Here is a 144,179-nt window from a genome sequence, read left to right as displayed (position 1 = left end):
ATAAAATAAACTAAACAAAATATTAAAAATCCAATGATACCATGTGATAGGCCACACTTAGAACTACAATTTTGTTCATCTGAGACATCGCGCTCCGATCACTCTAAATGCCTCATTTGTTGGTTTTTGTCATTTTCCAAAAATATAAAGTACATATTTTAAAGCAAATTTCCTAAAGATTTCTGAGAAAACATATTTCAAAACTTGTGTAAAACATACATAACTGTTGAGATCCTTCTTTAATTCGATCGGGGGACCATTAACATGATTTTCTTTAACATCCCCAATCAACCCTTATTAAAAAGCTCTCAATTTTCCTTTAAGTATTCAATTTTTGCTTTTATTTATTTCCATCCATTAAATGAAAGTATGATCTAATAAAGTCATTGAAATGCATTTACGAAATATTTGCGATGCGTTTTCTACCAATCATAAAAAAGCATTCCAAAAGGAGTTTAGGGGTTTCTTCACGGTGCTGAATGTTGATTGGGGATGTTAAAGAAAATCATGTTAATGGTCCCCCGATCGAATTAAAGAAGGATCTCAACAGTTATGTATGTTTCACACAAGTTTTAAAAGATGTTTTCTCAGAAATCTTTAGGAAATTTGCTTTAAAATATGTACTTTATATTTTTGGAAAATGACAAAAACCAACAAATGAGGCATTTAGAGTGATCGGAGCGCGATGTCTCAGATGAACAAAATTGTAGTTCTAACTGTGGCCTATCACCTGGTATCATTGGATTTTTAATATTTTGTTTAGTTTATTTTATACAAATTTTTAAAACCTCACTTTAGGACCATTTTTTTGGTAATTTTTAGAGAAACTTCAATTTTACACCCCGAAGGAGTGGTTTTACAAGGTTTTTTTGTAATTATCAAAATTGAAGCTCGACTAATGAGCTTTCCAACGCACCCACACTTTTCAAGTTACGTTCACTAGAACCTGAGATATAACGGATAATGTAAGGCAAAGCTGAAAAAATATAAAAGTATTAATAAAAAAAAATTGTTACGTATAGGAGCAAAACCAAGACCAGATTCTTAATCAGGGGACTTGACTCTATCAAACGTACCATGTGAGATTTTCGTTAACAAAACCGTGTTGCATAGTGTTATCCATAACAACATTGAATTTTAATTTAATCGTAGTTCATGGATTTTCTATCTGCTATAAAAATTTATCTGGTACTATTAGATTGATAATGGGCTACATTGATATAATATATATAATTTTTTCGCCTGTTTCTAAATGAAGACGGTCCTTATAATTATTTTATGAATTACATCACATGATGTAATTTAGATAGACAAAACAATTATAAAAGTAAATAAAATAATTGTAAGACACAGTTTTCCTTTAAAATATACGGAAAAATATCATGTCAATGTAGCTCCATAGCTCAAAATAGCCCCACTTCCGCTTACTTCTCTCTCATTGATTTCAAATTCAAATCTATCAGTAGTGAAGGAACACTTTATTTTAAGCATAGAATTATAACAAAAGCAATAAATAGTAGACAATAATTTATTTTTTATAGCAAAAAATAAATTTACTGAAAAAATACAAACAATTTTTTACCTTAAAAACTGCAAAATCTCCTGAAATAAAACCCAAAATTACTTATTTATCATTTCGGGGTTATATTTGGTTATATTTCGGCTTCTGATGCAATTTATGAACTTGAATTGCAATGCATAATATATGTATAATGCCTTTCATTAAAATATTCGCAAACATCTTGCATAATTTTAAAATGAAATTTAAGAAGAAATAAAGTTGTACTCATCTTTTTGATTTTGGTAGAAAATTTTCAGGTTTCCTGATTATATAGAACCAGTTGCTTAAGTATTTGCCAACCGGATTTATGAGCTATTGCACAATGGGATTTGTCCTCGAAAGAGCGGTATTTTCAAAGGCGGACTATCAGGAAGAAAATATATGTTTAAACACCCACATTTTCTCTGAACTTTAATGCAAATTGATCGCCCAGTTGAAACAGTAGCCCTGCTAAAGATGCAAAAAAAGAGGTTATCGTAAAAGAAGTTATGAGACATATCTGATGTCATCTTCAATGAGAAGAGACGTGAAATTGCCCCGTCCATGATTTTTAGAGTGTAATATCCGAAAATTTATTATACTTTATTAATTCATTAACCATGACACTCGTTTTAACTGGCCCCAGAAAATTGGCCATATGCAGGATGGTATAAGAAAAAGTAGCCAGCAACTCAATAATGTCAACATTCTTGTGGGACAACAACCAAACTGAAGAAGCCTCAACCGGATTACATGGAGAGCCAACTCCACAATTATTGCATCATCTCACCTGAGATGATGTTAACACACTGAAAAGAAAAATGATGAGCTGTGGCGGTAAAAATTATCACAAAATGAAATTGAAAGTTTTATTCGTTTCTCATTTTACGCTTCTTCTTTTTTTCATGCTCGAACTCCACCTAGAGACCGATATATAAATCTTCTATTTTTCGATACCTATAAATTTTCCTCCCGCATTGCCCTAAAAAAAAAGTTTTCAATACAAACGAACACGTCCATATAAAAAAGAACACACAGAAAAATGGAAAATTCTTAAACAAAAACACCCAGGAATTTAATTTCAAATCCCATCCAATGAATGCCAATGTCCTAATTCTAAATCCTTGATCATTTAGTTTTAGTTGCGATTTGCAAATCTGTAGACATTTTTCATTTTCCAGCTAATGCTGAACTTAAGTTCCCGATCTCTTAACTTGAAAGAGCTAGGGATTTTAGCCCATTTTTTTCGCTCAGAGCTTCTAAACTTAAACGCCTCGGGGATTCACGTCCAATTTAAGTTCCCAGGATCTTATATATTCTTAAATTTAGAGTCAAAATTTTTCTGTGTGAACATTTTCAGAAAGTGTATTCATTTTTTTTACAAGAAAATTGATTTTTAGGAAAAATATTTATTTAAAAAATATATTTTATTTGTATTATCAATTTGAAAATCAAATTTTTGCTGAAAGAATATATTTTCTACACCGAAAAAAATATTTTGAAAATATATTCGTAAATGTGAATTCCTATGAAGAACTTACGAAATGCTCGTAAATCATATAACCCACAAACAAGTTCATAAAAGTTTGTATTTTTTCACAAATATTGTTCGTAACATGATCAATCAACGAGTATTTTTTGTACTTTTACAAACATTTGTTCGTAAACATACAAAAAATGTTCGTAAAATTTTGTCATTTGTTCGTAAATTTTTGTTTGCCCGACAAACATTTTAAGAACATTTATGAACAAATCACAAAATTTTCCGAACATTTTTTGTGTGCTTACGAACATTTACGAATAAATGTTTCTAAAAGTACAAAAAATGCTCATCAATTCATCATGTTACGAACAATGTTCGTGAAAAAAGTACAAACTTTTACAAACTTGTTTGTGGGTTATATGATTTACCAGCATTTCCTAAGTCTCCCAAAGAAATTCACAAACATTTACGAACATTTTTAAAAAATATATTTTTCTATGTAGGAAGAAATCAGTTTTCAGCGCAATTTATAAATTCTTTCTCTCTTAAAAATTTTTCTTCTTTTTAATATAAATAATGCTAAACTTCAGGTTGACTTAAGGTTTAAATTTAAAGGGTATTTTGATTAATCTCCCTTTCGAGTTAAAAAGTCTACAAACTAGGTCGCAATAAATTATTTTAAATAACTAAAAATATTAGAACAAATTCCTGCAATCAGATCAGTTTTGTACAAAAATTCTTATCCCATCTTCAAGTTACTTTTTAATTATTTAAATAATTGAATTATATTACCATTATTCCATTTTTACTGTATCAATTTTTTTAAAATATCTTTTTTTAATGGAATACTTCAAAATGAACTTCAAAATGTTTTGAAATGAAATACACGAACTGCCGAACTTTCAATTTTAGCCAAGACACACTTAGAAGATTATAACAGACAGCTTGAAAATATTACCTCAGGAACAAACCACTTAGGGATATTTTCCTAAAATCGCTAGTGCAAAACACAGTGTGGTGAATTTTGCGATACGTCTATTGAAATGGGCCTTTAAAACAGCATTTAAAGGAAGATATTGTGATTCGAAAATGTTCTTTCAAAATAAAATTAAATCAGGGTACTCTATCAGGGTCTCTATTTGCCTAGTGAATTGCATTTTCGTTCTACTTCTAAAGAGTATGGAGTTCTTGCTGTAGTCTATATTTCTTTAAATTTCTTCTTTTCTTTAAAATAGGAAGTCTGTCAGACTTTCTTTAATATTTTAGACATCAAGACACAATTGGCAGTATTATAACGATTATAACTAACAAATAACTGAAAAATTTTATTTCAGAAACAAACCACAAGGAAAAATAATCCAAGACTCTCTAGTTCCTAGTACCTTACTTGAAATTTGAGTTGGTAAATTTCAAGAAATTTCATGAATTTCCGCCTAAAGTAGGTGGCAACTGCTGTGAAATTTCTGAAATTTTACCATTTCAATTTGAAATGGGTCGACACTCTCATTTAGTTTGAGAAAATAGAAACATGGACGACTACATTACGTTGATTGCATCACCTCATGTCGTATCTGCATTTTATTAATTCTTCTGGAAAAGATTTTTAGGTGTGACTCACGCCCATTTCACTCCAATTATTTCATTTTCAAAGATTAGATTACAAAAAAATATCAATATAGAAGAATAAAAATAATTGTACGGATTATAGATAGAAATAGTTTATTTTTTTCATGAATAATGTGTATTATGAATATTTGATAAGCAATATTTTTAAATTAGCATTTTATTAAACTTTTTCCATTGTTAGAAATTTACTACGTAGTTCAAGCATTCCGCAAAGTATTTTTTTAATTCACCTTCTTTTTTTTTCTATACATGCAGCATATTTTGGAATTAGCTGGTATGTGTGTGCAAATGAGGGATCGTGCGGGATGATCTGTGATGATATGATGGAGTAGGATGGTGGCTCCTGCCCAAAGAAATTTCCAACCATATGTCCACTTAGCATTGACCAAGGCCGGCAACTGCGTTATAAATTCATAAGCATCTCAGGCATATCACCTAATCCATTAGCATAGTTTGGTATGTTAATTTATGGAAGATGATCTTTTGGTGCTAGTGACATTTGAAGAATATATCAAAGACACTTTTTTTCGTCTTCTGTGGCATATTTTACAAATGGACCAGTTTTTTGTACATTATTTACTCACTCGCCTCCACTGGCCAAGAGTCATTTGATGCTAAATTGCAACATATTGACGAAAGCACCTTCTCTATTTTTTTCTGTCTTCATTCAAACTAAGACTAAGCCACTCATCTACATTTCCCGCATTCAAAAGCTTCTGTTTGCAATTGTTCTTTTTGCAAAACACTATAATGTATAAATGTATTGTAGCCTCAGGGGCCAATTTGTACACTCGTCTGTATTCAACACCAAAAGCACCTTGCATTGTCTTCTATCTTAGCTTCTGAGCATATCGATTCGCACATGAAGCCCCCCAATCTCCACCAAACAAAAAACTGTCAGCAAATAAAAAGAAAATGACAGTATTTGACGACCTCAGAGATCTCATCACACTTTTAAACTGGTTTCCCATAGAGACTTTTTCCGTGAAAGAATCGATTTGTTTGGGAAAAAAACCGTATTTGCACTAACAAGAAACTAAATCTTGCATGTGGTATTTGATCAGCCACGATCTACCAATGTTCCTTGATCTTCCAAAATCTTACCACAACCGATGTTCAATTACGCATGAAGATCTTCTCTACGCTTTGCAATGCTGTAGCAAATTGCGACAGTTGACTCTGCCCATTGATGATCGATTGTGCTGAAGACGACCGTCAAATTGCATAAGGATCATGATGATCACAGCTGTCGAATTTGATCAATAGATTTAAAAAGATTGATCACTTAAAATCTAATTAGCAGTACATCGTAAAATGCTGAGAGATATTCCAGAAAAAAAATTCTCAACATTTTATTTCTAGTTTGGCATTTTTAGATTTTTTTGTATTTCAAATCTGATTTAAAAGAATATCAAATTTCAATAAAGTCAATTATTTTACACCTATGACATATTTTATAAATTTTCGTTATTCTATTTCTGATGTTGGACGCGCTTGGTCATGTGCACCGAATGTCAGATAATAGAATTCCCAAAGAAGCTACTGAATGCGAAGCCGGAAGGAGTTCGTTCGAGAGGACGCCCCCGAAGGATATGGCAGGTTATGGCTTTGAGTCGCGGTGAATGCCGACGGGCGATTCAAGAGACCTTGTCCCTCAATGGGATGTAGTACTATACCAAGTAAGTAGGCACCATCTGTATACTCTTGTCATATTTGCATTTTGAGATTTAGGATTTTCTTCAATGAACTCTAATTAGGACGGATTTACGTTGAATACCATTTAAATTAGGGTCCCGGTCAAAATCCCGAAAGCCAAAATCCCGAACGCCAAAATCCCGAACGCCAAAATCCCGAAAGCCAAAATCCCGAAAGGGCCAAAATCCCGAAAGCCAAAATCCCGAATTCTTAAAAGTGTTATAGCTACTCCCACGATTGTACCCGCGCTTGCTGGAGGCAAAGGGAAATCTTCTGTGTCTCGGGAAATTATTCTAAACATTTTCCTCCATATAATTTCATTCCTATCAGGATTTTGAACATTCGGGATTTTGGCTGCCACCGTTTAAATTATTATCTGAATTAATAAAAAATATTTTTGAAAAGGCAGCTTAAAAGAACTAAACATATTCAAATTAAACACAAAAATCTAAAAAATACAGATACGACAAAAGTAAATGCAAACGACGATATGTGCGTAAATAGTTAAACATAATTTTGAACTTCTTAGAGCCTCGTAAAACAATGTATGAAACAAAACTTTAATATTTCGTAGATACTGTAATTCACAAAAATATTCACATATTGAAATTAAAATTTAAAAAATCATATCTATAAAAAACAAACTTAATAACCATACCAATTAAAAAATCTCATAAGGTTTTGAATTTACATTTCTTTAAATATCAATGTAAATATCACACACAATAAAAAAAAACTGTTAAGTTATTCGTGATAAATGATCGAGTGTGATAAATGATCAATTTATAAAACTTTGCAAAAAAAAAAACAATGTGTAAATTGACCTCCTAGATTTTAAACTTGCACATTATAATTTTTTATTGCTCAGCGAACTTCTTTGTATTTCTCACTTTGAAAATTATATTATATTTTGCAAAATTATTTCGAATTGAAAAAGACTTTATTTTCTTGATAAAAAAAAATTGAAATTAGCTTAACATAAAATCTGGATTTAAACAATTAAGCATTTCATTTTTGCTTGTAAAGGCATTTTTCTAATTCGTAAAAATTAAAGTAGGGGAAAGCGCGCTACCTTCGGACGACTGAAGCTTCGAACAACTCATTTTTTTTTCAATATATTTTTAATTAATTTCAGTTATTTTAATATTATATTTTAGTCTAGTGCGCAAATTTCCAGAAACGAGCCATGGGTCAAATCGGTCAAATCCATTAAGAACATAGAAAAAACTTTATTTGTTTGAAGTTTAAGTCGTCCGAAGGTAGCGCGCTTTCCTCTAATACTTTGACTAATATTGGCCTGAATTTAGTGAAAATATTGAATTTCTTTACTACACACAGAAAATTTTTGACTCTAAATTTAAGAATATATAAAATCCTGGGAACTTAAATTGGACGTGAATCCCCGAGGCGTTCAAGTTTAGAAGCTCTGAGCGAAAGAAATGGGCTAGAATCCCTAGCTCTTTCAAGTTAAGAGATCGAGAACTTAAGTTCAGCATTATCTGGAAAATGAAAAATGTCTACAGATTTGCAAATTGCAACTAAAACTAAATGATCAAGGATTTAGAATTAGGACATTGGCATTCATTGGATGGGATTTGAAATTAAATTCCTGGGTGTTTCTGTTTAAGAATTTTCCATTTTTCTGTGTGCAACAAATATGCTTTTTTACTACTAAAAATGTTAATTTACTAATTCAAAATCGTTATATCAAAATATAATTTTGAACAATAAATCTTATGTTGTCAGTAAATAGTTCAAAATGGTGAAAAATGAGGATTTTCAACCATTAACCAGTCCCAAATGGATAATTTAGAACATTTAGTAAATAAAAATAGAAATAGTCCTTTGTGGTGAGTAAATACATTTAATACTGATACCTGTATTAGAATTCTAAATGCCTAAAATATTTCAAGGGTTATAATTAAGTAATTTGATAGTTGCAATTTAATTAATTTATTAGATTATTACTATTCATAGCAAATATCCACTGCGTAATTTTGATTTTTACTGCACTTATTAAACAAAGTACTGCCCAACTTGTCTTTTATTCAAAAATTTATGCCAAAAATTTCAAAAATATAGAAAACATAATAAAAGGATTTATTTTCTTGAATTTTAATTCAATTTTGCTTATTTGACCAAATAGTTTAACAAACAGCTTAAAAATTATAAATTAGGAACAGTACACAACGCCACTTGCGGAAGAAAATAGTGCCCTCTCGCGGGAGACAAGTTTGTTCACTTATTTGTTTCCTTTTTGCAGATAAATTCGTTTCTTCTAAACATTAAACAATTCAGCTGTTTTACGTTGAAAATTGTGAAAAATTATGCGAAAGGGGCAACATATTAAATACAGCGAAGGAAGATTTCCTCTGAACCCTCTGAACTTGTGGAGTAAAATTATAGCATTGTGGAACAAAATTTAAACAATAAATTTGTAGTGAAAAATTAAACTAAGAGAAAAAGTTGACATTTCTGAAAGTTTTTAGAAAGTGATTGTTAATTTTTTTCTCAATTAGAATATAGTAATAATTAATTCATAACTGGAAAAAATACTTGGTGGGGCTACTTTGAGCTGTGGGGCTACATTGTTATACGATTTTTTCGCATATATTTAAAGGAAACTGGGTTTTAACTTAATGTAATTTGGATAGACGAAACAATTGTGGATCTAAATAAAATATTCGTAAAGAACAACTTCATTTAGAAATGAACGAAAAAATCGCATAACAATGTAGCCCCACAGCTCAAAGTAGCCCCACTTCCCCCATCTGCTTGCGAAATTGAACTTGTTTAGTTAAAAAGTTACGATCCTTACAATCACATTTTCTCTCGTTGAATTAAAATATCATAATGATCATAAACTAAATTTATATTTCAAGTTTATTTGTAAGAATTTTCTATTTTAAAAACAATTCCAAGACGTAATGAGAATTTAATCCAAAATGAGTGGCAGAAAAGCTGATCTTTTGATCTCATTTATTACAAGTGAAACGATCTTCCTCAATCGACGCGTAAGAAATCAGCATTGATCGCGATGCTCACATGTGAGGATGATGTGATATGGACGAAATGAAGGTTGGGGCATTAGAGACAATGGTTTGCGGCATCTTGAGTGGTAGCGGTGGTAGCTGAAGCAGGTGAGACCGCAACGCACCATATAGATTTTAATGATTTATAAAATATTCAAGATATCATTTCACAATCATCTTAGAGATAGATTTGGACTAGTATAAAAAGACCATCACCACGCTAGAGATGTATCAGAAAGTGTTGAGTGTTTGTTCAGGCACAACATCCCAATCTCAAATCCAAGAAATATGAAGACCCTCATTGTTTTCGCCGTCGTCGTTGCTGTTGCACTTGCTGCTCCTCAAGTGTCTCGCGTCGTTGATGCTGACCGCAATGCCCAAGTCCTGTAAGTACGATCGCGATAGAGATCCGTGAAAGTTCTATTCCTGCCTGCATATCTGGAATACTAAAGTTGGATTTATTTTCCTTCTAAACAGCCGTTACGAGAGTGACAACATTGGTGTTGATGGATACAGATTCGCGTAAGGATTATTCAGTGGATTTTTTTTAATTAGTGACTTTGATAAATAAGTGAGAGTTCTAAGAGTGATTTTGCTTGGTCTTACAGTTACGAGACCAGCAACGGAATTGCCCAACAGGAACAGGCTGAGCTGAGGAATGTTGGAACCGAATTGGAAGCCCTTGCTGTCCGTGGATCCTTCTCCTATGTTGGCCCCGATGGTGTCACCTACACCGTCAACTATGTTGCTGACGAGAATGGCTTCCAGCCATCCGCTGCTCACCTTCCAGTCGCCTAAGAAGTCCACCTTGGCATCTTCCTAAGGCCCATCAGCTCAAGTCACTGCCAAATGCCACCAAAACTCAAGACACTGTCTTCGGGAAGAGACTTCAATGTCTCTCCCCAAGTGATCACTTCAACTTCTTACAGTTCTGTAAATACCTCCTTCAGTAGTAAAACCACAACATTTTCAAAGCCCCAAATGACGATGCAACAGTTTTTATAAAGTTGGTGCTTCGTTCAATAGAGTGGAATTTTAAATTGAGAAAAAAATGATATGAAATAAAATAGTTTTTTTATAAAAAAAAAACCAATAAACTATTTTGCTGTCTTTTACCCAATGCTGTTTCATCGATCGTCTGATCATCTTCTATGGGCCTGACACCAAAAGCTCACGATAATATCTCTTTTGCCTTTATGCATCAAAGATGAGGTGTGATGTTGAAAAGTCAATTCCCAAATATATATGCATATATTAGCATTTCATAGATACACACTTTTTCTTTCATCTCGTATAATTTAGTTCCATTTAAAGCGATTGATCTATTGGCGGTCGCCCTTGAAATCAATTGTGCAATTCCGTACCATCAACAGTTGAGGAAAAAAGTGAAGAAGCATAACTCGAGAGACTTGAGGTGTGAAAGAAAGATTTAAGAGTAACTGTTTTTTTACATAATATTTGGAGAATAAGTATATGCTTTTGTAATTCAGAGATCCAATTTTCCATGGAGGAGCATTTTCTCAATTCACTGTTTAAAGATTATTTCCCCACAAAGCACAGAAGTGAGTTACAGAGCTATTACATTAGAAGAATTAAAGGCACAATTAGCACAATGATCGAAAAATAAAATTCGTTTGGAAAAAAAATCTAACTCGATCAGTACTTAAATAGTTGATATTTCATAAATTGATGAAAACTCTGTGTTTAAAATCAGTGAAACACAAAATTTGGCAAATATTTAACAAAATTTTCTTTAAGTTAAAAGAATTTTACAACTGTATAGTTTTATGTTTAACTTATTCTAAATAGTAATTGAGCTTACCTTTAATTAGACAAGCTTTTTTATGCACTCTTAGAAAAAATTAGTTCGTACAAGCTCATATGCAGTTATTAGAACTATAAAATATAGTAAATATAGACCCAACTATATATTTAGTTTGGGTAACTAAATGAAATAATTGACCACAGTTAGTTAAAGTATCCTTTTCATTTAGTTATCACAACTAAATCAAAATAGTAATGGGTACTATAACATATTAGTTCCAATTACTAAATAAATGGGGTTGATACCCATCTTATTGGCTGTAATAACTATATCATATTAGTTGTGGTTACTATATAGCATTCATTGTGATGCATATTTCTTATTAGTTGCTTAAAATTCGAAAGAGTTTCAACGCATTACTGAAATAAAAACCACTCTTTACTATTGGAAAAGTAGTCATAACTTTATGAAAATATAGGCCCATCTATTTACATTGGTTGTGAGAACTAAAAGGAATTAGTGACCAATATTAGTTGGGATAATGATTTCATTTAATTAAGACAAGCAAATATAATTGTATGAAAGCATTATGAATAATTGCCGCAACTTATCCACGTAAATATTGTCTTATATTCTCACTACTAATAAATTTATTATGAGTATAATGTTTTAAGAATATAAGAACTATTTTAAATAGATTTGATAATAATCGCCCAAACAACTAATTTTCATTAGTAATCACGTCTAAACTTTTCTACGAGTGTGAAATTCAGACAAACATCACAAACGCTACAGAACAAAACTATTTCACAGTTTTTTCCTGGACTTTTCAAAAAAATATTTTAAAAATTCTTATAATTGTTTTACAACATTTTGAAAAGACATACACTAAAAATTTCTATTTAGAAAAGTCTTAATAATATTTCCATGTAATTGTCTTATAATGGGGATTACGAAATCCAAATGAACTTTAAAAAACTCATATTATATCGTCCAGGTCAGATAGACAATATTTATTAACCATCTTCTTTAATATCCACCCACAAATTCTAAAGCTATGATTCTATGAATTTTAAATCCGGTTGCAAACAACTCTATTACAGATTAAAATTCCTGATAAAAACCTAATAAAATATAAAATTTCATCTCAAGATGGATTTTCTGTTGACACTTTCAGTTTCAATATTTCCACACACTCAACATTTTTCATGCAAGTCTCATCTCTTCAATGTAATTTTTACTTCATCAAATAAGAGCCACACCATATATTGAATGTGTGTGAATCAAATGTAAATAAATTGGCGCTAAAAAATAGAAGATGTTGCATGTACCCGTTGGAAATTGATTCAGCGTTAAAAGATGAGGCTTGACCAATTTGTTTCCATATTGTAAAGAGGGGTATATATTGGTAATTTAATGGTATTTCATAGAAGATCCTAAAAACTCACAAATACGGTTTTATTGATCAATTTCAAATGGTTTTATTGAGACTACACACACAAAAAAGTAGAGAGAAATAATTACTGAACTTTGTTGGCTTTATGGTATTTGATGACTTTAGATGTGCGATATGGAACCTGTTCGAAGAAGAGCAATAAGCCTATTTCAGAATTAAGACAAACTGCTGAGAAAATGTAAAAAGGCATTAAAGATATCTTTTGATAACATGAATTTATTTGATAACTAAATTCTAAAGTACAAACTAGGTCAAACAATTTAAAAACAAAAGAATTTTTATCTGAGTCAGCTGCATTTTTTAGTAGTAGTACATAAGGTTATGTGACCAAAGAACAATCTTAATTTGATCTCGTTTCAACTGATAAAAAAGTTTTTTTCTTTTAGTTTTGCATTTTAAAGGCAGAATCACATTGGCAGTAAAATGTTCACCGTATTTCGTTAATTTACGCATTTTCATTGCAATTCTTACGCAAATTCTCGATTACCGTATTACCTTATCTCATACTCGGTGACACTAGGTGAAAATAATATTAAGAAAATTGAAGAAATAAAACAAAATTCGATAAACGGAGAGCAAAAAAACTGTATGATTAATTTTTCTTACAGGTTTTTTTTTTGGTCACCGTTTATCGAATTTTCGTTTTATTTCTTCAATTTTCTGAAATTATTTTCACCTAGTGCCACCGAGTATGAGATAAGGTAATACGGTAATGGAAAATTTACGTAAGAATTGCAATGAAAATGCGTAAAATTAACGAGATACGGTGAGGCTATGGCGAGTATTTAAGAGTAAAAAGATCCTCTTGAACAAAGAAAGATCTAAAGATTACATACAACTCTGTGAATTCAAGTATCTTAAGATTTTTCCCATTCGTCAATATGTTCTCTTTATAATCGACTCCTATAAAAACCTATCAGCTATCTAGATCTTGATCAAGATCCTTAAGACGGGATATCGTATTCAAATTTTACCATATCAAGGACTTGCGTAAAATACTCAAGGCAGATATTTAGGATCAGGATTGTGGATAAATAGGATGGAATATCTATTTAGAATCAAAACTTCGTTTTGATCTAGGACTAGGTTAGGATCTAGGACTAAACATCTAGGATTAGGACTGTAGATACATTGACGTATACAGAACACCAGGATAGCATGACATTGTATTAATTACTCGAAACTGCTTATCTCGGATGAGAGCCTAAGGGCCCAATTAGACACTCGAGTATTCTCGAGGATCAGCCTGTGTCTACTTGAGCCCTTAGGCTCTCATCCGAGATAAGCAGTTTCGAGTAATTAATACAATGTCATGCTATCCTGGTGTTCTGTATTCGTCAATGTATCTACAGTCCTAATCCTAGATGTTTTTCTTCCTGTTTATCTAAGACTCTAACTTAAGGTATAGGTACTATTGTCAAAATCAAAACCATATTACCATGTTATATAAATATATTTATCCTGTAAAATTTAATAATGGAGGATTAGGTAAAGGAAATATATGCAAAGGACCTCTTATCGATGAACACAGACCCTTGGTGTATTTCAGTTTAGGATAAATCTTTACTGCCACATTTTACAAGATAATATTCTCGAGGATCAACTTCAGTCTATTTGGGGCCTTATACGTGTTTCAGATATGAAATTTATCTATATATGATTTAACTTCTCATTCGGGAACGCTTTGAATTAAAATTGAATATTAAAAGCAAATGACCGACTTTATAAAAAATAAATAAATATGTTCATTATTTTGGATTTCAAAATCTTTTAATCTGGTCTAAATCACTTGTCTAAAACTTGTGTTAGATGTTCAGAATAAAGACAGTATCATGATCTGAAATCCGGATTTTAAACTTTAGACTGCATATCGAATACCAGGCACAGTATATTACTGCTTTATATAGAATATTGAAGACAGGATATCTAGGACCAAAAAGCTTGGTAATTAAGTAAAGTTAAATATTTAGGATCTGAAGTTTGAACAGAGTACCGAATATCGGTTCTCTTCCATAAAGACCTTACAGGTAAATTTCAAAGACGGGACATCTAGATTCTACAAAATATAGGATGAATAAATGAAATAGAATATATGGAACCAGATTGTACTTAAATTGTACTTAAAATCCGTCATTGTCTATCAAGACTTTGTAAAGAATATTAAAAATAGAATATGTATTATAACAAAATATTTGTCAAAGTAAGGGCTATATGGACTTTGTACTAAATATATTAGGCACACTGTACCAAAGTTTTGACTATAGAACAAGAGATAAAAGGGAAGGTAATATTTGAAATCGACTTTAGAATAAGTATGGAAACCGGACTAGGAACTACGACACTGACACTGGTAAAAATAAAGGGATCAAATTGATCAAAATTTGATTATTTTGCAAAGGATGGATCAAGTTTCAAACTTTGAATGCACATTTTTCATAATAGAACATGTTAATTTGATCCATCCTTTGCAAAAGGATCAATTTTGATCAATTCGATCCTTTTATTTTTACCAGTGGATGAGGACCTCAGACCAAGGATTTTGAACGGTTCGGTGTACCAAATACAGGACACAAAATGCCAGGACCTTGGATAAAGGACCAGTCGAGCACTAAGAACATAATAGAAAAATATATTAATCCTCATATTCTGTATAAGGTCTGTCAAGTCCTTTTATTCCTCATGATTATGCTTACCTTGAAATTTTCCCCCCAAATACCAAAAAAAATTGAGAATCTCAAATCGAATGTGTGTTATTTTCTTCGCATCCACAAATTAATGTCGATGATCACAATTTATTCAAATGTATTCTAACATTTTGTAAAATTGATGTATAGCTTGAAATATTGCTAACTCATTAAAATATTTATAGACCAGTTGAATATTTTTAGATTTTTCATTATATGCGCTTGATATTGAGGGAATTGTTCTATAAAGTTTATGTGATATACCGGTATTATGGAAATTAAATAATATTTATTGGCCTTAGTGGAAGAATATTTTGTACAAACTAGTATCATTCATTTGTTTAGGCAACAGGTAAGTGAGATCCCTGTGGCTGGAATCCATTCTCATCGGCAATGTAGTCCAGTTTGTAGGTGACACCATCAGGTCCGACCCAGGAAACGGTTCCTCGGACAACAATAGCTTGTTCAGTTCCAATATTCCTCAGTTCGGCTGTTTCCTCACGAGCAACCCCATCACTGGTTTCATAACTGCAAGAGATGTCTTAATGTTAATTCTTTGTCACTTAGCACAATCACAAGTTCGTAATCCTTACGCGAATTTGTATCCATCAACACCAATGTTGTCGTTCTCGTAACGGCTGTAGGAATAAGGAAGTATTAGCTTCTGATATTTTTTTTAGTAAATTGATTATAGGACTTACAGAATCTGAGCATTGCGGGAGTCATCAAGAGGGGCAGCAAGGGCAACAGCAATAAGAACGGCAAGAACAATAAAGGTCTTCATTTTATGTGATTGTTTTTGTTGTTTTTTGGTTAAAAAAATTACTGTGATCACTACAGTAAGAGCACGAGGTAACTATTGATGACAATTCATCCTCCAGCCTCTTTATATACTCATCAACTACTTGGCATCATGTGCAGATGAAAGTGATCCACCGTCACTTCTCCAACCCAGGTAAGACTTGGAGGAAAAAAAGAGACCATGCAACACCTCTACATGCTAAAAGTGCGCAAATAGTTGTATTTTGAGATCCCCTCTTGGATGTTTGCATGTGGAATTTTGGCGGTTGTAGGTCATCCTGCCCCCTTGGCTCATCTCGTGCCAAAACACAACCGAGCACATGCGAAACTGACGAGGATGAGTTCAAATTGCGCAATAAGATGATCAAACTTGCCGGAATGTCATGCCAAAGGGGAGATTCAGATTGCTCAGGTATGGGACCAACTGCTGTGATTCCGCCTAGAGACACCAAAATTACCCACACACGTTAGTCCAATCTCAGTATCAATCACTCCAGATTGGTATCTCTTGGGATGAAGAGGGAAGAGATGATGGGGCTCCGTCGCGACCTTCTCAATGCTGCCGCTTCTGCAAGCTAGTGTTAAATTCCATCATTGCCTCAGCTCCCAACCCACCGCAAACACCGCGAGAACTTTCGATTTCATTCATTGCCGGTGCTCATTCGACCGATCGCATCGAGGAGACTGCTGAATTTTAATGAAATTTGAGGAATATTTCATTAGATTTGTTACTTATAAAAGGATTTTTGAACTTACTACCATGAATCCTATTTAAATGATTATCTCCTCAATTTTAGCATAAAGAAAGCCTAAAGACTGAAGTCGAGAGCTTTGTGTGTAAATTTAAAATTTACTGATGAGATACAGATTAATAAAATTTCACAAAAATCAAACTCTTGCCTTGTTCCTTCATGGATAATGTTGTGCCAACATTAATTATACTCTTCCCAAAATTTTCTTTTTAAAGCTTTTTACATCTTAACTCTTAAAGAAAGTTTAGATATTAAAAAAGAAACTTTTTAAATCTTAAATGGTTCTTACAATAATCCTAAAAATCCAAGAAAAATTAAAATGTTTTCGATGTTTTTAGTTGAGATTTTTTATATTTTTATTTTAGATTATCCATTATTGGAGCATAAACATATTCAATATAAACAAAATTTTTAATTGAATAAGGGAAAGCGCTGTACCTTCGGATCACTTACACTTTGGACAACTATTTTTTTTTCTAAAATGTTCGTAAATGTTTGTGAATTCCTATGGGGGACTTACGAAGTACTCATAAATCAAATAGCCCACAAACAAGTTCGTGAAAGTTTGTATTTTTTCACAAACATTGTTCGAAACATGATCACTTGACGAGTATTTTTTTGTACTTTTACAAACATTTGTTCGTACATGTTTGCAAACACACAAAAACTGTTCGTAAAATTTTGTCATTTTTCGTAAATTTTTGTTTACCAAACGAATTTTTACTAACATTTACGAACTAATTACAAAATTTTCCGAACATTTTTTGTGTGCTTACGAACATTTACGAACAAATTTTTGTAAAAGTACAAAAAATACTCAGCATGTGATCATGTTACGAACAATATTTGTGAAGAAAAAACTACAAACTTTTACGAACTTTTTCGTGAGTTATACGATTTACGAGCATTTCGTAAGTCCCCCATAGGAATTCACAAATATTTATGAACATTTTTACAAAATATATTTTTCTATGTATGTTTCTAATGTATTTGATCCATGGTTCTTTTAAGGACATTTGGGGCATTGAACTTGATCTTTAAACATTCACTAAAAATATATTTTAAAAATAATTTTTTCGAAGTTTGAGTCGTCCGAAGGTAGCGGGCTTTTCCCTATTAGTATCTTAGTTCATCGATCATTTACTAGTATTTTAATATATTTTTTGAAATCATTGTCTTGTTCTGTTTCTCAATACAATCTTGCAAGGTTGGAAAGTACACGTTTTAGTTAATACAATTTAGTTAAGCCAAAACAATAATAGCATACCATAAATTCTCATTTTACTACCCAGCGAGCACAGTTAGCTAAAAAAGCAGAGTTTTCAGCATATTTTTGCTGAGTCGATCAGCAAAAATATGCTGACAGTTCAGCAGTTTTCGAATAAATAATACTAACCAAATATATAGAAATGGCACTGTCTCGCGAGTGTCGTTTTTAGGTTATCACAATTAGGCTGAATTACAATTGGTTAGCATTTGGTTCTCGATTTGCAGATTTGAAAGTGACAGTTTAGTGTGTAAAAATATAGACAAAATATCGAAAATTAAAGAAAAGCACTCTCTTTACCCTGAAATTAAATAGGTATTAATAATTATGCTTAACAAAGCCACTTAAAGTAAAATAATTATATGAGTTCGTTGGAATAGGGAATTGTTTCATTATATCGCCTAAAGTGTAATGCATGGAAATACGAAATATTCTAAACTGAAATGGATGACCTCCTAAAAGAATATCAAAAAAATGTTTTTTTAAGACTTTATAAAGTAAACTGTCTGTTCGCGTGGTCGATGTAATTTTTTAACTCTTAATTAATTTTAGGTCTTTAATAAAAAAAAACATAGAAAAAACATCGAAATCTGATACAGAGAATTTTTTTATAATTTTTGAGAAAATACTAAGTTCAAATCAAGGTTTACAAAGTAATATAAGATATGGTTGTCTTTCCAAATTGGCTTTTCGATTGTTTTGAAATATTTCTGGAAATTTTTCATTTCTTTCAAAAATTTCACAATGTTTCCAAATTAGAAAACCCAACTGCCAAAATACCACATACGTAATAAGCAAATGTGCTATGCTGGTGCAAATTCGAGGGGTGAAAAAAAGTGGGATTGTTCGAAATTTGCGATGAAGAATTTCACAGAGATGCAATATTGATGCTAAAATTCCAGCAATTATTTTCTTATGCCTCATTTCACTTGGCACTATTTCAGACGGACACTCTCTTTCTCCACCAAGAGGCATTCATTGTTGGACTGGTTAGTCTCCTGAATTAGCGACTTTGACATTTTTATCAAACCTCCAGCAATGAGTTGTCTCTATTGTTACTCTAGGTGAGTATTATTTAATGGGTCTCATTAGCGCGAAGGAGATCTTTAGATGATCTTATCAAAAATACTTAAACTGACAGTAGTTTCTTATAATATTCGACCACCGGTTCTTAATTGACAATATCAGTAAATAATTTGGCTCAATTAATGAGTAATCTTGTTCACAACTGTTGTCTCAGTGTCATCTTGATTTTTATGCCTCTCAGTCACTTTTTTTGTTCATCTGAAAGACTTAAAAATGCCATGTTATGTAAATTCCAAATATCGAAAATGGCAATTAATTTTTTTCATTTGTTAAGACATTCTTGTCTCAAGAGGAAGAAGATTCAGGCCGACCTCGAGCTGAGACGAGTTTCCAACGTCAACCTATGGTTTATACTAAAAATAATCAGAAGTCTCATCACAAGAGATTTCTCAATTAGAATATAAAGGAGTTGGATACTAGGAAAATTCGAAAAATTTCCCACGTTGCAGTATTCAAAAGCTTCTTGTCTTTTTTTTTAATAATTGTTCCAAAAATTTAATAACATAGAGATCAGTGCTAAGAGGTCGTTGAAAGGTAATACCCCTCAAATTAAAAGTAGAGTAATTAAAAACGAATCATGATCTTCTTCATGGTTGAGCATTCATTTCAATTTGCATAACTGACTTCTCAGCTCATGCTAATGGACACTTCAAAAACTCTTTCAATTTTTCATCCAGTTGCATGTTGGAGAATTTTATGCGCCAATAAAGAGACGATTTTGGCATAAAGACATACCATGTTGAGATAATTTTTATTATTGAACTTTTTTTTCTTTCCATTTATCTACTATGACATGATGTTTTCCATGTTTCCAATTAAAATAATGTATGTAATTAATTATCTTACCAAATTTTTGGCAAAAAACTAGGAGCAGTAGGTGCTAGCTGAAAATTTACATGTTGAACACTGTGAGAAATGGTAGTGTTTATGTAATTGATTTATGACATCTGTGCTTAACTTAAATAAGAATTAAAAGGCAGTTTGAAAATTATTACCAAGGAAAAAAAATATCATTATTATGATCTTGGGTATTATCGATAACTAAAATTTAACCTTTAATTTAAGATTCTTTATTTATGTCATCATTGATAGAGTTCACTTCAAGAGAATTATAAATCATAGTTGTTTCCCAAATCTGTAAAACGAAACCGATCTCAGCGACTTATCTTACCCCATTGTAAAATAAGGACAGTTGTTTTAATTACAAAAGCATCAGCAAACTTCAGAACTTGGATAGACAGTTTACAGAACAAAACAGTACTGATGCCAGCTAAAGTCCTGAAAGCCAAAATTCCAAAAACCAAAAATCCCCCAAAAAAACAAACAAAATTCCGAAATGACAAAATCGAATGGGTTAAAATCCTGAATAGCCAACATCCTGAAAAGCCAAATTTTCGACGACCCAAAATCCCTAAAAGTCAAATTCCCGAATGGTTCAATTCCTGAAAGGGATGAATTTATACAGAGAATAATGTAAAATATAATTTCCCAAAAGACAAAATTTCCCTTTGCCTCCAGCAAGCTCGGGTACAATCATTAGTGTAGAGACTATACACATTTAGGAATTTCAGATTTGGGCTTTCGAGATTTTGGCTTTTAGCTCAGTTTCTTTACAATCTCAGCTTTTATAATTCGAGAAGAGAATCGAATAAAGCAAGTTTTTATCCGTTTCGGCCGCCAAGAACAGTTAGCTGAAATACTTTACAATTTCAGCTTTTGTGGTCCTAGGTGAAAGCCAACATCGCCAAATCGGGCCCAGGTCCCAAATTTTGAATTTACATATTTAATCATTCATAAATCACGAATATCATATGCGCTAAAAGTCGATTTTCGCGGACGTTCGTCCCGTCGGTCCCGTCCAGAGTACAAACGCTTCTGGAGAGAGAACGAAAAGAGATATCAACAAGCGGTTCTCGGCAAAGATTTTTTTGAAATAAGCTAAAAAAATTAATATTACTGTAGACCCACAGCTCAAAGTAGCCCCACCTCCCTCTATACTGCAACAATGTACTACTGCGAAGATAGTATCTATCGTCCATATGAAATGAGGTACTGAATGGATGATCCGGGAGTAAAAAGGTGTGGCAAAGCATCCCAGGCTTTGCAAAATGCTCGAACTCGTGAATTAGATGCTTATACCGCAAAGTACTTTCACATCATTTACCGTTTACCGGTTCTCAACCGATTTGAACCGATTCATAAATCTCTCAAAAGATCCCCCAAAATAGTTTTAAAAGTAATAGGAGTGATTTTAAGATAAATTTTTTTATCGGTTATGTACCGGTTCATTACCGATTCAAAACCGATTGGAACCGGCTCAGTTTTGTAGGAAATTCCAAAATCTTTCCAACGACCCCAAACATGGCTCCATTTTCGTGATAAATGCGCTCTCTAGTGTCTTTTTAACCTTTGACCTTGAAAAACCGTTATTTAGAATGATGCAACGCTATTTTCGTATATGGACGAAATGTTCGCCTGGGTAATCTCATGTCGCGTTTTCGAGCAATTCCAAAAAAACATGGCTTTGGAGGGGAAGGGGAAGGGTGGGGGGGAAAATGAGAGGCAAGTTGACGATCCTTGGCTCGACTTATGGGAGGGGGGGGTGCCTCTTAGGTCCCAAGTCGCTATCTCTAACCGTTTGGCCTCTAGAGCTGATGACAGCTGGACGGACAGACGAACAGACGGACAAACAGCGTGACAACATTTCTCAGAAATCTTCTGAAACGTGAAGATTTGTTGAGAAAAGTGATCTCCGGAGGGTCAAAGGTGGAAATTTGGTGGGGGGGGGGTGCAAAGATCGAGGGGTTATATATACTGCTCTCTCCGTAGAGTTCGAGCAGTAAGAGAATTAGCTTTTCCATGTATACTGCCCACATGATGATTTTTCCATGCTATCTTTACTCGTTGTTCGACCAGTGGTAGTGCTTGAATAGATGAACCTGGAATATTATTACCCTTTGAACAAAAAGTATTTTTCTAACCACTCTGAGCGCGGTTTATCACTTGAACCGGAGATCTCTACGCCATAGTTTCGATGGTCTGTCACTGATCTATTAAGGTCCACTCCATGGGAATAACATCCCGTAGGTGATCGTAGGTGTTGTCATATGTATGAGACATACAATATTACGTTTTCTTTTTTTTGCGTACAAAGGATAGAATTGTCAGTGCCAGGGTTGGGGTCTAAAGGAGATTTGAACCTAGGATACTTGTCTCACAGAATACAGGACTTGCGAAATTCATCGAAGAATATCTATAATTAAATAACAGACTAAAGATTAATTTACGTTTAATATTTGAAAGTAATATATTCTTCATCATTAAAGATATTTTATTTATAGAAAAGGTTTTCAGATCAACTTTAAATTTGAGTACTTTATCTTAGTTTTCTAACAGTGCATGATACCAAAAAAGGTAAATGTTGTGCGATGCTTTACTCAAATTTATCAATGTTAATAGCTGAAAGATCCGAAAATCCAATGAGGAATGTTGATGGTAGAAGGAGTGACGTGAAGAAATGATGACCATGTGTTGGATTGTTAAAAGTCGCGCGTGCATTTTTTTTGGGCACTTTACGAAGAAATGTCTCCAGTAAATTCTTTTATAGCATCATCCAGTATATAATATGTATAGCTTAATGTTACGTGTTGGCGTTATATCCCATGAGATGGACGCATCACTCTGGGTGAATTATTTATATAAAAATTAATTTTTCCTTTATGAACCATCATCTTTGGCGATATCTGGCAACTTTGGCGACCTTTAGCAGACGACATTCAATACATTGAGAGATGTTGCTTTAAGACGAGTTTTGCTTAATTATCAGTTCTGACCAATATATTTAGAGGCACATGGCCGAGAGGAAGATGATTCAATGATGGAAATCAAAAATCCGTAAAGTTAAAGATGAAGAAAAAAACCGATCAGCCGATGAGATTTTTCACATTAGATCGGGGAATCAGAGAGATTGTTGAATTCGCTTATGACATAAGAAACTGGATTCAAAAGTGGTGCGATTTTGGGGACTATATAAGGGGAGATAGCGGAACACCCCAACACCAGTTGTTGTGCTAATCTTCAGCAAGGAACTCCTTGAGTGTATCTCAGTCAGAAAAACCCCACTGCCCATATTAACCATGAAAGTGATTATTGTGTTCGCTGCCGTTGTGGCCCTTGCTCTTGCCAAGCCCTATGACCCATCCAGGGATGCTACCATCCTGTAATTGAGGAGTTGCATGAGAAGGGAGAACCCCTTGAGAACTCGTTCTAACCATTTTTGCATTTTTGCTCCTTTTCCGATGTAGGCGCTACGAGAACGACAACATTGGAGTTGATGGATACAAATACGCGTAAGTTGTGTGGTGATAATTGGAAATTGGTCCAGAAAAATTATTTTGGCGCCAAATCCCAATAGATACGAGACCAGTGATGGACAGAATGCCTATGCTCAAGGAGAACTGAAGAACTTCGGACCTGAGACGAATGCTGTGGTCTCCCAGGGATCCTTCAGCTTTGTTGGTGAAGATGGAGTTACATACACAATCAACTGGGTCGCCGATGAGAACGGTTTCCGTGCCGATGGCGCTCACGTCCCAACAGCCTAAGAATCCCACAGTCCCTCCCATAAGTCCTATCAGCAAATCCTACTTCCCTTCCTCAACTGTAATATAATTGTTATTTGTTATGTTTTGGTCTGCAGCATAAAAAAAATTCCTCGTTGTTGATGATGTGTTTGAAAACAAAATGTGCCATACTGTCTCAAACGAACAAGAGCAAAATATCCTCACAAAACATCTTCAAAACTCTCTGTTATGTTAGATTTGTAATAAAAGAGTTGGTTTGTTGACAAAAAAAAAGATCTCTCAATGTTTTATGAATATTCAAAAAAGAGATACTGCATACCCGATCACCTTCCACCAGTTGCAATCCTAATAACTTTTCACACAAAACAAAAAAAACGCTGTCAAAAGTTGCAAAGAGTGTAAATCACTCACCTGCCACCTTCAACAAAATACCATCAGTCGCGACGCCTTGGAGACATCCTTTACAGCTTCAGCATAATTTCACTATGAAGTGGGTGATGATCATGATCGAGTCACGATGCTCCGATGAAATTGTTTGGAAACACAGGTGCAATCTATGCGAAAACTGAATGATCTTATGAATTATTCACAATCCACTTTTTTTGGATATTTGACCACATTTAACATATGGATTTATGTCTGAGCTTAAAAGGTTTTGGCACAGAAATTAATCCGAACTAAGCCGCAAATTTCATCAGATTTGTCATCGGATATCACAATATGCAGCGTTTTAAATTAAAATAATGCAATGGGTTTTAATAAATTCATATTCCTCATAAGTGCATTTAGTAAAAATGTGAGAAAGCAGCTTGGAAAATAGAGGATATTTCATATTTCATTATCTCTTATAGTGTCCTTGTTATCTAAATAAGGATATGCAACACTTTGAAGAGGTTACTATTAGTTCATATTATTGGAATAAAATTTAAGCGTTGCACAATTGTAAAATAAAGCTAAAAGTTATAGTTATAAAACTCGTACAATTCAAATTTTCAAAAAGAATTTTTTTTTTCGCTTTTTGGATGCTCCTTGACACCGCCAACCTTCCTGTGATTATTATAGCCGACAGTTAATTATCAATTAATTATTATTAATTAACTGATTATTAACCAATTAATTAATAAAATTAACTAATTATTAATTATTTAACACTAAACCTACCAACCGCTTTTGGGCGTTTTTCCCCGTGCGCTCGGTCAAATGACAGACTGTGGCAGGTAGGATACTCAACAAATTTTTCTTGGAAAAAAAGAAAAAAAGAAAATTTAAACACTGGAAAATAAATTGCATGCATATTTTAAAAAATTCATAAAATTTGACAGTGTCATTGCACTGCTTATTATTATTTATTATTTATTCAAATTTCATTAAGTGCATTTTTTCATATAGCACCGTATAATTTTACATGGTTTTATATTAGTGGTTAGTCTATATTACAATTGGAGGATAAGTTCAATGAAATTGCACTGCTTAAATATGGGTTAATTTTAAAAAGTTTTTAAACCGGTCAATTTTATCGTTCTTGGTACGTTTAGTGTCAATTATAAAGCTTGAAATCGTATTCCTGAAAAGTTAACCCTTAGAGAATTTCCTGAGCCATCGAATTTTCTTTATTTTTTCATAAACATATTAAAAGAATAACAATCTATAAGTCCAGCTAGACTCAGTATGATTCTCGAAAATATTTAACCCATTACATTTCGGGGTAAAAGCATCAGGCAAAGGAAATTTATACAAGGAATCGCCAATCTTTAATCTTTAAGTCGCAATGGTCCAAATGTATGATAGCTTATTCTGATTTTTAACTATCAAATTTTATGAGCTAAATATTTTCATATATCTATCTAAGTCAAAATTGGCCTTTAGTTTATGTAGGGGAAACTGGGGCACCACCAAACACGGGGTACCACCAAACACTAATTTTTATTTCTAAACTACTTGGACTATCTCGATCATTCCTTCAGTGGACAAGCTTCCCTATAGTGCCTATAAATTCCTATCGGTCTTATCCTCTGATATCCAATATCCGATTAAAAAATCGCAGTGTTTGGTGGTACCCCGTGTTTGGTGGTGCCCCAGTTTCCCCTATACTTCACACTGCGAAAAAAATATAATTTAACAACGAATCTTTAGAGATGTTGGAAATTGCAAAATATCTCTTTGCTTGCACTGACTTATAAAGTCGTTTAGGTATTAGGAATCACTTTGCCGGCCGAAAAGCTTCATTGGCCGCTTTAGTGTATCCTACACAGAAAAAAAAAATTTTGTAAAAATGTTCGTAAAAGTTTGTGAATTCCTATGGGGGAGTTACGAAATACTCGTGAATTGTATAACCCACAAACAAGATCGTAAAAGTTTGTACTTTTTTCACAAACATTGTTCATAACATGATCATATGACAAACATTTTTTGTACTTTTACAAACATTTGTTCGTAAATGTTCGTAAACACACAAAAAGTGTTCGTAAAATTTTGTCATTTGTTCGTAAATGTTCGTAAAATGTTCGACAGTAAAAGTATTTTATAAGTATTCATCGCATTTATTGAACTCCTATTCATAATTTATTCACTCCCGGATCATCCGTTCAGCACCTTATTAGGTGAGATTCTTAACAATCTCACCTACTATAATCCTAACAAAATTAGGTGAGATTCTTAACAATCTCACCTACTATAATCCTAACAAAATTTCATGTCCTCCGATCGCGCTCAAACTTGGCCAAAATGTGTTTCGCCACTTCCTGATCACAAATATATGGGGGGCTAAGTTACGTTCCCGGCCGGCCGGCCGGCCGTCCGGCCGCTCTTTGGAGCTTAATAGCTCCTAAACTAAAAAAGATATCGACTTGCGGTTTTCGGCAAAGGTTAAATATCGCATGAAAATTGCAACATGGTGCATTGACCCCCCACCCCCCACCCCTCCTTCCGCCATTTTGAAGACCCCCCTTTTTTTGTTTTCTCAATAGCTCCGGCCCTATGGCATCGAGCGGGCTCAAATTTTAGTATGTTATAGCTGGGCCTTAGAGCTTTCCATCAATACCAAACTTAAGGTCCCCCGACCCCCCTGACCCGAGCTATAAGGGTCCAAAAAAATTTTCTTAAAATGGCCATAACTCCGGTTCTAATTGTCAGAATTTAAAAAGTGAGGGCTTTCTGGAAAGCTCTCGTGAAATGCCACTTCCTCTTCTAACATCGCAAGTTCATAAAACCACCGCTAGGGGCGCTATTATTAAAAAGAAAATTTTTAAATCTTAAAAGTTAAATAACTCAAAAATTCCTTATGCGATCGGGCTGAAATTTTAGTACGTGGTAGCCGTTGATTATACCTATCAAACAAAAAAAAACCTTAAGTCGATCCATAACCCCTGACCCGAGCTATAAGGGGTCAAAGTTCGAACATTGACCGGCCTCTATCTCCGGTTCTAATTAACATAGCGACCTAAATTTTACCTTTTTGGTTTCGTCTCGATGAGCACTTTCAGATGGAAGTTCAAAAAGTCACCACAGGTGGCGCTGTGATAGCGTCAAAATTCATCGAAATTCAAAGTCACTTTTCTCAAAAACGGCATTGTGCAAGTTAATGAAATTTTAGTATGTTGTAGTCCAGTCTAGGACGTTTCCAAAATGGTGCGTATGTGCGCTGTGGTTTCAATAGAACCGGAGATATGAGGGGTCAAAGTTCACGAAATTCAAAAAATCATATCTCCGGTTCTATGTGACCGATTTTGATGAGTAAGGGCTTAAACGAAAGATCTCACCAAATGCTACAACTTTCTAGAATATTTGAACTTCGTCGGACCAACACCAGGGGCGCCACAGTCGAAAAACCAATTTCAATATCACATAACCTCAATTATCTCGACTGTCGCTGAACCGATTGTGATGATTACTTCGACATAATTGTAGAGCACATTTGTCTCTACATTTCGTCCATACATCATTTTCCGCTCAGACTACGCTATCACTCCGATTTTGCCGTTTAAGTGTGAAAAAATTGATTTTTCCCATAATAACGCTTTGAAATCACTCAGATGCCAATTTGACTGCCTCTACTCCACCAAGACACTTAAAATAGGGGTTTAAATGGAAAGTCCCGCAAAATACAACAATTCTTTGATATAGTTGAAGTTCAACAAATGACTACTTGGGGCACTTTGGATGAAAAAACGAGTTAAGAAACAAAAAACCTCGCTTATCTTGGCTTCTGAGTAATCGATGAGATCATGTTCTATGGGAAAGTTATAGAGAACATTCTGGTCTACATTTCACCCATATAACACTTTTCTGTCAGTTCATCCAAATCCTTGATATTTTGGTTGAAATACAAAATTTGTATAATTTCACGAATTTGATTCAAGATACCTGAATGGCGTCTCCCAACTTCAGCTCTAAATCGAATTTGCATGCACTCCGAGTTAGCTCACGTTAAGAATCTCACCTACATAAGCCGGTTAGGATTATCTGTCCCTTTCATATAGACGATGGGTACGATCTCCAGAGTACATTGTTCTTAGTATAGGGGGAGGTGGGGCTACTTTAAGTTGTGGGTCTACATTGATATTCATTTTTTCGCATATTTCTAAAAAAAAAAACGCAATTTATATGAACAAAATAATTATGGATCTAAATTTAATTACAAGTCCCAGCTTCTTTTAGAAATATTCGAGAAAATCATATAATCAATGTAGCTCTACAACTAAAAATAGACCTATGTCCTTCTATCAACCAATTTTTTACTGATTTCTCAAAATGTCTAAATAATAATAATAATAATGAATGCTATATGGCATTAACATCTACAAAAATTTCAAAAAAAATTAGAATAGGATCTTATTTTAAGGGGTAACATGGGTCTCTCAGGTCAAAAAATCAACTTATTTTTATTTTTGTATTTTATAGTATAACATTTCAAAAATTTTTTCTGAAAATTTTAAGTCAATCGGATTAAAACTCTCAGAGGTAGAGCAGTTTTAGTTATGCATTCCTCCCACTCGCACATATTGTTGTAAAACTTTAAACGCGGTTTTCTCAAAACACCGTTTTACAATGCGGTAGTCAAGATTACTCAGAGTCTACTGAACCGATCTTTCTGAAACTTTGCATACTTGTTTTGAGAAGTATTATCTAGTGTTCGAACGAAGGATTTGCACTTTCTTTAATCAGAACCATTTTTGATTGATGAGTAAAATTGATACTTATTTACAAAAACTTTTGCCAAAAATCAAAATTTTGTTTTTTTCAAAAATCTTCCGTTCATCCAGGTGTCCAATTAATCCTCTAACAGAGTATATTTGGTTTTTTGATTTCAGATGAACCTACTGGGAGAAATTCTGCCTATCCCAAGGTCTGTTTTTTGAAGAATTGTTCCGAAAATCAGCTATCAACGGTCGAATTTTCAAAATTTTTCAATTTTTTTTTAAATTTTGTTCTATAGTTACTCTTTCATATTCCAAAAGTTGGAATTTCTAAAATATTTTCGACACAATAAATTATTATCAGGAAAAAGGCCTATTTTTTGAACTGAGAGACTCATGTAACATTAATAATCTCACAAGGACACAAGAATTTCGAGATTCACATTTCCCGCTATTCTTGTAGGCAGAAACGTCAGAATTTTTTAAGAAAGGTAATTTTTGACGAAAATTGCTTCTAGTGTGTAGACACCATAGAAGGGAGTACTGCGACGAGGCGTTCTAGTTAAGTAGGTACTTTAAACAGTCATTTTGTAATAGGGGGAAGTGGGGCACCTTTGAAATTAGGATTTTTCACCTATTTTTAAATAAAATTGAACCTTATCGTGATATTATTTAGGTGCACAAGTAGATTGAGAAGCTAAATTACATTATGATATGGTGCAGTTCCACTTAAACTTGAGAGAAAAATCCCAATTTCAAAGGTGCCCCACTGCACTGTCAAAGGTGCCCCACTTCTCCCTATAAGTTTTCGAAAAAATATAAGAACTGGGTCGTGTCCTCGTCTAAACAAATCGCGTAAACCAAAAAAAATTGTTAACTTTTATTCTTCTTATTTAGACTCCCCCTAATGCATTATGAATTTAGGATGGAAATTTGGGAAAAATTTATAAATAAAAAAAACTTTTTACCCCCTCATACCATTTTTGTAATGCTGTAATTTTTTAAGAGAGAGCAAATAAAGTGGCTGTCTATCGGAAGATACAATAACACTTATCTCATGTTATTAATTTTTAAACGATTCAACTATATATATAAAACTCTTTAAAATTATATAGAATTTTAATCCTACCTCCTTTGCAAGAATAATCTTTTATTTAACAGAAAATTCATCGATTATTTGAATGAAAACAGTGTTCAACTTTTGCCTACAATTCGGCTGGTATCACAGCCAGAAAATTCAAAATGAAATAATCGTTACTTTTACTTTCTTCTCTGATTGTTCAGCAATTATTTCTTCATGAGTTCATGATTTATAAATAAGCTCTTTACTTAAAAATAAAAGCTCATGCCATGTCATTTTCATGGCCCTTGATATTATCCTGTCGTGGGCATGATTTATTGCTTGACACAACTGAAGAATAAATTTTAACAAATATGCTTTTATTTCTGAGCATATTAATGCAAAAGACCCTTAGCATATTGCGATTGTGCTGATGATTAGAGAAAATTGAGCATGTTGATATTTTTCTTCCATAGAAACATCCACGAGGAAAACCCGAAGATGGCATAAGACTTGGAGATGAATGTGTTCTACTCATCTTTCGTTTGTTGCTAATGCTGGGAGGTATGTGTACAAGAGTAATTGCTAATAAATAGAAAATTTGAATGGTCAGTTCGGCATTCTGCTTAGAGCCTCCGAGTTGTGGGCTTCGATTGCCTCCAATGCTTTGACACCAATTCACCTGGAAGATCAACAAGATTCCTCAATTGCACGTGATTTATCGACAACGCTTTTCAGTTATTTCGCATCTGCGTGATAGTGTTGTGTGTTTTGTGATAAATTCCTCAAAAGGATTGGTGGATTATTTTTCTTTATAATTCAAGTGATTTTGCAGTGTGGAAAATTGAAGCAGCTCAAGGAAGAGGATCACAATGATCAAGTGCATAGTTTTTGTAAGTGAACTTGCGTACAGTTTTTTTTTTGGTTCTAAAGCATTACATAAAATTTGTAAATACAGAGAAAAAAAAGTATATCTTGAGAACATGGAGAAAAAGCCCCAGCACTTGGTCAGCAAATACAATTAGCATGTTTTTAGCATTAATTGCAAATTTTCTCTGTAGCATTTTTCCAATGATTGAACGGGCGGATGCACCTTGCATTGTGCCATTGTCCGAAACATCAACTCAATTGTATGTATGTTCAGTGAAGATCTGCATTTTACCTCCTAATCACACAGTAAATGAGTAAAATTTCACAATTCACCCCTACTCACATCCAATGAGCCTTTCTTAATTTTTCTGCAAAATAATTTTTAGCACCGAAATTGGCGAATAAACAAATAAGATAAAATGCGGAAGAGATTCGATTTTTGCGGTGTTTAGTGTATGACACACTATTTGACGTTTGTCGACTGACTAATTTATTGTAATTATAATAATGATTGTCAAATTAGCCAGTGGGATCTGCTTCTGTAAGAAATTCTGCAACAACAATTTTATCAAAATAAAGAGTTGTAAAATCATAGAGTTCAAATTCATAAAATTGTATCAATCTGATCACAGTTCATTTAAGCAACTAAAAACCCTTTTTCACCCTTATTAAAAATGTTTAACAATACTCGAGACTTCGTTAAAGTATACCAAATATTTTTTTATTTTATCCTTTTTAGAGATATAACATTAGAATTGCTGGGTAAACCGGTCTTCAGACTAGAGGTTTAGCCGAGTCCCCAAAGGTTTAAAAATACTGAATGACAAGTAGTTCTTTTAGGTTTTTTTTAAATTTAATGAGCAAATTGAATTTAATGAATTTAATAACCCAACCCTATGACAAAATTTTCCAAAGAAAAACTTGATAGATAAGAATTGAGAGAAGTTAAGCCATATAGCCAAGCCTTATGTGTTGGACACACCTACGGCTTAAGCCGTGCGACCGCTTAACGTATTAATCAAAATAATGATTAGACTACATTTCCATGAGTTTTCCACTAAGCCGTCTCTCTGCTGAAGCCGTAAGTCTGTCTAGGGCATTAGATCTAAAACTCGTATTAGCACCTCCCTCAAATTATTTTAGATCACGCCTTTCTCGAGAATTATTTATTAATATAGTTTAGTTAAAACCTCAATTTAAAAATATCTATTAAGGGAATATTATGTAAATCATTCAATAAATTCCGCCCCTAAAAATTTACTCATGAATAGGACATAACCGCCCTTGCGTCAAATAAGGCACGCTCCATTCAATTTCTAAATAAAAACATAATGGTTAAAATTTTAGAAACTTAAATAAGGAGAAATTTGTGTTTGTAAAAATGAGTGGGGGCCTGATGATAAGAACATGCGAAAACGCCTCATTTTTTTTTACTATTTATCCCATAAACTAATTGAAGGGTGTTCAATAACTCAGAACGGTTGGAAAAAGCTCATTAAAAGATAGAATATTTTCGTTCTTTATAGTAGGGGAGACTGGGGCAAAAAGTCACAAATCAAAAGTTTTAAAATTCAATATCTTCCAAGATAAATAAAATAGCGGCTTAAAATTTTTTCCATAGATAGCCTCCATAGGTCTTCTTCAATGTCGTAAGTTTGTTAGAATTTAAACAAGGAATTTAGAAAATAAAAAATATCGAAATTTTTAGCCCTATTTTTGAAATATTTCCTTGCAGAAGATATCAATTATTAGCTACTTATAGTAAATTTGATGCACTGGTGAATATTTCCCAAATTATCTGGATCAGAGGTGTGCAAAAACCGTTGGAACCGAATTAACGTCAAAATAAGTTTGTTATAGTAGCGTTTTGACCATTGACGTACATGTTTCATTTGACGTTTATTCGGTTTCAACGGTTCTTGCACGCCTCTGATTTGGATATTCTTTGAATAGGAATCTGCTATCTATTTTAGAATTTTACAAAGTTTCTTTTCTCCAGAAATCCTTTTATTAAAAACGACCACTTGGGGTAAAAAGTAACAAAAGGTATGGAGCAAAAAATAACAAAAACCGAAACAATTTCTGATGTCCTACGGTGAAAAGAAACGTCAATGCTATGTGTCGCCGCTTGTTGTTTGCATTGGTCAAACGATTTGCAGTCTTTTGTGTGTTTTTTGTAAAATAGCTTAAAATGCGCTTTTCTCGTTCAGATAGAGAAAATGGTGTTTTACAAAGGTGTAGATGAATAAATTTCCTATGAACATATGTAATCTAGATATTTACTTAAATTTACGGAATCCCTTAATAAACTGAATCAAAATGTGATAGTATCTTATGCCTGATACTATTTGCCCCAGCATTTTTGAGAATGATCACAAAATTACTTTTTACAAAACGGCTCGATAAATATATTTCCTTACAAAATAGAAAATAATTACTTTCAAATAGTTGTAGAGCGGTAAATTTCCTATAAAACTGTGCTAATTAGAAATTTTGGAGGTGCTCGCGTAGCTTGTAAAAAAAATAAAATATCCGTTTTGTTATTTTTCGCCCCAGTCTCCCCTACTCTTTTTAAAAACATGCATAAATTTTATTAGCTGATAGTTTTAATGCTTCACTCAAAATTGAATTTATTGATTAGTCTTTTAGTGTTGATGTATTATCTGTTTATAAAAGATTGAATTAAATTATATTTGAAGCTTTGAAATTTCAATTTCCTTTGGTCATAATCTCTGAGGTAGGCGTAATTTAAAGGTATTTCTAGGCGGAGCCTAATCAGGATGAACTTTGCAATTTATCGAACTAAAAAGTATGCTGTAATATTAGAGTCAGTATTTTAATAAATTTAGTTACTAAAGATTAAATTTTAAAGTATACATCGTATATTTTTAATTATTGAAATATATAAAATTTATCTTTAAAAGGGAATATTGACTGCTAAATCAAACGTCTTGGTAAATCTCGCGATTTATAATAAATTTTGCATTATTGGGGAAAATAAAATATTTTACTGAGCGTTTAGAATTTTTACTGACCAAAAATATTTATTACTTCAGATGAATGTTCACTAATTTGTTCAGTTACGCCAATATTTTTGTTTATGAAATTTCCAAGGTGTTTGAATCAATTTGCTCTTAATTTTAAATATTCCATCACCCTGAATTTAAACAATTAATTTATCTTCCAATTTGCAACTCTGATGCTGCAGGTACTAAATAATTCTAACCAGATGAGAAGTGCTAGTAGCTGACGTTCATGTTCAATGTGCTCAATATCTCATTGCCTAAAAATACACCAAGTACGAAGAACTGATAAGATGATAAACAGATAAAACTATCTTAATTGATTCTGCGAGTTCCGCAAGACAAATTATCGCCGACCTTGTGGAGTCATCAATGAATTTTTAAGAGGTACTAAATTTCGTCAAAAAGACTCATATTCTGTTTTCCTCACCAATTATTGCCGATTAATTGTGTGTGCTTTTGTAAATGAGGCATTTCAACGACTTTCCCATTGTTTTCGTTATGTTAATAATGTTGAGGTTTAGAGTGCTGTTGTGCGAAGATGCTGTGCCAAAAAACTGTGACTTTTGTCCACTTGTCGGAAGAAGATTTCCCGGATAGAGAATCAATTGATGCTTTTCCTCGAGCTTTATGCTTTGGGACTTTTTGCACCACGCACAAGAACATATCAACAATCATTGATGACGCTATTTTGCCCAAGGTCCTCAAGCACTTGATCATCATTATTTTTCATGAGCATCTCATTGCACTTCAATAACTCTGCATAAGTGATGTGAGCTTATCACTAAACCGCAGAGTTAGAACATTATCTCATTTGAATATTGTCTAGTCAGAGATGAGAAATGGGCACAACATTATGATTTTTTATCACAATTTGTGGTAATTTATCATTTGGGCTCTCAAGGTATTTAAAAAATGAAACAATTCTTTATTGATTAGGGACCTTTTGACCTCTCGCATAAAAATGTTGTGTCACCATTCAATGAACTTAGTTTTTTTCTAATCCACCTGCTTTTAAAGATTTCAACATTGATGCTGGTGAATGCCGCTTCAAAGTACTATGATGGGGAAAACAGGCCTTATGAGTTTGGTTTCAACATCGAGGGAAACCAGCATAGGCATGAAAAGAAGGACGAGAATGGCATTATCATGGGCGAATTTGGCTTTATCACAGCTGATAACGTCTACCATGTAACGGTTTATGCTACAGATGCTGATGGACACTTCAAGATCATTTCAATGAAGAATATCAAACTCATGGGAGGACCCAGTAAGTTCACAATAAACACAATATGTTTTTTTTTAATTTTTTTTCATAATAATTCTTCATATTTTCTTCGATAAATATATTTTTTTAAATAATACAAAAATAATTTGATCAATTTATTATTAAATTTGGTCAGTGAATAAAATCTTCTATTGATTTTTATCACAGTGTATATCATACCTCCATAAACACTTTTTGAGACAGAGAAAGTTAAAAAATACTTTGGATTTTTTTTTCAAAAACCAAAAAAACAAAAATCTTATATAAATGCCTCAATTTTCATTATTTCGATATAAAATTGACACAGAATAGTTAGAGTGGTTTTAAATATTAAATAGGGTAAGTGTGCCAAATTTCGGCATAGTTGCATGCAAGCGCCAAAGTCTCAAGTTTGAAATATAATATTTTTAATAAAAATTGTTTTTTTTATTCCCTCTTCTTAAGGAGTGTTGCTTGGAACCTTGTAAACTGTTTATCGTCTTTATTTACTCTAAAATCATTCTTAATACATTTTAAAATGAATAAAAATGTATACATAGCTTTGGTGCCCTATTTCGGCCACCTTCATTCTCATAGTTCTTTGCCCTTAGGGAATTCTTTCAATGTCTTTTTCACGTCATCTCATTTGTCGAAGCAACATATTTTGTTATTCTTTTGCATTGTATAATCTCTAGTCTAGTTCTGTAAAAACTAAAAATTCATGGAAATTCGAGGAACAAAAAAGGTGGCCGGAATTCGGCACACTTACCCTATCCTTTTAGTAGATCTTATTTTTATAATTCATTTCCAAAACAAACAAGTTAAAATGGATATATTAAATTAATAATAAATTTAAAATTCGTAAATTAGAAAAATTAAATGTTTTCCAAAAATTATACTTTTCTTAGTCTTTTTAATGAATTTTCAATCAAAAATATTTAGAACTATTCCCCGATATTTCTTTTTCATCAAAAGTAAAATTTTTAATTCATTTCAATCATGTTTGTAAAAAGTAAAGAACGCATACGGTAGTGAGATTAAACTTTTGTTTTATTTTATATTATATTATAATTTAATTATACAGTATATTTTAATAATACAGTATTCATAATGCTGTAAATTCACACAGTAAATTCATAATATAGACAAGAAGCTCGTAAAAATCTGATCGTCTAATATTAATCTTTTCAGTGGCTAAGAATATTGCTGCTGCAATTGATTCTATGAGGTCGAATTTTGAATCATCGAGTCCACAAGGCAGAGCGTACAACGAAGACACAACGACTACCCCTCAACCCTTTGTTATCCACTCAACAGCTTCTCCTACTGCCCCCGCTGCTCCTATTAAGGAACTTGAGACCACAACGGTCGAACCAACTACTCAAAAGGCCAGCAATATTCAATCCTGTTCCAACTGCAAAATTCCTGAACCTCCGAGACCAGCCAATGTACCCTTCAACCAAAATTCACTGCCTCAGCAAATGCCTTCCCTAATGGAAAGATTGCGTCCTCAGGAGCCCTCAATGAACCAAGGAATGAATCTCAATTTCATTGATCAGAACTCCTATAACGCAGGTCAAGGACAAGACACTTCATCAGGAAATCTGGGAAATCAAGATTCAACACAGGGATCTCAAAGTCCTTCAAGTGGAGCAGAAAGTCCTCAATCAAATGACGATAGCCCTGTTCCTCCCAGTACGAATCTCTCTCCACCACTCACAACTTCCATGCCAACAAACGAGGGCTATTCTGCTGATCTCAATTCACTTCAAGAGGGAAGATCTCTGGGAAATGACGGAAATAATGATCTTTCAGCGACTTTGAACCCAGAGTCAAATGGTGAGGGATCACTACCGGAAGACATGCCCATTGAGATGGTCATGGCAAGATTCAAGGGTGTGGAAATGGCCAGAAAGCAGCAGCCGGATGAGCAGCAATATTATTCTCCAGAGCAGAGAGCTGAATCACCAGACAGTGGATCGGTGTCTCAGGCAGAGATGGAGCAAATGCTGCAAGGTCTTCTCTACCTCTTCAACTACACTGCTGGATATCACGGACACAATGAGCAGGTGAGCGTTGATCATGTTTCATTCCACAACGTGAAACATTTTAAGGGGTTATAGCACTTGGTATTCCGAAAAATATTTTTTTCGTATTTTTTTATTAATTTTTAATCTTAGTTAATTTCAATTTTATAATAAGATTCTAATGCACAATCTGCCCTTAAACTTCAAATGATATTCTAAAAACTGTAAAATTCTTTAGTAAAGCATTATGTATACATATGTAATTAAATCTTCGAAAATATTATAGGGTGATCGTGAGGGCAACAAGGAAGGTGGATACTACGTCGTTGGACGTGATGGTCTGAGAAGGAGTACAGAATACAAAGCAAATCAATTTGGATACCAACCTCGATTTAAACTTGAGAGAGTGTCACCAGAAGAAACACCTATGGAAGAGACCGAAAAGGAAGCTGGACTTAAAGGCTATGAGTTTAAGTGGTTCTATCTATAATACTAAAATAGTTCACTATTCAAAAAATACTCATGGGGTGAAAATTCAGGAAACTTTTCGCAAAATTTAAATTTGAATTTAGAAAAAAATCTCTCAAGAAAATTTGATAAATGGTCTAAATTATTAATGAAATTATAATAAAGAAAAAAAACAACGTTGCAAGAATATCGGTTACTTCGAAAAATAAGTCGCCTTCACTGTAAATATTTAAAATATGAAGAAATATATGACATAAAATTTATTTTATTTCGTTTTTTCCTAATTTTAATTGAAAGAAACAACATTGTATGTGCTTCAGGAAGTCTTTAATGAAAATCCGCTGGATTTCCATTGATCTCAAGAAGGGAAAACAAATCCTAATGGTTGAAAATTATTTTTCACACTTAAAAAAATTAATTATGAATCACTCTGATCAATAAAGGAAAATTATCCCCAATATTACGTAAGATCTTTCTTTGCCTTCTGTCACCACATAGGTGTCTCAGCTAAAGAAAATAATTCAAGGGGCTATGTTGGCTACAAAGACTAGAAAAATATCATATTTTCTTTTTTTTTCCGACATAAAAGATTACTTTTATAAACTTTGAAAATTTAGCAGTTTGGACAGAATTTTTGGAAACCTTTTTTGATGAAACCTACTTTGTGGTAATCACGATTACTCAAAGTGGAACAGTAGTTAATAAATAAAATATTTCCTGTTGGCAGATAAGTTAAGTTCGTGCTTGAACAAACAGAGATTAAAAATAAATAAATTTGTATATTTGGGAAAATTTTGCTAAAAAAAAAATACATCTCCGGCGTATTTTACGGAACATTTGGAATTATAGAATAAGTTGTAAACGGAAAAACAATCCTTCATTGAAGTAGGGGAAAGTGCCCATGCTTGATACCATTGGAAGCTTCGTAATGATAAAATTTCTCCTATGTTTCTCAATAAACGTAACTCCGTAATATATTTTAAAAACTATCCGCTTTCCCATAGTTTTTAAAATATGGTTGAGATGAGTCAAATATATATTGTGAGACATAGAAAATTTAGTCATTACGAAGCTTCCAATGGTATCAAGCATGGACACCTTCCCCTACGGCTTTGCCTTATCTGACAACAGCAAGTGTATTTTTTTTCTAACTTCTGACGAATCCAATCTTAATAGGGTAAAGTGATATAATTTGGAATTAGTGTTACAAATTGGACAATTCGCCGGTACAAGTTGGACAAGGCGTTTTTCTTGATAAATACAGTACAAAATTTGTTTTTAAGCACAAGGAACCAATTTATAAAACTAAAGCATTAAAAATATACAAATAAAAATGAAGTACTAAATTTAGCAAGACAAAAAGCCCTGTCCAACTTGTATCACTTTAACCTATTCGAGGCGACTGCAGTTTTTTGTCAAGAAGGTATCAGAATATCAGGTCATAACGGTAGAATTTTTAAATTTTTAATTCAAAATATGAGAAAATATAATTTAAATGTTTTATACTTAAAATCTTGAATATTTTTCAATTCAAAAACATATTAAACGAAACTTTATGCTTCGTGATCTACGTAACCCCTTACGGTGCTATCACACTAGGATCTTTACAATTTAAATTTAAATTCAATTGAGCCAATTGAGCATTATAAGATTTCTAGAATTTACTTGAAAATTCTCACAGCCAGGACATATTTTGCAAGAAATTTGCTCAATTTTAAATATTGCCGCGATATTTTTTATTGTGAATGACTCCAGAAAATGTGTGATAGTACTTAAAATGTCTTACAAGTCACTTATCTGTTATTCGGAAGGATCCCTAAAGCCAGAAGAAAGATTTGTAGAGAAAGGGCTGGTGAAGCGACTCTCATACATTTTGTTGAAAATCTGTGTGAAGTCATATAAACAGGAGATTTCTTGGCACAATAATGGCTTTGTAGGAACTTAGCAAATTATACTCCCGATACTGATGCTTCACTCGCGTACGAGTTTATCACTAAATTACTGTACTTATCTTATTTTTTGGCCACAAATAATAATTAATTACGAGTAAATTTTAATTAAGTAATTTAATAAGAACAATTTGGTTCAAAAGGATACTTGTTTAACTGCAATAAAATTGAAATTACTGACCAATTTTAGTATTTTAATTTGCTGAATTCAAATTTAATTGAGCAACCACATTTATGCTATTTTAGCGTGTTTAAACATGTTTTGGTGCGTCAAGTATTAGTTTATATCAATAAATAAGCAAATATCTATCAATTAAAATGATTTTTAAAGCAAAATAACGCATATAGGAAAAATTCAACTGAAAATTAAATTGAATTTACAAATTGAAAAAATCCTAGTGTGATAGCACGGTTAAGTGTCGTGATGAAAATTTGAAAAAGAGAAATTAACGCACCTTTATCTACCCTTGATAGTCTCACCGCAGGATTTTCTGTTACAACCATCGATATTAGTTTCAAGAAAACATCTCTAATTTTTTTTTTTTGAGTTTTTGCTTTATTCTTCCTAATTCCCTAAATTGATTAAGAGTTGTTTCTGAAAAGTACAGAGCATAAGAGAATTTCAAAATAAATTTTAGGTACCTAGAATTATATAATTTGAAGGGCAATATATTAAGATAGGGTATTTTATAAGGGGATTTCGAAAAAAATACCTTCGTTTAAACGGGTCCTAATGGATCTATAATAAGAGGTTGCTCAAATTTCATCAATTGTATACCCCTTTGTGTTTTTTTTTGTTGCAGAAATCACCCCAAATTGATCAAATTGGTAACGAAAATATTGAGAATTGAATATTATGTTTGAAAATTTAGCAAAAATACCAAAATATAGCGCGTCATTGCTCAAAACAGACAACTATTTGTGCAGAATTTGTCAGAGAATGACGGTGAGATAACGCTCAAAATCCCACATGATCGTAATAAATTTGCACCCACATGAAATACTTAATATCCTCAATGAAGCAAATTGTTATATGGGAATGTGACAAAATATGTTTTGGTTTGAGGTAGAAAAATTGATTGTTTTGAAAACATAACCGTGACATTGTTAGAGAATTTATCGTGATTTTGTTTGGTGGCAAAGCAGAAGACAAGTTTGTGTTTATCGAGATGTGTTCATCATGGGAGAAAAGTTGCGTAGGTCAAGAACATTTCACCAAGTGCATTAAACAATGTTTTCTACCTTCTTAGTTATTCAGAAAATGATCCAATGAACCATGTTCTTTTCTCTTTTGGAATGACGATGGAATTTCTAAGTAGAAAGAAGTCACATAAGGGCACCCATTTCACGTGATTTTGTGCACTCTTTTTGCCAAGACATTGCTTCAGAAAGAGTCACAAGATAAAATAATATCCTCAGATGCATTTTACGATGCTTTCAACCATCAACATTGCCATCATTGGGCACCTACATGAGAGAATTTTGATTTGAATGCTCCCATAAAATTATTGTGTTTCAGATAAAGTATTCTCAGTGTCATCGACCGGATGGCAAAAACATTTTTTTTCTCCACCCAAAAACAGGCAAAATCAATAAAATAAAAATCTCCCAGAGAAAATTTACCCAAGACGAGGTAATAAATTTATTGAGAATGGCACATGAGAAAGAGCTAATATCCACTGGTTTTTGTCTTATTTGTTTCACAACATTCTTTTTGTCTATTGAGAGGTAGAATTAATTTAAGAGTCGACGTTAAAAAATAAACCATCATTCTCAAAGTGTCTCAAATTGCTGGAAGACAACAAGCATAATTTAGCTAAAGAGAGAGATCAAAAAGAAATATTACAAGTAGAATTTCCCAATAAGGTGACCAAGAACTCCTACGTCCCATTTAAATCGTATCGCTTTTTATATCAATTGCGTCTGTGCGGTTCTTAATCTGCAAACCAGCTAAAATTAAACATTGCAAATTATATTGACCACTAAAGGCCTATTTAAATGGGTATATTTCGAAATAAACTTCACCATTCCGTGCACCGCGGTGAGTTTCGAAAAATCTCCAAAATCTCCAATAGTGATTCGTTTCTAAGATAAAATTTCTGTGCTCTCTGATATAATCCCCTAAGTGTGTCTTGACTAAATTAAGAAGTGTGACAAGCGTTCTGTTTAATTTCGAAATTATTGTTTCATTAACAGCGATTTAAATTTGAAATTTCTTTCAATCTACAAAAAAAAATATTCTGACAAACCTATTTTCGAATTCGAATACAAAGTTATGTGTGTATTGTTTTTAAATCAAAAGAGCAATTTGTAATCAAAATATCCTCGATTAAATGGACCTTAAATGTGAATCAATGGACAATCAGTTTTTTTCTGTCATAAAGGATATTTGTTTGGCTGACTGAGAGAAAGATTATATGAATAAACAAATATATTCACTACCTTCTGAAATATTAATTAGAGCCCACCTAAACCAGGAAATGTGCGGTTAAAAGGCAAAGAGAAGACTTTTTATTGGCTTAAGAAATTAAAGTTGCGGCAGAAATTGAATAAAATTCTTAAGTGAGAACAATTGCGTGGTCGATGTACTGTGCGTAGGATTGAGATTTTCAATATACTATCATCTTATAGAAAAGAAGTTGGAAATAAATTCTGAAATGAAACAGCTGCATTTGGCGCCAAAAGGAATCTTATGCCATGGTGGGTAGGTAGGTGTGCAAAGAGACAATAGTTACAATCAGTGCAATTTTCAGAGTGAATTTGTGCCATTTTAAATACTTCTTGGTTGTTTACCTAATAAGTTCCGGATGTGAATTATTCATAGAGCGTTCAAAATGATGAGAATTAACCTTCAATTGTTCCACACACACAGAGGGAGACAGATTTTTCATGTTACGAGCCACTGTTTTACATACAAATTAGATTTGAGTTTTTTTTTCTTTCAAATTCTAATGCTCAGATGATAGTGTTTGACGATATAATCACCAAGAAGCGGGATTAATTGATTCTGCAATCAATTTTAAATCTGCTTGGATGTTACGTAAATTTTGGCATAATAGAGACAAGAAGATATTATAACTATGAATTGAGAAGAATTTACATAAAATTTAATCCTATTTAGTTTGAGAGTTCAAATCAGGTCATAATGTTTAATAACACAAAAAAATTGACATCTTAATTAAAACGCTAACACACAGTCTAGTATATTTTCAAATTTGACGAAATATTCATCATCAAAAAATAATATATTATTGATAATATAAATTTTAGGTAATAAAGAATTTCCTTTTTATTTGGAATCTACGGTGAAATATAGTTAGAGATTAGGGGAAAGTTGGGCACCTTTAAAATTGGACTTTTATCCTATTTTTAAAAAGAATTGAGCCGTATCACAACGTAATTAAGGTTACGGTTGGTTTGTCTAGCTAAATGATATCATGAAAAACTTCAGTTCCATTTAAAAATAGGAGTAAAAAGCCCTTTTCAAATGTATCCCAACATAAAGGTGCCCTACTTTCCCCTAAATATGTTTTATATTAAAAAGGGATGGCAAAGCGTCCAAGGCTTTGCGAAGTGTTCGAACTCGTGACTTAGATGCTACATATACCTCAAACGTACTTTCGCATCATTTACCATTTACCGGTTCTCAACCGCTTTAAACCGATTTGTAAATTACTCGAAATATACCACAAAATAATTTTAAGATTAATAAAATTGATTTTCAGACAAAAATTACTTAAGAATGTTATGTCGATTTTTAAATTCAAATTTCTCCTTGATAAAATACGATTGATATATATGGTATTTTATAATTTTAAAACCATACTTTTTGTTTAATTGTTTCTTTTTACTGTTATAATCCGTTGTAAGATTTCAAATTTAGTTTTAAACCAACTACAAAAATTATGTACAAAATACTTTATATCTCAAGAGATCTCTTATTTTCAATATTCATAAATTCTAAATGTCCCAATAATAAATTTAATAAAATATTGAGACTAGAAAATATTATAAAATGACTAAAAGTTCTAATCGAAAAATGTTATTATAAATATTTTTATTTTAATTATATAATGGTCTAATTCTTTTAATTTCAAGATCAAGAGAAAAACATCTACTGGCATCTTAGTTTTTAAATAATCCAAAATCCAACACAATTAAGTGGTAGAAAAAAATTTTTTTTTGGTTAAGATGAAACCCTAATTCGCACATCAACCCCTGCAAAGGACTATGATGCAAGTGTCTCATGTTCGTATCCCCTTTATATCACCTGGAATTTTCCGGAATTAAAGGTGTTCAAATTTCGAATTGCATCCAGTGAGTTTCACTGTACTTGATTCCACTGTGCATGGGACTGACAATTCCATCCCTGTATAAGAAGATAAATGATAATCGATGTCCCGAACTTGCGGGAAGGCCTAAGTTTCTATATGGAACGTGGTGCCACCATTATTAATCAACTGAATAAGCTCCGCCCCATAGCAATTTAGACCACGCCCTCTTTAGAAACTATTATACAAATTTAAATTCTTTAATTTGAAAATATTTATTTTATGAAGATTTTTTGTTAAAATTCATGATTTAAATCTAGCACGGATCCTCAACTTAGGCGCCAACGGTAAAATAAGCCACACCCCCTACAGAAATTTGAATTGAAATTAAATTTAATTGAAAATTTTGTATGATATAGTCAGAAATTTCTCGGAAAATCGTTATATAAAGCTCCATACGGCGCTACTTGATTTGTAAATGGAAATATGAAACATTTATTATTACGGTCGAGTTCCTCAAATTTGAACGACGCGACGGTTGAATTCAAAATGTAATATTTGAGTTTATGCATAAAAAGTTTTGGGTGGAGTCTGAATTAGAACCACTTTTTTCCGGGCAGTGAATGTGTATTTGTATTCGACTGAACTCTGATATTTATATATATTAACTTCGGCAACAAATTCCATTTATTTCACAATAAATTACATTGATATATTCTATAAAGCTATTTTTCTTAATTTTTGTGTATTTTAATTTATTAATTTTTATTTATTAAATAATTTATTTAATTTATTTATATAATTTAAATAATTTATTAAATTTAATTAAAGTGTATTTCACATCAATTCCGTTACATTTTTGAAAATATTGTTCAAATGAGGAGTGGGAAATGTCATCGGTACCTCCCAAATGTTCAAATTTGAGGAACTCTATACAGTCAGAACAGTAATACAGTCCAAACGTTTTTTAGCATTTTAAGTGCGTTTTTAACGCATTCTTTCTTGTAAGAATTAATTAATGGACAAAGTGATTGATATTCTAAAAAATTCTGTCGACTTTTAAAACATAATATGATTTTGAGTCAATGAAACCAATCCTTTTAACGAGATTGATTTTTTACTAAGATATAAGTTAATCTTTTAATACACAAACTGAATGTTTTTAGTGCTTAAATTCGATTAACATATTTATTTCAGCCAAAATTTACATTGTCTGGTTAAAGTTGATTTTTACTGACCAAAGTTGATTTTTAATTAACCAAAAATTATCTTTTACAAACCAAATTAGATTTTTACATCTAAAATTCAATTTTTTAAACCAAATTTTTTACTGACAATTTTTTACCAAAATAATGACCACAAATGTTTAGTTATTTAATTTATGAATTTCCTAGGACTTTTTTTTTAAATATTCTACTAAATTCAATTTTTATATTTTAGTAATTTTAAATTTGTTAAAATTATTTTTGTATAGTGTAGTTTTGTTTTGTGTAGTGGTACAAGTTGGACAGAGCTTTTTTTCTTGATAAATGTAGTACTTCATTTTTATTTGTTTATTTTTAATGCTTTAGTTTTATAATTTGGTTCCTTGTGCTTAAAAACAAATTTTGTACTGTATTTATCAAGAAAAAAGCCATGTCCAACTTGTACCGGCGAATTGTCCAACTCGTAACACTATGTCCAGCTTATATCACATGACTCTAAACAGTTTTTTGTTAAACAGATTCAATGAAAGATTAATAATCTTATATATTACTGAATTTCAAATATCTCTTACTGGCTCTGTACTTTTGATATAAAAAATCCACAAACATGTTCTTTTTCAGTTTCAAGCTTCAATGGGGAGTGACTTATTTTCTAATGAGCGTGGTTATTTCTTCAAAAACTGATATAGCGTAAGCGGTTTGTTCCGAGGATATTAAGCTGTCCAATAAAACTTTGAAAGAGATGCCGAATACAAATTTAACTGGTCCACAGTTTCTCACAGGGCGCAACCTATAATTCTTTATGGGCGGAGCTTATCCATAAGGTCATGCAAAATACGACAAAAATTTCAACTAAAGTGAGGTATTGCCATAAATTCTGAGAACAATCGTACTCCTAATCCATGACTAATTTTAATGAAAAGCTCTTAAATTGAAAAATTTTCATTGCATTGTTGCGTCAACTTAGTTAAAGCTTTGTTTTTAAGTGTTTTTTGGTATTTTGGGTTTTCTTAAGACACAAGTAGCACCATTTGTGTAATTGACCTAACAAATTTTGTATTCTCCACTCTTCATTTGTACTTCGTGGTAGATTGTTCCATTGAGCGTGTAAATGGAAGTGTCGGCAATGAAAGCACTAAGTGATCATGAAAATAAGCCTTTTGGTAGCTTCTCATCTATTGCTTTACAATTCACGTATTTGCAAAGAGCACGAATAAGTGACTCATGCACCATTCTTCTACGTATTTTCTAGGGAGGGAATTTGGGTTTTGTGACACTTTCAATCTTTAAGAAAAGCTTAAAATTGTATCAAAGGAAGTCGTGTAAGAATTTATCTGTGAGCTTTTTTTTGTTGGTGATTTGCCTTGAGGGTTGATCATGTCAAATTTGCCAAAGGATTTTTGTTCGAATGGTGATCATAATTGGCAAAAGTCAATTCATCTTGAGCGATCTTTCTCATTTCCCGGAGTTGTTCACCCACAACTAAAAATTAGCAAAAGAGACTCCAAAAGCTCGTGGGCAAAAAAAACTTAAGCAAATACCGTGAGTGCAGATTGAAAGAGAAGGAAAAAAGCGCGGAATTGGGTGGGAAAAATGTCTCGTGGTGCTGTGAGAGTCTCGAAGGTGAATTGTGTGCAACTTTTAGTGGTACAAGAGCCAGCCTCGCAAACGGACGTCTGTTTTGATCGCGAATTTCACTTCGAGATCGTGTTTGTCTCATAAAATTTGCTAATTTATTAATTCATCAAAAATATGATGTTATTTATGATTCGGTAAACCTATTGTGCTTCACTCTCTTTTCTCTCTCAACTGAGAGCACTTCCCAAAAAAAACCGCATCACATTGCGCTTTCCGGAAACTGCAATAAATAATATTTTGTTGTTTCGTCAAAGTAAAAAAAGCCGTTGAAGAACAACACAAGGCATAATGAGAGATGTTTTCTATGCAAATCTCTGTGTGAAATTAATTTAGTGTCATTGAAAAGAAAAAAAATAAATAAAAGCGAGAAGAAAAGACGTTCATTGAGCCTCTTATTGTCTCAGGGAAGAAAAAATTGGCTTATTAGAGGAAAATTTCTTACTGCAATCATGGAAAAGTGGATATTTCTTGGATTTTTTGTGGTGAGTGCAATTAATAAATTTTCCATCCAATAGTGGTACCAGCAGCTATTTGGTGATAAAAGTAAAAGTAGATTTTTCTTTCATCATTTTTATTGATTTACTCACTGGAATTTATTGTGTATTAAACTCTTTTTATTTCTCCTTCCGGTGCATTCCAGCACATAACTTTGTACACATAAAAGTACTTTATAATCCTTGGTACTTCTCCCTAATTAACTTTCCCTATGAAGAATTCTTTTTGTCATCAGGCCAAAAAAACAAACAACTACTTAAAGGAAAAAACAATCTTGCGACACTTTGTACACTAAACGGACAACTTTTACCTTCCATCGAGAGCTATATAGAATCCATATATCGGGTTGCATGGCATTTTGCAGTGAACATACAAATTTATTTCCTTCGTGATTTTCCCCACAAAAGACTCTCTGCAAGACTCCAGCAGCATCCACCCACTTTTTAGAACGTTTTCTTGACAAACGAGTGAAAAATACGATTATTTTCCTTCGCAATGGCGTAACTTAAGAGAACGCCTCAGATTGAGATCATATTTCTTGAGAGGTAGTCAAGTGATAATTTTAAAGACACTGTTTACAAATACAAAAAAATATATTCAATCCAATTTAGCATAATGTTGTGTCAATAAAAAACGAAATTAGAATGTTATAAGGTTCTTTAAAAGTAAGAAAATCTCTTTGATATGGTTTATCTGAATGAATTTAATATTTATAAGAATAAAACAAAATTCAATTCAATTTATTTTCATATCATTTCGTCTTTTACTCCATTTCCCATGTGTCCATCGCCGTCTTATCGTTGATTTCAGTCTCCAGATCTAAACGACGAAAATGTCCCTTCGCAGGCTGTATGGTATTTGTGACAATATCATTGTTATATTTGCTTTAGAAATAAGCTAGGCAGAATTGAGGGAGGAAGAAAAGACCACTTCATAGCCAAAGGTTGGAAAGTGGGCATTTTTCTTAACATTAAAAAAAACTACGAAATATGCAATGTCCAAAAACTTCTAGCTAGTTAAACTAATTAGAGTAAAGTGGTACCAGTTGGACAATGCTACAAGTTGGACAATCATACAAGTTGGACAGGGCTTTTTTTCTTGATAAATTTAGTACTTCATTTTTATTTGTATATTTTTAATGCTTTAGTTTTTTATTTTGGTTCCTTGTGCTTAAAAACAAATTTTATACTGTATTTATCAAGAAAAAAGCCATGTCCAACTTGCACCGGCGAATTGTCCGACTTGTAACACTATGTCCAACTTATATCACTTTACCCTATCACACAAAATTATTGAAACTATTGATAGATAAAACTCGAAAATGTTAAGCAGAGACATAGAAAAAACTAGGGCAGTAATAAAGGGCATTTTTTCCACTGAAAAAATGGTCGGCGTAAGTTCAAGTAGATATAAAATTCAGTGTTTATAACTACGCCAAGTTTACTACTGCTCCAATTTCCCTATACGCTATGTTCCAAATACCACAAGAATTCAGGATGGATAAAAATTGCCTAAAGAATCGCTGTTGAAATATTTTTTACATTAATTTTTTTTGAGAAACTAAGAAAATATTCTTTAATTAAAAATAAAAAAGAAGTGATAAATTAATTTGTGACAACATTAAATTTTTGCCTAATTTTAAGACTGAAAAATGGATCTGCACGCTTTATATATTTACATATTTTGTAATAGATTTATATTAAAATTAAAGTAAAGCGACTTCTCATATCGTATTTAAGGTTCTAATCTCGCTGTAAGGAAATCTTCTATAACAGTTTGGTATTAAAAAAAAACATTTCTTTTTCAATTCTGACCATATTTTAACAAGCATTGTTTTAATTGAATTTAGTGTAATTTATTATGTTTATTTATTGGTCAGATAATAAATCAGTTTTGGTCAATGTAATTAAAAAAGAACTTGATAAGAAATTCCTTTAAACTTAAACTAAATCGACAATTCCAGGATGATTTTTCCTTGCAAAAATTATTTCACTGTTTTTCTTCGTTTACAATTTTAGATTCCATTTAATTTATATACCGAACTTACCAAATATCAATTTGTTAGCACTATGTGTTTCTCGGAGCGACGTCGATTTCTCCTAAGAGCGTTCCTAATGCTAGCCTGTAAGTTATCCCTTCGGAAGGAGTATCGTAAAAAGGATTAGTATTGAGAGTTAAATTCATGTTGAATCGCTGTAGGGAATGGATCATTAGAAGTAACGCCGAAAGTTCTGGAGAAAACTCTGGCGGCCTAGGTGCTCATCCACACGATTGCCTTAAGGGCTCCGCCATTACAGATTCCCTAACGGATCTAACAAATTTTACAAAACAATTTTAACAAAATGTTGCACAATCTGTTAGTACCTTTTTGAATGTCACGATGTAATTTTTAAAATTTATGTGAAAAAGACATTAAAAAGTTGAGTGATAAAATTTTACTGTGTTTTTACCCACCGCAAAGTTAATTTTTCACATTTTTGCTATTTTTAATTATTTAAGTTGAGCTATGAATTTTTTCCAGTACTTATATGTAAAATGTAAATTATGTAAATAAACTCCAGAAATGTTATCATAAGCACTATCCACATATAATTAAATATATGATGTCTCACAAATAATAAACTCCCGTAGTATTCTTTGACTTTTAAAACTTTCAAATATACTTTAAATAATTTCAAACTTCAACAAACCAAAAAATATTCAGGGGCTTGAATATTTTGTCGAGCAACATATAAATAATTCCATGTGAAAAATATTTTATTGCTAAAATATCTCTAAAAATACGGCAATTAACAAAAGTGCAGTAAAAAAATAAAAATGGTCTGTAGAAAATTAAATTTTGGTAGTAAAAAATTAAATTTTGTCTGTGAAAGACTGAAATCTTTACAAAAATGGGTCAAATTTACATAAATTATATCTAAGATCTCTGCAAGTGAAACGAAAAACATTTATTTTACAATTGTAAATTAAAATGAAAATCATTTTATTTTTTCTTGGCTAATGTTTATAAAAAATGCTTTTAAATTTCTAAAATTAGTATTGACCAAATTTGATTTTTTTGCTGACTAAATTCAATTTTATACTGCTCATTTGTATAGTCCGGTAAAATATTACTTGTTTGAATATTTCTGTTAATGATAAAACTAAACGAAAACGAACGCTATTGTGCATATTTTACTATTTTAATTATAATAAATAAGAAGGGCATAAAAATTTTACATTCAAAGCATTCGAAAAAGCAGCAAAAAATCAAGTGTTCGAAATAGTCTCTTGTATCCCTACTAAAATTCTTCCGTCTTACGACGATTTTTCAGAAGTATTTATACATAGATATTTTCTCTTTATTTCCTATTCCTATACATTTTTGCCGTTGAAGTAGATATTTGAATGCCCCTGGAATCTGTATAAATCGCAATTAGATATGGATTAATCGTGCTGATTAACTCATCAATGAGAATGGCGTTATTGCATAAGGTTCTCTTGGGAAATGTATCACAATTCGCAGCCTCATAGATATTTCCTCAAGGTTGCCTCATTCACTGCAGATTTTCATCTAAAATTCCCTCCTAGGGGCGACCCCAAAAATTGACGAAGAAATGATGGAAATTCTAAGGGGATATAAATTCGGCATGCATCAGCCAAAAAAAAATAGTTAATAGATGTATTGAGAATTCTCACGTCACTAATTAATTTACGCGAATGCCCATTGAAAAGGCACAATTCTATCGAATTGTGCACATTAACACAAATTTGAGAAAATTACACCCTTTTATTCTTTTCCTCCCAAGACAATTGCATTGTGTTACGCTCGGAAAAGGCGTATCCAGGGGAAAATTATTTAAATCTTGCATAATAACAGTCGCTTAATTAATGTGCTTTTTTTTCTTCGTTTTGACGCATTTTTTGTGTCTCTTTTTCTCTCTCCATGATCATTGTCAACTGTTGGATTGACGAAGATGACCACAATCATCGTGGCAGAAATAAACATAACTTGGCGAAAGACTTTCATTCATGCTCGTCATTTGCATTATTCGTTTTGCACACAATGTCCCCAACAATGGTCGATTTGTCTGACGCGAGAGAAATGAGTCTTAAATGTTAAAGATAAGGAGTTCACGAAAAACAACAATGGCAATTGCTGGAGGATATTTCCCATGCAGTTGTGCACGTTTTTCTTCCACATCATGTGTGAAACTGAGCAAATATCTTATCGCCAGCTATAGTGAGATTTAATAGTCCCCTCCTGAAACATTGTCACTTTCCACCAATTGCATCCAACTGGAGCAATAAAATGGCAAAAGCGATAGTTTGGAGCAACACATTTCTCTGGCAAATTAATTGGGTGAGTGGAAAATCAATTTTAGCACTCGATATCGATGGCTACAGGGCATAAGAATAAAAAGATCGCTCCACATTGGCATTCACACACCAAATTGACTCTGAGATGCTCTACAGTCAGTGTAAAAATAATTGAGTCACTTATTAAAAGTTATAGGGGAAGTCTTTCAGGTTTCGTACATACTTTGGTTTCAAACACTTCATATTTTTCTAAATATTCCTTTAATGAATCTGACCTAGTGACAATATATTTTAATAGCTAGGAGAAACTGGGGCACCACCAAACACGGAGCAGCACCAAACACTAATTTTCATTTCTAAACTACTTGGACTATCTCTACCATTTCATTAGTAGACAAGCATCCCTATAATGTCTATAAATTTCTATAGGTTTTGTCATCAGAAGTCTAATATTTGGTTAAAAAATCACAGTGTTTGGTGCTACCCCGTGTTTGGTGGTGCCCCAGTTTACCCTAATCTTAAGTCACAAAAATAGGTCAAATTCATTAAAGGAATATAAGGAAAATTTGAAGTGTTTGAAGCCAAAATGTGCAAAGCCTGATAGACCTCCCCTGTATTCGGTTTTAAACGCAGGTGGAAAAAGCTTCACGGCTTTTCTAAATGTTCGTTTCCCAATCTAAATAGTTATATATCCGGAATGTTCGAGTTTTATAAAATATCTTTTTCAGTTTATATAATAATATTCAAGTGAAAAATGTCGTTTCAGATTCAAATACTTTAATCTTTTGTACCAGGCAGGAGTCAAACCCACAACTGTGATAGTCGAGCTAAAAACCTAACAGCCCGTCACGAGAGTCGAAAATTTTTAGTATTTATACCACAAGACCCATTTTCCGTAAAGTTCTTTTCCATTTCGAGGGGTCCGTGGCTCAATTGACAAGGGTCTAAAGGCCCAAATAGACACAGGCTGATCCTCGACAATATTTAGACTGTCAAATTTGCTAGTAAAGGTTTATACCAAACTGTCATACACTGAGGGCTTAGAATCATCAAATAGCAGCCCCTTGCATAAATTTCGTTTACCTGATTCTCTACTACAAAATGTTGTAAACTAAATATTCTCGAGGATCAGCCTCAGTATATTTTTTTCCCTAATGCTCTAGACAGACTTACAGCTTAAGCCGAATAACGAGTTAGTGGGAAACTGGTGAAAATATAGTCAAATCATTATTTAGATTACAATTACGTTAATCCGTCTCTTGGCTTAAGTCGTAAGAGTATCCAGCACATAAAGCTTTTGGGGGGTAACACCGGTGTAATAATGTTTTCAGTTTACAATTTTAGCACACAAAGGTCTCAAAATCTCTAATAACAAGCAATTTTATCATTTTTTTTAATACAATAGGTTTTTATCTTTAATATTCAATCCTAAGTCAAATGATTGATGATAATTTAGAGAAGTTACATCATATGGCTAAGTCTTGAGTCTTAAACCAGTATAACAACGGTTTGAGTTCGAGTTCCACGAGGTGCAAATGATTGAACTGTCTGACTGGATATTTTTTACGAAACACTGTAAATTGAATTAACTTTGTATACCGAGCAATGTACAAAATTTGAAAAAGGATCCGGTTTTGAGTAGTTTTTTTTTAATGCTTACCGATGTTTATTACACTTATATTTGCACAAAATTATGTAGGATTAATACAATGCAATTGAATTTCGAATAAAAATTATTTATTAATTTTTTACCATTTTGAAACTAATTTTAAAGGTCATTTAAACATGCCAGGGATATCAATACCTTTAAAATGAACCGATACTTAGCTCAATTGAATTCATAAATCCAAAGTTAAAGTTTGCAAAGATTCATTACAATTATTTTTGTTATTGTTTCAATTTTGATACTTACGCCCTAGAAAATTGACAAACACCGCATCAGAAATATTCAATTAATTTTTTTATTCATAACCATTACCAGTTGAGCAAAATTTTGTTATATTACTAGTCGTTATAAACGTTTATTGAAAATCTGCTGAGTTACCCGATGATGATATTCTTTAAAAATTGACTAATAAAATCATATTTCCTTGTAAGCTTCCATGAAATTCTCTTAGGATTTGTATGTGCGGCTGGGTTAACTGGGTTAACAATTGTCAAATAAGTAACACTTTTAAACTTATAAAATATGTCATTAACGCACAAATTTCGTCTAGATAAGTTTTATTATCTTCAGAGTATCACAAACTTTCTTGATATCGCAATGGTTCTATTATTTTTCCAGTGAATGTATATGGGAGGAACATAGAGATATAGCAAACGCGGCATTGATAGTGAAAGTAGAGGCTATTTGCGAGAAAAAAAGCTCTCAATTGAGTGGCTTTTTTGCTGCCATCACCCACAAAGAGCACATATAGTGTGATGATTGAAAAATTAAAAGGTGCTCCAGGTGAAGACAGATCATTTTCACGATGGTACTTCATTTGCGCGCGCCACAACTAATAGTCCAGCAAATTAATGGGGTCCGCAGAAAACCATGTGAATTCCATTGCTATGGGATTGAGTGACAAATTGATGGTTATTTGCTAGCTCATCAGGGTATATTCAATTTCTAGTTACAGTGAGAAACTTCCTGGGAAGTTTGCCAAGTGGCTCAAAGATACTTCCCATTAATTTCCACGTGACTCTCAACACACAAAAAAAACAACATGCCTTAGCGGTTTATTTCAAAACCTGAAATGAAAATTTTTGAATTACAATTTTGAATACAGAATTTGCATATGACAATATGATAGAAGAGCAATAAAATTACAAGAAATTATGTAAGATTTCTTGCTGATTTTTTTTTTAAACAAAACATCACTATTTTTTTGCAAATTGCTTTCTCTTTTGATAAACAAGTCTCTGTGCCTTGCTTTGTTTTTACAAGAACATAACATTTTTTAAATGTCCAAAATCAACATAACATATCAAACAACAGTTTTACTTTGAGTATCCCAAGATATGTAATAGCCGTGCACAATGATCGGTTGTAATTGAATTATTTAGTCTGTATTCAGAAGGAGGAGAAAGCATGGATGCTGGAGAATATATACAATTAAAATACTTACTTCTTCTTCCTGAAATGTTTTATTTTGATATTTAATTTAATAGTTCAGTTAATTAAGAACCTCGTAAAATAGAATTAGATCATGACTTATGTTTTCATTTTGAAAATCCTAAGGGTACCACACTTAATTATTTTGCTCCAAGTGAAATATTTTTGTACTGATATTTGCAGAAATTTGCTGAATCAATTAATATTCATACCGGTTTCTCAAAATATGTTCTAAAAAATATTTGTTATTAAAAATTATTTCATATCTCAGATTATTTGGTTGTCAATCTTAGTTATTTGTTATTTATTTGCCTAAGAATTCATATTTGAGAAACAATAGTAAAATATGTTGACGGAAAGAATTTAACTGTTGTACCTGATACCAAATATTAATTACATTGAAGTCATTTTAATTAGATCTAATCTGACAAAGGGTTATTCGTAAGCAATTAGACCAATTAGAGTAGCTCTAGAGCTCGGTTTCCCAAAAAAAATATATAGGGTAAATGTCCTAATTTAAAACCATTTCCAGACACTTTAAGATTCAACACATTAAGTTCATTTTTTTTCTGAATGGATTTTCGCTTTATTTGGAGCAAAATTAACTAAATAATGATACTGAGGTATAGATAATATATAAATATAGTAATTTAATACTGTATTTATCATGAAAACAGTGACGTTTCCATTTGGAGTAGCGAAAAATTTCCATTTGGAACAGGTTTTGAATTAGCTTAATTTACCCGACAGGTTCCTTGAGTTCCCTGAAAAAATACATGGGTTCCCCGGGTTATCCGAAAAACTATATGGATTTCCCGGGTTCTCTGAAAAGATACATATGTGAGTTTCTCGGGTTCCCCATGAGTTGCCTGAAAATCGTATGGGTTCCTCGGGTTCCCTGAAAAATGCATGCGATCTTCGGGTTTCCAGAAAAATATATGAATTCTCTGTGAGATCCCTAAAAATGTATGAGTACCCAAGGTTCTCTGAAAAAATATATGAGTTCCCTGAGGATTTCCTGAAAAAAATGAGCTCTCTGAAAACATATATGAGTTGCTCGAGCCCCTGAAAATTCCCCTGGTTCCCTGGCCAGATTGGCTCCAATTCCCTGAACTGAATTACTCTTCAAATCCGATAAATACAACTGGATCTTTTTAAAGAATTTTTGGTACTATTATTAATATAAATATAATTTCTTTAAACAGACCGTTAAAAGAAATTCAAGAAAAAATAGATTTAATAACCAAATATTCTTATAGTATCCAGCTTAAAAGAAAGATTTTCAGTACCTATTAAACTGAATTAAAAAGTTTATTATTTCGAAAATTATTTAAAGTAATCAATTATATCACTTTCATCCCAAGCGGAAAAGTTCCAATTACAGTGAAATTGCTATAGTTAGTTAGAATAAAATTTAACACATTTTTTAAATTATGCCACAGTAAAAGTTTTGTTAAATTAACAAAGAGTTTGTTGCCGTGTTTTGTGTACACTAAATATTTGCACTTAAATACTAAAACTGTTTTCAAGAGCGAAGAATAAAGTTCAAGTGTGTGATTGCAGAAATTACTCAAACACCATAAAATAAAATTTGTAATTTTGTATTGACTTCTGTGTGAGATCTCCCATAAAACAAAATCTGCCCAGAAGATATCAATTTTCCGTGATCTTTCACGATCACGATATTCGCGCGCGACACCAACAAATCACATCAATCATTAGTTCAAAATGGGCAAAAAGTCCATGGAGAATGTTGTAGAAACTAATCCCAATGAATAGACTTGCAGCAGCACCAAGGGATACCAGAAGATCTTCAAATGTGAATAGAATTTCACGGCGATGCCTCATCCTTGGTGGTAAAATTTCCAAACGGAAAGTTGACTTTTGGGCAAAAGGAACAGCATCTTCGCCTACATCCCAATTCTCAATTTTGAAAGTATTCTGCATGTAGAGCATATCGAGGCACGGTTTAGGACACTCACAGGCCTTCTTGGCCTCTTCCATCCAGGAGAAATGATTCAGGCAGAGCATGCCATTGATGCCACAATCTGGGCCTTCTACGAAGGGGTAAAAGAAGGGTTTGCAACCACAGACACTGAGAGCAATTGATGCCCTGCATTCCATGGTACAAAGGTTTAAGGAGTAAGAAGAAAGCATTCGGAGTTTTTCATCGTGGAATAGGCATTTCCTCTGCCGAAGGGATAGCTCTCTCAGGGATTCGTCTGCTGTGGTTTCAATAATCTTGTACGTAGATGTGATCTCATCTGTGCGTTCCATTGCAAAGGAAGGTGTTTCTGCCAAGGGAATTTCAAAGGGTGAATGGACAAAGACAGAAGATAGACGATTTCCGTAGACATCAATCTTCATGAAGCATTGGTTCTTGGTGTATTTGCATGAAAGAGGCTTCTGGATAACAGGTATCTGCTCTTCTTGAGGCATTTGAAACATCTGCTGAGCCAAGGGGGAATTGACTGAATAGCAGAGCCCTTTCTCAGTGATAATGGGTACAGCATCGAGCTGAAACGATCTATCGAAACTCCCAATGTGCTGTTCAATAATGGGTACAACAGCCTGAGTGATCTCCAAGAAACTAACTTCCTTGATACGCTTTTGGAAGGCAAATCCATCGAAAATATCAAGATTGTCAATGGATATGTCCACCACGGCTTCGATGAAACCAGAAAAATATTCATAGTCTTCATCCGAACTGGTGATGTTCCATTTTTCCTCTAGGAAATCCTCCACAGCTTCTTGATTCAGACGATCACGGTAGCAGAAAGTTACAGCGGGAAGAGTTCCATTCCAATCATGATAATCCCTCTCCAAGGATATCACTGTCGGGTTGGCCATAAATCTCGTCAACTGGACATTTCCTATTAAGATTGCTCCACAGAAGGCACTAATGACAATGATTGCCCAGAGGATTCTAGAAAGGAAATCAAACTTTTAAGTATTGATCTTCTGGAGTTCAATGAGATTTCCGAGAAAGGGATCTAAAAAAAAACTAATTCGGTATAAAGCGGAAGCTCTGTAAAGAATTAAGTTTTTCTGGACTTAAGGCTTCTTCAGACTTGAACTTTAGCCGTACGATTTAACTTCAATAATTTTGTAAAATAACAAGATTAGGGTAAATGTCCTAATTCAAATCCATTTCCAGACGCTTTAACAGAAGATTAAGCACATAAAGTTAATTTTTTTCTGAAAAAAAACATAAATTTGCTCCTTAACTCTTCTAAAATGTTACTACTTAATGAAAATTCTTTAAATAGAATTTGAAAACTTCTTAAATACAAGAAAAATACGCGAGCGTAAAATGCTTCTATTGGAAACAAATTAATTCAAATGGAGACAAGGGAAATTTTCTAATTGGAGACAAACAGTATAAGTGAAACCGCGACGAAAGGCTTCCAAAACCTTGTTGATTTGCTCCTTCCTGAGTGCAGGATTTGTTCTTATTCCTAGTCTTTTCTTCTTTTCCATCTGATACAATAAGAAAATCTCTTAAAAAACATATTTCCTAGGTTTCCTATTGAACCATTTGTAGACACTTCAGAAAAATCATTTTTGTTCACGAAATAGGTAATTATTTCATTTGAAAACTTCACGTACTGTTAACAATAAAGATTAACACTTAATTTTACATAATTTTGCCAGAAATATTACATAAAAGTAAAAAAAAACGAATAGAGAACAATCACCTTTTTTGTTTTTTATTAGAAAACATGGTTGATTGATGAAAAAAATCGATGGTGAAAATATACATTTTTAATTTTTCTGAAAAATTTATAAATTAAAATTTGTGAATATGAATGAATTTTCGCTTTATTTGGAGCAATATTAACTAAATAATGAAACTGAGGTAAGAAAATATATAAATAAAAATTTAATATTGTATTTATTATGGAAAAAAATTATGTTTCCATTTGGAATAGCGAAAAGTTTCCATTTGGAACAGGTTTTGAATTAGCTTAATTTACCCTAAGCAGTCTGACTTAGAATATTAAAAAAGTGAAATTATTCAGACTTTTATTCAAATTCAGCGGACCTGTTTATTGTTAAAAAAAAAATTTTAAACTATAAAACGAAGTTAAAGCTTTAACTTGAAAACTGGGAAAGACACTTAGAATATTCCCTATCAATTAACTCAAGCTTTGATTTTCGTCTACAAATATTCACATATTTCTTGTAACTTTTTCTCAAAGTTTTAATCATCAAATTAAACCTATATCCAAGGTTGGGCGAATTTTTTACATTTTACATCATTTTTTACATGGCAAAAAAAAGCCTTTAACATGTGCTACATTTTTAACATGTAAAGTTGAAATGTAAAATTGATTGATAACCATCAAATATCAAATTCATTTTTTTTATTATTTACTCAATCAAAGATTTCGCTGTAATCAGTAAAATATTTTGCGGCTTTTTGCTGTAAAGCTTGTCGTCTAAAATGCATGATGAAATTTACTGGCAATCCCAATTCAAATTTTCTACTACCGTGTTGAACCAATATAATAATAACCATCTAAACGATTAATAATTTTTGAACTTCTATATCTACATACTCAGAAAGTTTTCCAATTGTTCTGTGGTTTCTGCTAATCATCAATATTGTAAAAATTATTGAAATTAAGATTTATTTCTTGTTCTCTTCATAACGATAATTTTTTTGGAAGGATTTGCTATACACCTTGTCCAAGACATCATATTCCAGAAAACAATGTTCATGAAGAGAATCAGTGTCTCCTTACTAACACTGATTCTGTGGTAATGAATGTTTCTGTGATAATATTCTGAAAACCATAATGCTTTATTATTAAAATGAGACTAACGTATTAAACAAAAATTCACACAGAAATTATGATATTATATCGATTTGTAATAAAATCTTCATAGAATCCGAGTAAAAACGATCTATGCTAAACGTTTCGTTCGTAAGCTGTGAGGATTTTATATTCAATTTTAATCGTTTTGTGCTAAAACTGTGCGCTCTTTATTTGCAATTTTAACCTTTTCATGTTGAAGCTATGAGTGTATTACATACACGTGAAATCATTTTAAGCTTAAGTTGTGCGGGATTTGAGCATATAATAATTAACTGTTTTATGCTGAAGCAGTGCCGATTCTAGGACTCTAACCATATTTAGATATTTAGACCATATTTATATTTTGTTTTTTGCGTTGTTTTTTTTTAGATTTTAAAAATTGACCAAGTCACACTATTTCCCTATTTGCGAATAGTGGAAAAAATGTATTTTTATGTCTATTTGTTTTATATGTTTACTAAGAATATTAATTTTGGTTGTCTTATACGTTAAAGGTAAAAAATCGACATGTTGGGGATTTAATACAGACAACATTCTGAAAGGGACAGATAATCCTAACCGGCTTATGTAGGTGAGATTCTTAACGTGAGCTAACTCGGAGTGCATGCAAATTCGATTTGATGCTGAAGTTGGGAGACGCCATTCAGTTATCTTGAATAAAATTCGTGAAATTATACAAATTTTGTATTTAAACCAAAATATCAAGGATTTGGATGAACTGACAGAAAAGTGTTATATGGGTGAAATGTAGACCAGAATGTTCTCTATAATTTTGCCGTAGAACTTGAACTCATCGATTACTCAGAAGCCAAGATAAGCGAGGTTTTTTGTTTCTTAACTCGTTTTTTCATCCAGAGTGCCCCAAGTGTTCATTTGTTGAACTTCAACTAAATCAAAGAATTGTTGTATTTTGCGGGACTTTTCATTTACAACCCTATTTTAAGTGTCTTGGTGGAGTAGAGGCAGTCAAATTGGCATCTGAGTGATTTCAAAGCGTTATTATTGGAAAAATCAATTTTTTCACACTTAAACGGCAAAATCGGAGTGATAGCGTAGTCTGATCGAAAAATGATGTATGGACGAAATGTAGAGACAAATGTCCTCTACAATTATGTTAAAGTAATCATCAAAATTGGTTCAGCGACAGTCGAGATAATTGAGGTTATGTGATATTGAAATTGGTTTTTCGACTGTGGCGCCCCTGGTGTTGGTCCCACGAAGTTCAAACATTCTAGAAAGTTGTAGCATTTGGTGAGATCTTTCGTTTAAGCCCTCATTCATCAAAATCGGTCATATAGAACCAGAGATATGATTTTTTGAATTTTGTGAACTTTGACCCCTCATATCTCCAGTTCTATTGAAACCACAGCGCACATACGCACCATTTTGGAAACGTCCTAGACTGGACTACAACATACTAAAATTTCATTAACTTGCACAATGCCGTTTTTGAGAAAAGTGACTTTGAATTTCGATGAATTTTGACGCTATCACAGCGCCACCTGTGGTGACTTTTTGAACTTCCATCTGAAAGTGCTCATCGAGACGAAACCAAAAAGGTAAAATTTAGGTCGCTATGTTAGTTAGAACCGGAGATAGAGGCCGGTCAATGTTCGAACTTTGACCCCTTATAGCTCGGGTCAGGAGTTATGGATCGACTTAAGGTTTTTTTTGTTTGATAGGTATAATCAACGGCTACAACATACTAAAATTTCAGCCCGATGCACAATGGAATTTTTGAGTTATTTAACTTATAAGATTTAAAAATTTTCTTTTAAAAAAAAGCGCCCCTAGCGGTGGTTTTATGAACTTGCGATGTTAGAAGGGGAAGTGGCATTTCACGAGAGCTTTCCAAAAAGCCCTCACTTTTTAAATTCTGACAATTAGAACCGGAGTTATGGCCATTTTAAGAAATTTTTTTTGGACCCTTATAGCTCGGGTCAGGGGGGTCGGGGGACCTTAAGTTTGGTATTGATGGAAAGCTCTAAGGCCCAGCTATAACATACTAAAATTTGAGCCCGCTCGATGCCATAGGGACGGAGCTATTGAGAAAACAAAAAAAGGGGGGTCTTCAAAATGGCGGAAGGAGGGGTGGGGGGTAGGGGGTCAATGCACCAAGTTGCAATTTTCACCCGATATATAACCTTTGCCGAAAACCGCAAGTCGATATCTTTTTTAGTTTAGGAGCTATTAAGCTCCAAAGAGCGGCCGGCCGGCCGGCCGGCCGGGAACGTAAAATAGCCACATATATATTCGTGATCAGGAAGTGCTGAAACACATTTTGGCCAAGTTTGAGGTCGATCGGACGACATGAAATTTTGTTAGGATTATAGTAGGTGAGATTGTTAAGAATCTCACCTAATACCTATCTGTGGAACAAGAACGATTAATTGGAAAATAGTAATATTATTTTACCACAGAGAGTATGCTTTATGTGTACAAAATCATTGACTTACTTCACATCAATAGATTTTCATAACAAAATTTTGTTCATGGCTTTCTCAAAAATGTTTTCTTGATATTCATTGTAATTAATATCAATATTGATATTGCTTACAGGAAATGTTTAAAAGATTCAAAAATGCTTAATTTTCTTTTTTTACATTTTACATATTTTTTTACATTGTTACATTTTTTCATTTTTACATGTTTTTAACATGTAATATGTAAAAAATATTTTTTACTATGTTTAGGCACAACCCTGCCTTTATCCTTTATCAAGTCTACTTTCTTACTTTTTAAAAACTTAGCTCAATTTTATACAAATTTATCATCAACAATAGTAGTATTAATAATAAACTTTCAATTTTTGCTGGCCAAGTTCTGCGTTTTATCACTAAACATACCATCAAATTAATTGAATATTAATAAAAATCTTAATTATTTTTCTCTACAAATTATTAAATACTATATACTTAGCTTTTAACTAGTTAAAGATCGATTTTAAAATGACCTAAACGATTTTACTAGGTTTGATTTTTTCATGAACTCATTTAAGTCCTTCGTAAAATTCAAAACGATTTTGAAACGGACATGCACCGGGGAACCACTATGAACTAGGGCAAATAATTTGCAAAATATTCAAATTTGGGAAAATTATCGTTTTTCAAATAACATTGCAGCATTAAAATCACAAAGTTGAGAACGTTATACGACCCTTTCAATTCAAATACCTCTCACAGGGATGTAGCTTATCATTGAGGATGTTATTAACACCATGAGTCTTGGACACAGCATCCACTTTCTTAAGGTAATGTAGATAGCAGAACTTAAAGGCTCTCCAAACAAATCCAAGTTGCTTCTTCAGGGGCATTTTCAGGGCTATTGAACACCCAAGAAGAGCTCGTGGAAATGTTATTTGATGGTTAAATGACCACGTTGATGGAAGAAAGATATGAGGCCGATAAAAAGCACTGATAGAGGTAATTGAGGGGAAATGGCATAATTTCAATCAATGGAAGCACTCAATTCGGTGGATTTTTTTTTAGCATTTTGTATGGAGGTGTGGCTGAGAAGACTGGACTAAGGGGTTAAGACCTAATTGACCGAATAAATGGGTTTTTCCAGCAAATAGATGAGGCACGAAGAAACATTATTGGAAGTGAGAAATGGCATTTCCCTTTTCTGCAAAAAGCTGTTTTCTCTGTAAGCTGAAGAAATGACAAGACCATAATTTGAGGTGTGACTCTTTAACCCAGAATTAAAATAAGCCTCTGGAGTAAACGAATAGCTTAAGGGCGACAGTGTCAATCGTAGAAATTGATCCAAACATCAAAAGAAAGTGGTGAAATTAAACAAAATTGAACGAGCTTAAAGCGATAGTTGGATCAATAGATTCCTAAGTGCAATTAAGTCAGCAATATCAAACCTAGGAAAATTTATTCAAGCAATTAAATCTTGATAATTGAATGTCACTGGTACAACCTTCATGGTAAAATTGGTCACATATTTATTTAAAGTATGGCTATCTTAAACATACCATGCTTCAATAGATCACATAAATAGTGCAAAGCCATTGGCGAAAGAGTCACGTATTGTCCGGTAAACTCAAAACAGAAGTATAAACTCTCACTTTTACCAATATTGTGGTTCACCTATATTATGTAAAAGAATCGTGTAAATTAATGCAAAAACTCACGTCCGCATAATTTCTTGCATTTCGTTGAACTTTTGATTTAATTCAGCTTTACGATCATTGAGCGTCACTTCTTTTTAAATCCATCATGAGCTGTGATTGGTGGTTTTGTTGGATTAATTTTATGCACCACAAAGATAAGAAGCCGCACACGATAAAATGTGCAAAACGATTGCGTTTTGCGAATTAAATGATATTTCCCCTTGTATTTATTGCATATCCTCAAAATTAAAATTTCATTAATAGAAATTGTTCAATTGGAAAATGTATCAGTCTCTCTTCAATAAAATCCAGCAATTAACATGGATTGCAAAAATATGCCTCACATAGCCTTCAAATGTCTCAAGTGAGACACCTTTGGCATATTTTACCTCAACTTAAATGGTTCAGGCAAATGAGAATCTGGTGAGTGGGTGTTATAAATTGTGGACACTTCATGATCTGCTTCTCAAGACTTGAAACATTTTTTTTCACTTACTTTTTATCATGCAAAATCACTTGAGTGGTTATTGATACAATAAAAAAACAAGATCACTAAAATTCCCATGGTAATTTCAGTCGAAATTCGTGACAGGAATAACTGCCAAAATAAGGCGTGATTTATGGTTTCTTTTTATGGATCGTTGTGGTCCCTCAAAATCGTGTAGAAATTGATCAAAACTTCTTAGTGTAATTGCTTAAATATTCTTTCATCAAAATGCATCAAAAGCATCGTAACTCTTCTGGAAAAAAAATCAGCAATAAATGAAGAACAAAATTTTATGTTATGGGATGGTGTTGAAATCAAAGAATACAAATGGAGTTTTTTTACTCGATTTTCATTAGAACCTTTGAATCTGAACACCGGGATCATAAATACATTTGTGAGCAAAGTTCCAAAATGTTCTGGTAATATTTAAGTTTGAAGTTAGCAAAAAAAAACCATTTATCCATATCCTCTAATAAAAAACTACAGAGGCTCTAGCGTTGAAAAACGTAATTTAACTGAATTAGTTAGTTTTTAATGATACTATCCCAATTAAAAATAAAAACAGGATATCTTTCTCCTGAACATTTTTTTAGTACATGGTTGTACTCCTCCGTTATCGACTTTTTTCTGTGTTGATTCCTACCACGACTATTTTTAACTAATTGTGCCATTTGTTCTCATCTTATTCCAAAACCCCCAAACAGTCGTGATAGGAACCAACAGAAAAATCGGTAAATCAGGAGCACATAAGAGCAGTTATATACTAAAAAAATTCAGGGGAAAGATTTTCCCTTTAGAGTAGCACTACACTATCTACTGTTTCCTGATAAGAAATTAAATCGAATTAATTAAATTGATTTTACGATGACCTAAGTCCCTAAAAAACGGATAAAAGGCTATTTAATCGTTATTCTTTGTCATAAAATTTAAGAAAAAATTTTTTATTCCACAGTGTTTCATTCAAATACTTCCAGAGTTAAGATTAAAATTATATACTCATACATAGATTTCTCAGATTAATTCGAAAGTTTCTTGGGAAATCTTACGCGACTATAGGGTGGAATAACCGGCTATCGCCATGTTTAGGAAAAAATTAAATTCATTTAATCATAACTTTTGAATCCTTGTTACAAGATAAGTCAAATTTGACACAAAGTTACTTAGATGTATTGGCTCTAGATACGTGAAAACAATAATCCTAGAACATAACGCTGGACTACTTAAAAAACTGATTTTTAATAATAATGCAAAAATAACCATTTCGTCGCCACTTTTTACCACTTTTCGCCAGTTTTGTAAAATTTGTAACCACTTCTCGCCACCCACTTGAAAAGAACCACACTCGATTATTTTAGGTAATGCTATGAAAAGAATACATTCACCATTTCTCTTTCCTTGTGATCACTTTATTATTACTCTCTTTAAATGATTTTTCTTCACTTTTATTTGAGAAATCAAATTATGGGGCTTTTGCAGAAAGTAAACAATGCAGATTTGACAACTGAGAATGTACGAAGTGAAGTTAGCGTCGCCTATTGAAAAGATATGGCGACAGGTGGTAAAATCAATTCCAGAATATTACCACTTCTCGCCATGCCTCATTTTTATACAAAAATAATATAAAATGAAATATTAATTGACTAAATACAAATTTTATGTATTCCACAAGTGCAATTAAATATTCAATAGACAAATTATTTACCCAAATAGGTATTTTTGGCCTGATGAAAATTTGACGACACTTAGTACATTTGGTAAGAGATGTTGGATTCGATGCACTTGCTTAAAATATTGCTCTAAAAAGTGATCAAAATCGTGAATCCAAAACGAATAATTATTATTTTTCGATTCTATGCGTAGAAGCAGAAACAATACAAAAAAATTGCGACTCATTTATTTCATAAATTGCGAAAAATAGCAATTTCAATGTAAGTGGCGAGAAGTGGGGCACTGGCGAGAACTGGTGATTCCACCCTATTACGTAAAAACTGTTGCCTATATTTGTAATTTTTTGGAGGATTTATTATTAAATTTTTACGATTTATTAATGCGAATTACGTTACCTATTTCTTTTATAAATAAATTCTACGTGAATTTATATAATATTAGATGCTTGACCGAAATTTACAACATTATTAGAACGATCAGTACTAATATTTTTGATGTACTAATTTATGATTCACAAATAGAGATGGTAAAATTTCAGAAATTTCACAGTAGTCGCCACCTACTTTAGGAGGAAATTCATGAAATTTCTTGAAATTTACCAACTCTATTCACAAAAGTCTTTCGATTTTTAAAACAAATTGGAAGCTGAAAAGTTGTTTTATAACCTTTAAATTATATAAATATTTCCCTTAATTTTTACCCAATAAAGTACTAATATTTCCCCCTGAACGTTATCAATATTAGTATAAATTAGAACCTCATTGTAATCAAATATAAAACCTTTCCTTAATCGTAGTTATTTATCTATGCATTTCATAAGAAAATTGCTAATTGATGCGTCGGTCGAGTTGGTTTAGTACAAACATGTACTAAATAAATTTCTAAATTTGAATTTGATTTAGCTTACGATTTTAATTTTTCCTGTGCAATATCAATGCTATTTAATCAATATATATATTTTTTTGTATTTACCAAAATTTATAAAGTCCCATTACAAGTTGATTTTAGTACATATCTCTATGCACGCCGTGAATAATAATAGACGAATTATTATTTCATGCTATTGGGGTTTACATTTTTTCACCTAAAAGTGTCATAAATTTATTATTATTTGATTTAGTACATCCATGTGCTAAATTTACATATAACTCCGCCTTCTAAATTTTCACAACAATGTACATACCAATAATTTTCAATGTAACAGCTGCACTAGGCATTGCCATGGAAATTCTCATAGCAACCAAATAAATCCTCCAGTTTGTTGAAAAAATGTCAGCAAGAGGATTCTCATCTTTTGGGTCTCTTCGTCGAAACCGTGGAGAAGGTTCTTCTAATCCCTCTCTGCAGCACCGGAAGACCCTCTTGAGTCATATTCGTGACAATATGTCCTGTGCTGGGCGCAAAACCTACTTCCAGAGGATTATTTTTGTGGCTAAACACGCTCCTGGGAGGGAGATTTTGGACGTGAAAGACTTTTATGTGGACTTTTCGAATGAAGTCAATAAAAATGCGTCTGATGATAAACTTACAGGACTTGTGTTGATCTACAAGAAATTCACTGTGCAGATGATTGAAGGATCTGAAATTATCTTGGGAAGATATATGGTCAAATTGGCAGCTAAAGAACATGAACTGTATGAGAAATCTCGGGTAGTTCTGATCTACAATAACACCAATCAGGTAGAATTGATGATGATTACTGTTAATAGGAATAATGCTGATCTTACTAGGATTTTTTATAATCTCCAGAGAATCTTCAACAAGATCATTTGGCGACTTGCTGATCCTCCGGAAGAGGAAGAAAATAGAGATCAAACCAAAGAAGATGACAAAGACGATGATCCACTTCGCAATTCAGCATCTTTTCTCAAGATCATTTATGATCTCTGCAAATATATCAATTTTGACGATTTGGATGACAACAGCACCATTTCTATGCTGTATCTGCCCTCCACATACAATGACCTCATTCCCAATGAAGACTCTATGAATGCCATCCTAGCCATTGATTTTCTTCCCACAGTCTCCGAGTACGGAAGCGAGATCTTCGGTGTTATTCCTCAGCATTACCATCACAGTGAACTCGTATGGCCAGTTCCATATGATTTTACACCACACAATATTTTCGATGTTGGAAAGTATGATGTTAATCTAACATTTGGCAATGAGAAGTACCAAGGAAAATGAAGAACTTCCAAATGTCTCGAAGCTATATAGATCTTTTTGGAATGTTTCTCGTTGGAGGCATCTGTGAGCAACAACTTCACCCACATTTGCCTAGTTCTTTCTTCAATTCAACCTACAATTGGCCAGAAACGTGAAGTGAATAATTTTATGCAATAACCAATATGTTTGTCGATTGAGTGATGATTTCATTTTTCCACCAGAGATCAATTTTGCTTTTATATTGTAAAAGCCAATGCGTAACAAGGTCATGGTTAGTAAAGCACAAACACTCAAGCGTTAAGCACGTTTAAATGATTGAGATTCTTGCAATTTTACGTAACTTTTTCTGGTGCTGGTATTTATGGCGTGAGACAAGCACAGACTTTAAGGATGGGAAGTTCGAGCCCATGGAGATAATTAAGTGTCTCCTGGGTAATTAAATTCAATGTTAATAGCTCTACCAATTCTCCCGACAAATCAACTAACAGGCAATTTGCTGAGACATCTCGAGTTTTTACCGCTGGCGATTCTTTTACATTCGTTGCCACTCTTTCATAATCACAGCTATTGTAACATGCGATTCAGCTAACTATCACTGATCGAGCTTATATTCACTGGAAAAATGTTTTTAAAACTAGAGAAAAGTAAATTGTATGGAGAACTTGGGGATCTGTGGGCTGCAGATACCTAGACTCTATTTGAGCCCCTTATGTCTGCCCCAATAAACCTTACTCTAACTTTTTTGGAAACTGGTTGAACTGCTGCATTTCCTGGGCTGCTGTTCTTTTGATATCCTCCTGTGTCAGTAGTTCTTTCTTAAAGATCTCAATTCTCTGGCTTAAGAATTTGGAACAGTAACATAAAATGTATTCTACTGTCTCCAAACTTTCTCAACAATCCCTCAACAAAAAGCAAGTTGAGGTAATGCCTTAGCTTTACAACATGTGAATTCAGTGACCATCTTTCTTTTTTACCATATGGCGGAATTTTGAAGAATAAGGCCTTAATATTTTTTAATATTCATTTAATTTTAAATGCTCTTCAGACAGACCCTTGTAAAGTTGCACTCACTGAGAAAAAAACGGGGGTACGATTAACTTTTTTTCCTCATAAATTTAACACTTTTTAGGTGTAAAAATATATCAACATTTTTTAATGTTAATTTTACACCTTTTTAAGGATAAAATTAACATGAAAAAGGGTAACTTTAATCGGATTTCGGATCAATACTGCAGGGTAGAATAAACATTTCCGGAATGTTATTTTAACTTTTTCGGATTTTTCTCAGTGGTGCCGGAATTTAATTCTCCAAAAGTGTATAAGATAAAAAGTAAATAGCTTCACTGAGTGAGAGAAATCCGAAAAAGTAAAAAAAAAACATTTCGCAAATGTTAATTTTACCCTGCAGTATTTATCCAAAATCGGCGTAAATATTACCCTTTTTATGTATATTGGGGGTTAAAGTTACCCTTTTTCATGTTAATTTTACCCATAAAAACGTGTAAAATTAACATTAATAAATGTTGATATATTTTTACACCCGAAAAGTATTAAAGTTTTGACGAAAAAAAGTTAATCGCACCCCCTTTTTTTTCAGTGTTCGTATTTGCACAAAATATCGTTGATGTTCGAAAAATTCAAACTGAATTTCGAATTTTCAAACCAAGCTTTTAATGGAAGTCTGGAAAATAATACAGTAAGACACTGTAAAATGACTTGTTCATTGATTGTGAATGAATTTAATAAAATGGGACAGAAATATTACGATCTTCATTGGTTTGATTTTCCCCACGAAACAAAACGTTAACTCTTGGGGCACTTCGAAATTCGAATATATAAAAAAAAAAGAAAAATCACCAAGCGGAAGAAAGCAGAATTTAAATTTTCGAAACCAATCTTCGTAATGTCTTTTCTCTTGGGAAACTCCAGGTGCGACTGCTCGGAGTTTTTCGATATATTTTTTACTTTAAAACGCCGAAATACTAAATCAAAAATTTCGGTTAAATAATAAATATTTTTTATATTGAAAAAAAAAAGTTTTCTTGCTTTTACATGCAGCGTTTAGTTTCAGCACATTTTTTGAAAACAATTTTTTAATTAAAAACTTACCATTCTTTTAAATATTTTTTATCCAAGATTCTTTGCAATCGTTTTTTGAATTCTTTTATATTTATGCTTAAGTTGAAAGTTCTTGATTAGAAAATTAATTTATTCTTTTCACATACTTTCTTTTTGTACATAAGCTTTGTTCATGATTGAACATTTTTAAAAAATGAAGATTGTATTTCAAGGTAAAAGAAGATATACGTTTTGTTTTCTTGGAAACCTGTGAAGTAGCTCATTTGAGATTCCTTTTTCGAAATTTAAAACATCTGGAATGACGGTAATCTTCATTTGTTGCAAGGAATATGAAAGCCAAGAAAATTATAATATTCCGCTTTCTTTATAAATCTTCCTAAAATTATTAGATAAGTAATTTTCAAAGCTACTTCCAATTTTTCGAAAAACTTTAGTTAGAAAATTTCAAATACAATTTGACTTTTCGATCTCTAACAAGAATTTGTCTAAATAATGTGCTATTCTCTTGACCAAGTCACTTACAAAAAAATAATCTACATCTGTGAAAAGAATCAGAGCTTCCATAGAGTATAATGAGCTTATCATTAGGTTTAATATGAACATTTGATGTTTATGGCACACTGAAAGGGAAAAGACCGAAGTATAAAAGAAGTGTACACTAGAAGAAATTACAAATCTTGAGTCACGATCGTTTTTCTTGTTACACAAAGTTCCGTTGTTTAATTCATTATACGCCAGCCAAAGTGGCCTAATTCTATTTCTTTTGCGCCGCCTCAACCACGTGTGCAAGAAGTTGGAGAAAAGCCGTACATTGCATAACAATATCTTCTTTTGGTGGTGAGATCGCCCTGGACCACGCCTCAGATATACGGCTAATTTAGTTCATAATCTCTTGGACGAAGAAATCCCATTTCCAGCCACTCTTTGTCCGCATTGATCGCGCCAGATGATCACGAAGTATCAATCATAACGTGAATTGAGCACCAGACTCGTGAGACTGCGTGGAAAGGTTAAGAGATTTATTGATCTTGCGATTTAGGGAATTTCAATATTTTCACTTTCATTGATAATCTCACACAAAACATGATTTTCTCTCACTCTAGCTCTATGGGACACCACGTGGAAAGTGATGAATGATCTTGCAAAGAGCAAGTATCGTAAAAATATAGAGTGAACGTAAAATTGAAATTACACTCGATCGCAATTTTAATTTCTTTGCTCGATTTATGGAGCCATTTGCGATGGAAATAGGAGCATTTTGTACCATTCAAATAACTTTGAATCCATTAGTCAAATGATCATGAGCTCAATGATCATTTAATTTATGATCTGCCCGAGTTGATGAAGACACTTGCGTTAAGTGAAATGCATTTTATGGAGATTGATTTTTTTTCTCACACTTACTATAAGTACATTGCGGATATTTAGAGAGATCCAACTGGTACCCAGCTGATCACAAGGTGATTTAAGAGGGATTTGAGAGTGAATTTGCGTTACAAAGTTCATTCGCCTTCAACTTTTGCATTTACCAAATTGTTTTAGGGTATTATGCAGCAGTACGAAAAAAGAAACTTAAATTGAAAAATAAAAAAAAAACTTATCCTGAAATTCAAAAGAAACAAAATTAAATATAAAAATAACAAAATATAGAAAATGCATTTTATTATAATTATTCAATTTCTCAAATTTTTAATCCCTAGAAAAAAAATTTGACGACACAGATTTTTTAAGGGCTTTTTAAATAGGGATATTTCGTAATAAATCCCAATGCTATGTGAAATTAATGATTCCAGGGGAAATTTCCCTTAACAATAAATCTATCAAACGTTTCTGGTCGTTTTTCTAGCGCGCTCGATCAAATGACAGTCCGTGGTAGGTAGAATACTCTACAATTCTTTTCTTGGAAAAGAAGAAAGAATTAGAATTAAACAATAAAAATATAATAAATGCATTTTTAACACTTTAAAACCCAAAGTGGCATTTTACTCCAATTTTAAGTTTGGAGCTTCATAGTAGGAATTCTATTCAATATTATGCTAAAGTGATAACACGAATGTGTAGAGAATTTAATTAGCTTTCGTTTAGTCCAAAAAAATAGTTTATAACTTTTTATTATTTAAAAAATTGGGAAAAAACCAAAAAATAGGCGTAGAATACCAAATTGGCGTAAAATGCCACCTTTTTTTATATGGAGTTTGCATCCGAAATGGACATTTGAATGGCTTATACTACATAACCTAAAAAATGTTACCATTTTTTGAATTTTGTCACGATTCTAAAAAATCTTAAAAAATACGTGAAAATGTAAAAATAATTATAAAAAATTAAATAATATAAGACCTAAAATTGTTGTAAAGTGGTACTACAGAGAAAAATAAGGTGAAAATTCACTTTACGTCTTATTTTTCTTTTCCGAATTCCTATTGGAACTTCACATAAAATTTTATTAAACAAAAAGCGCAAATTAATGAGAATTTGAAAATTTTACAGGAAAATATATAGATATGTGTTCTAAGATCCTTACCAAATTGCTAAGAAAAAGGAAATTCAATAGAAATTGGCTTTTTTCTACGAAAATCTGTAAAAATTCACTTTGGCATTTTTTGTCCATTTTCACAAAATTTATATAAAATTGACAAGAAAATTGGGAAAATATTTGTTCAAAAAATAATTTACGAGTCCACGAACTGCTGTAGAAGTCTTACGGAACAAAAAACTTGAAAATTTGGTTTTTTGTGGAGAATATCTACACTGGCATTTTATGCCAATTTGGTATTTTACGTGATTTTTTGACTTGGGTTTTAAAGTGTTAAGAAATACATAAAGTTTGATAGTGACACTTATACCGTTAAACGTGTATTAATTTTAAAAAGTTTTTAAACCGATCAGTTCGACCGGTCTTGATACGTTTAGTGTTATAGGTGTAATTTTGAGATAAAAGCTCCCTAACTTTTGTCTTGCACCTCAAATGTGCCTCTGATAAAATTTAAAAAGTTGTTTTTAATTATTATTTTTTCTTTATTTTACTTTATTTATTATGACGGATTACCATTTCACTTTAAAAACCACGGAATTTAGTAAATATTTCTGCAATAAATAAATCTTTTCAGATGAGTTGTTACGAATCGAAAAAAAGACAAACATAAACCTTAGTGAAGGGTCAGTGGTTGTTTTTTTTTTATTTCGAAAGAGCGATTTCGGATTAAAATACTCTCGTTAATTAATTTTACTTTTTTAATATTTTGAAAAGCACCTAAAGTATTTGTAAAAACAATTCTATTTTTGAATTTTTTTCTTTTTATTATTAAAAAATCATTTCAATAAAGTATTTGTAAAAACAATTCTATTTTTGAATTTTTTTCTTTTTATTATTAAAAAATCATTTCAATATTGTTTTATCTTTCCTAATGAATTATTTAGTATTTCACTGCTTAAGTACGAGTTTTTCTACTGACTTTACCTTTTCACTGTATTACATTATAAAGAAAATTGTTTAAAATTAAATAATGAAAAATCGTTTGTCAAGTAAATTTAAAATTACTTATCAAAAACAAAATCTTAACTATAACAAATTTCAGTCAACAATTATTTAAATTTCCTTATGAAATTTAAAATCAGGGGCAAATACCAATCATGAAAGTTTTATGATATTTTGCTTGATAGAAATCCGGATTAGGAATCCTTAAAGACTTGCAAAAACAAATCAAACATAATTTGATACTAGTTTTTCTCACTTATGATATGGGTAATAAAATTTTTATTTTTAGAGCCCTAAGCTGTATTCAAAGTCATAAATGCATATTAAAGGTTATCTGTGAGAAATTTGCATTTTCACACTGGCCATAAGCTACAATGACTCAGAAGAAGTTTACAAGCCATTTAATAGCAAGGGCAATATGAATTGTATAAATTTGTAAGAAGATTTAATTAAAGGGAAAATTTTCTATAACTTTTACAAATTACCACTTTAAAACAATTTCTTTCTTGTTTTGGGCAAATTAGTGCTTTATTAGTGAAATAATTATTGTTGTGAGAAATGTTTGAGGCTTTTCTTTCAGTGTTTTGGTGGTATTTTGCAGACAAAGAAATGAATAAGAGGTTCCAATCAATAACTGTGTGGCTTTATTGCTTAGTAGAACTATTACGCGATTTATTGTAGAGTTAACTGTTGAGTAATTAAGTGGGCTTAATTACTTTGGCATAAAAGTAAATTAAAGCCTCAATTATATTCGGTGTTTTTTTCTAAGTGATTTATTTGAGGAAGGAAATATTATGAGCTCCGCGATCAGTTTCAATTGTGCACTCCAAATTTTTTGCTGCATCTTAAAAACCGAATTTTACATTGTAAGATCATTTTCTATTGCTGCTCAACTGGTCAATGCTGGTCAGAGTTTTACTTCGAACATTTGCCTGAAGATCTTTCCTGCAAATCGGAAGAGATAACTTTGCACTAATGTTAAAGCCTATATCTTATCGGGGAATTTCTGGTTTTCCGGTCGGAACATAAATTATACAGAGTGTTTATCAACCTGTGGCTATATTTGATATAAATAAAAATTTCCACATGCAGAAAAATAGTGAAGAAAGTGCTTCAGTGATAGATTAACATTGCCATTGAATTTTCTCGAAGAGAAGATCATTGGCAAACACGTAGTGTTTGTAATATCAAAATGAAAAATTACCTACCGGTTTTCAAGTTCAATAGACTCTTCGTGCGATGGATTTTCACTTTTCTCCAACTCTGAAATTACAATTAAATTGCTGTTAAATAATTCAGAAATTCACCTACATTTTCGATTGCAATCTTGCATGAGACGAGTGAGAGAGAGAGATCAAAGGGTTCTTCAGTGTGCAGGAGGGACTATCAGTGACTGGTATTTATGCCCAGACACTTGGTCAGATACCAAATTTGGTCAATGTAGCTTTCACATAATGAAATGCATCGTTGGCATAACTTTCATGATTGTGGAGTAAGGTACACTGAGAAAAATAGGATAATAAAACGTATCAATTCCCGTATAGAGAACAATGCTAATGTTTCTTTTTATTTAATGGTAAATTTTCAAATTCTTTGTTTTTTCATTTTTAATCTGCAAGAAAGATGTAAACCGTTAGTTTTAGTTTTTAAATTGATCTGGAATTAGGGTAAGTGTGCCAAATTCCGGCCAGTTTGCAATTTAAGCCACCTTTTTGTTTCTCGAATTTCCAGGAACTTTTAGATTTTACGTACTCTAGAGATTATACAATGCAAAAGAATAACAAAAAATATAGCTTCGACAAACGAGATGACGTGAAAAAGATATTAGAAGAATTCCCGAAGGGCAACGAACTATGAGAATGAAGGTGACCGAAATGGGGCACCAAAGCTATGTCCATTTTTATTCATTTTAAAATGTATTAAGAATGATTTTAAAGTAAATAAAGACGATAAACTGTCTACAAGTTTCCAAGCAACACTCTTTAAGAAGAAAGAATAAAAAAAATCAATTTGAATTTAATATATTACTTATCAAACTTAAGACTTTGATGCTTGCATGCAACTATGCCGAAATATGGCACACTTACCCTATGTAAATATTTTGTTAAAATCCTATGTTTTTGAAAGTTCCTAATCAGTGATTATAAAGTTGTCAGAAAAGTGGGTAAAAGTTGCGAAAGAGAGTATAGGTCCTAAATTTCGGCCAGCTTTAAATTTCGGCCACCTTGACTGTAACTTCGGCCAAACAACTAAATTATTTAAAATTATGGATTTAATCTTCGCATCATCTGTAATTTGAATAAAAAATTGTGTTATAAAAAATACAGTGTGGAAAAAATCTTACAAAAAATGTGACAGATCGCTTGTGATGCTAGTAGTATAATAATTTGTGATGAAGTACAAAATGATTAGTGTTCATTAAAGATTGTTTTTGTTTATATTAATAGTGAATCGATCTTCAAATTTCGAAAGCAATTTCACAGTTGGATCATGTATTTCGTGTAAAAAATAACCATATTACGAGCTTATCGTTAGTGAGGTAATGTTTACTATTTCGGCCACATCTTTTGCTTCTTCAAAGTTAATTTCTAGATTGTAAAATGTCCACAAAAAAAAACATCTTCCCTCTGATAGATATAGGTACATTGGTATAGGTATTTTGAAAATTCTCAAACATTATTCGAAAATTCAATTTGAATTCTATTTGATTTTTCGAACATCAACGACATTTTGTACAAATAAAATTTAGCTTTCAGCCGAAATACTTTCAGAAGGAAACAAAAAAAAGACTAACAACATCTCAATTTTTTCCCAATTTTTCTCAGTGTATTGTGTCTGACTTGGTATGATAGTGCCTACAATTTTCAACCCACTTTGGTCAATTTTAATTGATCTTTGCCATTTCTGACTGATCGGTGAAGAAATCCATTTCATGTGGTAATATTCTTCAGTGTTTGGAAAATGTCTCAAAGGAGAAAATTAGTAAGAGAAAAGTTGCATCCATCGAGAGCATATGGGTTAATAGAGCCTATAATTTTATTGACAATTTCGTAAAAAAACCTCCCATTGATATTAAAGTGAAGAGGCAGTTAAATGTTTTTTCTATGTCAACATACGTGTTAAACCTCCTAAACAACTCCTTAGTGACATCAACTTAATCAATAAAGACAACCTGACAATTTTCATTGAATTCCAATGTTGAGAAAGTGAATCAGTGCAAGGCGTGCTCACTTTGCCTAATGATCAAAAAACCCTCCCAGGAGGAAGCTTTGATGGAATTTAATTTACTATCGTGTCTTTTATCACAGTTTTTCTCTTCTTATTTTTCTACCTTCAGTATGGACAAATTAAAAAAAAAAATGCACTGCCACGTGATTTTTCATATAATTAAATTACCATTGAGGAAAGTTTCACTTTCAGCCAGGTACTAAGACCTGCTACCATATTATTGTTAATAATATTGCTATGAATTCACACATGAGCACGATCATCATTCACTTCAATGGTTCTCTTTTTTACCACTCTGCTCCGAAGTAAACAAATTAATTTTCCCGCGCTTGAGATTACCAAGAGTCTCTTAAGAAAATTGGCAGCAAATGGTCTATTTTTGCTGCGGATGTTTTTCATATACGTAACTTCCCAGCGCTAGTCAATGGAATTGTGCGTGCGTAGAGACGAAAAATTAATTAATATGCAAGAGAGTTTTCACAATTTTTCTTGGGAAAAAAAGTATGTTTTCTGATGATTTTGACACGAATAAATTCATTAGAGGTGAATTATTTCCGGAATTTCAAAATAACTTTAGAGAATAAAGATAAATAACAACAAAAAACACCTGCAAAGATCCAATTAAAATGCACCTTAGTAAAGCAAGTGAAGAAAAACAGAGTTGATTTGCAAAGGAAATTTTTTTTCCTAGATGATGGATAAAGATTTAATAGGCTAATTTAATCATGTTTTTTATCTCAATATTCTTTATATGATGCATTCTACTTAACTTTCTTAACACTTACTTTACTGAGAATAAAAAAATAATTTGTAAAATTTTCGTGAATTCCAACAGGAGATTTACGAAATGCTGGCGAGCGGTAAAACCCACTGACATTATTTCTAAAAGTTTGTACCTTTTCCAGAAATATTGTTTGTAACGTTTGTGGCATAATCATTTAACGAACATATTTTGTACTCTTACAAATACATTTTTGTTAACTTTCGTACAAAAATCTTAATATTTTGCCATTTCTTTACATAAATAAATAGTTTAATCTGTGTAGTCATCATAATAATCCTTTGGCTGTGAAGCCTTTGAAGGACCAAAATTGTCAGAAGATTTGTACATTTGGATATAAATTTGTACACGGGATCCCGGGATTATGCACATTTTCGGGACCGAATAAAACCGCGCGAAATGACTGCGCTCAGAAAATTTGCATATACCTAGGAGATTTCTCTGGAATGATTTACAGAAACACCGTGATGTATGCAAAATATAGTTGACGTCATTCGTCTAACTGTGTTATCACACTTGCACATTAAAATTTTAATATGATTCGTATTAATTGTCGCTGGTGAGAGTCCAAATGTGTAATTTGTGTGTTTGAATCATTTTATATTCAAAATTAGATCTGTTTGTTGATAAAAAGGTAGACTTGACCCCCAAAATTTGATATAAATTGATTTATAGCATTAATGCGAAAAATTAATGCGATTTTCTCTTTAATTTTTTAATGTGAAAAATATTTATGCTTTAGGTAAATTTAAACTTACTTTTGCAGGCCAAGTCCACTTCTTTATCAATAAATAGAAAAACCCCAAATATTAAGTGACTCAAAGACACAAATAACATATTTGGACGCTCACAAGCGACAATTAATGTGAATCATATTAAAATTTTAATGTGCAAGTGTGATAACGCCGTTAGTGTTTTAAGATATATTGGGTTATCGGTGACCCATGGAGAATTTTTTTCTGATTGTCTAAAATTATTTTCGTCTAATAGTTGTGTAGTTTCCCTTAAATCTTTAATCGAAGTAAATTAATTCATGTCATTATTTTCAATGCATATAATTAAGTTAGCGCTATGAAATTTCTATAGAGAGTCTGTCTATGCGTCCGCAATCCCTCCTTTCAAATTCAGAATTGGATAATAACGTTCCGCGAAAGAGAAACTCTTTTGAGTGGAGTGTGGTCTGGACTAAGAAAAGCATCAATTATGCTCCTTATTAACATATACGGGTTTCAGACTAGAGACTTATGGCTGAGATTTAGCGCTTAAGTTATAGTCTGAAAAGATCGAGTTGTTGCTAAGCCAAAAATTTAGAGACTTAGCTAAGTCCTTTCGGAAACGAAGGTTTACTGCTTTGTTATATGGCTTATAGTTTGAAAACGAACTTTCTTTATCTTTTCGTAAAATGCCATTTGATAGCCCGCCAAATTCCAATGTTGTCAGAATCTAAGCATTAAGACTCAATTTATGTCTACAAAGGTATCTGGCTCATTCTCAGTCATCAACAAAGCTATCTTAGCAAGGAACTGGCATGAGTCTCAGGTCTAAAGCCGGCCTTAAGATACCACACTGTTCCCTTGCTGTCGATGTTTAATGCATCCATAGCTCTTTCTACACATGGAGGTATTAATTTTGCAACTGCATTATAGTTTATGTTGTCATTAAGGTTGATATCGGAGAGCGTTAAAAAATGAACACTTCTTGGAACCTCGTCAATTAAGTTCAAAATATACTTTCGGTCAATTATATATATTCCCACTTTCATTAAATGCTCTTCTCGCAAAAAATGTGTTCGTAACTTCGAACACATTTTAAGGCTTTTAAGGACAATAGATATATTATGTTATCCTGATGCAAAATTTTGACCATAAAAAAAACGAAAAATTAATAATCCCAATATTTTTCAGTCTTTTATCTAGAAAATTTGCAACTTTGTTGCATAATTTTATCAGTTCATTCTTATCAAAACACAAAATATAAATTATTTGCAGGTCTCTTTGACGATATGTGAAGCTTCCTGGGGTACTCCAGGCAGTGGTCAGTATCACATTCAGACAGACGAGGGTCCTGAGCGATTTTTTCGCTATCAGACCGACAATGGCCAGTACCGCAAAGAGAAACGCCTTCAAGACGGCACAGTAGTTGGTAAAGAAATCAACAGGGTCTCATTCAACAGCTTAATTAAATTCAAAAATTTCTGCGTGGGCACATCAACTTGACCAATATATCTTTTATTGTAGGAACGGACGCATGGATTGACTCTCTTGGGTACTTGAGACAGAAAGACTACATCGCAGATAATCAGGGGTACAGGATCTTGAAATCAGCAACAGTCTATGTTGGGCGTGATAGTTCAATTCATGTGAGTTTCTCTTGAAATCTATTTTAAAATTATTTTGCCAAAAAGATTTTTTTTTGTGTAGGATGCTCTTAAGATCGCTAAGAAGGCACCAGGAGTAGAGGGGAAGAAGACTTATACGGAAATATATACTACTACTCCAACAACTACGCTTTCACCTCCGATTCAGTCGAATGTTATCGGACATGACTACCCTCAACCCGATACGGTCTTTATAAGACCCCATGGAGATCCTATTGACTATTTGCCACCTGTTAAGGAAGTTCATCGACCCCATCCAACGCCTTCACATGACTACCTTCCAGCCACAACGTCCAAACCCGTCTATGGAACCCCAACGACTACCTTGGCTCCTCCATTAACGGACAACGAAATTTCAACTACACCAATTGCTGTATATCCTTCAACGGTAAGAACGCGACCAACTTACGTACCCCCGATTGCTGCGTACCCCTCGACCACGCCTAGACCGGACTTTTCATCGAGCCTATCTCCAATTGGAGTGTTCTATTCAAGTACACCGCCTCCCCTTTTACCCCCATCGAATGATCTCAATCCACCAGATTTGGACTTTAGGCCCTACATCCCACCAATTGACTCCTCAACGGCCAGGCCTGATTTCATTGGAACAACTTTCAAGAGTGTCTCTCCGCTTCCCGGAAATAGTGTTCAGCCTATCTTCGACAGAGGGTCGGTTCGAAAATATGTCGGACCACTATCATACCAGTACTACCATCCAAATATCAAACAAAATCAATACGACAGGAGACCCAATCTAATTGGGAATGGATACGATGCCCAGTATCCTCAGTATGATGGGGTAACTCTGAAAACGGGTGAAGGATTCCGATACTACCTACCTCGGCAGTATCATGAAGAGACAAATTCTGGGGGTGATACGAGAACCGGGAGCTTTGGATACATAGATCCGTTCGGTATCCGAAGAGTGATCTACTACAATACAGCTCCTGGTCGAGGGTTCGTACATCGTAAAAACAACCGATACGTTGGCTTCAATGCCACACCATACGATCCACGACCGATCACGTAATTTTACGAACTACTAAAAATATAATTTAAAAAATAATCATGTGCCTCAAGAAAATGTGGTGTGATAACGATTTTGTAGTGTGTTAGGAGTAGGATGTTTAAAGGACACTAAAGACTTGAAGTTAGAATAGGCTGAGTGGCCTATACAGTGTAAGATTTAATCTCTGGAAGTGTAAAATGACTCACAAAACTAATAAGTGCAATGAGTAATTGAAGGTGTCCAGTTAAACTGCCATAAACCTCCAAACTGGCCAAATTTGCAACAACAAGAGGATCTCCAAGTAGAAGATCATGCTCAAGAAGAATTATTCTCCCCTACAAAGTCTTGTAGAATTCTTTAAGTAAAATATTATGGAACCATGTTAAGTAGTGCACTGTAAAGGGATTCTGGAACTTCTTCTATAAGCATTTTTAAAAACAAAAATTACACTATAAACCTCTTAAAAGTTAACTACAAGAACATAAAATATTTTGGTTCTATAAAAAAGCCATTTTTCTTCTTGGGTGATCAATTGCGTGGGTGAAACAAATCATCCATTGAAGATTGATCTTTTTGCCATCATTTTGAGTGGTTGACAGATAGCCTCGGGACAAAATTGACTTCCACTCTGGAGGCTCACCTTGATTTTTGGCTCTCTCAATTAACCAGTAATTCTCTAGAAGTGCTCCAGAAGCCCATGCCATCGAAAGTCCATTAATTTGTGAACATTGTATTTGTGGGCGAATTATGCAATTGAGACACGTCATGTTTCTTTTTTTTCTTTCAAGTCTCTATTGAGGAGGAATTGTGTGAAAAATAGTTTGAAATATGACACAATAAACAATAGTTGTTGATCCGTTGAGATGTGGATTTTTCCACATTGTCGAGTGGAAAAAAAAGTAACAAGAAATTTTCTTATGTTCTTTTCATAATTGTTGAATTGCTTTTACAAATCGTAAAAACGCAGCAAAATTTGAATACATTTTATTATTGCAAAAAAAAGAAAGATAAGATTTTATTTCTTTGGTTTGGTGGATGAATAAATGTATTACAAGGCTTAGGATGGGAATTTTGTTTAATTAAATTTGCATTATAAATTATTTAAATGAAAATATGTTGAGTTAAAGAAATCCCTATCTTTAACATTTAAATGCACATCATAAAAGGGTTATAAAAAATTTTCACGTTAGAGCTTGGATTCTTGGATATTTCGGTTGAATGGAATACAAAGATTTCACGTTAAGATGTAAAAAAATGCAGGAAATTATCGAAAAATAATAATATTATAAAGATAATATTATTTCTAATCAATATTATAAATAAGATTACCATTTTCATTCTTTTTTTTGCCAGACAAACAAAATGTGACGAACAAATGACAAAATTTTACAAAGATTTGTATGTTTACGTAAATTTACGAACAAACGTTTGTAAAAGTACAAGAAACGCTCGATAAATGATAATCTTACGGATAACGTTTGCGAAAAAAGTACAAACTTTTACGAACATGTTTGTCAGTTAATCGATTTACGAACATTTCGTAAGTCCCCAATGGGAATTCACAAGAGTGTACGAATAAATGTTTGTAAAAAAAAAACAAAAAATGCTCGTTAAGTGCTCATGTTATGAACAAAATTCGTAAACAAAATACAAACTTTTACGAACTTTTTTATGGATTATACGAATTACGAGCATTTTGCAAGTCTCCAGTAGAAATCCACAAATATATACACTGAGAAAAAAAGGGGGTGCGATTAACTTTGTTTCCTCGTAACTTTAACACTTTTTAGGTGTAAAAATATATCAACATTTTTTAATGTTAATTTTACACCTTTTTAAGGGTAAAATTAACATGAAAAAGGGTAACTTTAACCCACAATACACCTAAAAAGCAATTATATTTACACGGATTTTGGTTCAATAATGCAAGGTAAAATTAACATTTCCGGAATGTTATTTTAACTTTTTCGGATTTCTCTCACTCAGTGAGGAAAAATTTTACAAAATAGTTTTTTTATGTATAAAAATGTGAGAAAAGTTTTGTCAAGTAGGTAAATATCATCCTTTTGGCAAAATTTCAACAAGAAACCATTTGTTCGCTTAACTAAACTTTATTTTTAGAGTAGATGATCGTCTTTTTCGAGGTTAGTTCATGCATAACCTCAAATTCTTGGCAAACATTTATGCTCAATAAGATAAAGTGATCCAATTTCACTAAACGATATTTTGCAATGTTATAAAATCCATGTTCAAGAACTTTTATATCTTACCTCTCTTATTATTATGGAAGGGGAATTGCCAATAATGACGAAAACCCCTTAATAAAATAAAATTAAATATTATTATGGAATTTTGAGGTTATGTTGTACGAAATTCATAAGAGAAAGAAGTTAATTTATGGGTTATTATTTTTTACATTCGCATATCAAAATTAAAAGTGATGAAATAATTAAAGAATATCTTATTTTATAAAATTATTTTGGAAGCTCGGGAAGCTCTTATCCAAGTTTCCTCTTTGGCTTTTTGGCTAAGAAGTAGCAAAAGAAATAGTACGACATAAAAAATTGAGCTTTACCGATTAAAGATCTTTATCCGAGAACGCGAATCAGCTTTTAAAAGCCTAATTAAAATAATTTGCTTAAAGATATTTTTTTCAAAATTGCGGGACATAACCTCAAAACTATTTCCGGGATTTCTCAAAAAAAAAAATTAATTGCTAAAAAAATTGGTAATGATAAACAAGTCAAACTTCATTATTTCGTCTCTTTATTTGATAGAAAAAAAAACATCGGTGTATTTCTCTGCTGAAATATAATTAATGTCCTTATTATTTTAGGTTAGATTCAACATAACCTCACATTTCAGAGTAATTATCATACAAAATATCATACGGATTAAGAGATTAATACATATTAAAACGTTTTATATCCAACGAATTTTTTGGTTATGTAAAAATTTTATAACGCGAATCCTGATCTGATCAAATCGAAGTTCTCTCTAAATGTGCATACGTTCTTAAAAAAGAAGTCACTCACAATGAGAAAGAATCACAGTAGATTAAAGCACATTTGCTTCAACAAAACCCCCAAAACGTGAACAAAACATCAACAAAATTTTTAAAATATTTATCTGTCATTATGTCGCCTTGGATAAAGAGTCCACGGATAAGCGAAAATCCATTGTAATTTTATTAAAAGTTTCTGAAGAAAAATTTGGGAAATGTATGAGAATATAAAAGTTTTTCGTGTGCTTTGATTAAGTGATTACATGTTTTATAGGAAGTAAGTTGTTATAGGGATTCCGTAACAGCGTGATAAAGTCATATGACAAATTTAATTTTTCAAGTGGTAAATTCGGAAGAATTTATCAAAAATTCCGTCTCATATCAACTACTAAAAACTTCATAGAGGTTCTTGCAATGGCTATTCGATGATCACTGACTCGCGAACCTACCATGACAATTTGTCATATGACATTGTCATACTGTTGCAGAATTCCCCTCCTCGTCAGGTTTAATGAAATCTCAGTAATAACAACAAAAATTATTGTAAAGCTTCTGAAAGTATTTTTCCCACCTAAAATCTTCCTTACTGAGTCTTTTGAATTAGTACGAATATTTATCGAGCTTCATTTAAAAAAAAACTTGTTTCTCACTATCAGTCAGCAATTTATGAAAACGTAATTGTAGGATTAATTAAACTATAGGCCCAAACCACCAAACTCTTTGGTAAAATGCAGAAAAGAAGCAATGATTCATAATTCGATGGCCATTTGAGTGCGCAAGAGCATTTTTGGACAAAAGAAAACAAGAGTTGAGAGAAAGAGTAAGAAAATAATAGAAACAGGAAACATGATGCGTAATTAGTAAATCACGTAGATTAATATTAAGAAAAAAAAAGAAGAGAAAATAACTGAACTACCAGTGACTAATCTTGCTGTACTAAAAGTATTTTTGCTGCCAAGAAAAACGACATTTTTTCTCTGGCAATAGATTTTCATTCCAGAGAAGTGCAAGCAAAAGGAAAAAGTCATCATGCAACGATAATGGAAAGAAAATGATGGTATTTGTCGAATGAATTTCCGTTACAGAGAAAAATGATCATGTTACGAATATTATCTTGTAATTTATTCAATGTAATTAATCCCAAATGTACTGTCTTTTACCCTTCGAAAAAAATAAAGTGTCTATGAGGAAGAATATTTTTTGGAGGGGAATACTTCTCTAATAGGGTCATATGAGTCATACTCTCCCTTAAGGTTTTGGTTTTAATTGGTTCTTTTGGTCAATTGTGGCTATACTTTTAATCAGATCATGTGCAATTTGAACCCTGACTCAGTAACTTGCTGAGCCATTCGTCAGTGTATTATTTCTGGATGGCATCATTGGGAAATTCATAAGCAGGAATTCACCAAATATTGCCCTAAGGTGTGATGAAGGGGCAGGTTTTCACATTCAGGGTATAAAATCAAATGGGCCATTCACAGAAACGACAGTACACTTTCAATCGTCAGTGAAATCACTTCTTCAAAATTGTGTTGGACAAAAATTTTGGATTATTTCAATTTTAGGCTTTTCTTGGCAAAATGGTAAGCAATGGCCGTAAAAACTTTCGAGATCTTCACTTAAGAAAAAAAAAATAAAAAATCACGATTGATTTTTATGTTATCTTTTCGTGAAACATAAATGAAATATTCTGTGAAGTTAAGTGTTATAAACAAAAAATAGGTCCCCTAACAATTTTTTTTGATAATTTTGGGATTTTTTCGCAAAAATATGCAAAAAAAATTACAAAAATTTAATGGAAAAATCGCAGAGAAAGAAAAATCGCAAGTAAGTGAAAATCAAAGAAACATGAAACATGAAAATTGCGCCTAAAAAAAGGATCTCGAAAGTTACGGACCTTTAGGAAGACCCTTAGTAAAGTGTTTTAGGTCAGTGTGATAAAAAATTGTGCTTTCTGTGCAGAAAATTTTACTGGTAGCCTGGCTTCTAGGCTGCTCCATGGCCTTACCAGCCCCTGGATCCCATTCCTCCTATTCCGAGGGCTCCCATCACAGTGGGGGCGGATTCGCAGCTCAGTCTTCCTCATACAGAGAAGGTCACAGCAGTAGTCAAAGTGGAGCTTATCATGAATCTGGCAGTCATTCTGCTGGATACAGTTCTCACGGACATGGTGGCCACAGTGAAGGAGCTGGTTTCCATGAAGCATCTAGTTCTCATGGATCAGATGGCTCTTCTCACTTCTCAGGAGGATCAGCTTATTCTTCCGGCAGTGAAAGCTCTGGACATCACTCTGCAGGAGGCGGCTCTCAATTTTCTTCAAGTAGTTCTGGAGCCTCAAGTCATGGACATAGGTCTGGACATCATGAATCTGGAGGATTTTCTGAAAGCTCATCGGCACATCAAGCCAGTAGCGCAAGTTCTCACGGGTCTGGGGGATCGTCTCAATTCTCTGAAAGCAGTTTTGGAGGATCAGCTCATAGTGCAAGTTCAGATTTTGGCGCCAAAAGCCATGGACAAAGTTCGGGACATCACGCAAGTGGAGGTCATGCCTCAGAACACCATTCCAGCGGAGGTCATAGCTCAGGCCATCACTCCAGCGGAGGTCATAGCTCAGGCCATCACTCCAGCGGAGGTCATAGCTCAGGCCATCACTCCAGCGGAGGTCATAGCTCAGGCCATCACTCCAGCGGAGGTCATAGCTCAGGCCATCACTCCAGCGGGGGTCATAGTTCAGGTCATCACTCCAGTGGAGGCCACAATGCAGGACATCACTCCGGTGGAGGACATAGTTCATCATCCCACCATTCGTCCAGAAGCTCAAGTTCAAAGAGCTTCCAGGAGAGCAGTCAATCTGATAGTAGCAGTTCCTCAAGCAGTTCTTTCCACTCAGTTCACCGACGAGATGCCCCATACCCACCAGAAGTTCCTCATTCAACCTATGGAGTCCCTACTACAACCCAACCCCCTCCACCAACCCAGGCACCACCTGAGAAACCCCATGAAGAATATGGACCACCAAAAGTCCTATCTATTCCACGTGCCCCAGAAATTCCTAAACTTCCTGATTTGAAGCATTTTGACTTTGGTCCCAAGGACACAGACCTTCTTGATGATTCAACCTACAGACCACCAGTTGCACCTGAACTTCCTAAACTTCCTGAATTGCCCAAGCTACCAGTCTTGCCAACTTTGCCTACACTCCCACAACAATTCGATGAGGTTGATAACGATGAAGACGATTCTAGCTCAGAGTCTAAAGAAACACCTGCTGACACTTATGGGGTTCCTAAGAGACCTGCTATCATTCAGCCAGAAACTCCTCCCCATTTGCCCACATCAATCCTGCCACCACAGCCAGAAGTTCCAAAAGGTGGATCTTACCCACCTGAGGTCCCAAATACTGTTCCCGAAGTGCCCCATCAGGAGTACGGAGTCCCACCTGTACCCACTCAACCAGTTCCTCCACCACCATCCTTGCCGCCTCTTCCTGAACTTCCTGAAGTAGTTGTTCCACACTTCCCACCTGCTCCACCAGAACCAACTGCCCCCTATCCTCCTGAGGTTCCAACTGGACCCTACCCTCCTGAGGTTCCAACTGGCCCCTACCCTCCTGAGGTCCCAACTGGACCCTATCCACCTGAAGTGCCACATAAGGAATACGGACCACCTAAACACACCCCTACAGTAGCTCTCCCTCCGCCTCCTCCACCACCAGCTCTACCACCCCTTCCTGAGCTTCCCGAAGTCGTAATTCATCATTTCCCGCCAGCACCTCCAGAACCACCGGTCGGACCCTACCCACCCGAGGTTCCCCATCAAACTTATGGACCACCACCACCGCCTCCAGCTCCTGAACCAACAGGACCTTACCCTCCTGAGGTGCCACATGTAGAATACGGCCTACCACCTCCCGCTCCGGAACCTACTGGTCCATATCCTCCAGAAGTACCCCATTCAGAGTACGGACCACCTAAACAATTTATTCCAGTTGAGAGGATACCTCTTCCACCACCACTGCCTGTCCTGCCTGAATTGCCTCCCGTGGTAATCCCTCACTTCCCACCCCCACCGCCTGAGGTCTACTATGCACCAGAGATGCCCCATAGTGAATACGGAGTGCCGCAAAAAACTGTCCATTTGGAACCTGTACCTCTGCCTCCACCATTGCCTGCCCTCCCTGAAATCCCCAATACCATTCTGCCCTACGTCCCAAAAGAGTATCCCTATCCACCAGAGAGGCCTCATGAGGAGTACGGCCCACCTAAACCTCCAGCAGGACCCTACCCACCTGAAGGACCTGCCACACACTATGGAGAACCATTATTTCACGCCACGCCATTTAGGATAAGGTAAACACACTGTGAGTATCCTGACCTTATGCCTTATTTCCTTCACTGCCATCCTAGAAGAGGGATCAATAGGGGCTTCTGGAACCTAATTCAGGATATTTAGGAAATATTTAGAGAATTTATAAAACAAGGGAAGTATGAGTTTATTTGAATTCTGAAATAGGTTTCCAGAAGCCTTATTGTCCTTCATAACAATTTCCTAAAAATTTCTACATAATTAAAACCAGTACCTTCCTGAAGTAATAATTTCAAAAGATATTTTTGGGTGATTATTTTTTATTTTCTCTTTTTTTATTATTTTAACAATTTAAAATAGAAGTGTTCTGTTGTTCAAAACGTTTTTTTTTTTAATTTCGAGAATTAAAACAATTTTCTTTTGTATAAAACTTAAGACAAGAATATTTCATGTTTCTTAGGTCTCAGTTGATTAAACATTTTATAATAAATCTCTTTTGGATAATTATTTTTTATTTTCTTTTTTTTATTATTTTAACAATTTAAAATAGAAGCATTCTGTTCTTCAAAACGTTTTTTTTTTAATTTCGAGAATTAAAACTTTTTTTGTATAAAACTTAAGACAAGAATATTTCATGTTTCTTAGGTTTCAGTTGATTAAGCATTTTATAATAAATCTTTCTTAAAATCGTTGCCTTCAACTTTTAAAAATTTGAAACAAATATTTCAAATGTTGTGAATAACTGACTTTGTAAAATTCTTTTACTTATCAGTTGAGAAACAGTGTGTCTTACGGCGTTATCACACTTGCACATTAAAATTTTAATGTGATTCACATTAATTGTCGCTTGTGAGCGTCCAAATATGCTATTTGTGTCTTTGAATCACTTAATATTTGGGATTTTTCTGTTTATTGATAAAGAAGTGGACTTGATCTGCAAAAATAAGTTTAAATTTACCTAAAGCATAAATATTTTTCACATTAAGAAATTAAAGAGAAAATCGAATTAATTTTTCGTATTAATGCTATAAATCAATTTATATCAAATTTTGCGGGCCAAGTCTATCTTGTTATCAACAAATAGATCAAATTTTGAATATAAAATGATTCAAACACACAAATTACACATTTGGACTCTCACCAGCGACAATTAATCTGAATTATATTAAAATTTTAATGTGCAAGTGTGATAACACAGTTATTCTCTTAATTTTTAAAGAGGTCATTAGAAAATTGTGGTTATGTTGGGCCTAACCAAAGATAATTGCAACATGTGAAATTAATTCACAAAAACACCTAAGATTCTCGTTTTTATTATAAATGGAGAATTTTAAGAGCAAATAAAATAATTTCATTGACTTTTATAGCCTAATGCTAATATTTTAAATTATTTCAAAATCGTAACCTCAAAGTCTTTTTAGGTTAGGATTTTTCATTTTTTTTTTAATTTGAGACAGTTGAAAAAGTAAAATCATGCGAAAACATTTACTTTTATTTCTGGAATTTTTGAAAGTATTTAGTAAGTAAAATTAGAATAATCTACTTTTCAAAATCTTGTTTGATATTTGAGGTTAGATACAATATAACCTCACATTTATCCAAAAACGTTTTTGAATAGCTAAGAAATGAAGTTCACGAATTCAAAAATTTTCCATTTTTTATTGATTTTATACAAACAAGCCGGACATTTTTTTAAATAGTCACGGAATGTAATTTTTTTAGGTTAGAATTCAATCATTAAAAATTAATTTAAAAAACAAGCTTTGATATTAATGGTTTTTATTATGATATAACTTTGATCAAAAATTTACTTAGAAAACCAAATTAGAAGATTTAATCATATTAGGTTTAGAATTTTTAGAAGAAAATTTTATTATCCAAAAAAAGGTCTTAAATTATACAATTTCTAGAAGGTACTTCTGAGTTATCCCGATTGAAGATTTTATATATCATCTCTATACTTTTCAGTGTTGAAAAAGCTCCCCCGGGAGGCTACAATTTCGTAGAGATTGGAGGTCAAACTGTGGTACGCGATGGGAAGCTGTTGATCGAGAAGGGCTCCTTCAACTACGTGGACTCCCAAGGATATCCAGTCCTCATAAACTATTCTTCAGATTAGCCGTGAAGCAGCCTTTCTTCAATGAATTGTACTCTTTTTTACAATATTTTAATTTTAACAGTAAAATTGTGTACAGAAATTCCCATCGAAACCCATGAGTTATTTTTGTGGAATGCATGTTGCAAAATGCTTGAGGGGACTCAGGTATTTGGGTGACCTTCGACCACAATTTCCTCAATTTGTTGTCACTTCCTAGAGCGCTCGATGAGATGGATTTGGATGGGGCTTGAGGGCTTATTGACGAGTTTTGTTTGAAAATCCAGTTTAGCGGTACCTTTCCACTCCAATTTGTACTTCCTCACCAGCTACACGTGTAAAAAAAATGATTATCACCGTTATTTATTTTAAAAAAATCAAACTTTGAAATATTATCCAGGGATAAGACCGATTTTTTATCAAAGATTCTGGATATTTAAATTCAAATTAACGAACTTTTAACCGCAATCTTAAAAATGACTCACCCTGATCATTAGAAGCAACATATTTTGTTCCGCCAGTCGTCTGGCGATGCATGACCTCATCCCATGCCCAAAGGGCAAAACCAGGTGGGAATGGGGTGTGGAATTGCGGGTTGTCTTGAGCCACCTCTCTGGCAGGAAATATTCAGGTTGGTGGAAGTGAATGGGAAGCCGGCAAGAAATCAAGTTTTGCGTCACGATGATGGTCTGAAAGTACAAATGTTAAGTATCACTTTACTCCCTCTCACTCCCATTAATCCCACTCACGCCTTGGGGCACCACAAAGCCAGACAGGAGAGTGTCTTTAGCCAAAAGCCGCCCCACTCCCACAGAAACAGGGTTCAAACGAAGGGATTCCTTGAGAACAGCTCTAGCAAAGGGAATCTCCTGTAGGACACTTTCAGAAATATTGGAATTCACTTCCGGAAGCACTTTGAGACATTCAGTGAAAAGTTTTTCTTGCACTCTGGGATTACTGGAGAGATGATACAGAAGAAAGCTCGTGGTATAGGTAGTTGTATCGATTCCCGCCAAAAAGAAGTCAGCAGCCATGCCTGAGAAATAGATGCTGTGAACTGTATCAAATTCTTGGATAATCCCAGAACTTACCCACAATATCTCGAATCTCAAGATTATCATTCTGGAGATACTCTTCAATTAGAGATTTCTTATTGTCATTAGAATTTTTCTTATCAAAACTGGACACTTTATACTTAACCATTTCTAGTGCTACTTTCTCAAGATATTCCTGAGACAGTCTAAAACGTCGATAGAGAGGAGTCTCAAAGAGTTTGAACAGAGGAAGATTCTGATCAAGAGGCAAAATGCAACTGTTGGAATCTTCAGCAGCTTCTATCAGACGAGAAGATCTCGAATTTGGCAAACGTTCTTCAACACTGAAACTATTAAGACGAGTGTCGAAGGCCAGGAAACCAATAACTAAAAGTCGATAAAAATTAGAATAATCAAAAGTAGAAAATAGAATCGATAAACGTACTCTCCAAATTTAAGCGTGAAAGTTCAGGGAGCAAATCTTTCATCGCTTGGTCCGGACTCAGATGTTCCAGGAAGTTCCTCGTGATAACATCAATTTCCACCAAGAATTTTTTAACAGTTTGGGGAGAACTGAGATTCTTCTGTACTTGCGAGCGCAACTTCCACCACGTTTCACCGTTTCTAAAAAGGAAATCATTCAAATTCTTATGGCATTGACTTCATTTATTTTACTGCTCGAACTCAAAAAGACAGCAGTTAATCGTCTTTTTTTTAACTTATCACTGTTCTGGAGCTTAAACGATTAGAGATATCGACTTCCAGTCTTCGATGACCCCCAATAAAAAAAATATCTATCTCTATGATCGGAAAATTCGCCATTTTGAATTATTGAAGGTCAAAGGTTAACCACTTTGGAAGGCTCATTTTTCACCCGATTTGGTTAAATTTGGATTTTTTGGTAAAGTATTGCAATTTCGAACCCGGCTGCATCGGTCTTCATCGGTAATGAATCGGTTAAGTACCGATTTTTTATTTTCAAATGCTTTTCTAATTTATGAATCAATTTGATCTCTAGTAGATCAGTAATACCAAAAGATCATGCAAAAAAACTAATTCACGGTGAGCTCTATCTCGTGAGTTCGAGCATTCCGAAAATATGGGACGCTTTGCCATCTCTTTTAGTTCATTTTAGGTGATTTATTCTATTTTATTATTTCCAAAAATTCATCAAAATATTTTTTGTTTTTTTTTTTTCAAGAAAAATTTAAATTGAATTCGTTTGATATATACATAGAATTTAAGATGATGACCACTTCAATTTTGATATAAAGAAAGCTCCAAGATTTAATTAATTCATATCAATTAAATATTTAGTCTTGCAATTATAGATTTACGATTCTGAATTAAAGGATAATGACGCTGAATCTACGGTGGAGTGAAATCAGCCCTTTTTTTAATTTAGGGGCATGTAGGCATGAATCGAATACTGAACTTTCAAACGGTGCGAATTAGGTCATCATTTTTTAGCCAAAAGACAGATAATAAATTATTAACCTCATTAGGAGAGGTAATAAATAGTAAAAAACCTCTTTGCAAACAAAGAGAAAATTCGAATCGTTTGAAGGTTCATTATGTGCGAAGCATGCCTATATTCCCCTAAATTTTTCATTTCTGATCTAAAGGCTGACTGGGGAAAAATTTAAGGATTATTTCCTATCCCAAAGGAATGTTTTTTAAACAAGAGTTTTGCTAAAAAATAAAAATAATCCCTATTTAAATCCAATGTTTATGAATTTTCTCTTTTTTTAATTAGTTAAGTCCTTTATTAGAACCTTTAGGAGAAAACACTCAGGATCAGGAATTGTTTATTAAGGAGATTCGGTTCTTTATAGCTCTTTCTGGACCATTTTTTACCCTTTAAGGACGATTGGAATACCGGTTTATACGTAATTGCAAAGTAGAAGGTTGAAGGAATCTACACAGTAAAAAATAATTACTACGATTATCGCGTGTAATGGGAGTAAATCGATTATCGTAGTAGTTTTCGCTGAATATCTCTAGTTGAATTTAACCCGCTGATTTTTTTTAAGTTGAAAATTTTTAGTTTAATATTTCTAAAGTTGAATTTAACGGGCTGAAATTTTTTTCCGTTTAATTTAGCTTAGTTGAATTGATTGAGTTGATTTTTTTTCGTTGAATTTTCTTTTAGCTGAATTTTTTTTAAGTTGAATTTCCTTTTGGGTTGTTTTTTTAATATAAATTATAAATAAAACAAATTTGAATAAATTCAAGTATTTTTTTTTATTATTTTCTTCTTTGGGAACATAATAATAACTGAACATGTTGAACGATGTAATATCCACTGAAAACGCTCCTTACAAGCATTTTGTATGGATTAGTGGCCCCATTGTCCATACAAATATAACGTATTCACAAATGTCCTTGTCTAAAAAAGAATAAAAATTGTAAAGAAAAAGTAAGATATGGGAAAAGTTATGTAGTCATGTTACAAGCATTATAGTTAAGTCTTAAAATAACTATTTTATTTTAAGGGCTTACGTGGGTCGCGCATTCTTGGAAAAAACAGCATATTATTTTTTGACGTCTTTCTTCAACATAATAAACAGAAAAATAATTCGAGCTCATAAGCATAAAAATGTATAACATTTTATCTATATTTTCTGAAATTTGCAATTAAAAATCTTTAAAATTCACCTATTGGGACCTGATTTTCGGAGACTTATTTTGAAAAAATATGCTTTTCCGTGGACAAGATTTCTCAGAGTATATTCATCAGAAATAAAAAAAAAACTAAATATTTCCTGTTAGCTTATGAGTTAAGCTCGTACTTGAACGGTAGTATTTTTCATCTTGATCACAACTTATTTTACAAGAGAAAACGTGGTATAAAATACGACAAAAATTGTATTTTTTTTTTCTAAAATTCTACCAACAATACAAATTTTATTTTAAAAAATCTACCATTTAAGTACGCGTTTACTCGTCAGCTAATAGGAAATATTTATCTTTTTGATTTCTGATAAATACACTCTGAGAAATCTTGTCCACGGAAAAGCATGTTTTTTTAAAAAATGTTAAGAAAATATTTAAATAATGTTGTAATTTTATATGCTTAACAACTTAAATTATAATAAATATTTTAATATCGAAAAAAATTACAGAAAGTATGGTATTTTCTAATCTTTTTGACTCATCTACTTTCTTAAGTGTAATATTAGCAGATTGTTAGCATAATGTCTGTGTTTGGAATTTTACGTGACATTTTTAAAATTACAGTGCCATACTACTAAAATGCATTTACGATTCTTATAAAGCAAAATTCAGTGATTACTTATGTCTCAAAACGATTTTAATACCAAGGAAAAATTATGCACAAATTTAAATTAATTGAAAATACAAATTTAAATTAATTCATATCAATAACTCATATCTCTACAACCATAATGCTTGTAAAATTTTGATTCTGCAAACTTACCTAATATTTGTCTGGATGGTGGCTCACTCCTAAAGATAAATATTTTTAATATCCGTCCCGCCTGTGAATTAAAATAAATTAAAAAAAAAATAAAACTAATACCCTATGTTGATATCTGAATAATAAAATATGGATGGCAAAGCGTTCTAGATTTGCGGAATGCTCGATTCGCGAAATACATATTTCCTTGAATATTTTCATTTTACATGGCTTGATACATACCGACTTAATACAAATTGAATTAATTATTAAATTGCAAAAAACAACAAAGAGCAGTAAAAAAGTTTTGGATGGCAATTAATTAAATTTGGTTAAAATTTAAAAATGGATAAACCTGAGAGAATTTTTCACAGTAACTTTAATTCTTAAATTTTTTTATATAAAACACGAGGTCGAGCATTTCGCAAAGCTAGAACGCTTTGTTTCCCTGTTTTGCTCTCTCAGGAAAAAAATATGTTTTGCATACTTTTTGTCTCCCTTAATTCCATTTTGAGGCTTAAGGGAGATATGTTTGGAGCACTAGAGTTTTCTTTTGGCTGGATTTGTTTATTTTGGGAGCTCAGACAGCCAGATTCAGATTTCCATGCGTGGAGCTGATTGATGTCGAATGATTCAAAGAAATCCTCAGCTTTTGAGAAATTCGTAAATTTCTCAATTTTCTGGAAATCTATCTGACTTCCTGTGTCCCTGGGTTTAGGAAAATTGTCAAAAACTTACCGTAAAATAGTGAAAAACTGTTGAGATTGTCAGCTTCCTTTTGCACTTGTGCTGCACAATGACACCTTTGTGAACTTCTAACGCCGTCGCCGCAGTGGGCTTTTCATTACAACGATAATTGTTTGAAAATTCAGGTAAAGTTGAATTTTACAACGATAATCGTTGAAAAGCTCAACTCAAGGTTTAAAATTGCCACAATAATCAGATGAAAATTTCAACTTTCAGTTGAATATTCAACTAAAGTTAAATATTCAACTGATAGTTTAATTTTCAAGTAAAAGTTGAATTTTACAGCAATAATCGTTTGAAATTTCAACTTTTTGTTCTAATATTACTACGATTATCGGTTTAATATCGGGAATTCAACTAGAAAAATTCATCTTGTTTTTACTGTGTAGGATATTTTTTGCAAAATAACGAATTTTTAAATTCTCAAATTCATAATTGAATTTATTTATTTTTTATACTTTCAATTTGTTTTAAGCAAAACCGTTTTAGTAGAAGAAACTACAATACACAAGCATAATATTTTTCATTAGAGTGAAAATTATCAGTCATTGGTATTGTCAGAAAAATTACTTAAATTTTTGGGCTATTTTTGTCCTTATCGTTCATAGACAAAAAATACACTAAATGAGACTTTGTTGGATTTTCCAAGGTTTACCTTTTACTGATTTTGTTTATCGGTTAAATTTTTATTGCTGATTTTCGGTCAGCAACAACTGTCTTGTCGTTAAAGGGTTAAATCAAATTCTTTCCATTCCTTCAGTCCGTTCCCGTCAAATCATTGCTCTAGTTGCTCTACCAGCCGATTTTACTGGGAGGTTTTTTGAATTTTAATGGTATATTCTAGTACATTTAGAGAAAATCTGTAGATTTTCGGCAGAAATTCTGCCGAAAATCTGCAGATTCTCGGCAGAATTTCTGAATAGAAAATCTGCATAACCTCCATTACTTCACAAAAATATTGTTGATTTATGAAGAAACTGTAGAAGTTATAAAGAAAAAGGTATGCTCTGCTTAACAAGCATTACCGAGTACACATTTTAGATAAGTAAAAAATGCGAGCAAAAATACTAATTTCTTAAAAATCGCCATTCGAATGATACAAAAACACGAAATTTTGGTCGACACTCTGTTTAAAGTTTTCACTTCACTATTCTCTACTTAGAACACGGCGTCGAAGAATTTAAAGATTAAACGAACTTACCTGTGAAGTTTAATCCTAATTCTACGAATTCCTTTTTCCGAAATGAATACTCTTGTAGTCCTGCGTTTGTACGTGATTGACCACACATTTGTAGCTAAAATTTTTACAGTGTAGCTCAATATGCTACACTAGCGCCATAGTTTCCCACTGAAATCATTAATTTAAAGCTGCTGTAACGCCCATTTGGGATGATATTTGAATTATTTCAAAGATAGGGGTACTGAAAAATTGGGTGGGCGTATTCATTTCGGAAAAAGGAATTCGTAGAATTAGGATTAAACTTCACAGGTAAGTTCGTTTAATCTTTAAATTCTACTTCATTCCTTTTTCCTTCAATGAATACTCTTGTAGTTGTTCAAAGCATGCGTTACAGCATATAAGTTCAAACCATTCTATTGAATTTGACATTAGAACAATGTATTTCAGAAAAAATTCAGCTCATCGTAAAGCTTTCCCTGATACCTTCGCTACAATTAAAGTTAAATTTTTCCAAAATTTAGTTTGATCATCAGAAATATTTATCAAACAATCAGCTGGAAGGTGAATTACTTTTGAAACAACCATGGAATTAAACAAAGGGTACCATGGTTGAGTTGGCCATTTTGGAACAACAATAATTCCTTCCGCTCTATCATATTTGATTTTTTGTAATGCTTTTAATATCATAGCAAAAGGTGGAAAGGCATAAAATGAGAACTTTTGCCACGAGATCGTAAAAGCGTCAATTGCAAATGAATCTGGATCTTTCTTCCAGGAAACAAATTTGCGACATTTTGCATTTGATCTTGAAGCAAATAAATCAATATCTGGATAACCAAACTGATTTACAATTTGCTCAAAAGCCTCATTTGATAATTCAAACTCAGTATTTGATCGTAATCTTCGAGATTCTAAATCCGCTTCTGTATTTTCTTCAGATGCAATATATGATGCAAAAATCCAGATATTCCTTTCTTCGCACCAGTCCCAAATTTGTTTCGCCAGACAACTCAACTCTAGATATTGTACAGAACCCATTCTGTTTATATACGATATTGCAGTTGTATTGTCAATACGTAATAAAATCTGACAGTTGGACTTATCACTTGCAAAACATTTCAGAGCAAAGTATGCTGCAGTTAATTCAAGATAATTGATACTCAAATTACTTTCGTTTTCTGTCCAGAATCCATGAGCCTTTTCATCATCACAAGTTGCTCCCCAACCTGATTTTGAAGCATCACAAAAAAGTGTTAAATCATAATATGGATACCGTATAGGATTACAACTTAATGATCCAACTGATCGCCACCAATTAAGCTCTAACATTGTTTCCTGATTTATCACTAAGTTAGCGTTGTAATTGCCTTTACTTTTTAAAAGCGCGTTATATTTTAACCTCTCAAGGGCCTTTGTATGCGCTAATCCATACCTGACTGCATGACAACATGACACCAGAAATCCTAGCATTTCTGCAAATTTTTGAATCTTGTAAGTCTCACCTACTTTAAATTGTGATACAAGACTTACAATTTTCTCTCTTTTAGAAACTGGTAACTCGATAAGCATATTTTTAGAGTTATACATAGTTCCTAAAAATTTGCATTTACGTGTAGGCGTTAAATCGCTTTTTTCGTAATTAATTAGGAAACCCAAATCTTTCAACAATTTTTCAGTAACTTTAACATTTTCAGAACAGATTGTGAAAGATTTGCCTGATAGCCATAGATCATCAATATAAATAACTACTATAATTCCGTTCTTACGTAAGAACGCAACTATCGGCTTCATGATCTTCGTGAACACAAATGGAGCTGTGCACAGGCCAAATGGTAGGCATGTAAACTGGTACAAAGTACCTTTGAAGAAAAATCTTAGATATTTCCGATGGGACTCATGAATCGGTATTAAATAATACGCATCCTTAATATCAATTGATGCCATAAAACAATTTTTGGACATTAGGTTCGCAACAGTCCTTCCATCTTCCATCTTGAAATGAACCGGGTTGATAAACTCGTTCAGTTGTTTTAAATTGATTATGAACCGATTGGTTCCATCTGGTTGAGGCACCAAAAAGATTTTTGAGATGAATTGGCCATCTTCTTGTGAACAATGTTCAACTGCTCCCTTTTGGATCAGTTGTTTTACCAATTCTTCAATATCTGCGGCTTCTTTCTCTGACCATTTGCCTTCACTGGGAGGAATATCTTGCACCACTTTTGAACTGAATGGAATTTTGTATCCATTTAGCCAAGACAAAACGACTTTATCATTTGTTATGGATTCCCAAATATGAGAAAAAAAGCGAAGGCGTCCTGCCGATTTCTCTAGAGATTTTTGTATTGACGCCTCAAAGACACGTTGTCTTTGCGTCTCAGGCAACATTGGCAGCATCGATGGTGACATCCCAGAGTCACAAAACGTTTCCACGGACTTATCCCGGGATTGTTTCACTGGAATTTCATTGATTGCTTTTGCAGTCATTTGAGCCATCTCAACAGTATTTTGTTGATAATTTCTTAAAGGCTCCTTCATCTCTGCTGATCTTATCAACCTCTCTGATCGAGATCTGGCACGCTGCCGATGTCTCCAATGCCTCTCTCTAGATTGGCTATCCGAGCGACTTCTCCCTAAGTTTAAAGGAAAATAAACAATCTGTCACTCAATGTAGAACATAACCTATAATGTCATCAGAATGTTAAAGAAAAAAGAAGACTTGGGGATGCCCCCATTATATAAAATCTGTTCGTGAATGCTCCACAACTAAAGTACAGTCTACAAGTCTAATTTTAAGGAGACGCTCTCCATTAGACGCAGATTTTATTAACATATAATTGAAGTGTCTCCGGAGGAGGAAAGGCGTTTGCCTTCCAGGGGACGCTCCCCAACCAGCGTTGCAGAGTATAGTGGGCGCCCCACCACTCAATGCAAAATCCTCCAGATGATAATTTTCATGATGCTTGACTTTCAGGGGATGCTCCCCGACAAGCACAAGAGAGCTAATAGGAGCCCCATAGCTCACATGTTGTCCAAAAGGTTGTTGATTGATGAGGTTGCTTTCAGGGGACGCTCCCCATCTAGCACTGCAGAGTATTTTGTGGACGCTCCACACTCATGCAGACCGCCGTGGATGACCTTCAGGGGCGCCCCCATCCAGTCAAAGTGTTGTGGATCCCCCACAAAACACTCAGCCCAGTTAGACCATCTAGTAGCATTCAAATGGGCGCCCCAATTGAAGCTTGGTCACACAAAAGCAAGTAGGCGCCCTACTTAATGGCTTTGTGTCAAAAAACTGGGCTCCCACGGGGTAATTCAGCTACAGAAGCTCCTCCAGAGGTGTCCGGAAACAACGCGTGGCGTTTTTAGGTTATGTGACCAGAAATCCACTTACTACGGTGACTGCGACTGCTCCTCTTGTATCTACGCCTGTACTTCCGCATCTCTCTCTCCATCCGTTCCATCCTGTCCCGAATTCGGTGAATTTCCTGGTGATCTGCCATCTCCAACACGAATTTTTTCTGAGGTGACGTGCGGTCTTCTCAGCACACAAAAACAGAATGATTTCAGTGGGAAACTATGGCGCTAGTGTAGCATATTGAGCTACACTGTAAAAATTTTAGCTACAAATGTGTGGTCAATCACGTACAAACGCAGGACTACAAGAGTATTCATTGAAGGAAAAAGGAATGAAGTAGAATTCTTTATTTTATATAAACACTGTGAAATCACCAAGAGAATCACTCTATTGATTTTTGCAAACTTCAGTGAAAAATATTCCATCTTTTCTGACACAGCTGTCTGGAAAGTCTGGAATGTAGAAAAATCTACAGAAAATCGGCAAAATATCTACAGAAATTCGTGAGAGTATGCACCAGGATTCGTCAGAAAATCTGCAGAAATTTCTGACGAATTTTGTCCCAAAAGCCCAAATAAAATTCGTAGGAATATCTACCGATTTCTCGGCAGATTTTCAGCAGAGGTGTAGATATTTTCTGCAGAAAACTTAAAGATATCTGACGAAATTATTTGACGGGTTTTCACTTAAGGCGTCTACACATTGGGAGCAATTTTCGTCAAAAATTGCGTTTTTGACAGAAATTTGACGTTTCCCCCTACAACGCTGCAGGGAATTTCCTTCAAAAAAGCTATCTTTGACAAAAATTTCTCCCAATGTGTAGAGGCCATTATGCCGGAACTCCTTGTATGAATTTCTTCGAACTAGATCTAGAGGCTAAACGGTATGAGATCTCGATTTTTGGTTTCCGGGGGTATCCCCATAAGACTCATAAGTCTATATTGTAAGCCCTGATGGGGCTCACTGAAGTAATATAAACTTATTAAGGGAAAATGGGGAACTGAAGGTGCCACCCATCTTTCAACTTCCTTGGAGTGAACCGTCCACGGCGACTGATGCTCACTCACTGAAGTGCAGGGACAGCTGACATGAACAAAAGCCCCAGCAACCTTCAGCACCCGCCTAGGGATGTTGGGTGGGGTGTGTCATAGGAATGAAGGATTGGGATTGGTGGGTTTGGCCGTCGACTGGGTTAACAATTGTCGAATGGGCCATACGCTCTACAATTCGGCCAATCCTGACAGAGTTGCCGTCCCTTGGCAACGTGGTGAAATAGTAGGAGCCCCGGGTCAGGACCATAGTCTACCAACCTGCTCCTTCAGCCCATATCACCACAATGTCTCGGAATCTGGTATACTCATCGAAGAAGGCGAATTACCCTTAAATTTCCGTGATGTAGAGAGCGTTCGAATCCTTGTGACATCAGTGTGAATGAGCCACAGATCGAATGTGAGGTGGCACTGCCCCTCGAGGTGTTTCACAATAGGTATTGTAAAACCACTAGAGGATCTGCAGTGGACCTCCTGGCGATCGCTCAGACCAGCCAGTGTTGGGGTGATCGCTCAGATCATCCAATGTTGGGGTGATCGCTCAGATCATCCAATGTTGGGGTGATCGCTCAGATCATCCAATGTTGTGGTGATCGCTCAGACCAGCCAGTGTTGGGGTGATCGCTCAGATCATCCAATGTTAGGGTGATCGCTCAGATCATCCAATGTTGTGGCGATCGCTCAGACCAGCCAGTGTTGGGGTGATTGCTCAGATCATCCAATGTTGGGATGATCGCTCAGATCATCCAATGTTGGGGTGATCGCTCAGATCATCCAATGTTGGGGTGATCGCTCAGATCATCCAATGTTGTGGCGATCGCTCAGATCAGCCAATGTTGGGGTGATCGCTCAGATCATCCAATGTTGGGGTGATCGCTCAGATCAGCCAATGTTGGGGTGATCGCTCAGATCAGCCAATGTTGTAGCGATCGCTCAGATCAGCCAATGTTGTCCTCAAGCGTCCAGGTTCTCACTGCTAATGCGTCTTTTTCCTCTTGGGAATTAATCATAAAGGCTATATCAACTTGGTTGCTCAACATAGAATCATATCCCATCTATATTGTGATCCAATCACTGTCGAGTATCGTTTTTTTCTAAGGTTTCTGAAGTTATCCAGCAGCAGCATTCCTTTTACATTGGTCTTATGCGCCTGATAAGAATCCAATTAAGTTCTTGTTGGTTAAAGTTGTGTTGTCTTGCATTTTGATTAGAAGTCATCTGTGTACTAGAATTTCACTGTTGTGTGGAACTTGCATTGTTGTAGAGTTGTCTTGTAGGATCCCGATGTGAAGTCTTCTCCTCTTGCTGCAGGAATTAACTTGGTTTGCTCGGTGCTTTCGTTCCCTGTTTCCTAACTTTGGAGTGTAGTGATTGTATGCATCAAACTCCTGGCCAGATTCTGTCCGCTTTGTTGTAATTGGATCGTACCTCTAGACCTAGGAATTTGATCATACCACTATCCCATGATTTACCGTTTTAGTCATGTGATTCAGTTACCGACCGTGTACTCTAGAGTTTATAACCTATCGCTCCTATTTTTTTGAATATTTTTTGAGTAGACCCCCTGAAAATCCTTCCTTACTTATGTAACAGAAATTAGCCTGCAATCAATAATTTTAAATTTTATACCCTCTTTACCGTTTCCCGAAGTAAAACATCTATTATTCTAATATTATTCTAATTCGATATTATTGGCCATTTCGTTGATATGAGTTGTTATTATCCTGAGTCCTGATTCCTGTATTTTGCTTTACGTCTTGATGTGTCAATTTGAAGTATGTGATATATTATCCCTCTCGCTAACTATCCTTTTCTTTCATTCAATTCTCCTTCCTTGAATAGAACTCATTCAGTCCCTTCTATTCTCATTCCTGTCTTTCTTTTTCCCCTATCTGATATCTTATGAATTCTACATGAAACTTCATACGACAGTCTAATTATACCAGAGTCACCATACTAATCTTTGCACAGATAGCGTTACAGATTTCATTGTTTTCTTAATACCGATCCCTGTAGGCTTTGGACTTCCGCTTATGAGTTGTGTAGTTGTTTCAAATCTAAGTAGGTCTTATTCTCGTAGGTACTAAATCCGTCATCATAGTACGATGTGGTGAAGGTATTTTTCACTCTTTCCGTTAAAGTTGTAGTTTATCCGTTGTTGAAGTGCCGACTGCTACTAGTTTCGTTCACCGTCTTCCTCAAGATCGCGCCGTAGGTACAAAACTTTTCATCATCCTATTTCTTGTTAATCCTATTTGACCCCATGGGAATTACCGGTTCCGTATACAGCGCCCACTATTTGCAATTATGCGTAGTACAGCTTTCAACTGAATATTTTAAAAGTGCCAACCGTCGATATGATAAAAATGGTGATCTTTTCATGCCTATGTATCCCAAGTCCCAAGCGCTGAAGGAAGTTTTATTTCCTCATTAACCCGATCGGTTTGCGGTACGAAGTTTTGACGGTCGTCCTTACTCTGGTGTAACAATTTACTTTAATATGGCAAATATTGATGAACATTTATTAAAGTATGTAGTCCATTAATGTTCCAAATGACAGCGTGTTCCTATTCCTTCCCATTATTAAATAATTCCTTCTCTCGCAATATAATTATCTATCTGTCTCTAAGGAGTCACTTCCGAAATACGAACAGTCGATCTGTAGTATTTTGCATAATCGCCTGACAGAGTTACGATCTTCTGTTGATGTAGATGGTTCGACAAAGCCTTATCCAATTAATAAATTACTATATTTTCTGCGCGAGTGTTGTACAACTGAAGTTAATTTCTATGTCGCACATGTTGACTAAAATAAGCGTCGCGTCGATATGGTTACGTTTCATGATATTCCCTACCGTATTCAACCTAGATCTACACGCGATTTAGTGTCTTTATGTTACGTAGCCCTGTATTCCCGTATGTATTAAGAATTCTAAAGAGACTATATTAATATTAAGACTTTTTTAAAATACTATCTAATTGTTACTGAATTCGACTTATATAACCGTGAATTACCTGTCTTATTTATCTATCATATATCTGCCATCTGAAATCCGCTTCCTTAAAGTTTGAGTTACCCCTTTTATTCCAAAATATTCCTTTTTGATTGAGATCAGATCCAAGAGCATGTAGTTGGAAAAGTTTTCAAATTTCTCTCGGCATGGCGACACGACATAATGTTCTTTCGAAGATCCTCCGTTTTGTCCAACATCCGATGTATATTGAACAATTGGTGAAAAGTATGGTATGCAGCTGTGTACATTCTAAAAGCATTACGCATATCTATTTATGAGGGTTTTATTGCAAGGGATAAGTTTTCAACCCGAGTGTCCGACCATCTCGGAAATCCCAAGACCCGCCTAATGAGTGGTGCATATTGTAAAACTGAAAAAAACCTTTCTGTAGAATAATTGCAATGCTGCCGATATGTCTATTTGAAAAAATCCCAAATTCTCTTGAGAGGTTTTGAACTAATGAGTCCCTGCAGTATGTTCAGGTTTCCCTAATTTGCTTATCGATCCTTTTGCATTTATTTTATGATTCCTGAATGAGGTGTTGTTTTTCGCCCCTCAACCCAAGCGCATTAAGTTGGGTCTAAGCAATTACAAAACTCATTTAAACTATTTTCTTTAATGCATCCTTTCAAAACAACATTAAGTTTGCCGACGCGTCGGGTCTTTTTGTCTGCAAAAATATTTCAATATTTTATAGCCCCTATCGTAAACCTAAGTTTGTACCCTTCTCTACCAACATTTATTTTGGGTTATTCCCATACTTTCGAAAATGGATTACTCATCTTTATCATTTTCTCTCCATTCTTATTATATTTCAACATTATCATTATGAATTCCAATTTTTAATATTTTAATATGTTCTTCAATTCCGTGACCGCATTATTGTTCGTTAAGCATATGTGATTTTGATCCTTGATCGCGTAAACTTCCTGAAGATAAGTATTTAATATCAAACGTCTTATCACTTATGGATATCAATATAAACCTCTGAAATATATAATCGTGGCGCGTCTTCAATTTCAAATTAATCCTACTCTTTACCTTATTTAGCCTATACAACTGAAATTATGGTTTCTCCTAAGATCAAATCTATACGAATTCCTTCAAATTCTCAATTTTGATTCAATTTACAACTGCAATGGAAAACCTCATTCACACACACTTTCGAGGGCCCTCTATCACACATCGATCACACAGATCATTCATCAACACAGCTTCTAAGTTCCATGTTCCATTTACAATTATGCTACTTGTAATCCAAAATTCTATAATCTTATTGCTAGATGAAATCTTTGCTTTTCATTGACCTCTTAAATCTTCCGATATTTATTTATCATCGACAAGGTGTTAAGTATGTGATCGCCACGAAAAGATTATTTGCTAATGTTCCGAAGAGTACTTTTGCTCAATTAAGTAATATTTTAATTTAACCTACGTAATCCTACGAAATCACTTCCTTGCATACAGCCCTACAGACTTCTAAATTATTTTGCTAACATCTTCTGATCTCGATCATTAATTTACTAAGTTGCGCACTAAACGTTGTTTTTGGTAAATTATGAAAAACTCGCGTTCGATCTATTAAAATAGTTGTCTCAAATGTAAATTAATACCTTTACTATCAAATTTAATTCACTATGTATTTCCGTAAAGATGTGTTCATAGGACGTGAAGCAATTATATATCAATAGGACTAATAGTGATTATGAAGACTATATCACAGATGCTACGAAATGATGAAGATATGGAGGACTTGCATCCGAAAGTATCCCTGAAGATCTTTTAATTTGTGGCTGTGATTAAGATCCTTAATAAATTTAAAATACGTTCAAAATGATATTTATAATTTTTAGCTATCGTTTACACAATTTATACAACAAATCATCCCTCACATTTCCTTTGATGATAACACGTCAAATATTTGATAGTATTGCAATTCTTTGCAACCAATTCTTGATGTAAACTATATACTTCTATGAAATGGGCACAAATTATGATATCGATGGCTATCAGTGTTACTGTATCTGCGATTGCTCGATATAAATAAGTTTTCTAGAAATTTAATTGTAATGGACTTATCTGAAAATCTTTCTCCGATGATCTCTCTGTACTCCATCCTCACAATTACTTTCTTGAAGAATTCCTCGCTCTTATCTTAAGGCTCCACAATCTGCTGGCTCCACAATACGATGTCTCCTCCGCGTTGGCTTAGTGATCCCGCATAGACTCCCCAGTCATCTGCAGACTTTCTTCGACAGGAATGCTCCATCTTATCTTCTGTGTTCTCGTAGTATCACTGGACTTTACACATCATACGACCACAATGCAAGATTAATTAAAGTCTCAACACAACAACTGTAACAATTAATTCAACTGTTCTTTTCGTGATCCACTTTTGGGGATTGGGGATCCCACTTCTGAATTTGTAAGCCCTGATGGGGCTCACTGAAGTAATATAAACTTATTAAGGGAAAATGGGGAACTGAAGGTGCCACCCATCTTTCAACTTCCTTGGAGTGAACCGTCCACGGCGACTGATGCTCACTCACTGAAGTGCAGGGACAGCTGACATGAACAAAAGCCCCAGCAACCTTCAGCACCCGCCTAGGGATGTTGGGTGGGGTGTGTCATAGGAATGAAGGATTGGGATTGGTGGGTTTGGCCGTCGACTGGGTTAACAATTGTCGAATGGGCCATACGCTCTACAATATTAGGTGAGATTCTTAATAATCTCACCTACTATAATCCTAACAAAATTTCATGTCGTCCGATCGAGCTCAAACTTGGCCAAAATGTGTTTCAGCACTTCCTGATCACGAATATATATGTGGCTAATTTACGTTCCCGGCCGGCCGGCCGCTCTTTGGAGCTTAATAGCTCCTAAACTAAAAAAGATATCGACTTGCGGTTTTCGGCAAAGGTTATATATCGCATGAAAATTGCAACTTGGTGCATTGACCCCCCCACCCCCACCCCCTCCTTCCGCCATTTTGAATACCCCCTTTTTTGTTTTCTCAATAGCTCAGCCCCTATGGCATCGATCGGGCTCAAATCTTAGTATATTATATCTGGGCTTTAGGGCTTTCCATCAATACCAAAATTAAGGTCCCCCGACCCCCCTGACCCGAGCTATAAGGGTCCAAAAAAAATTTCTTAAAATAGCCATAACTCCGGTTCTAATTGTCAGAATTTAAAAAGTGAGGGCTTTTTGGAAAGCACTCATGAAATGCCACTTCCCCTTCTAACATCACAAGTTCATAAAACCACCGCTAGGGGCACTATTTTTAAAAAGAAAATTTTTCAATTTTCTAAATTAAATAACTCAAAAATTCCATTGTGCATCGGGCTGAAATTTTAGTATGTTGTAGCCGTTGATTATACCTATCAAACAAAAAAAAAACCTTAAGTCGATCTAAAACCCCTGACCCGAGCTATAAGGGGTCAAAGTTCGAACATTTACCGGCCTCTATCTCCGGTTCTAATTAACATAGAGACCTAAATTTTACCTTTTTGGTTTCGTCTCGATGAGCACTTTCAGATGGAAGTTCAAAAAATCACCACTGGTGGCGCTACGATAGCGTCAAAATTCATCGAATTTCAAACTCATATTTCTCAAAAACGGCATTGTGCGAGTTAATCAAATTTTAGTATGTGTAGTCCAGTCTAGGACGTTTCCAAAATGGTGCGTAAGTGCGCTGTGGTTATAATAGAACCGGAGATATGAGGGGTCAAATTTCACGAAATTCAAAAAATCATATCTCCGGTTATATTTGACTGATTTTGATGAGTAAGGGGTTAAACGAAAGATCTCACCAAATGCTACAACTTTCCAGAACACCTGAACTTCGTGGGACCAACACCAGGAGCGCCACAGTCGAAAAACCAATTTCAATATCACATAACCTCAATTATCTCGACTGTCGCTGAACCGATTTTGATGATTACTTCGACAAAATTGTAGAGAACATTTTTCCCTATATTTCGTCCATACATCATTTTTCGATCAGATAATGCGATCTGTCCGATTTTGTCGTTTAAGTGTGAAAAAATTGATTTTTCCCATAATAACGCTTTGAAATCACTCAGATGCCAATTTGACTACTTCTTCTCGACCAAGACTCTTAAAATAGGGTTTTAAATGGAAAGTTCCACAAAATACAACAATTCTTTGATATAGTTGAAGTTCATCACATGAACAATTGGGGCGCTCTGGTCGAAAAAACGAGTTCAGAAACAAACAACCTCGATTATCTCGGCTTCTGATTAATCGATGAGATCAAGTTCTACGGCAAAATTATACAGATCATTTTGGTCTACATTTCACCCATATATCACTTTTCTGTCACTCCATCCAAATCTTTGATATTTTTTTTTAAATACAAAATTTGTATAATTTCATGAATTTGATTCAAGATAACTGAATGGCGACTCACAATTTGAGCTCTAAATCGAATTTGCATGCACTCTGAGTTAGCTCACATTAAGAATCTCACCTACATAAGCCGGTTAGGATTATCTGTCCCTTTTCTCCTTTCTACACCCTCTTCCATTCCCTCCAAAACTTCTTTTTTGAGTTTATTTTTTCGAAAACGGTTCCAGCAATTTCTTTTATTTCCGGATATGTTTTTCATTAAGATAATATTTTTGGGGGAGGGATGGTGTTACTGAAGATTGGAAGTTGATATTTCTTACCTTTTAAGCTCCAGCAGAACAGTAAGAAATTAAAAAAAAAACTGATACCTAAATATATTGGAACTGCTCGAACTGCTCTCTCTAAATTCGAGCCAAAAATTACCAAAAATCAATTATTAATCCAAATTGAATGATTTTAGCTTTTTGGAGAACTCACAAAATTTAACAAAAGACCTTGGAAAAGCAAATAGATGCGATTTTCTAGGTGAAAATGGCCTACATTGAGAGAAATCCGAAAAAGTTAAAATAACATTCCGGAAATGTTAATATTACCCTGCAGTATTGATCTATAATCGGTGTATATTACCCTTTTTAGATGTATTAGGGGGTAAAGTTACCCCTTTTCATGTTAATTTTACCCTTAAAAGGTGTAACATTAAAATTAAAAAATGTTGATATATTTTTACACATAAAAAGTGTTAAAAGTTAATGTTATGAGCAAAAAAAGTTAATCGCACCCCCGTTTTTTTCTTAGTGTAAATGTGCTTGAATTTTTCATTTTGATTTTTTATTATTTTTGTTTATTGTGAGGGCAGAAGCCCCATCCTGCCTCTTTTTTTTTGATAAACTCACGTGGGAAGTAGTCCCGGAGTTCGATAGATCTCCGGGCGATCGTTCCTATACTTCTCCAGAGCCAAGTGACTCCTTCTCTGCGGATAATTCCCATTACCATGATCACTGAGCACCTTGGCAATATCATCTGGGTCAAAGAGCCACACAACATTGACTCCCGGAAGAGGAGTTTCTCTCACAATCTTCCCGAAGCGCTGATACTTTTGAAATCCCGCCAAATGCAGAGCATCGAGGTCGGAAGTGCCTAAAGGTAGGCAAAACTTTCAGAGGGTTCTTATTTTTTGTAAACTCTTTTTTACCTCCAAAAAGTCCCCTCAAAACTCTGCTGAGAGCGGTAAATCCTCTAGGACCAGGAATATCACTGAAACACTTCCCACTCAGGGATCTGACAAAGATTTGGGATCTTTTGGGGATGGAAGAAGCGTGGAACTTCAATAAAATCATCCTTCTCAGGTGACGATCAATGCTAAACTGATCTTTGTCGATTCAGTGATTTCTCGTATTTCTCTTTCTGCTCGATTTCTGCCTTGTTTGCCCATCTCAATCCCTCAGATCTCTGCGCATATCCAATCGACTGGCTCATCTGACTTTCCGATTGAATGCAAATAAAAGATAATTTTTCTGTGTCCTCTTGAATGTTTTTATTTTGAATTGTGTGATTTTTTCACAAATAATTTTGTTTTTTTTTACTCTGCAGCAGCGGCTGTTTTTCCAGTTGGCTTCTTGGTCTTCCTCTTGGCCAGCTGATCCTTCCACAATTTGGGTTTTCGGACACTCTTCTTGCCATACAACGTGCCATCGATGGAGGCATATCGCTTCAGCTTCCTGAACTGCACTGTGAGCATGCGATTGCGCGATCTCTTGGCCACGCGCAACTTGAATCTGTCATAATCATTGAGATTTGACCGCTGAAAGAGATTTCGGGATTAGTAAAAAAGAAAGATCCTGAAATGAAGCATTTTTGGTATTTTGGGAGGAAAATTTCAGATTAAATTGGCTTCATGTATGTTTCAGTCGGCAATTCCTATTAATATAAGGATCATCACTGAAGTCTAAAGGGGCAGGGCATTGAGGGGGCAATTCTTCCGGAAACATCTTACCTTCTCCTGAGCCTTGGCTTTCTTGGCCCATGCTGTCTCAGCCCACTTGGCATTGATGTCAGCATCAAGCCAAGCCTTTCGGATGACTCTGGTGGGGGCTGTGAAGGGGAAACGGAGGACAAACTTGGTGAGGTGGAGATTGTTGAGACGGTAGGCTTGTCTCGTAACTCCGGTGCAGGGTCCGTCAATTAGGACGCGATTGGGATCAATACAGTCCACAATTGTCACGAGTTTACCCTTAAGAGGGCCATGGGAGCACTTGGCCACCCGGCCAGTCTCTACAAATCGCTGGAACGGCTGAAAAATCCCAAGGAATCTTATTAAAATCGGCTCCAATGAAAATTTGTGAGGTTATGTGATGAAGCCTCAAATGACAACACCATGTGGCATGCTTGAGAAAAATTGCAAATTTTCCGCAGAAATCAATTTCTACTTAAGGTAATTTTACAACCAAAAGCCTCCCTCATCATCACTTTACAATTTCCCATAGGTAAACTTTAGGAAAAACCTATATTTTTGCGGAAAAATCGCAATTCTTCACCAAGCGAACTTCCGAACAACTTACCATCTTTGCGAAACCGGAAAGAAAGAGAAAACCAACATGGCGGCGAATTTTGACACTGGAAACTGGAAGTGACAAAATTTCGCCATTGGATTTTTTTGTCATGACAGTTTCAGTCGAACTTTAGTTTGGTGCACTGTCCTTTGTACAGAAAAAGTCGTGAAATTACTTAAAATCCCATATTTATCCTTGTTATTTGTGATTATAAGTGATTCTCTGTGGTGCTAGGAAGCTATGGATGAACAAGTGTTACCTGTTAAATTCAATAAAATCCACATAAATCCCAAATTTAGGAATGCTCATATAAATCCAACGTTTTTCACGCCTCCTACAATGCCTGCAATTCCTGCCAATATTCATGTCAATCCCAAATTCCTCAGCATCCCTCCAGTTCCTCAGCCATCGGTGCCTTCGGAGGCGCCTGAGGTGTATGCCCAGAAAGAGCCAATTTACAAGACAAGGCGGAAAATCATTAGGAATGTCTCACCAGCCAAGAAGCGCCCTGAGGGCCCCACGTCCAGGCTGGTTAAGATTAGCAAAAACAAGCTGATCCGGACATCCAATCAGGTGTCCACAGTGACCAAGAGGAGCCCAACGAGGCCTACAAAGGCCAGAAAAAGCTTATATAAGATTGACAGGAGGAATTTAGGGAATTTAACCTTGAGGATCCCACCGCAGAATCATCGGAAGTTGATGAGCAGCTTCAGTCCAAAGATCGTCACCACGACTAACAAGAAACTAATGAGGATGTAAGTATTTCCCAAAACTTCAAAAAATTCCCGGAAGCTGATTACTCAATGGTTTCAGTGGAACTTCTTTCGTGAGCTTTTCTCCGCGGAAAATCTCCCGGATCTTTGGGGCAAATGCCCAAAAGTCCGTTCCTAGTGTCTCAAAGAACAGGAAACTCTCCTTCCTGAATATCAATGGTGTTCTGTACAAATCCACGGCGAACAAATTGCAAAAATCCTCTCCTGCAGTTGTAAAGAAACCTGTTGCACAGAAGAATCCCCAGGATCGCGTTTTGTTCATCCGGGGAGAGAAATTCACAGTCGATGGGAATGGGAAGAGGCTGAGGAAGTGCAATGGCTCAGCTTCAGCCCTGAAATTGTCCAGAATTCACTTTGGCGGACTGACTTATACAGCAAATAAAAATGGGACGTACGAGAGGACCAATTCTCACTTTGCCAGAACTCATTTGAGGTTAGAACCACCCTAGGAAGCTCCTATGCCAGGATACTTAATTTCCCTAAATTTCAGCATTGCCAAACAGCGGAGTATATCCTTCTTGGCCAATAAAATGGTCAAGAGCAATCTTCCCTGCCTGATCTACAGGCGGCTGGGCAAGTGCCTGGCCAAGGAAAGGGGTAGATGCCACAGAGTGCATGATCCTGACCAGGTAGCCGTCTGTAGGAAATTCCTCAAGGGTGCCTGCAAGGATCCCAAGTGCCTCTTGTCGCACAAAGCAGATTTATCCAAAATGCCAACATGCAAGTTCTTCCTCGAGGGATGCTGCACGGCTTCCGATTGTCCCTACCTGCACAAGAAACTCAACGAGAAAACAGAAATCTGCCGGGACTTCCTGGAGGGATTCTGCAAATTGGCCGAGAAGGTGAGGAATTTTCAACTTGAACCCTTAATAAAAATTATAGTTCCCATTTTATAAACTTTTCGCAATAGGAAAGGTTTGTCCGACAACCGCTAGTGGCGCTTAGATTTTCAATCTGAATAATTTTAACGATTTTAACCTAAAAAAAATTCATTATGAAAAATTCATGAAAAAAAATTAAAGAAAATTTTAACTAGACTTTTTGAGGTTATGTTCAGTCTAACCTCACATTTTTTCAATTTAGTTCTGGCTAAAAAAAATGTGCTAAATAATTCCTAATTTATTTTTTCAATTTATTGAAAATAATAAGACATAACCAGTTTTTTTATTGTAGATAAATAGTTTATCAAAAATAGATTAAAAAGATTGTACTTCTTTAAACAAATTTGTTTTTTTTTTTCAAATTTATGCTTTACATAACCTATATTTTCTAGCCGAATAAAAGGATAATGGAGCTATCACCGCTATTCCAATGAAAAATTAAAAGGTAAAAAGGGAAAAAATCTCTTCCCATGTGCTGCATAATCGACTTTTCTCTCTGCTGCACGACTGCTTTCTCCTGCCAGCGAAGAAAAGTCGATAACACAGAAACACATGAGAACATTTTTTTGCCTTTAAATACTTCCCCTTTTCATTTTCCATTGGAATAGCTCCATATGCTCCATATGTAATATTTTGAGGTTATGTTTGATCTAACCTCAAACAGATCTTTGCGATTTCTTTAACGTGCCGAGAAAGTAAAAGGCTATAGTTGTATATAGAATTTTTTGTATTCAAAATCACGGTGAATCATAAGCTATATTGAGTTTGAATCCTAACCTAATCCAATTTTGAGTTTAGAGCTTCATAGTAGGAATTCTATTCAATTATGCTAAAGTGATAACACGAATGTATAGAGAATTTAATTAGCTTTCGTTTGGTGGAAAAAAATAGCTGATAACTTTTCTATTATTTAAAAAATAAGAAAAAACAGAAAATGGTCGTTGAATACCAAATTGGCGTAAAATATCACCTTTTTTATATGAAGTTGGCATCAAAAATGGACATTTGAATGGCTTATACCACATAACCTAAAAAAATGTTAACATTTTTTGAGTTTTGATTCGAAAAAATCGCATAACAGGCGTGAAAATGTTAAAATAATGATTAAAAATTAAATAATATATAAGACCTAGAATTGTTGTAAAGTGGTACTAGAGAAAACTAAGGAGAAAATTCACTTTACGCATAGTTTTTCTTTTTCGAATTTTTATTGAAATTTCACATAAAATTTTCTTAAGAAAAAGCGCAAACTATTATGAGAATTTGAAAATTTTACAGGAAAATATATTAATATGAGCCCTATAATCCTTGTCAAATTGCTAGAAAAAAGGAAATTCAATAGAAATTGGCTTTTTGCTACGAAAATCTGTAACAATTCACTTTGGCATTTTTTGTCAATTTTCAGAAAATTTATTTAAAAAAAATGACAAGAAAATGGGGAAATATTTATTGGAAAATGAATTTACGAATCATAGAACTGCTGTAAAAGTCTTACGGAACGAAAAACTATTGAAAAATTGCATTTTTGTTGAGAATATCTGGCATTTTATGCCAGTTTGGTATTTTACCTGATTTTTTGGCTCGGGTTTTAAAATGTTAAAAAAGCTTCTGAACTCGGAATATTATTTACATTTGCCATGTTAAAGTTTTGCTATAAATTTTACAAATCTAACCCTTGCAAATGGAAATGATTTTTTTAGTATAACCAATTTTAACCTCTTTTGAAAATGTTTGAGTAAGATCTTTTTGATAATTCTAACTTTACAGTCTATCTATTACTCACCCTATTCCTTGAATTCGAGAAAAACATTCGACGCTTCACTTCATTTTCTGATTTTGCCAATAAATTTATACAAAATGTTTTAGGTTATGTTAGGTTTATCTTTTAAAATTTAAGATATGTATTTTTGTATTAGGGAATCTCTTAATTTTCCATTTTAACGAATTGAAAGGTCAATATTCAGTCACGGAAATTAGGCAATTTAAAAAAAATATCTTTAAATAGTAAATTAATTAATTTCTAGTCTTAAAAAAATTGCGTGTTTCGGTTGTTTGAATTTTTTGTAAAGTTAAGTCATACGTCAGACATAATCTCAAACTTCAGAATTATTTCTTTTGAAAATAAGAAAATCAGATCCTCTGATTTAATGAAGTTTAATCTATTTTTTTTTAGTCTTTAGAATATTTTAATTATAAAACAACGAGCATCTTTTTAGGTTAAGTTAAACGCGATACAGTCAAAATCCTCAAAAATATGAAACCTTTGAGGGATTTAGATGGCATTTCTCGATTCTGAAACGTCAATAACATTTTCAAAAACGTAATGAAATTCATGTTAAATAAACTTAATCATAAATTAAAACAAGAAAATGTTTAAAGAATTTATCATTGCAATTTATTATTAAATAAATGAAAATTGTTGAGAATGTTAATTTAATACAATAATATTAAAGAAACACCAGAGAAAAATTATCTACACAAAACTTTCTTCACATAACCTCAATTTTTCCATTTTGAAATCAACTGTCGTTATTTCAGGATATCCTTTTTTTCTATTTTATGTTTAGGCTGTCAGATTCACTCTCGGGTTCATATGGCCAATTAGAGGAATTTCACTAACCTCTTCTCAAACTCCAATTTTAAATAAATATTATGATTATCTATGTATAATTAGAAACATAACCTAAAACTTTTCGACTTTTAACCTTTTAACTTATTGGGTAAGTTAGAGAAATACATTAATATTATAAATAGGGAGATTCGGAAAATCCAAGGAAAGAAAGAAGTTAAAATTCCAATAAGCAGCAAGCGGAGAAAGTGATGGGTGTTTAATAATGGTCAAGGGTGAATAAGTGGCTCCCAGATTGAAACCTGAGTTGAGATCGGCAAAATTGTGCCGATCTGAAGCTTAGTATTGACATATTGGTGACTATTTTGCTAAGAAATTGAGAAATCGGCACAATTTGGTCAGAAATCGACAGATCGGGTTGTTCACTAGCTAAAATCGGCAGCTAAAAAGCGAAGAATCGGCAGATTTAAATGTCAATTCGCTGTTATGAAGTTTTAGATTTAGACTTACTTTGCCATGCCTGCAATTTACATGTCAAATTACAAAATGAGCTGTACTTAGGCGATTAAAGTACTTTTTTTTTTAGTGAAGTTTTAATGCAAATTTTTCGTGTGCTTAATTTAATCCAAATTTAATTTTCTTCAAAGTTTTATTTGTGGTATGGGCATGATTACTTTCAGTTGAAATTTTGCGAAAAAATCCACGAAAATTCCGCTGAAATTCAACGAAAATTTCGCAAAAAATCAATGGAAATTCCGCGGAAATTTTACCGAACCGGCGGACAGGCATGAAACCGACAAATACGTGCGAAATCAGCAAATCGGCACAATTTCTACAAAAGCTTGGCAGATCGGCAATCGAGTGAACCGTGAGCGAAACAGTTATCTGCCCCTTGATAATTGTATTTTAGCCGAGACACAAACTTCACACGACATTTTTCATAATAATCATTTAAATTATTATTTTTTGTCTTCTCTTATGTTTTTTTACATGCAATAATTCATCAGAATTGCGATGTATAAACTTATTTTACAAATTTGTCTAATTACCAATAAAAATACGTAAATTAGCATTGCATTAAGTTGAGTGAACGTTTTTATCGAATAAAGATTTGTGTCTCGGGTAGACGACGTATTCAACATAATGGTTTGTGTCTTAGTTAACCAAGTGACTAATATTTTTCTAATCGACTATTATACTGCCCAGTTCGACTCCTTGCCTAAACTGAGTCGAAAGGCACCCGAAAAAAGGTTAGTGTCTTGGCTAACCAACTTTTTCGAAATCGGTTTATTTCTAGACTACAGAATCAAAAAAGATTTGAAACCTCACAATTTCAGCGCTATTTGCGGAGATTTTAGGAACGTTTCATGTGAAGTAAAGTTACTGAACTGAAAAAGAACTGTCGATTGAAATGAACCATCGAATAACCTGTATTTCTTTGAGATCTCCTCTCATTTAATTCCTTTCCCTGCTTACTTTCAGTGTTCCAAGAGGCACGACCTCATTTGCCCAAATATTGAGGCGAAGGGCGTATGTGACAAAGCACGCTGTCCTCATCCGCATCCGCAGAAGAAGGTGGCGAATTTCAGTGAAAAAGTGCCGAGCAAAAGCGATTCAGCGTCAGTGTTGAGAAGTGAAAAAGTGCGCTATTTTCTCGATGAACACGATGAAGTGGAATTGAGTGCTGAGGCCAAGGAGAGGTTATCCAGGACTCTGGCTAAGGTGGACAAGATGAAGAGGAACTACTGGATCAATGGGGAAAATGGAGAAGCTGGTGAGAGTTCATCTGGAACATGTACGAGTGTCTTGAGTGAGTCAGTGGAGAAAATAGTGCCAAGTGTCCCTCTCAGTAGACCTCCGATTGGAGATCTGCCCAATTTCATCCCATTCTGAGATTTTTAAAATTAAAACCACAAAATTTCCTGTCCCATCAATTCTCCTGGATTTACCGTCAATTTCGACTTAAGTTAGTATACTTCCTTTTTTTCAAAAATAATCTTATAACATTGATTTTTCCTTTTATGACGTTTGGGGTGTCACTTAGGCAGGAATGTGTCTTGGATAGAATTTAAAAATTAAAAAGGTTTTGAATAGGTATGGTCCTTGCTCGTAATCGTTTTATTTTTCGTTTCATATTCAATTTGTCCCTTTTATAAATTTTTAGATAATCAATCTAATATCTGAATCCTGAATAAGTCTAGACACACTATTTTAGGTGGATGTATTAGATGTGTCTCCGATAGACCCTGGTTTGTGCATAAGCTAAATGTATAATTTTTATTAAAAAAATCCCCAATCAATGCAATTTTATTCAAACCAAATATCAGAAAACGAAATAAAACAAAACAAAAATGGTATGGTGTAGTATTTTTCTATATGTCCGAATTCCTATGCCCAACGCACAATAACTTTTGTTTTGTAAACGTTTTTGACATTTCAGTGAGAGTGAATGAAATCGGGATTTAGTTATCTCGCTCTCTCTCATAGGAAATTTTTAAAACATGTTTTCAAACAAAAATTATTGTGCGTTGGGCATTACTAATTTTTGTTTTATTTATTTTTGAAAGAAAACGAAAATAATAACCCATTCAGACAAGTTGAACATCACATGACTTTTCAAATAATTCATTAAAGAATACAGTCGAGTTCCTCAAATTTGAACTCCTCAAATTTGAATGACAGTTGAGTTCAAAATGTAAAATTTGAGGTTATGTGAAGAAAGTTTTGCGTGGAGTGCCATTTTTCTCTAGTATTTCCTCAATATTATCATTTTATATTAACTTCCGCAACAAATTTAATTTATTTCACAATAAATTGCATTGATATATTCTCTAAAGTTGTTTATCTTAATTGACGGAAAGTGCATTTCACATGAATTCCGTTACGTTTTTGAAAATATCGTTCAAATTTGAGGAGTGAGAAATGTCATCTATACCCCCCAAATGTTCAAATTTGAGGAACTCTACTGCAGTCATTTTAAAGGAAGTTGACATACATAACCCTGAAAAGTCATTCGAAAATTGAAGGTTATGTAGAGTTATAAAATATTCGATCACTGAGAGAAATCCGAAAAAGTTAAAATAACATTCCGGAAATGTTTATTTTATCCTGCAGTATTGATCCGAAATCAGTGTAAATATTACGCATTTTAGGTGTATTAGGGGTTAAAGTTACCCTTTTCATGTTAATTTTATCCTTAAAAAGGTGTAAAATCAACATTACAAAATGCTGATATATTTTTACACCTAAAAAGTGTTAAAGTTATGAGGAAAAAAAGTTAATCCCACTCCCGTTTTTTCTCAGTGATTAAACTTAGCACCAAAACACAACAAAAAATAAGAAAAGGATTGTAATCCGTATCAAACTTATTCCATATTCCGTAGCAAACATATTACGCCATAAAGTTTTAGGTTATATCTGACATAACCTAAAAAAATCAACACATATTTTATATGGCAGATTTTTTTCTGTTTATTAAAAGAATTTATTTATAATAATTTACTCATAAAAATTAGCTTTCGAAAGATTTTTAAATTGTAAATTAACAAAATTCTAACCTAAAAAGCACGAAAATTTGTAAATGTTCCTGAAATGTCTGTTCAATATTTGAAAAAGAGATTGTACATTTTCGTATTATTGAACCAAATCTTCTTATCAATAAAAATGGATTTGTTTTAAATCTGTAGATTTGTATTGTACCTAACCTTAAAAATCATCTATTTGTAAGAAAAATTCTTTTTCACTTTTTGATAGATCATTTATGCATTTGAGTATGATTTTTATTTCAGAACTGGATTGAGATCTCAGAATTTGAGGAATTCTAACCTCAAAAACTTTTATGAGGTTATGATTATTTAGCTAAAAATTGTTTTTTTTTTTTTGTCTTAATGTCTGTTTATAAAACTCAACTGGGAGCAACAAGAAACTAAATTTCAATTATAACCTTTCGTCTAACACTCTGTCCTCAATTGTTTAGCAGTTAGCCCTAGGTTTGTGAGAGAAAAAGTGGTGGAAACTGGGACGCAAACCATTTATCCATCCATTTCCAAATTGATTTCATAACGCACGGTAATCTTCAACTCCTCGCGATTATACGTTACTAAAGACACTTCTTCGAGATTCTGAAACATTATCTTTCGATATTTTGAATCTGTTTCGGCTACATCGTCTTAGGTCTGCTCCGAAGTTGGAACCCGTGCAAACTAAAGAAAACACAGCTTTTCTGAGCATGAATACGGTGATAGAAATTTGATGTATGCGGATAATTGTAGAGATTGTACAAAAATCAATTATTGCACAAAAAATCAACTCATTTTTAGGTTAATCGATATAACCTCACATTTATTCATATAACCTCTTGGATTGTTGCGAGAAGTGACAATTTTTTTTCTTAATGGAAAGCTTTGGAAGCTTAAGGAGGATCATAAAGACTGCTAAGGATAAAACTTTGAAGTCTTGGTGTGTTTTGTCTTGCAATATATCGAATTTTAAAATTTGCCCAAGGTTGCAAAATCAGAAGAAACTTAAAGAAAATCTTTATGTTCGCCTCTTTGAAATCTTATTTGTTTTTCCTTGTGTTAAATTATTTTAGCCGGGACACATGCGTTTTTAATGTAATCCACAGACTCCAACCTTCTTGTTAAAAATGTGGCCATTGAATAAGAGTCATGAAGGACTGCCCTTAAGTGAGCCGAAATCAATTCGAAAAGTTTAGTGCTTGGTGTCTTGGAAATAATTTTGGTAATTAAATTAAACTATTCAAGAACTTTTGAATATTCTACCTTTCTAAACTTGCCTAGATGGCGTTTTATATCAACTTTTCACAGTCTTTAAATCTAAACTAAAAATTGGATTTAATAATCATATCAAATGGGGCACTCAATGGGTCAAGTGTAAGAGCACTCGCTCTATGATGCAAGTGTCCCGGGTTCGAATCCCCTTTAGGTCACCAGGAATTTTTCTGGCGTTAAAGGTGTTCGGATTGCATCCAGTGAGCTTCACTGCACTTGATTCCACGGGCATGGGACTGACAACCTCATCCCGTACAAGAAAAAATTATAATGCATGTCTAGAAATCCCCTTGCGGGAAGGCCTCGTTCCTTCATGGAATGTTGTGCCAGCATTATTATTATTATTATTATTATATTATTATTAATTAAATTGAAATAATTTTTTCGGGTCAGTCGATGTGATCCGCAACAAACAGCCAAGACACCTAGGCAAAACCCACAATTTTTCGGGTGAGTCAAGACACCAACCTTTTTTCGGGTGGATTTCAACTCATTTTAGGGAAGTTCACGAACGCTATCTTGGAAAAATAATAATTGAAGAAACTTTTTATGCTCAGTATTCCAAATTTACTTACCTAATATTTGCAAAAAATAGAAACCGTAATTAAAACGTCCAAAATCCCCAAAATCGTATTTGTTTTTCTAAAATTATTTTAGCAAGGACACATTGTATTTTAATATATTCCAAAGACACCCACCTTTATGTTCCGTTGAAAGATAGATTTCGAGTAAGAGGTGCCCGTGATTTGGAACCTAGAATAAAGACACAAGTTGAAGACAAAAAACTGCAAGAGGATACATTCCTGCCTGTTTGCATACCAAAGACTTTCTCTTGAGTAAACCATAGTTATATTTCTAACAATTTTTCCTCTTTCAGAGAATAAAGTTTTTTTTTTCGAATTTTCGCAACTAAAAAGATCTTTTACTCTTGGGATTTGTTATATATTTATGTACATAGCAGACATCAACACTGTTGATCAGAGACACTTTCACTGACTAGCACGGAGGCTCACTTGTGAGTGAGCTTCCAGTTGTTGGGATGATTGTAGGCAATGAGGATGGGTAGGTGAAAGAAGAGGCTCATGGTATCTGTGTCCACGGCCAATGATACTGTCACCCAATCTCTCAGCCATTCGATCATGTGATCGTTGCTGAGATTTGTGGGATTGAGTCCTCGGAGGAAGCAGGCATGCTTCAGTGCATCCGGCTGCATGTTGTGGACTCCACCTTCGTGCTTGATGGCTCTGTCCATGTGCTGGAAGAGTTGAAAGCGTTCTGCTAGTCGTGCACGTTTCAGCAGTCCCGTCCGGACGCCATGGAGATGACACAGAGTTGCAACATGTCCGGACGACAGGGAACTCATCTGGTAGGGAGCTTTGCCAAAGATGGGCTTTGCTGCAAGAATTTCCTGGGCTGTGGGATGAAGGCCACTGCCCAGGAGGCCCAAAATGTTCGCGAGACGGCTGAAGTCTTCCGCTTCGGGACGTAGCGTCTCAAGTTTAGCCTGCAAATACCGAAAGATCCGGCGATTGTGGACTATTCGCTCCTTGAGAAAGAGCTGCTGGAACTCACTCTTCTGCCGGATATTCCAGAAATGTGATGTGAGAAAGTATCTCGGGTACATGTACCTGAAACATCGCTAAACTCAATTGGCACGAAAAAGCAAGAGAAATTGTCGCAAAATTAGGAGGTTTTCTGATAAGGATTATCAGTTCTGTGACGCGGGTATTCTTGAATTTCGAGGAAATTATTCCCATGCTTGCTTTCACTTGCGAATTTTTCAAATATTTTCGATAAAATTTTCGAAATTTTTTTGACTTATCTTGGTTCGATCCAAAGTCGAATTGCTTTTAGTGAAAATAAATTTATCCAGGACAAAAAAGTAAGTAAAAAAATAAAGTTAATAAAAGTGCATAAAAATAAAAATAATATTTTCTCATATTCTGATCGGGGTAGAATTTGATTTTCTAAAAATCTCCCACCAAGATATTTTCCATAGTTAAGCCACGCCCCTTTCAAGTGAAATAAATTATTAAAATAGTTATCTTTTTAATTTTTAAATTTCTAAATTTTGCATATTATGACATCTTATTAGAAGTATAGAGAATTCTATCTCATTTGTGAAATGATAAAAAACAATAGGGAGATCAATCTAAATTAACCACGCCCCTTTTATTATTTTTCATGATAATTAGGGCAAATACTGAAATTTTTGACCAACAATTTCATTTATTTTACGGAGAACCGGATAAAGATCAGAATTTTTTATATTCATTTAAATACAGTAGACTCTCTCTCAATCGGGAATATGGGGCGAAATGTCATCCGGTTTAGCGATAGAATTGAGCGTCAAAGCCTTTGTAAATTCTACAAAACTCGCTCATTTATAAAGAATCACGATAAAATAGGAAGAACTACAGCGAATTTGAGCAAATTAGCTTCATAATTTAGCGTGAAAACTGTCAACAAAATTTGTCGCCCGATTGAAAAAGAACCGATTGAGCGAGAGTCTACTGTAATAACAGGTGAGCGTGATTTTAGGGGGCATAACCTCACTTAATATTTCCTTTACTTTCGCACTTACGACAACGTAAAGCTTACGTTGCATTTTTTAGTCAATTTGCAGAAAATAAAAATTAAATTCAATTAATATTTTTTATTTTAAATTATATTATACGAAAGAGGAATAGCTGGCCCTATCACCGATATTGTAGCTATTTTTTGACCAATAAGATGCTATAACACTAATTAGTGATTTAACGATAAAATAATTGAAGCCGGTAAAACTATTTAATCATATTTCTGATTGAGGTAAATTTCTTGATGTGTATTATTCATAAGTCCCATATTTTGCTTGTAAAAAATCAATTTTTTACTAAATTCTTATAATCCTTCTATTTCAAAGTAGTTCTTCAAAGACTTGTCAAAATTCTATACAGCAGCTATATTGAATTTTGCGACGATCTCATTCCAGATTATCTTATAATATAGATCTTCCAATCTTTATATATATATTTGTTTTTATAAAAACATTCCTAGATAATCTGCCATTAATAAAAAAAAAACAGTGAAAAAATAAGTTTTTCTTGAAAAATATGATTGTAAAGTCAAAATGTGAAGTTTGAAGGCCTCTACACACTACCCAGCGAGCACTAGCTGAAAAGAGCAGCGTTTTCAGCATATTTTTGCTAAGTCGGTCAGCAAAAATTTGCTAACTGGTCAGTAGTTTTCGAACAAAAGTGCTAACCAAATTATATGGAAATGACACTGCCTTGCGAGTGTCCTTTTAAGGTTAACAGAACTCAGCTGAAAAAGCATACGTTTTCTGCTGAATTGAAATTCGTTAGCATTTGGTGTTCTCTAGAGAGGAGCTTTCAAATTTTCTGTCAAAAAAGTCAAAAATTGTAGTTTTGACAGAATTTAGACATTTCCATCTACAGCAAAGACGATTGTCTTCAAAAAATTTTTTGACAAAAATCGTTCCAAATAAATTTGTACAAGACGAATGTGTTTTCTTGAAATATAGTGCGTACCATTACCATAAGGTCACTTTGCAGAACTCAAATTTTTTTCTGTTTTCGTTTTATTTAATTTTTTTCCGCAAAATACTTTGAATTGAATTTGTTTACAACTGATTATTGTAATTTTTTGACATTGCAACAGCTCTCCCATGTTTCCATTGAAGAAATGCTGATTTTTATGGTTTTTCAGTGTATCATTACCATAAGGTCACTTCTCAATAAGGACTTTTTCTTCTATATATATTTTTTTATTTAATTTTTTTCCACAAAATACTTTGATTGGATCCTATTTATGATAATTTATTGACAGTGAAACATCTTTCTTAAATTTGAATTGAGAAAATATCAATTTTATACGTTTTTGATCGTAAAACTACGATAATGTCAATAAATTCTTTTGTAATGTTATTATTCGAGATAATTTTTATGCAAGTCTTTAAAATTAGTGATTCCAACGTTTTTCTGAAGTATTTCAAGAATGTGATTAGGCATACTATCGATTAAATTTTCGATGAACTTATCTTCAGGCTTGTTGCAGGTATCCAAAATTGCAGATTTTAACTTCAAAACGTAAGTGCATTGGCGAATATCGGCGTAAATATGGCAAACAAGAATCCCCCAAATATTCTCAATTGGATTGAAGTCAGGAGTTCAAGAGGTCAGGTGGCTGCGGCAAGATTTTGATATGAACTGAATTTAATTTAGTGTGATGTTAAAAAGAAGAAGTAGAGTACGAAAGAGTGATAGACATATACAATTTTTTAAGAAAAAAAAGTGATTTGAATTTTGAGTTTATGAAATTTTCTTGATCGAAAAGGTATATCGGATCCATAAAGGTTCAATTGAAATGAAAATTAGTATTTTTCTGCATGAATTTCTATTTGTTATACGAAAAACAAAAACTTGGTTAGTATAAAATTGGTTAATTCTAATTCTAAGCTTTATGTCATGTTGGCTTCAAACATATTTTAATATAAAAAAAATATAGGAAATTACTTAAAAATTAAAGAATTAATTTTGGCCAATTTTATTACCGTTATTTAAATATTAAAAAAAAATCAAAATAGGTTGGGCTTAAAGTGTTTAAGAAATGTAAATAACGGGATTATTATCAGAAGTTTTTGAAATCCGAGGTGAAAGTAAAATTATTCGGATTTGTTAGGCATTATTTTTTTATATTTCTTTTAAATAAAATTGAATTTCTTGGGAAATTTTATCCAAAACAAAATTGAAAACTAATTTGTTCTTATGCTATCTAATTTTAACTAAAGTTTTGTAATAAATCAGAGGAAATGTATAATTTTTATTTCTTTGAAAAGTTGCATCGTATCTCACAATCAGTTTAGTTAAATTCACAATTTTGCTTTTTACTAATTCTATTTTTTATTCAAGATCCTAGAGACGTAAGGATTTTCGAGATGAAAATATTCGGAAAAAAACTCGTGAAATTCCCGTGGGAAAATTTCCCCGTGTGAACTTTTCGAAGAAATTCGAAAATACTTTTTTTTGCCGGTCTTCTTTAAAGATTTTTTGTGGGATGTATGAGGGCATGGGAGTCATTTGGGTACTTACGCGAGAGGGAATATCACATAATTGGCGAAAGGCAGGGCAGAGATGAGCAGAACTGGGGCCACCTTCATCATATCTCGTGGCATTTGATAATAGAGTTCTAGCTCCTTCCGCGTGAGTGCCTTAAGTCCATTGGGCGATGTGTTGGCAATCCGGGTTATTTTGAGGAATTTCTTGGTGTCAGCATAGAAGTCCTTGATGCCCACCATGAAGACCCGGTAGACGTGCATCGCCGCCGGGAACTTCTTTTCGAGCACCTTGTCATAGTTCTGCAGGTAGTCAAAGTATCGGGTGAATACATAGCCTCTGACGTTCTTTCTCACATTGGCACGACTATATTTGGACTTCTTGTCCTCCGAAGGGTTACTGGAGCTGAAAAGATTTTGAGGAATTTCTCTGAATTACAGGAAAATTCGAGGAAGTCTGAAGGTCTCACCTGTCGGAAGTTTCGAAGCGTTTTTGGGTCACTGGTGCAAAGGATACACGAACGGGGCATGTGTAGCTAGGATGGGTGATTCTCAGAAATTGGCGATACATTCTTATCACACTCCATCAACCTTTAACTTTGCCGCTTAATTAAGATTTCTTTCTCCACTCTCACATTTCATCATTCCCGGACTAACCATTTAAATTTCGCCGTAAACTGTCATCTCACGGCGAATTGCGTGACGAAGTGCGAAGGAATTTTTCTTGGTGTTTACAATTGCATTTTTTAGTAAATTTTACTGAGTAATTTACTGAATTTGCACATTTTAGCCAGTGACACAGTTTTCCCAGAGCCATGAGCTCACAGTGAGATAGTGCTGTGTGGACGAGGTGGTGAGAAAAGCACAGAAAAGTGTCAATAACAGTGAAGTGTGTGCGTGTCGAATTTGGGTGCAATTTTTGGAAACTTCCGGAAGGGTGCCACCAGCAATGAACGGGCTCAATGAGAAATTGCAGCAGATGAAGCTTAAGGGGGAACTGGAGAAGAGTCCCAAACGAGTAGGACCTCCAATACCTCCAAAGCCTAAGCATCCCAATCCCAATTCTGTAAGTTTAGAAGGAAACTTCTGAGTGTCCGGAAGATGACCGGGTGAGTCTTTTTTGCCAGATAACGAGTGATAGTGTGACTGTCCGTCATGGGAATCAGCCCATTTACAATAATGTCAGCCAAATGAACACCCTGGACAATTCTATTGTCCTCGATCAGCAATTGGCTGCTCTGGAGTATCATAAGCAGACCCTCGAGGCTCAGAAACAGCGAAACATCACTCCGAGCCCCCATGGGGCACCTGACAAGCCTGAAAATCCCAATCGGAATGCCGATGGGCTTGTCTACAGTAATATAGTCCACAGTCGTGGGCGTGAGGAGAAGAATCTCTACTCCAACATTCCCTACAATCGTTCAACTTCGGATGATTTCCCTCCTCCACCACCCCTTGAGCTCAATCCTGACCCCACCCATGAATATTCTAGACATGTATCCTCGGAAGATGAACTTCCTCCTCCTCCAAGTCCTGTCAGTTCATCTTACAGCGAACTCCGCCGTGCTATCGATAGTGGCTATCCCACGATGTCCACCTACGCGGGCATCCACCCAGCGCACGTGGAGCAGAACCACGGAAACTTTGCGGGAATCTATCAGAACGAGTACGGGGCCTATGCTCCAATCTCTCAGGTAAGTCTTCAATTTTGATTTTGCTTCATCCAAGTGCTTTCCTGGCTTCTGGATTCTGGAGGCATCTGACCTCTCCGGATGATTGGAATGATGTCGAGGAATTTTTTGAGAGACTGTGGGAGGGCAGTATGAGAAGTTGAATGATTGATTGTCACGCTAATTGTGGAGTATAAGCTTGAATTTGATGATGAAATTAGTGAGAAATTCGTCACTTAGCATTGTCGTCACTTCAATCAACTATCGACGGAAGTCGATAATGTTTTGTCTCATTTGTTTTCTTGGCGACTCGGCGGAGATTCTTTACTCTATTTTGCTAGGTTTTATAACAAAAATAGAATTAGTCACGAATTTGAGATAACTTACAGATCTTTACCGAACATTAACGAATAGAGGACAAACGGTTTCAGATAGCCATTGAGGGTCTTTTGATAACCCCTCTACTCGAATTGCAACTCTTCAAATATTGCAATAAAATTTTTATTTTATGATAAATCTACAATGCTGATTTTCTCTGATAAGTTGCATTTTAAAGTATTAAAAAAATAAATTCAAAATAACTAGTATGTGGTCATAGACATTCGCCAATAAGACGTAAGTTAGGATGAGTACAAAAAAAATTCTAAATGTGGAGTACTTGAATATTTATCAATAATAATTATTATCACAGCCGAAGGAAAAAAATGATGTTGTAATTCCCGTTTCTGTGTTTCTTGGACCGGTTTTTCTGTATTTAAAAACATTTCCGTGTTTATTTAGAAAATGCATTTCTGATTTTCTATAATTGCTTCCGTGTGTTTTGTACGATATTCCACATTCTTACCGTGCTATCACACTAGGATTTTTTCAATTTGTAAATTCAATTTAATTTTCAGATGATTAGTTTCTATGCGTTATTTTGCACTTAAAACCAATTCAATTGATAGATCTTTACTTATTTATTAATAAAAACTAATACTTGGTCCAGAAAAACCTGTTTAAATATGATAAATTAACATAAATGTGGTTGACCAAATAAAATGAATTCAGCAAATTAAAATGTTAAAATTGCTCAATAATTTCAATTTTATTGCAGTTAAATAAGTAGTATTTTAAAGAAAATTATTCTTATTAAATTTATTTACTCGTAATTAATATTATTTGTGGCCAAAAAATAAAATAGGTAAAATGTTTTAGTGATAAACTTGCATGAAATGAAGCTTAAGTATCGGGAGTAATTTATTAAGTTCCTCTAAAGTCATTCGAAGGAAATTGTTGTGTTAAGAAATCTTAGTTGGGACGACTTCATACAGATTTTCAATAAAACTGTATCAGAGTCGCTGCAATAGCCCTTTGCCTACAATTCTTTTTTCTGGCTTTGAGGATCCTTCTGAATAACAGATAAGTGAGTTGACATTTTAAGTATTTTAAGTACTATCACACATTTTCCGGAGTCATTAACAATCAAAAACCTCGCGGCACTATTTAAAATTGAGCAAATTTCTTGCAAAATGTGTCCTGTCTGTGAGAATTTTCAAGTAAATTCTAGAAATCTTAATGCTCAAATGGCTCAATTGAATTTAAAATTAAAACGTGAAATGCTAGTGTGATAGCACCATTAAAAAGGCTTCATTGGCTTTTGTCCTTGGATTCGATTCTGCTTTTCTAAAAATGCTTCCGTGTTTCTTGAATAGGATTTTGAGTCTCTAGAAAAATTTACGGTTTTTTTCTTTGATGGCTCCGGCATACCTTTTAGATCAGGAAAATTTCATAAAGTCGAAATCCGCATCCCTTTCTTTCTCAAAATCTATTGCTTCAGTCAATTCCATTCATTCACACTCTTCTTCTTCTTTTAAACATCATAACAAATTAAATTTTGCGCAGTCGAATTTGAAGTTCGAACGAATGAGATAGACATACGCAAAACGTTTGAGAGAGAAAGAGATGTGAATTTTGATTTCATGAAATTTTACTGATCTAAAAGGTATGCCGGAGCCATGATAAATGATTTTGCGGTTTTCTTGAAACTTCTCTGTGTTTTTTGGATACGATTTTGCTTTTCTAGAAAGATTACGTATTTCTAGGACACGATTATTCATTTCTAAAAACGTTTCCGTATTTTTTGAATGTGATTCTGCGTTTCCAGAAACCTTTTAGTTTTTATTGTGATTCTTCGTTTCTCAAAAAATCGTATTTATTGAATGCTATTCGGCATTTCTAAAACATTTAAGTGTTTTTTGGACGTGATTCGTCGTTTCTAGAAACGTTTACAATTTTTTTAATGTGACACCACAATTTCTTATTTCTTGGATGATATTCTGCATTTTTGAAAGTTTTCATAGTGTTACTTGGATGTGATTCTGCGTTTCTTTAAAACCTTTACGTATTTATTAGACGCGATTCTTCATTTCAGAAAGTGTTTCCGCATTTATTGGATGTGATTCTGCGTTTGTAGAAACGTTTCCTTGTTTTTTGAATGCCTTGGATACACTTCTATGTTTTTGAAAACGTTACCGTGTTTCTACAATGCGATTCTCCAATTCTTGAAATGTTCCTTGTTTCTTGCATTCAACTCTAAAGTTTCAATATCTTTAGGTTTCAGTGTTTCTTGGATGCATTCCAGCTTATTTAGTAAATTATATTATTATTGATTATTATTATTAATTATATTATTATTATCAATTATATTATTATTTATTATTATTGGATGTGATTCAGCCGGTAGAGCGTTTTTAGGAAGCGTTTTCGGTATTTCTTGAATACGGTTCTGCATTTAAGTAGATGTTTTTGTGCGATTGCAGTCTGGACTTCTGCAAGTTTATGGGTTTTTTTAAATGCAATTCTGAGTTTTTTAGTATATTTTCTTCGTGAGAGTGCGCTATTTTAAAAACAATTTTAGTTCTTTCTAAATGTTTTCTTGTAAAATGAACAACATATGCGTTTGCAAGAAACTTCTCTGTTAAAATAATTTAAAGATAGGGTTTATCATTGAACGCAATTCAACAACGAAGGAATTTATGAGTCACCTGAATAAACCTGATAAATAAGAGATAATCGTGTTTTCCATTTCTCGTGTTTCATCGTAAACTAATTTACGACATTTGCTAAGTAAAGTCACATCAGACTATTTTTGTGGTGGAAAAAATGTCAATTAGCAAGTGAAGTAACATTCTCAAGGACGCTAAAATATTCTTCAAAAATCATTCAAATTGCATGAGCCGCGCTTTTAAAATAATTGTTTACCAATTTAGCACTAACAATTTGCACATTTTTCTCTGCTTTCATTGCAACTAATCTCGCAGACGGATAACAGTTTGAATAGCGATTATTATGGATATGGATCATCCTCTCAGGTGTGCACTTACTTTACTAAAAACCACTTTCATTTCTGCTTAATGTTTTTTATCTTAAGTATTTTGTTTTAAAGAGTACTTGTGATATTTATGAATTTTTTACAGAGTTAGTAAATGATATCTTGAACATGCTCCAACTTTAAATGATTTTAAGCCACACCCTTTTTTTACAGAATTATGATTAACTCGATAAGTTTTGTCTGTTTTTATTTGTGAGTCTTTAATGTTTAATAAAAGTATATTGTGTCGTATTTACACGTCAAGCCCCAAATGACATAAAATTGAGCTAGGGGATTCCGCCCATAATAAAATAGGTAACGCCCACTGTAAGACTTTTATTTAAAGGAAGACTGTATGAAATATTTATGAGTTGCTACTTCAAAGAAAAAGTGAAATAGAAAACTTGAAAATAGAGAGTGAAGCAACAATTTATCTGACACGCCCCTTTGAAACCACGCCCATTTAAATGTGTTCTTTAGAAATTATAATGTTTTCATAGCATATCCTGTAAGTTTGTTGAAAATACCATGCAAGAGGAATAAAACTAAGGAACAAAACAGTATGTTCTGTGAATTATTTCATGTACAGCTCGCAATAAAGTTCGTTCTGCCATACTTATTCGGAAGCCACACCCACTTTTATCTATAAACACTATTTAGCTTTAATTATTTTTGAGTAATATTTCAGAAATTGGTTAAATTTTTATGAAATACAATGTGATGATTACAAAATTTATTATTGTTTTATACATATTTTATTGGGGGCGTGGCCTCTTTTATAAAGAATAATATTCTTAAGGCTCTGCTCAAAATAAGATTAGGCTTCTAGACATTTTTTTAAGTCGTACTATGAGCATCCTTCTCATCAAAAATTTAAAGCTTCCTATTCTTTATTGACATAAACTTCTAATGGGGGCGTGGCCTCTTTTATAAAGAATAATATTCTTAAGGCTCTGCTCAAAATAAGATTAGGCTTCTAGACATTTTTTTAAGTCGTACTATGAGCATCCTTCTCATCAAAAATTTAAAGCTTCCTATTCTTTATTGACATAAACTTCTAATGGGGGCGTGGTCTCTTTTATAAAGAATAATATTCTTAAGGCTCTGCTCAAAATTGAGATTAGGCTTCTAGACATTTTTTAAGTCGTACTACGAGCATCCTTCTCATCAAAAATATAAAGCTTCCTATTCTTTATTGACATAAACTTCTAATGGGGGCGTGGCCTAAAGTTATTAATTATTGGAATTTGTCTAAAGAGTCGTTAATGAACTTTCTCGTAAAATTTAATTAAAAAAAAGGTTTCAGTAAAACGGAAACTATAAAATGGTTTTTGTCATAGAATTCTTCGACTTACGAGTCGATCTACGAGCCCATTAATCCCCGGCCAGCTAGTGAGATGTCCTCTCGCTCAAATTATTCTCTGTACACGCCATACGGGAGCCGGGAGGCTGGTGGGGGCTACAAGGGAGCCCCCAAGGAGGCCGAAGTAGATGTGCTAACGGAGATGCTGGTGCAGTCGCTCGATGGCCATGCAGATGCCGATAGCTATGGGATATGCGTAAAGTGCGGCGACCGGGTTATTGGGGAGAATTCGGGGTGTACGGCAATGAATCAGATCTATCACATTGAGTGCTTCACATGCTGCCAGTGCCAGATCAATTTGCAGGGCAAGCCATTCTATGCACTTGAGGACAAGCCCTACTGCGAGGATGACTATTTGAATACACTGGAAAAGTGCTCGGTGTGCATGAAGCCTATTCTTGAGAGGATTCTACGTGCCACGGGGAAACCCTATCATCCAGGATGTTTCTGCTGTATCGTCTGTGGGAAGAGTCTCGATGGGATTCCCTTTACTGTTGATGCTACAAACCAGATTCACTGCATTGAGGACTTTCACAAGTAAGTTCTTTTTTGGAATTTATTGGTATTATTTCATACTTTCCAAAATTTCATGAAATTTTAATTTAAATAAAACGGGATAGCTCTGGATCCGTGGATGATAAACTCATAAGCTTTTTTATTAGGTTTCATAGAATTTGAAACCCTTTTTTGCCAAAATTTTTAGACATATCGCTGTTAAAGTTTCAATTTTTACTAATTTATTATCAATTTTTAACTAATTATTAATTTGCCAGAAGAATTAGACCAATTAGACAAATGCAGTGGGATCTTGTGATATATTCCTGGCTATGGAATGTTCTTTGGTAACCTGATGGAGAACATGATACAAAGGCTGAAATCTTTCTGTGATATTTTTGACTATCATAATACTTATTTTATATCATAAACGCAACAATTCTAATTATTATTCGACTCGAAGGACCAATCTTATATTGTGAATTTACTTGAGGAATTAATTAATTAGAATACTCCTTGTTTTACATGAAAGACGCAAAAGCTTTGTTATCTGGCTCAAAGGACTAATTTTCGATTTTGCGTCCTCTCCGCTGCAGCTAAATGAGAGTTTTATGTTCAATACATTGCAACCATTTATTCAATGGAGCTTGGCCGGACTTCCCGGTTTCTTGTGGCCCGGTTGTTTACAATTAGATCTGAGGATCTCTACTGCATCTGGGGATTGATCTCTGCGTGCCAATTACAATTGGCAGCACTGCACTCGCAGTTGTTGTACTGTACATCTTCCGCATGGTACCTAGGAGGGGCGTATACAGTAGAGTTCCTCAAATTTGAACGTCATATTCAAAAAGTTAACGACTTTCATTTGAGATTAACTTTAAATTAAAAGATATGATATGAGACATATACTAATTATTTTATCAGCTGGCTGAAGTCTGTTTGCAAAATCGTACAGATGCAAGAAATCTTCAGATTGTAGGTCATTTTCCTCAGTCAGTTGAAATGTGTTTTCAAAAATATCTTTCCAACATCTCGAAATTGTATGGGATGATACGAGATCCCATGCCTGCGCTATCCATTCGATTGCTTTCAGAATGATAACATTCTTAACAGCTTCTGCTACCTCTGCGTCGTTCTCTAAGTGACTCAGGATATTTTGCAAGAACGTCCTCTTATAGATTTTTCTTATGGTCTCCAGAACATTCTGATCCATTGGCTGGATTGTGGATGTTATGTTCGGCGATAAATAAAGCACTCTAATCCCTCTGGAAACAAGCTCCTCTGCTCTTGGATGAACCGGAGCGTTGTCAAGGATGAGTGGGGCTTTTTCAGGTAGATTATTTTTTCTCAAGTGTTCACGCACTTGTGGTACAAAATCCTGAAAAAACCATTCCTCGAAAAGTGTTTTGATCATCCAGGCACTATTTTGTGATCCGTATTTTACTGGAAGATCAGACATATTTAAGTGCTTAAAAGCACGGGGCTTTCTGGATTTCCCAATCACGAACAGGGGGAGTTTATGGCCCCCTGATGCATTTTCACAAGCTAATAGGGCCCATTTATAGCTATGTATTACGCCGACGTAATACGCCTGCATATTACGCCGACGTAATACCGTTGTATTACGTCGGCGTAATACGCCGGTGTATTACGTCGGCGTAATACAACTTTGTATTACGTCGGCGTAATACGCCGGTGTATTACGTCAGCGTAATACATAGCTATAAATGGGTACATACTGTTATTCTTTCCTTATTGACTTTGAATCCGGGCGCACTTTTTCGGGATTTTTCAACAAGAGATGTTTTTGGTAATTGGCGGAATAATCCTGTCTCATCCGCATTATATATCTGCTCATAGGTGAGTTCTTAATCTGATATAATTTGCTGGAGATTTTCCAGAAAATCTGGCAGCAAATCTTCATTGGATGAGAGGGATTCCCCATTTACAGTCAATTGCCTTATCCCGTATTTTTTCTTCCACGCATCTAACCATCTGTACTGGCAGCGAAATTCTCAGGTCCATCCTTAAATTCTTCGAAGTATTTCTTTGCCTTTTCTTGGAGTATAGGACCACTAAGAGGGACTCCTACGAAATTATATACAACTGAAACGTACATTAATAGCCACTCAGTATTTCTATTTTACCTTTTTTTCTCATGAAAAAATACCACGTATACAAGGCCTGAGATGTCTGAGGATAGAGCTCAGAGTGCAATGTTTTCAGTTTAGCACTTTTCATCATCTGCATGTTGCATCAACTTTTCCCTTTGGCTTTTCCAGAACACTATCGTTGATTTCCCAATATTGAACCTTGTTGATTCTAGGGATTTTCCATTCTCTAGAAGCTCAAGAGCACGTATTTTCTCACAAACCTTCGTTGTCACATATTTCCTTTTCATTTTATACGCTAATAATTAAGAAACAACAAATAATGGTCTTTATTCACCCATAAAGTTTGAAGAAATCTTTTTATCTTCTATTCACATAACCTCAAATTTTACACTTTGAACTCAACCGTCGTTCAAATTTGAGGAAATCGACTGTATTTGGTGACTTTGTCCCTGACCCCGATGGTTAGGCGGACTGTTATGTCGACCACGAAGATCTTCCCGGTTTTTCACTACCAACACGGGTTTGAGAGCTCCGCTACCAGGGGCAGGGGGCATTGTCTTCTCCTTGAGAAACTTCGCTACATGATCGCGACGAGCGATTTCTTACACGACTAGGTCACGGATTTCATCGCGTCTTCGCGTCCTTCTGGCTTTGGTATGTATGCATATGCCCACAATGAGTCCGAAAGTTTCTGGCATGACACAGTACTTCTGACGATTAATGTCGTTATGCTGAATGAACTCACCAGTCGCCTCTTTGATCCACAACGTGATTATATAGCCTCTCAGGGCTGTCAAGTACCTCGAGGGCCTCAGCTCAGTTGCTTTTGATTTGATAATTCTGTAGAGTACGTATTGGCGCTGCAGTCGGTAGGGGGTTCAATGTGAACTTTGTTCTTGTAAAAACTTCAGTATTGTAATGGCTTCCTCCACAAAATAAACGTGTATAAATGTCTTAAGTCTAAATCACTTCACCTAGGCTAGTCTTTGAAAGCCAAGACAATCGCAGCTTATCATTTGGTGACCGCCCAATCATTGAGCATGCGCCGCCTTTCGCGGAGCTTATACTCCTCGGTGACTTGCTCCAAATGTGCCGTTATACGACACGGGCAGATCTGGCGATACCCGCCAGTCGTTTCTGCAAACCCGAGACCACATTCAAGTGGCGCAACATTGTGTCATCAGATTGTAGTAACGTGATGCCTAGATTTTGCGTAGAAACCACAAGGGTTTCGTACCTCGGGATAACCAGACATCCTAATTTGCTATGACAGTACAGCAATCCGTTGGTTATGGACTGCCGAAGATGGAGGATTTCTTTTATACATGTTCTCATATCCTGGTCCAGGTGTAGAATCTACTTATCAGGAGGACTGCTTTGTAGAGCTTAAGAGGCTGGCGCTTAACCCTCCTCAAGCCCCTCCTGTAGGTTCTTCCTTAACAAGACTTATTTTACTTCAAACTGATTTGACAATAATGACTAACAAATGAGGTTTTTTAAGGCATTTTAAGAAAATTTTAGAGCGTTTTCAAGAACGTGACTTCAAGCTTTTTTTTACTTTGACAGCGTTAATCGCATATAATGAAGTTAGCTGCAAGATCCATCCCTACAACAATTTGAACAACGATCTTCTCACTGACTTCCGCGGACATGTCCCTCAACAATTATTTTTGAAATTTTGGAAATTTTATATAGTAAAGAGAGGTAATCCGGATACTTTTCATAGAGTGCGACTTTAATGCTTGTTTTTGGACTGATGAAATATTTTTTTCCCCATTCCAAATCAATAGAATTATTCTTTGTTTAATTTAGAATCATAATAGAAATAGAATTTTAGCAATAATATTGATGAAAATTAATAAAATTACGATAATATTAATATATGCGCAAGAATGTTACTGCGACGCTTTTATGTAACTCCGTTGAATTCGATCAAACTCGGATGCTCATTTTAAGGAAAAGTTTAATGCATAAAAATGAGAAGATATTTTTTCAAAAACATTTTTTTAGAGTTTTATTCCATCAATTCATTTCAATAATTTATTATTTAATTATATATATTTTTATTTATTTTAAGATTGCACTCAATTCTTTGATTTTTCCTCGGTTTTCTTGGCTGACTTCCTTCCACGTTTTTTCTTTTCAGCTTCAATTGGCATTTGAGCCTTTTCCTTTACCATGTTTTTCTCCTTTAGTTTTATCTCCTTTTCTTCTGCCCTTATTTTTTTGTTCCTCTCTCTGGTCAACTTCCGTTCAGCAATTTCTTTCTTTTTTTGTAAATCCTGCCTCAATTTTTCCTCCTGTTCCGCGATAATTTCCTCGGAAGATACAATATACTGGTGTTTGACATTGCTGGCTTTGACCCTCTTCTTCTGACGACGTTTTGGAATTTCTCCTGGCCAGAAATAGCATTGTTTTAGTGTGTCGAAGATCGGTTGAGTCTCAGAAGTTGCAGAGAGTTGGTTTCCAGGGATGACTGGATCATTTGAAGGATTATTGTCGGTGGCCTGATCGTGCTGGTTATTGATAATGGACTCCTCTGAATGTTGGAAAACAATTTTCGGGAAATAAAGACCAGCATAGAAAAGTGGCCCATCCATCCAGCCACTCTGTGTTGACGTTCCCATTTTCCATCCTTCTGCGTTGTGAATGGCAATTTTTGGAGTAATGTCAATTTTATGAACAGCCATTGGAGGAGCAAGTTCGCCAGTAGCTGACACCATGAAGAGTACTGTGATACATTGCTTCGGTCCTGAATTTTTAAGAGATGGAACTACACGTGAACCTCTCCTGGACAGGACATTTCCATCTTCCGGTGTCAAAAAGAAGGCACTTTCGTCGCAATTAAAAACACGGTCTGGTGAAATGCTCAGAAGGTTGTGTTCTGTGAAATATCCAAGACAATTCTGAAACCATTCCGTGAGGTCTTCAGCAGTAACAGTAGCTCTTTCCAATGAGAAGGATTTTGGTTTGCGTTTGCTGAGTTCTGGATGACGCTTAAGAAAATTCCTGAACCAAACGTCTCCGGGTCTTCCAGCTGTAAAATGGTTTGGAATTTTGTAGACCTCACAGATGAGTTTAACGCTGTCCAGAACTTGTTCCTTCCCGATGGGATGCTAGCCATCCGCACATCCCAGGATCCATTTGACAAGTTCTTTTTCCTGTTCTTTTGAAAGAATTGTTGGCCTGCCATTGCATTTGGGCACTCCTCTGGGTATTTGCCGGTCAATTTGTTATGCAGTGTTGTTCTTGGGACATTAAATGTTTTGGATGCATATGCTATGGTAGAACCATCTCGTACACACTGCAAGGCATTCCTAAGACCTTCCTTAGAGTAGGGCTTGTCCTTATAGGTCTTTTCTTTTGTTCCCTTTGGCATCTGAAACAGAAAAAGAGTCCTGAACAATGCAAATTCCTAACCAAAACATTGACTTTCACCGCATCCGACTTGCATCGAAATGTAAACATTCACAAAAATCACTTATTTCTGTATGAATTATTAATATATTATCAATAAACTCTTACTCACCTTGTAGATCAATAACTACACTAACTTTTATTAATAATTTTGATTGCAAATAATGTTTTATTATATAGAAAAAACACTAAACTTTTTCCAGCGACGAGCTGTCAACAGCAAAATTTTCTCAGAAATTAAATTTTTAGTATACAACCCAGCTGACCCGAGCTTAAAAAATATTTCTTTTACCCACTTATTAAACCGATAAAAATATAATTTTTGGTTTTTCTTAAAGTAGAATAGTTATATTATGATACTTCAGTAATTAATTACAGAATTAAAAATATAAATTATATTTTAAGTGGATGTATCGGAGTTAAATCGGTCGCGGCATCCGAGTTTTGCAATCGTCGGAGTTACATGGCCTTACTATAGTAACTTTGTGACAAATTGTGCAACTTTCAAGCAATTTGCTAAACTTCTTTAAATATGTGTCGAAAATATTGAAGCAATGTGATTTTTTGGAATTTTTGAGAAATTTTAGAAATTCCGAAAATTTTGTAATTTCTACACGGAAAAACTGTGCAAATTGCAAGCATCTATGCATTTCTAATGTCATGAAATTTTTGAAACTATCATGAAATTTTGGAAAACTTTCCATATTGCAAAAATTTTGTCCAATCGATACGAAAAATCTTTTTACTGCTAGAAAATTTGCTCCTCGCTGCTGTGTCTGCAAAATGCCAATAATGCCGGAGCCGGGAAAGGAGGAGACTGTGCGTGTCGTGGCTCTGGATCGAAGCTTCCATCCGTCGTGCTACAAATGTGAGGATTGCGGTCTGTTGTTGTCGTCAGAGGCAGAAGGACGCGGGTGCTATCCGCTGGATGATCATGTTCTATGTAAGAGCTGCAATGCTAAGAGAGTTCAGGCACTCACAAGTCATATGTCCACTGAACTCTAAAAATCATTCTGCTCGGTGCTGAGCGATTTTTGCCATAAAACTTACAATTTGATATTCCAGAAAGTGAAAGAGGGAGAAAATTGTGGTAGAAAAGTTTTTTTTGTCTGTTTTTATTACTTTACAAAGTTATTCGTTTTGTTACAATGTTGTGAGAGTTTTTGGGAGAAGACTTTTATTTTCCAGAAAAGAAGCATTCCAGAAGGGAGAATAGAGATTTAATCACATGAAATATCGGCAGTACGATGAACGCTTATTAAATGTTTTCTTTTTTTAGATGAAGAAAAAAAGCACTTGATGAATTTTGTAAGAGAAAAAATGTCATTTGCAATATTTGTACTCGTGTTTGTACTTAATAAAATAATCCAATGGCTAAATGTGTGGATTTCTATCGCGATAGGGGCCCATTGTTAATATGGGAACTGGAAAGGAAAGGACAGAGGAAGGGGATGTTCAGTTTCAATAGAAGGCTCTTGTCGATTTAATTTGGCGCCAATGCAGTAGTTTAACGCTTCATTTTCCTCCCCATACACGTGAATTATTGACCGGAAAATTGAGCGGAAAGAGCACAAAATTGTTCTTCCTTTTGTCCCTCTTTTTTGCTGTTTCACGGGAATTCCATGGCTATTTTTCTCCTTCCAAGAATTCCAAAAGGAAAATCTCCTGAGGAAAATGCACTTTTGTCTTTGTTCCCATTGAAAGCTATAATTGGTCACAACATTTTGTCACAACAAGCAAAAGGTCGATAAAATTGAGGCAGACAGGATCGCCGATTAATTGCCATAGGAATTTCTGATTGAAACAAAATAATTGATAACAAAATAAAGCCACTCTTCATCAATTTGAGGTCCTATCCAACTATTCTTTTAATGCAGGAATTCTATCAATTTGATTGTACCCGGAAATGCTAAATTCAATTTCTCGACAATTTTATTATTGATGAAATTGAGCAAAGTTAATTCATTTGCCTGGAATTCATTCGAAAGTTTGAGTAAAATGGCAATTGCTGCGGCACAACTTTCCAGTTGTAGAAAACTTCAGGAAAATTTAGAAAAAAATAATTGCTTGGCTGTGAATTCATTGATTTTTATATCAACCAATGGAAATTAATCTTGGATTCGCCATATTGGTGAGAATCGGTTTTTATTGGTTTATTGGGTTTAATTTTTTACGGGGATAAGATTTTTACGTGGTAAGTATAAATCTTGATTAGGGTGGAGTCTACACTATGGATTTTATACACACTTATCTAAAAGTAATTAACTTAATCTAAAGTTATTACATTAAACTGATTTCGAAAAATCAAAAAAATTGTTAATTACATCATAAACTAATAATTTTATAATTTTTCGAATTATGTTTTACGTGTAAGAACTTAAGATTTTTGCACGCTGTCCATAAGTGTATAACATCTATAAGTGTAGACTCCACCCTATATGTTGTGTATAATCTTTGACCTCCAACTCCAAATTGTCGCAACTTTTTGATATAAGGAAGAAATTTTCAGTTTGTATCAAAATAAAGATAAACAGATTTGATTGACTATCTTAAAAGAGGATCTATCTTTCTTATAAGATAAACTAGGCGGAGGTGGGGCTACTTTGAACTGTGAGGCTACATTGATATAGGATTTTTCGCCTATTTCTGAATAAAGCTTGTCCTTACCCTGTTTTTTACAATTACATATATAATTTAGAATAGCAATAGTTTTGTCTATCCAAATTACATCATGTTAAAACCCAGTTTACTTTAGAAACATGCTTAAAAAATCGTATAACAATGTTACCTCACAGTTGAAAGTAGCCTCACATCCTCCCACTTAAAAAACTGATTTTTATTAACAATGCAAGAATAACCACTTCGTCGCCACTTTTTACCACTTTTCGCCAGTGCTGTAACCACTTCTCGCTACCCATTTGAAAAGGTCCAAACTCGATTATTTCAGGCAATAATATTATGAAAAGAATACATTCAGCATTTCTTTTTCCTCGTGATCACCCTTTTATTACTCTCTTTAGGGTGGAATCACCAGTTCTCGCCACTTACATTGAAATCGCTATTTTTCGCAATTTATGAAATAAATGAGTCGCAATTTTTTTGTATTGTTTCTGCTTCTACGCATAGAATCGAAAAATAATAATTATTCGTTTTGGATTCACGATTTTGATCACTTTTTAGAGCAATATTTTAAGCAAGTGCATCGAATCCAACATCTCTTACCAAATGTACTAAGTGTCGTCAAATTTTCATCAGGCCAAAAATACCTATTTGGGTAAATAATTTGTCTATTGAATATTTAATTGCACTTGTGGAATACATAAAATTTGTATTTATTCAAATAATATTTCATTTTATATTATTTTTGTATAAAAATGAGGCATGGCGAGAAGTGGTAATATTCTGGAATTGATTTTACCACCTGTCGCCATATCTTTTCAGTAGGCGACGCTAACTTCACTTCGTACATTCTCAGTTGTCAAATCTGCATTGTTTACTTTCTGCAAAAGCCCCATAATTTGATTTCTCAAATAAAAGTGAAGAAAAATCATTTAAAGAGAGTAATAATAAAGTGATCACAAGGAAAGAGAAATGGTGAATGTATTCTTTTCATAGCATTGCCTAAAATAACCGAGTGTGGTTCTTTTCAAGTGGGTGGCGAGAAGTGGTTACAAATTTTACAAAACTGGCGAAAAGTGGTAAAAAGTGGCGACGAAATGGTTATTTTTGCATTATTAATAAAAATCAGTTTTTTAAGTAGTCCAGCGTTATGTTCTAGGATTATTGTTTTCACGTATCTAGAGCCAATACATCTAAGTAACTTTGTGTCAAATTTAACTTATCTTGTAACAAGGATTCAAAAGTTATGATTAAATGAATTTAATTTTTTCCTAAACATGGCGATAGCCGGTTATTCCACCCTATTTCTGAATAAAGCCTGTCCATATCTTTTAGAATCGCAATTGTTTTGTCTATCCAAATTACATAATGTTAAAACCCAGTTTCCTTTAGAAACATGCTTAAAAAATCGTATAACAATGTTGCCCCATAGTTCAAAGTAGCCCCACATCCCCCCACTTAAAAATCTGATTTTAATTAACAAAGCAAAAATAACCACTTCGTCGCCACTTTTTACCACTTTTCGCCAGTGCTGTAACCACTTCTCGCCACCCATTTGAAAAGGTCCAAACTCGATTATTTCAGGCAATTATGTTATGAAAACAATACATTCAGCATTTCTTTTTCCTCGTGATCACCATTTTATTACTCTCTTTAAGTCATTTTTCTTCATTTTTATTTGAGAAATCGAATTATTCGATTAGATTAGAATTACAGTACAGTAGACTCTCTCAAATTCGGGCATTTGGGACCAAAATGTCACCCGAACGATTTTTTATTCATCTGCATACACATAATTGAGTTTACATACCCAAATATATTGTAAATTTCATGAAAATCCCTTAATAACGCAAAATCACATCAAAACAAAGAGAAACCATGGAAAATTTAAGGATATTTGCTTCATTCGATAATCATAGTCAAACTTGAAAAAATATCAACAATTTTTTTTTCAAATTTAACGTCTGCCCAAATTAAAAAGTATAAGTTCGGGCCGAATTAGCGAGAGTCCTACTGATATAAAATGAAGTATTATCTAACTAAATACGAATTTTATCTATTCGTCGAATGTAATCAAATGTTGCAATATAGACAAATTATTTATCCAAAAACGTAAATTTTGTTCGATGAAAATTTCATGACACTTGGCATAATTTGGTAAGTATACATATTGGATTCTATGCACTTGATTAAAACAGTGCAGTGTGGATGCTTTTCCATGCTCAGTTTTTTTTGGACAGTGGCGGTGCATTTATATTACGTTTTATCCTATCACAGTGAAAATGTGTTTTCCTGACATTCCGTTGCTTTCACCGGGCGGGACTCAAACTCACTGCTAATTATCGGCCATCTTGGCAAAAATGTCGCTCCCGCTTGGAATTTTGTTACAAGGTTGGTGTCAAAAAGCAAATGGCGGGCATTGGCGGCATAACCTTACATTTGACCTCTAGACTAATTTTTTGGGGACGAGAGTACCCATAAAGTTTGAACAAGTTTTTTGAAAATTTAAGAAGAAAAAATTGTTTTTCGAATTTATGTAATCTGTAATTGTTAGTTATCATACGTATTGGCTCCGAGAGGTTTTTCCTTATTCTGGTGTAGAAATATGAAAAAAGTCACAATATCTGCAAGGAAGCAGAAAATCGAAAATTCACGATTTTTGACCAAAAATATCTAAGCTCAGGAGTTAATTAGGATCCTGCAAAAAATATCCTAGATTTGGACATCCTTATAGTTTGTAATCATAAACTAGAATCGGATTTTTATCGATTCTAGATAGTCTAAAAAAATTATTGTTTCCATGGGTACCCAGTGTGCCAAAGGAGACGAAAGAGTTAATCCAAAAGATCAAAAAACTCACTCTTCTCCAGAGCTTTCGACACGCTCCGTGTCTTCTTCAGTGGTCGAGTGATGTAAAATCGTGTCTTTAGGAGGGTAATCAAATTCCCGAGAGGGTACGCGAATATAAATTATATTTTATAAATTAAAAGTGACCAAATATTGTAAATTTACTCAAATAATACAGTGCTTTATGAGGAGAGATTTTTCGATATTACTGCTTTTCCACGAGAAGGCTAGAGATCACGTTTCGCTACAATAATACAGTAGAGTTCCTCAAATTTGAACATTTGGGGGGTATAGATGACATTTCTCACTCCTCAAATTTGAACGATATTTTCAAAAACGTAACGGAATTCATGTGAAATGCACTTTCCGTCAATTAAGATAAACAAGAGAATATATCAATGTAATTTATTGTAAAATAAATTAAATTTGTTGCGGAAGTTAATATAAAACGATAATATTGAGGAAATACCAGAGAAAAATGGCACTCCACGCAAAACTTTCTTCACATAACCTCAAATTTTACATTTTGAACTCAACTGTCGTTCAAATTTGAGGAGTTCAAATTTGAGGAACTCGACTGTAGTAGAAAAAATACTTATTTTTGCAGGAAATATTCGCATCATTCGCATCCACTGAATTTCTTCTGTGCCACAAAATAATTTATTGTGTTGGAGGAGTTGTACATAGAATAGAAAGATGTATTGAATATTGGGAAAATTGAAACACATTTGTCCGAAACTTTTTCAATAAACTTTGTGCAAAGTTTTGCCAAGTCGAGTCTTCACCTTCACAGTAAAAGTAACCAATTGAATCAAAATTGTCTCTTATCAGCCCAGTCCCGTTGAAAAGACTAGACAACATTTAATTAAAAATAGATTTTCCATCAGTTTCTGAAAAATCATTCTGTATTTACCGAAATGATTGTTTTAATAATAATAATGGGATAAAATACAGGCGAGAATAGTAAAATGAGTAAAATACAAAAATATAGCGTTGAGCGTTGAGCGTAATACTTTTTTCGGCTGTTGATTTGAATTTTGGTGGTAAGAACGAAAACTTCACATTTCGCCCTATTCGCCTGGTCGTCGGTTCTGCAAAAAAAAACTCGCCACTTCCACTGGAAAGGTGTCGAGGGTGGTTGGAAGTGTGCTCGGTGCTCGTGCATCATTCGGTATCAGACTGTCACGGGGAAATGTCAAAAATTCTGTGACTGGTGCGGTGTGCGAAAAGATTCTTTAGCATTTTACACAGATACACCGCGATGTGAAATGGTGAAAAGTGATAGGAAAACCGAGTGATGGTGTTCAATGTGCCAATTGTACGGTTGAAATGATAAATCTCC

General features: G+C 33.9%; 12 protein-coding genes across 13 annotated transcripts in view; 8 read left to right on the top strand and 4 right to left on the bottom strand.

Moving 5' to 3' along the window:
- Positions 1-9,452: 9,452 nt before the first annotated feature.
- LOC129803910 (flexible cuticle protein 12-like) lies at positions 9,453-10,465 on the top strand. Its single transcript, XM_055850788.1, has 4 exons — positions 9,453-9,484; positions 9,559-9,762; positions 9,854-9,898; positions 9,985-10,465. The coding sequence occupies exons 2-4, from the start codon at positions 9,665-9,667 to the stop codon at positions 10,172-10,174; spliced, it is 333 nt and encodes a 110-aa protein (XP_055706763.1). The 5' UTR covers positions 9,453-9,484; positions 9,559-9,664; the 3' UTR covers positions 10,175-10,465.
- A 5,077-nt stretch (positions 10,466-15,542) lies between these two features.
- Positions 15,543-16,132, bottom strand: LOC129803914 (flexible cuticle protein 12-like). Its single transcript, XM_055850793.1, has 3 exons — positions 15,983-16,132; positions 15,875-15,919; positions 15,543-15,809 (listed from the first exon to the last, which is right to left on the bottom strand). The coding sequence occupies exons 1-3, from the start codon at positions 16,063-16,065 to the stop codon at positions 15,623-15,625; spliced, it is 315 nt and encodes a 104-aa protein (XP_055706768.1). The 5' UTR covers positions 16,066-16,132; the 3' UTR covers positions 15,543-15,622.
- A 7,118-nt stretch (positions 16,133-23,250) lies between these two features.
- Positions 23,251-24,043, top strand: LOC129803913 (flexible cuticle protein 12-like). Its single transcript, XM_055850792.1, has 3 exons — positions 23,251-23,406; positions 23,492-23,536; positions 23,602-24,043. The coding sequence occupies exons 1-3, from the start codon at positions 23,324-23,326 to the stop codon at positions 23,789-23,791; spliced, it is 318 nt and encodes a 105-aa protein (XP_055706767.1). The 5' UTR covers positions 23,251-23,323; the 3' UTR covers positions 23,792-24,043.
- Positions 24,044-30,581: 6,538 nt separating this feature from the next.
- LOC129803891 (uncharacterized) lies at positions 30,582-37,867 on the top strand. The gene is made up of 4 exons (XM_055850766.1): positions 30,582-30,858; positions 34,879-35,128; positions 36,296-37,173; positions 37,418-37,867. Exons 1-4 carry the CDS (start codon positions 30,838-30,840, stop codon positions 37,619-37,621), a joined length of 1,353 nt encoding a protein of 450 aa, XP_055706741.1. The 5' UTR covers positions 30,582-30,837; the 3' UTR covers positions 37,622-37,867.
- An 8,735-nt stretch (positions 37,868-46,602) lies between these two features.
- Positions 46,603-84,964, top strand: LOC129803894 (uncharacterized). Its single transcript, XM_055850769.1, has 4 exons — positions 46,603-47,144; positions 79,369-79,522; positions 79,618-79,739; positions 79,801-84,964. The coding sequence occupies exons 1-4, from the start codon at positions 47,112-47,114 to the stop codon at positions 80,785-80,787; spliced, it is 1,296 nt and encodes a 431-aa protein (XP_055706744.1). The 5' UTR covers positions 46,603-47,111; the 3' UTR covers positions 80,788-84,964.
- An 804-nt stretch (positions 84,965-85,768) lies between these two features.
- Positions 85,769-90,194, top strand: LOC129801011 (uncharacterized). Its single transcript, XM_055845765.1, has 2 exons — positions 85,769-88,119; positions 90,044-90,194. The coding sequence occupies exons 1-2, from the start codon at positions 85,769-85,771 to the stop codon at positions 90,192-90,194; spliced, it is 2,502 nt and encodes an 833-aa protein (XP_055701740.1).
- Positions 88,378-109,702, bottom strand: LOC129803889 (cytochrome P450 302a1, mitochondrial). The gene is made up of 7 exons (XM_055850760.1): positions 109,535-109,702; positions 109,236-109,479; positions 91,650-91,828; positions 91,262-91,591; positions 90,920-91,206; positions 90,656-90,859; positions 88,378-90,499 (listed from the first exon to the last, which is right to left on the bottom strand). Exons 1-7 carry the CDS (start codon positions 109,677-109,679, stop codon positions 90,380-90,382), a joined length of 1,509 nt encoding a protein of 502 aa, XP_055706735.1. The 5' UTR covers positions 109,680-109,702; the 3' UTR covers positions 88,378-90,379.
- Positions 109,703-109,851: 149 nt separating this feature from the next.
- On the bottom strand, positions 109,852-111,062 carry LOC129803903 (60S ribosomal protein L14). The gene is made up of 3 exons (XM_055850781.1): positions 110,901-111,062; positions 110,336-110,632; positions 109,852-110,143 (listed from the first exon to the last, which is right to left on the bottom strand). The coding sequence occupies exons 1-3, from the start codon at positions 111,000-111,002 to the stop codon at positions 109,922-109,924; spliced, it is 621 nt and encodes a 206-aa protein (XP_055706756.1). The 5' UTR covers positions 111,003-111,062; the 3' UTR covers positions 109,852-109,921.
- A 69-nt stretch (positions 111,063-111,131) lies between these two features.
- LOC129803886 (zinc finger CCCH domain-containing protein 3) lies at positions 111,132-117,473 on the top strand. Its single transcript, XM_055850756.1, has 4 exons — positions 111,132-111,646; positions 111,705-112,097; positions 112,155-112,506; positions 116,597-117,473. The coding sequence occupies exons 1-4, from the start codon at positions 111,132-111,134 to the stop codon at positions 117,005-117,007; spliced, it is 1,671 nt and encodes a 556-aa protein (XP_055706731.1). The 3' UTR covers positions 117,008-117,473.
- Positions 117,474-120,736: 3,263 nt separating this feature from the next.
- LOC129803899 (LETM1 domain-containing protein 1) lies at positions 120,737-125,531 on the bottom strand. The gene is made up of 3 exons (XM_055850775.1): positions 125,431-125,531; positions 124,998-125,366; positions 120,737-121,532 (listed from the first exon to the last, which is right to left on the bottom strand). The coding sequence occupies exons 1-3, from the start codon at positions 125,529-125,531 to the stop codon at positions 120,914-120,916; spliced, it is 1,089 nt and encodes a 362-aa protein (XP_055706750.1). The 3' UTR covers positions 120,737-120,913.
- A 378-nt stretch (positions 125,532-125,909) lies between these two features.
- LOC129803888 (lipoma-preferred partner homolog) lies at positions 125,910-138,751 on the top strand. Of its 2 annotated transcripts, XM_055850758.1 has the most exons (5): positions 125,910-126,026; positions 126,088-126,654; positions 129,933-129,983; positions 131,323-131,882; positions 138,124-138,751. In XM_055850758.1, the coding sequence occupies exons 1-5, from the start codon at positions 125,910-125,912 to the stop codon at positions 138,374-138,376; spliced, it is 1,548 nt and encodes a 515-aa protein (XP_055706733.1). In that variant the 3' UTR covers positions 138,377-138,751. The 2 variants fall into 2 exon arrangements, with proteins under 2 accessions (XP_055706733.1, XP_055706734.1); XM_055850759.1 differs by lacking the exon at positions 129,933-129,983.
- A 5,239-nt stretch (positions 138,752-143,990) lies between these two features.
- The window catches only part of LOC129803880 (bifunctional heparan sulfate N-deacetylase/N-sulfotransferase), a 195,440-nt gene continuing 195,251 nt past the window's right edge, over positions 143,991-144,179 (top strand). Inside the window, exon 1 of the mRNA XM_055850745.1 lies at positions 143,991-144,179. This exon is cut by the window's right edge and continues 433 nt beyond it. The gene's annotated coding sequence lies outside the window, so the exon portion shown is untranslated.

Source organism: Phlebotomus papatasi, chromosome 2 (genome assembly GCF_024763615.1).
Source record: "Phlebotomus papatasi isolate M1 chromosome 2, Ppap_2.1, whole genome shotgun sequence".
Lineage (NCBI taxonomy): Eukaryota > Metazoa > Arthropoda > Insecta > Diptera > Psychodidae > Phlebotomus > Phlebotomus papatasi.
Note: the sequence above shows the minus strand (reverse complement) of the source record. Positions and strands in the feature narration are given on the sequence as shown.

Bases quoted from the DNA above. Each gene is read 5' to 3' on its own strand.
- LOC129803910 (XM_055850788.1), top strand. From the start codon at position 9,665: ATGAAGACCCTCATTGTTTTCGCCGTCGTCGTTGCTGTTGCACTTGCT. The intron at 9,763-9,853 runs GTAAGTACGATC...CCTTCTAAACAG, and splicing joins GACCGCAATGCCCAAGTCCT to CCGTTACGAGAGTGACAACA. The intron at 9,899-9,984 runs GTAAGGATTATT...TTGGTCTTACAG, and splicing joins GTTGATGGATACAGATTCGC to TTACGAGACCAGCAACGGAA.
- LOC129803914 (XM_055850793.1), bottom strand. From the start codon at position 16,065: ATGAAGACCTTTATTGTTCTTGCCGTTCTTATTGCTGTTGCCCTTGCT. The intron at 15,920-15,982 runs GTAAGTCCTATA...TTATTCCTACAG, and splicing joins TCCCGCAATGCTCAGATTCT to CCGTTACGAGAACGACAACA. The intron at 15,810-15,874 runs GTAAGGATTACG...CATCTCTTGCAG, and splicing joins GTTGATGGATACAAATTCGC to TTATGAAACCAGTGATGGGG.
- LOC129803913 (XM_055850792.1), top strand. From the start codon at position 23,324: ATGAAAGTGATTATTGTGTTCGCTGCCGTTGTGGCCCTTGCTCTTGCC. The intron at 23,407-23,491 runs GTAATTGAGGAG...TTTCCGATGTAG, and splicing joins TCCAGGGATGCTACCATCCT to GCGCTACGAGAACGACAACA. The intron at 23,537-23,601 runs GTAAGTTGTGTG...AAATCCCAATAG, and splicing joins GTTGATGGATACAAATACGC to ATACGAGACCAGTGATGGAC.
- LOC129803891 (XM_055850766.1), top strand. From the start codon at position 30,838: ATGATCAAGTGCATAGTTTTT. The intron at 30,859-34,878 runs GTAAGTGAACTT...CTGCTTTTAAAG, and splicing joins TGATCAAGTGCATAGTTTTT to ATTTCAACATTGATGCTGGT. The intron at 35,129-36,295 runs GTAAGTTCACAA...TAATCTTTTCAG, and splicing joins CAAACTCATGGGAGGACCCA to TGGCTAAGAATATTGCTGCT.
- LOC129803894 (XM_055850769.1), top strand. From the start codon at position 47,112: ATGGAAAAGTGGATATTTCTTGGATTTTTTGTG. The intron at 47,145-79,368 runs GTGAGTGCAATT...AATTATTTGCAG, and splicing joins TATTTCTTGGATTTTTTGTG to GTCTCTTTGACGATATGTGA. The intron at 79,523-79,617 runs GTAAAGAAATCA...CTTTTATTGTAG, and splicing joins TCAAGACGGCACAGTAGTTG to GAACGGACGCATGGATTGAC.
- LOC129801011 (XM_055845765.1), top strand. From the start codon at position 85,769: ATGGCCTTACCAGCCCCTGGATCCCATTCCTCCTATTCCGAGGGCTCC. The intron at 88,120-90,043 runs GTAAACACACTG...TATACTTTTCAG, and splicing joins GCCACGCCATTTAGGATAAG to TGTTGAAAAAGCTCCCCCGG.
- LOC129803889 (XM_055850760.1), bottom strand. From the start codon at position 109,679: ATGATTTTATTGAAGTTCCACGCTTCTTCCATCCCCAAAAGATCCCAA. The intron at 91,829-109,235 runs GTGAGTTTATCA...TTTCCTTTTTAG, and splicing joins ACTCCGGGACTACTTCCCAC to AAACGGTGAAACGTGGTGGA. The intron at 91,592-91,649 runs GTACGTTTATCG...ATCGACTTTTAG, and splicing joins TTCACGCTTAAATTTGGAGA to TTATTGGTTTCCTGGCCTTC.
- LOC129803903 (XM_055850781.1), bottom strand. From the start codon at position 111,002: ATGACAAAAAAATCCAATGGCGAAATTTTGTCACTTCCAGTTTCCAGT. The intron at 110,633-110,900 runs GTAAGTTGTTCG...GGGATTTTTCAG, and splicing joins TTTCCGGTTTCGCAAAGATG to CCGTTCCAGCGATTTGTAGA. The intron at 110,144-110,335 runs GTAAGATGTTTC...AATCTCTTTCAG, and splicing joins AAGCCAAGGCTCAGGAGAAG to CGGTCAAATCTCAATGATTA.
- LOC129803886 (XM_055850756.1), top strand. From the start codon at position 111,132: ATGGATGAACAAGTGTTACCTGTTAAATTCAATAAAATCCACATAAAT. The intron at 111,647-111,704 runs GTAAGTATTTCC...CAATGGTTTCAG, and splicing joins AACAAGAAACTAATGAGGAT to TGGAACTTCTTTCGTGAGCT. The intron at 112,507-116,596 runs GTGAGGAATTTT...GCTTACTTTCAG, and splicing joins TCTGCAAATTGGCCGAGAAG to TGTTCCAAGAGGCACGACCT.
- LOC129803899 (XM_055850775.1), bottom strand. From the start codon at position 125,531: ATGTATCGCCAATTTCTGAGAATCACCCATCCTAGCTACACATGCCCC. The intron at 125,367-125,430 runs GTGAGACCTTCA...AAATCTTTTCAG, and splicing joins CGCTTCGAAACTTCCGACAG to CTCCAGTAACCCTTCGGAGG. The intron at 121,533-124,997 runs GTAAGTACCCAA...GCGATGTTTCAG, and splicing joins TATGTGATATTCCCTCTCGC to GTACATGTACCCGAGATACT.
- LOC129803888 (XM_055850758.1), top strand. From the start codon at position 125,910: ATGAACGGGCTCAATGAGAAATTGCAGCAGATGAAGCTTAAGGGGGAA. The intron at 126,655-129,932 runs GTAAGTCTTCAA...CTAATCTCGCAG, and splicing joins CCTATGCTCCAATCTCTCAG to ACGGATAACAGTTTGAATAG. The intron at 129,984-131,322 runs GTGTGCACTTAC...TTTTTGTCATAG, and splicing joins GATATGGATCATCCTCTCAG to AATTCTTCGACTTACGAGTC.